Raw genomic sequence first — 103,673 nt, 5'->3', positions numbered from 1 at the left:
TGTTATTGAGGCAGAAAGTGATTCCGAGCGTGAAAAAATAAAATGTGCTGTAGAAGGCGCTATGAGCGAGAATTATGAAGTAAAAGTTCCGAACTCTATTAAGCCACGATTTACTATCTCCAGAATCAGTTTTAAATATAACGAACAGGAAATTATCGAAAAATTGCGAAAACAAAATCAGTGCCTCTCTGATTGTGAACTAAAACTAGCAAAAATGTACGAAATAAAACGAGATAATAAAGTATTTTACAACGCAATATTTGAAACGGACTCGAATACTTTTACAAAAGCTATGGAAGCAGAAAAGCTAAACATTGGCTGGGAAAAGTGTAAAATTTACGATGGAACGGATTTAATGATATGTTACAAGTGCCAGGGCTTCAACCATAGAGCGCCTTACTGCAGGTACGACGAATGTTGCCGTAAATGCCATCAAAGACATCGCACTCGCGATTGCAATGAGGAGCCGGTTAACAAATGCATAAATTGTATACGTGCAAATGAGAAACTAGGCTTGGGCCTTGACGAAAATCATGCAGTGCTTGACAAAAACTGTCCCGTGTATCTCAAAACACTTGAACAGAAGAAAAAGAAAATCGGATACTAGCAGAGAACAAACAAATCGTGCAGTCCTCTCCCTGGGCCAAAAGGGTTGAGCGCTGGGTTCACAACCCGCCTCGTCAAACATATTGTGACTCATCATCAACCAAACAAAAAACATAAAACAAGTCAAAAAAAACGGAAGCGTGATATAATTCTGGGAACATGGAACGTACGTACGCTGCTGAGAGCAGGAGCACTACAAGAAACAATTAAGCAAATGGAAAAGTACAACGTTGACGTGCTAGCGGTCCAAGAAGTACGGTGGCAAGGATGTGGTGAAATTGAATGCAACGGTACAAAATTCCGTTTTAGTGGTAACGCTGAAAGGTCTGGTAGGTCGGGGACTGGATTTCTGCTCAACAAACGAGTGGAAAAATCGTTTTTGGGCTTCAGACCAATAAATGACAGAATATGTGTAATCTCCCTTAAAGGACTGTTTAGCAAATTTACGCTGATAAATGCCTATGCTCCAACAGAAGACGCAGATGATATCGCTAAAGAGACCTTTTACACAGACTTAGACGAGACATTGAACAAAATTCCATCACATGATACAAAAATATTACTTGGAGACTTCAATGCAAAAATTGGAAGAGAACAATACATTTCTAATGTAGCTGGCTTACACTCACTACACACCGTGTCATCAGACAATGGTAAACGGTTATGTCAGCTCGCAACTGGCTCCGGTATGTACATTAGCAGCACGCATTTTCCACACAAAAACATACATAAGGGGACATGGCAGCTACCAGGCTCAACAACAGCCAACCAAATAGATCATGTTCTTATAGACCATATTAAGAAATCGTTTATCCTTGATGTTCGTAGCTGTAGAAGTGCGAATGTCGATAGCGACCATTTTCTGGTAAAAGCCACAGTAAGACAAAGTCTAAAGGGCGTGCGTAGAAATTACGGATCTAGAAGGAAAAAATGGGACGTTGACAAGTTACATGATAGCGAAACGGTCCATCAATATGAGCAGAGAGTAAACGAATCACTTAGACATATCACGAACTATACCAATATAAACGAGCATTGGAAAGTTTTTGCAAATTCAATCACAAAAGCAGCAGAAGAAACCGTTGGTGTGAAAAGAAATCGTAGACGCAACAATTGGTTTGATAACGACTGTGCAGTCGCAGTGGAAGCTAAGAATGTAGCCAGGGAGCAAATGTTAAATGACAACAGCACTACTAATCGAAACAACTACAAAAACAAACGAAAAATAGCAAATATAATATGCAAAAGAAAAAAAAAAGAAGACGTCAATAGAGAAATCCTAAACATCAATAGGGATTTTGCAGATCGAAATGCTAAATGTTTCTTCCACAACATCAAGCATCAAACAAAGGGTTTTCAAGCGCGAATCAACATGTGTAAAGACAAAGATGGGGAACTACTAGTAGAAAAAGAGGGCATTATCAAAAGATGGCAGGAACATTTTCAAGAACTTTTCAACATTGGTTCGGAAAGTAATAACCTATCCTTAACAGACTTAGCTACAAGTACAGAACAAGAACCTGAACCCAGCCTTGAGGAATTTACAGAAGCCATAAAGCAAATGAAAAACGGAAAATCACCCGGTGAAGATAGTATATCAGCAGAGCTCATTAAACATTGCGGAGAAAGCGCAAAAATAGAGCTGTTTACATTAATCAAGCGTGTCTGGGCTGAAGAAAGGCTGCCGGAAGCGTGGCTCACTGGCGTAGTAGTACCACTGCACAAAAAAGGTGACAAACTAGATTGTAATAACTACCGAGGCATAACGTTGTTAAGCTCATGTTACAAAATTTTTACATGCATTTTAAACAAGCGACTAAAGAATGCAGCGGAGGAAATCTTAGGTGAATACCAAGGGGGCTTCAGACCGAATCGTTCAACGACCGATCAAATATTCCTGCTTAAACAGAACTTGGAAATGAGTTATGAGTTCAATGCAGTAGTGCATATCCTTTTCATCGACTTCAAACAAGCATTTGACAGCATCGATAGAAAAATGATACAGGAAGCTCTACAATCACTCGGGATCAATCAGAAGCTCATAAAACTAATAATGATTACATTGTGCAATACGACTGGAAAAGTTATAGTGCAAGACAGTCTAACAGATGCCTTTGAAATTAAAAGTGGAGTGAAGCAAGGTGACTCGCTTTCAACTACCATTTTCAACCTAGTCCTTCACGATGCTATTAAGTCACTGGTGGCAACAGGGAACATATTCAACAAAACATCACTGACCATTGCCTACGCAGATGACATAGCCATCCTAAGCAGATCACTTCACTATATGAAAGAAAAGTTCATCGACTTACAACTCAGAGCTAAGATCGTTGGGCTAAACATTAATGAGAACAAAACAAAATATATGAGGGTTGGAAGAAACATGCACAGCCGAACTTTAGAGCCCTTTCAAGTTAGTGAGTTTACGTTTGAAGAAGTTGAAAGCGCCAAATACTTGGGTGTCCTTATTAATAAAAACAATGAAATCAGTGTTAGTATACAAGACAGAATTGTAGCAGCAAACAGAAGTTATTACGGACACGCGAAAATCTTCAAATCTAAAATCGTGACCAGAAGTGCCAAACTACACGCTTACAAGGCAATCGTCCGCCCGGTATTATGCTATGGGGCCGAAACGTGGACTCTAACGACAGCAGATGAAAACCAAATTAGAACATTCGAAAGAAAGGTGTTGAGAAAGATTTATGGTCCCATCCGCCTGAATCAAGAAGAATTTCGTCGGCGTACGAATGCTGAACTACTACAACTTTGTGATGGTGAAGATGTGGTGAAGTTCGCAAAGTCGCAACGCTTGAGATGGTTAGGACACGTCATGAGAATGCCGGACGATAGACCACAAAAGCGAATACTCCATTTCACGCCGTATAATGACCGCAGCAGAGGTAGACCGCGTATAAGATGGCTCGACAACGTGACTGAAGACATCAGGAAAATGGGTATACAAAGCTGGAGATCTAAAACATCATGCAAAGCAGAATGGAGAAAGCTGGTTGATGCAGCTAAAGCTCACCCCGAGCTGTAACGCTGATGATGATGATGATGATTAAGTTATTATTGTTTTATATTTATACATGATAATTTTTAGGAAGATGACTGCTTAGCCCACTTATTTATATATGATAAGTATTAAATTATATGCCTATGTACTGCTATTGCCATGTTAAAATATACATATTTATTTCCGATATGAAGTGCTAATCTTATTATTTCATCTTAATTACGGTAAGAATAGGTAGCAGAGCTGCCATCAATCAATCACCGGACCTGAAAGCAACTACATAAAAGATTGGCAATGGGGTAGGATGAGAAAAGTAATGTAGAATAAACAATATAATACAGGCAGAGATGTTGAATTGAACCTGGCTCCAGGTAGAGAATCTTGTCACCTGAACGGGGTTAATGGCTCAACCCTCAATAAGGTTCAAATTTGTATGAATATTTGGTTAAGAAAATATATAAGCAACATCATGTGGAGTAAATGACCTGTTCGGGCACTTTTCGAGAGTGGATGAAAGACGTTAATCAAACATTTTGCTTAGAAATTGAAGTTAATCAGTGAATTGATTTCTGTGACTTAATATTTCTGTTTATTAAGTGAGTGTCTCCAGTATGCGAAAATAGGTGTTGTAGAAATGTGTTTTGTAAAAGATTAAACACATATCTGCTCGTATAGTCCTTGTTAGAAGTTGTTGTTGTTGTTGTAACCTGCCGGGATACGAAAGCAGATAATATATAAGGATTACAAGACGAATACATGGGTAAGGGAGTGGACAGGTGGGGTTAGAGTTAAGGGGATAAAAGAAGGGGGGCGATATAATTGAAATCAACCAGAGTCCAGACGACGAAACCTAACTACCTCAAGGGGATGAGTCCAAAGGTCGATTGGACTTAAATCAGTGTGTGCATTGGGGCAAGAAAAGAGATGGGCGACGTCATGGGGGTGAGCTGCAATTTCTTGATTTCTTGTTAGAAGTCGAGAGCAACACTTGTTCATCGTGATTTAAGAGTGATTGCGAGGCCTGGTCGCTCCTAGAACCCAACACCCCTTACCCATGCCCTATACTAATCAACCACTCTGCTTCTCACTTTTCACCAACTTGACTGATATCCTAACCCATATAATCGTATTTAGTAATTTTTTTCATGTGATGGTGGATGACGATTCGAAATCACAGTCGTTGCTGAAACCTAGAAGCAAAAACGGAAAAGACAAAAGTGGCAACCTAGAAATGAAAATAGGTGATATGGAAGATAATGTTCGTTTTCATTTGCTCGGTTTCATATATAAGTAAGTTAACAATAAATAGGAAGGAAATTAATAATTTTTGTTTTGAAAATATAATAATATTTTAATATACGAAGTACCGCCAGCGCCTACCGACATATGCTAATTGTCTATTTATGGTAGTTTATAACCTCACAAGTTTTAGATAGAGATTTTAGAAAACATAACATCACTATCGAATTTCTCACGGGGACTAAACGAACTTTTGTTGAGTTTTGATCACACACAAGCTGTTATATAGCCTTCAATAGCATTTTGCTCAATGACCTTATTTGGGCATATATCCCTAATTCGTCAAAATGTCAGGAAGTTATGTCGATAACAGTATAAATCTAGATAGTGTAAGCAAAATGTCTTCCAGGATGTTAGAGATAGAAATGAGAGCTCTGCAAATATGTATATTATACACAGAACTTCTTTTTATGGACTTTGGTGAGTAAGTATATATCAGTATCTAAATATATGAAACGTCTCCGAAACAACAACTTTTGCATACCTTTCTGAAGTGACTATAATCAATTGTTCGGATTACTGTACCTCATCCTTTCCTACGATAGAAGATTTCTGAGCACTACATTGGATAAATTGATTGTTTTATTTTATCTCCATACCTCTACCCAGATTGATTACCTTATGGACGTGATAGTAAGTTAGTTTATTCAAATCATAATTTTATGGTACTTACGAGTTACAAACTCTTTACATCCAAGTGGTGCAAAAAAACCATATGAGTTTTTTGTGAAGCAGAATAATTTATTATTTTAATGATAAATTACATAATTACTAATAGTTTGAATCGAAAATATTACGATGTAATTTTATTTCAAATGTTTTTTATAAAGACACTTAGCAAACTCAATATCTATTTTTCTAATCCCTTCGCGGTTAGAATGAAAGGAATAAAAATAGGCGTCTGTCAGGAAATCGGTTACAAAATTTTCTGTAGCCTCTTGAAAAGCTAGCATGGCACCAATCTGGAAACGAAACGTTATCTTCAAATTTTTAGCAATTTCACGGACTAGTCGTTGAAAACCAGCTTTACTAAGTAATAAATCATAATTTTGTGGATTACGAAGTATTCCGCAGAAGATAATATTTTTCGATCTAAAGCGACACATGCGAACAGTTAAGACCGGACGTACAGGTTGTGTCTGCACTGGTATTATTTCACGATATTTTGATATTTTCATTGTCTTGGTACGCGCCATTATTTAAAGATTACCTACAAATTAAGATTTAATTCAATTATATTAATAAAATATTATAAGAACTTAAAAAATATTTACATAACGTTAATATTGGTAATAAGATATATAATCTATATTGTAATAAATACTTTTAGCAAATTCTTTACTCCCTCTACGCGCAACTGAACCAACGCTTGTCCTTTCGTTAAGTTCGTTGAAAATTATTCTTGACGATTTTCGCTATACGGTAGATAGAGTATACTGTAAAAACAGTTGTAATATAAATATATGATATTAAGTGTATTTAATAAATAAGTTAATACATAGGACTTTAGTTGCATTCATAAAAGTATATAAATAGTTCATTTACATTTAATATGAAGAACAGTGATAAAGTACTATTACTTTTCACCACTGGGATTTCTCTGATGTTGGGCTTTATAAATTAAATTCCAGGCTAAAGTTGAATAGCTATACGGTTAACAAGAGCTATTTGTGTTAATCAAATACAGAAACCTATTGAATATATTTTACTGAATACAGTTTATTTTAAATTAAATATTTGTTTTTTTATTAATTATTGTCGAAAGTCAATTTTTTATGCTAAGAGGTAAACATATTGTTATTGTTTCTCATACAAAACACAATTAACATATTATCATTTAACTGTGTTTATTAATTTGAGCGTATCGCATATTTATTTTTTCGAATTGCTTGTTAAATTGATGGTTATCATATAATATCTTACAATCTATTATAGATCAATTGCTTACGATATGTGATATCAAATTTTAAATTCTTTAAATACATTAACAAATTAAATTAAAACAAAGTTAGTGAGATCTAATACGATTCACTTATATTATATAAAAATATGTTTCGGTAATTACAATTTGCAATTTGTATAACTACTTTTTACTACTGGGTTTTATGCATTAGAATCCACATGTCTATTCACAATAATATTATTCACAATAAAATTACGGAAAAATTCACAATAAAATTAATTTTAAAGTTAACTAAGGATAATTAACTGGACTGCTAGTTCCTTTACTTTTGGCCACATTAAATGTATTCACAATTACTTAGTGGAATAAATATAATAAATATTATAAAAATCAATCCGGGCTTCAGGTCGTTTAGTCTTGCAAGGAATAAAATTAATTATACAATTAAATTAATTATTTTAAAAAAGATATTTAAACTTTTATTTTTAAGACAGAAAAAAGGAAATTAATACTATATTAAAGGTTGTAATATATTTTGATCTACATTCAGATTTTAATAACGGTTTATATAAAATGCAATAACAATAATTATTATTATTAAAATTTTACATATACAATAAAATTATAAAACCAAAATTGATAAAAGTAGTAAGGTTGCCTTCCACTTTTTTGTTTAATGCGCAAACTATGGCGACTAATACAAAGTGCAGTACGCATATTTAGAACAAAAGTGTATAACAAGGTGAACACCTTGTCCTTCTTAGCATTAAAATTAAAAAAAATATCACGAGACAACATTGCATTGTGAAAGATAATAGCAATTGTATTGTCACTTTAATTAAAACATTTTTAAGTATATGCCGTGAATGTTTATTATTTTTCGAGCATTTATTGTTTTACACGTAATCACATATTTTTTCTCTTACTTCTGAGAAGATACGAATTGCTGTTTGCACTTTGGTGTTTACATCACGCCAGATGGCGTTGCGCTGGTTAATGTGTTCCCCACAAATATATATTACATAAATTTAAGTGCTTAGATGAGTATCATTATTATTTATGTTTCACACAGATTGCAATTACATTAGGTCTGTTCCAACAGCTACTCAACAGCTTGTTTTGCTCAAGCAAAACACAAATAAAGTACAAACTGATAGCGTAACTCAAATAAAGTGTCAAATTACGCTGCTTAATGGAACAGTTTTGTGTAAAGCCTGGTGAGAATAAACAATACAAAAATATAAATTCAATTTAAAACAGCTGATTCACACATCAACACAAATTTTACTTGAAATAAAATGTACGAGTAAAGTCTGTGTATAATTTCCAAATTTCGACAGGGATGTTACGCTCTCTCAGATGCTCTCATTTACTCGAAAATTTGCTGGTGGAACACACTTGTATATACACAGTGTTACTCGAAATTACTACGAGTAGTTCGTGGAACAGACCTATTAAAGATCGATTTTACAGTCATAACACAAGTCTTAACCTTACCAAAATTAAAATTAAATAATAACACATGTAAATAGTATAAATAGTTTGTGAATTGCTAGATATTTTGAATATTAAGAATTTTCCTGTTGAAGGCAAAAGCGAATTTGTCAAAACACGTGTAGAGATACACAAACATAACGTTCGAAATAAAACTTTAAAATATTAAAAAAACAAAAGCCGCCTTTAAAAGTTTTTCTCAAAAAAAAAAATTTAAAACAAAATCATGTCTTAATATTGATTTAAGTTTTGCTTTGAATTATTAAAATATTTTTATTTATTTTAATCTCTATCAATCAGCCGCTCGCATACAATCTTTTTTTTATAAAAACTACTTAATTAATTCTTTATTTGGATTTACCGTGTAAGGTACGCATAAAAACTCATGGTTGCCATCAAAATTTTGTCACAATAAAATTTATAAATGTTCATTTACGGATCACCTTGTGTGTTTGAAGTCACTAGCTTTTCGTCTAATTAGAAAAGTTGTGCTCTTATTGTGCTACTGTTACTTCAGTTAATCGGAAAACTTACAGTTTTCATTTAATTATAAAGAATTAATTGCTTAAAATGGCAGACAACGATTTGGAAGAATTGCGAGCACAAAGGATGGCTCAGTTGCAAGCCCAATATGTAAGTAGAAGTTACAAGAAAAAACAGTTGTCAAAGCAGTGCTATGCCGCCGGCATATAAAACCATATATAGAATAAATTCAAATGTTGGCGACTCTTCAAGGAAGTGAAAAACAGTTCCATATTACTTATTTAGGTGGAGGTGGAAACGAATTGAGTCCTTTATCAAATATCCATATATTAATACACATTTAAGATGACTCATACTTATAGACCCTTTATTTTTTACTTATTGAACTCCTTTTTTTATAGGGCGGAGGTGGCGGAGGCGCCGGTGATAAACAAGCTGCACAAGAGGAGAAAATGCGCCAACAGGCTGAAATGAAAAACTCTATATTATCACAAGTTCTGGATCAACAAGCCAGAGCACGGTGTAGGTTTAAACATATATAAATTAAATTTATTATAAATTAACTAAGTTCAATTCTATAGTAAATACACTGAAGATAAGCAAACCTGAAAAAGCTGAAATGTTTGAGAACATGGTTATACGCATGGCCCAGATGGGGCAAGTACGTGGAAAACTTGACGATGCACAATTCGTAAATATACTCGAAAGTGTTAATGCACAGATGCCACAAAACAAATCAACAGTCAAATATGACCGTCGAAGGGCTGCTATAGATTCTGACGATGACGACGAGGACTATGGTTGCTGATCTATAAAACCCACAATAAACGACTCATTTAGCTTTAACTTGTCCAACTACTAACCAGCATAACATTATAATGGATATATGCATGTGTTCAATGCAAACTAAATTTGTATTTTTTGTAATGGAAACACTTTTATTTAAATTAGTTGTAAATACTAAAACAAAAATTACTCAATAAAAATATAACTCAACTAACAAATAATTGGATATAATAAATTAAGTTTAAAAAATACACTTAATTGAAAAGAAATGAAAAAATATTTATAAAATAAAACTAGACTAGACTAGAAGTACACACAAATATCAAAACTTCCAACAATAATTCAAAGGCAGACAATTAACCTATAATATTGATAAATTGGAATACTTTGCACAAACATCAAAAAGAAAATTTTTTGATTTCATAAGATGAGTTACAAATATTTCGAGAACTCTTTTTTTTTTGTTATTTTGCTTAATTAAACTTTGGCACATAATTTACTCTACTCCTTTTTCTCGTGCTCATCTTCTTCCTCATCAGTAACTAAACAGTCTCCGCAAAATATGGAATATAAAATCAATGATAAAAATCCTAATGGTAGACCAAATATAACTGAGGTCAACACTGGATTACCCTGCCACATCTCTTTTAAACCCTTTCGTATTTCGAACAGGGCGCGTTGCAAACGTACTAAGTACGTGTCGCCTCCATACGCAGTCACACTTTCATTAATAATGGACTCAAGAAATATGTGCAAAGCCTGTGGTGTCATTTGTAAAGGATCATCATCTGGTATATAGTGGTGTTGTGTAGTGGAATTTATAACTATTAAATGCGGTGTGGGCATTTGATCTAAGATTATTGAGTGCGCTATACTAGGGTCACCAATCTGCAATATGAAAGCAATAAGAATATATTTAAATAAGTTTAAAATGTCACAAACTTACCCAACCAAATTGAAATTGGCTATGATAGCGATCACGATGTTTTCGTATCACACTTTCAATCATATCTCTAAACTCCAATTCATGTGTGGCTACATGATCCAATTTGTCTTCTTCTACTACAGCGATTACCAAAAATTTTTTGGTACGTAACAGTTGATGTATGTTGTAACGTGTGATTTTTGGAAAGGTTATAAACCGTTCGACGTTAACCCAATGGTGTATAGTTTCATTAACATCTTGTGGATCCATTTCATGTGCAATGTGTCCATTTGGATAGAAGTGATGCATTTCTTCTTTATAAACAATAACTGCTGGTAATTTTTCCATATCAAAATGTTGTATTGCAATATCCTCAGTAGTGGCGTAAAAAAATCCATGCTCTTGATAACTTTCGGCTGCGGCATAAAATGTATCCCACACAACACCTTCTTGTTGTCCAACAAACATGAAGAATATGGTATGTGAACCTTTTAACATATCAACACTCTCGGTACGTGTTACCAATTGCACTGGCGGTCCACTCATGCGTAAAGCATAATCAACCAATTCATCTTTCGTACGATCTCCACTATAAACATACTCCATATTACCTAAACAAAACATGTGTATTAATTTATTATTTGATCTATTTTATTGATTTATATTATTGTGTAATCCATATTAGATAGAATTTTACCTTTTATAAACATAATAGTGGGATATGCACGTACTTTAAATTCACGAGCAGACGCAGGATATTTTGTACAATCTAGTCGACCCACACGTACATTTGTGGCATGCAATGCTTGTGCCACCAAAGCAAATATGGGTTCAGTACGCTTACAGTATCCACACCAGGGTGCATAAAACATAACCAGAAATTGTCCTTCATGTCTTACATCAATAAAGCGGTCAGTTAACTCAAGTACTCGGGAAGCAGTTGTATTGGGTAGCAACAGCACTGTTGCTGTGAAGAGCAATATAACTACACCACAATTATAAAGAAATTTATATAATGAAAAATGTACACAACAAAATACGTTTTCTTATTACCACTGTATGCGCTGCTCACCACTGATAAACTACCTATAATTTTCATTTTTTGCAAATTTTAATTAAATTCTTACAATAAAATTCTGTGCCAATATCACGTTAATATTTCTTGCATACTCCTAAACGCCACAATTATTGCATTATACCTATTAAATATTTTTATTTTCTGTTAATTTAATTAGTTCCACATCGGGTTGAAAACTCTCCGCTATTCCATCCCCTCACATTCGCAACTAATAACCACATAGAATATTGTAGAAAATGCATAGAAAAGAGAAAAGGAACTAAACAAACAAAACAGCTGTTCAGATAATAGTGATGTGAATTAATTTTAAAAAATAAATTGCAATATAATTTTTTGAATTTATTTATCGACCTGTTTTTTTGTAATAGTTTTTATGTTTATGGTTAATGGTTTTTATATTTTTTAAACCGGCTATATTGCACTGCAATATATATTGCAATATAGACAATAGAATAAAGAGAATGACATTGATATAGTTTTCGTAATATTAATTTATGTTAAATCCTTATCCTGATAATGACTCTCAAGGAGAGTCGAAATATAGAATATAATAAAAAATATTAAACGTTGAATTATTTACAAAAATTAACAAATAGCCGGATTAAGAAATATATAAAAACCATTATAAATAGTAATATATTTTAATATAAATTATGTAACTAAAATATTTTTCATAAAACACCATTAATTTAAACTTCTTATACAGTAATTATAGTGCTGAACCATATTAAGTTCAAACGTATTTTGAATCAATAGGGATATTCAGGATGTCTGTGCTTCATTAAATGTGCATCTTTGCAAACTCAAATAATAGTGAATACACATGAATATTGTGTATATTAGTCTAAAAAAAATTTTAAAACAGCTGATTTATGTTTTCGTATTTGTATATTTGTAAAATATAACTCAGATTCGATATGCATAATTTTAACAATGCCAAGAAAAAATGAAAAGCAGAATATATTGACATTGTCCGACATTGTTGGACGTAAAATAAATACAAAATCAAACAATTGCACAAAATTACAAAATCAAACAAAACTTGACAGTTTCGCTAAAGTATTGGCCAGCGAACAGTAAAAAAAATATTATCATTCAGTCTTGAGATTCAAATATGCAAGAGGTGTTGAAAATATGGTCTTACATATTGTTTTGCAAATTAGATACAGAATCATCAGAAAGGGAATTTTTTTATAAAATCAAATAATTTTGCATGTGCAACGATGCGCAGACATACTGAATACCACTAATTTAAATTTTTAACAGCAAGAATTCCGGTACTGCCAGTCAGAAAATAATTTGCGGATAAAAATATATAATGCGTGTGCAAAAATATTTTTGTTTTTGCTAAATTTCAACGGTGGCAATGATGTTTTCGTGTTTCTTTGAGCAACATATGTATGTTTTTGTTTTTGCACAAGTTTAAACAGCGTAAATAACTGAGAAGAATTCATATATATTTTTATAATACAATTTTATAAACAATGGAAGAAAAGAAAAGATACGCTTGGAAAAATGAGGAATTATTACATTTGCTTGTAATATTGAAGCAGCAAAATGTCGTTGAACTATTAAATGGGAAAAAGAAAAAAAGTAAAGCAATTTTTTCTGATATTACCGAAAAACTACGACAAAAGGGTGTTAACAAAACTAGAGCTCAAGTTAAAACAAAATTTCAATCCCTTAAGTTTCAATACAACAAAATAAAACGTAATAATTCCACAAACGGAGTTGACCGTCAAACATTGCAATATCTTGAAATGTTAGATGAAATTTTATGCAATGCCAGTGTTGTGAGCAAAGACGAAACAGATTCCTCAGTTGTAAACAATAAAAAAATAAAAATTGATCATTTTCCTGCTGCACATAGCAACCACGGTTTAGAAGCAACAGAAGAAGCCACAAGTGCACTCCAGAATTCAAGTATGTAGAAACACAAATGATAAGTAATACATTTAAATGTATACAACTTCATATATATTTTTCTTGTTTAGATGAAGACAGCAATTGTATATTAAAAAAATATTGCATTACAGAAATGAAAAATATGAATGAATTTATACTGAAAGAGATCAAGAAACGGGATGAAAACTATCAAAAAACCTTCAAGTCCATTTCCGAAAAAGTTTTAAAAGAAAACTTAAAAGTAACGGAAACAATTTTGGAAAGAGGTCGACAGGAGACAGCTGCTATGATGAATATTTTTTTAAATTCAATGAAGAAAGGACATCATATCAATTTATTACAACCTATTGTTTCTACTACATCCCAATCATCCTCAACTAAACTTTCGCCATCACCGCCTCATTTGTCACCTTCGAAGAATTATTCACCATGGCAACCGTGTGCAGAAACAATTTTACCATAAAAATGTTTAATTTTTAGTTAAGTTCAATTCTTTTTCTTTAAATATATATTTATGTTAATTGCAAAATTTAAAAACAGAACTTTTCAGTTATATATAAATTTTTAAATATTTTAATTGATACGGATATAATGTAAAATTAAAATTTAGATAAGTTTTCTTGTTTCGTTATGAGTTGTTTACTCTTATTAAAAGCAAGTACCATTATTATATTTCTTTTTTAAAAAGAAAACATTTATTCACTTGTTTATAATATTCATGATTTCTTATTTATTATATTTAATTTATATGTAAATAACATATTTAAAAAAAGAAAAATTTTTAATTGAAATAAATTTTTCTTGACTTTATTTTTGTTACATTTTAAGTATTGTTATATTAACAACGACATTGTGATTAATTTAAGAAAACGCTTGTTTAGTTAATTAAACATATGAATTCAAAAGTCAAGAATAATAATGGAGGACATTGTTAAATCAGAATAGAACTAACAATATATTTTCATATTGCTCTATTGCAAACTACTAAAATTAATATAAATTTACTTTTAATTAATTATGGTATTATAATAAAAAATGTCTTGTGATATATATTATAAATGTTAAAATGTTGTTTTTATCGAATTACATATCTTAAAATTATTATTATATTTTTAATAAATTAAATGTAAAAAAACTAACTTCGAAAATACGACTGTGGCAGAAATAATATGTCGATTAGTTTAGAAGAACAAATGACAGCCAACAGAAGATGAAAGGACCATCAAGACTCTGTAAAGGACTGTCAAGAGCTACCAGTGTATCCTTTACAAACCTCAGGAAAGATGATGACAGCTTTTCTAACAATGAAGAATGAAAAATTAGTTTACTTCTTGATACTTATTTTCCTGCTTCTTCTGTAAAAGAGCCATGGATAGATTGAAAAACTGAAAAACTAAATAAAAGAGGAAATAATGTATCTTTACTTACTTAGTTAGCCTTTATAGACGTGATTCATCCTGGTTCGCATTTGATAGTGTCCGCCAGTCAACAGGATCAGTGGTTTTGTAGCCAGTTGTTAGTACCTAACGCCACCAAATGGTTGATCACTTGGTCCTTCCACCGAAGATGCAGATATCCTCCATCAAGCCAGCCAAATTGCTAAATTTTTATGCGCTGAACTATGTCAATGTCGTGATATAACTCTTACAACTCATCGTTGACTGTAAATCGATACTCGTTGCCGACGCATAAGGAACCATAGATCTTTCGAAGAGTTTTTCTCTCGAATGCTCCTAACGCCTCCCATCACTATTGCTAATTGTCTAAGCTTCTGCACCATATAGCATAGTAGACATGATTAAAGACTTGTAGAGCGTGGATTTTGTTTGTCGAATGAGGGCTTTATTTCTCAATTGTCTACTTAGCCCGAACTAACATCTATTGGCAAGAGTGATTCTTCGTTGAATCTCTTGGATGCAACTTTGGTTGTGACTATTTAGGAGCCTTAGACTGAAGTCTTGCAAATCGCAACTGACATCAAAACTTAATTCTGTGGATAATACTTTAGATCTTTAGTGTGTAAATATCACAACGAGCACCACGGTCTTGGTTTTTGGGATGTGAATGCTTGCGAGTTTAAGTCTATAGTCTTGGAAATCGTAACAAACAACAAAACCTTATTCTTTGAAGGGAGTTTCAATTGTGGATATTGTACAGAACTTTACAATTGATTTCACAGAAAGTTAAGTTTGAATAGATTTGTAGTTATTACAACGACAATCTAGGGTCGAGTTGTCGGTTTGCTTTTTATTTCACCAGTTGCTATACTAGCACATTTCTTTGCCTGTATTTGCTGCTTTTCATCGCTGGTACCCTATAGGTTTGCAACAGCTCCATTACTCCATTAATGTAATTTTTTGTTTGTTCTTTGATGAGGAATTCAAACCTTCATATAAAGTTTTTTTTTTAAATTAATTTAATTAATAATTATTAAATAATACTTTAATTTATAATAATAAAAAATATTTATAAATCTCTCTCTCTCATTTATAAATCTCTCATAGGGTATGTTTATAAATAAATTCTGTTAAATGCAACACACATTAATGTAACAATTTTTTTTGCGTAAGTATGAAAAAAAAATAATTAAGACAACAATAACAATTCCGGTTAAACTCGAGTATATCCGTAAAATGCATCTGTATAAGTATCCTTAATATAAAAGTAACCAAATTCAAAACGGATAACCACATATTTTGATGTCACTATGGTGTCACATAATAACATATGTTATTAAAAATGTGGCGGCTTTCAACAAATTTAACAAAAATAAATAAACCCATAGTCGTAGGGGTCTTAACAAGATTTTCGACTATTCCACCGAAGCAAAGCATTCTTAACAATGTACGTTCTTGGTCATCATTGGATGGGCCCAATACAACCATTAAGCCAATCTTACGAAGAGCTGAAGAAACCAACAAAAAAATATCACCACTCGGATGGTTTTTACTGGTATAAATTAATGTAATATATAAAGTTATATTAAAACAATTATCTCCAATTTAAGCTTATTCCAGCAACAACATTCGCTTTGGGTTGCTGGCAAGTAAAAAGAAAATCATGGAAAGAACAACTTATTAAGGAACTGGATCATCTTAAACAAATACCGGCAGCACCTTTACCGGATAAGTAAGTATTTTATCCTAATGTCGAGAAGTTTACGTTGATTTATTTAAACTTATAGAAATTATTCTTTATATTTCTTAGTGAGTTAATTGAGAAGACTGTATATTCGTCATCTTGAACAGAATTTTAAATGTGTGTTTTTGTGTCTCAGCACCTCTAAAGTTAATCCGTAATTTTTTCAAGAATGACTGAAAAAATTCATTTCAGTCATCCTTTGTTCTTATGTTAAAAAATCTAGCTAATTAATGTTTACGCAAGTATTTCAAGTACATATTCAAAAAAATCTATTTAAAAATAATATATTTATAAACAAGAGATCTAATTACATTCTGATAACAAAATCTCTTCTGTACCTTAATCGTGCTAAAGTATAGAACATAACAGAACAGGAGATATAGGCATATTCATAAGCTATAAGGCTAAAAGAGATTAAGGTTAAAAGGTTAAAAGAGAAAAAATGTTATAAGCAATGATGTCATACATGATAATTAAATTATTTGAATTAACTTACTGACGAGTTTACAAATGAGCGCTAAGATGATTATTTAATTAAATTTTTTTTAGTAGTAATTAATGTACAAGCATTTTATTTATATATTTCAGCCTCTCAGATGTATCAAAGATGGAATATCGTTTAGTAAAAGTAAGAGGAAAATTTTTACATGAAAAAGAATTACTTATGGGTCCTAGATCGTTTATACGCCCAGATGGAGCAGAAACAGCTGGTGGACTATTTTCACAACGTGACAGTGGAAATGGTTATTTAATTATAACACCTTTTAAGGTATCCAATAGAGAGTAAGTTACTTCAGTAACATTACCGTAACACAACAACTTAAGCATTTCATAATATTAGTGACATTATACTCGTAAATCGAGGGTGGGTATCACGAAAACAAGTTAAACCTACCACAAGGCCTGAGGGACAAATTGAACATGAAGTAGAAATAACTGGTGTCGTACGTTGTGGCGAGAAGCGTGCACAGTTTACACCTGAACACAAAGGAGGTATTTTCTTATATAGAGATTTAGGTAAAATGTGTGCAGCAACCGGTGCTGCACCAGTATTCATTGATGCTACTTATGCATCATCAGCTCCCGGAGGCCCAGTAGGTGGACAAACACGCGTTACATTACGAAATGAGCATTTATCATATTTGATAACATGGTATTGTTTATCAGTAGCAACTGGATATTTATGGTATCGTCAAATATTGAAAAGAAAACCATTTTAAAAAATATAAGCTATGTAACAATAATATAATATAAATAATTTGCAATATTATTTTTATTTGTTGATAATAATTAATTTTGTTTAAAATCCTAATTTAAGACTAAATATAAAAAAAACATTTGTTCATATAATATAAAGTGTATTTTTATTAATTTACAAATTTTTGTATGACTATGTAGTGATAGTTTTGAACATTATTTTTAGGAAAGTATTTAATTATTGTTTACAATAACAAAATTATAATAGAAATTAAATAATATAATTGTTTTGTTATGGCGATATGCACAGTTTTTTTCAAAATAACAAATGCTTAACGTTTTGAACGGGAAGCTTTTTAGACTAAAAATGCGAGTTCATTTGAGTAGAACTACTTAAATAATTTTTAAATATAGTTTAATACACGATAGCTATAAATACTGTTAGCAGATATGAATATACTTAGAACAAGATTTTAGATTTGGTTTTTTCAATTAAATATTTTTAAGTCAATAATAAAGTATTTAATGTGCACTGCAATTGCGTTTATGAACCTGACAATACAAAGAAAATAACCATTAAAAAAATCAAAATAAAAACAAAATAAATTTCGATATATAAACAACTAAACTGATTTTATTTAAAGAATATAATTGACCTAGATCAGCAAAGAAACATCTGTTTATATGCATAATATGTAATAACTCATGATGTAATTATTGGGAATTTTGCTTTGTTTTTTTTTTTTATAAAACTTAAGTACGAGGTCAATGACATCGTCATATATTAATTTAAATTAAATATTTATTATGAATCCTATGAAGAGAGAGTGCTTAGAGAGAGTATTATATATATAAATTATAATAGACATAGTAGATGAAAAGGGATATGGGGAACTGTACTCACAGGATAAGAATAGTGTACGTTGATTATACATAAGGGTCATAGATATCTCTGAGTAAAAATGTTGATGTTTATCCATCAACTTATTTGATGAGTAATTTAGTTTGATACTCTTTAAAAAGTCTTGCTAAAGTACAAGTTCAAACATCATAATACATTTTGAAGGCCTTTTGCAATATCAATCTATTTTTTTAAATTAAATTAATTTGTTTTACTTTATAATAATTCAATTGATAATAGTTTGATATTATAATAACTTCAAACAAATACGTTTCATAGATCCAGTAAGGAAAGAATACTTCAACCCAACACCAGCCGTCAAAAACGACTGAACACATTAAATAAGATTAAGTATAATTTTCTTTGCCACAAGGAAGACACATTAACGTCAATTGCAGTACAAAATTGATAATAAAATGATAGATAATGTCACATCATAACAATAATGAATATTATAAGAAATCTACATACATATATCGTATTTATAAATGCAATAAATATAAATTTATACTTCTAAGTGGCAATGTCAATAAAAATATAAATATTTTAAACGTGAAACGTGATTGTTTTTCCATATTTTGTTTAGAAGTTTGAAATCATAGAAGAATTCGTATTTGTTCCTGAAAAGTATTTACACTAAAACTCTCGATATTTATATCTTCTAAAATTCTATAGTTGTGGTACACTTCCCCATGATCGCATCAAGCCAGTACGTTGGTATTTCTTACCAATAGTCTGTACATGAAAACCAATTTGCAGCAAACGTTCATGATCAAGAATTTTGCGACCATCGAATATATATGCTGGTTTCATCATTGATTGGTAAATTCGTTTATAATCCAAATTCTTAAAAAAATAAATATTTAATAATTTCATTAATTTGTAAAATACTCCAAAATGTTTGTACTTACCACAAATTCATCCCACTCTGTACACAAAACGATTGCGTGAGTTCCACGTATGGCGCTGTAGGGATCGCTATGTATTTGAACAGCTTTTTTAACATTTTCAGGTGATTCGGTTACGCACGGATGCGTAAGATCATCAATAATTTGTTCTGGTTCCACTTTAGGATCATATATGTCCAACTTAGCACCTTCCTCAAGTAGTGTCTTACATACTGTTATAGCTGGTGTTTCACGTGTATCACCAGTATTCTTTTTGAACGCGAAACCAAATATGGATATACGCTTATCAGATACTGTGTTGAAAAGACTTTCAATAATCTAAATTTCATAAAATGTTAATGTAAATTTATAGATTATTATATTTAAAAAATTACTTTCTGTGAGAAGCGAGATTTCTGATATTCATTCATATCAATAACTTGTTGCCAATAAGCAGCCACCTCTGGCAGGTTTAACCCTTCACATATATATACTAAATTCAATATATCTTTCTGAAAGCAACTGCCACCAAATCCAACAGATGCTTGTAAGAATTTCGAACCAATACGGGAATCTAAGCCAATAGCACGTGCAACCTCAGCTACATCGGCACCAGTCGCTTCACACACTGCCGATAGGGAATTAATGCTAGAAATACGTTGTGCTAAGAAAGCATTCGCAGCTAATTTCGATAGTTCTGAACTCCAGGTATTTGTAGTTAATATATTAGATTTCGGTATCCAATGTTGATAGATCCAAGAAAGTTTCTCTACTGCTTTATGTCCTTCTGGAGTTTCTTCGCCGCCGATAAGTACTCGATCTGCATTAAGTAAGTCTTCAATTGCTGTGCCTTCTGCTAAAAATTCAGGATTTGAGAGTATGTCATAGTGTATGCCTGGCTTCTGATTGGCACGCAGAATGTGCATTATGCTTTCTGCAGCACGCACAGGCACAGTACTCTTTTCCACGACGATTTTGTTGGATTGTGCCACTTCAGCAATCATTCGTGCGGCACTTTCCACATACTTTAAATCAGCAGCACGTCCTACCGATAATAAGTACAATAAATAATATATACGAATACAATATAATAAATTTCATATATTTTTGAAAGAGTACAAACCTTTTCCATTGCCAAATGTTTTTGTGGGTGTATTTACGGAAATGAATATTAAATCGGCTTCTTTTATGGCAGTGTCAATATCTGTCGAGAAGAATAGGTTAACATTTCGACATTTTTTAACGACCTCGTCTAAGCCAGGCTATAATAAAAATTCGAAAAATACTTTAGTTATTCGATTGTGAATTTTTATAGTATTTTTATTATTCTTAATTAAATAAACGCACGTGCTTTGTTTAACTAAAAATAATTTCTGCATCAATGAAAATTATTTTAAATTTAATTTAAAAAATTTAAAGCATGTTAATATACCGCTGAAGTAAATGAATAAATAAATTAAAACCTGTTGTATAATTAAAACACGACAATTACGGAGAAGTTCTTACGATAATTGCATTCATTTAAATCGGAATTTTCTGCTCGGATCATGAGTTTTATATGATGACACATAAACCGTCAATGACGGTATCTGTACAAAGCCTCTTCTTACATGAATTTTTGTATAATTATATTATTTTAATTGAAAACAAATATTTAAAATACAATAATGTTAACAAGAATTTTGATTTACTCACAGACCTCATTCAAATTATCTGTTAGAAATATGCAGTATTTGTGAAAAGAAGAGACGTGATACGTTATAGTACAACAAATTCAAAAGAAAGGTGACTTATATACATAACGGATTTCGTAGCTTTAGAATATAGCCATCTTAATTTGATTGTTCAGGGAATAACCATGGCCTGTTCTCAAAAAGTGTATGTTGCATAATTTTGTTCGTATATTTTAAAAACCTAAAGATGGGTTTGATTTAATACACAAATATTACACAATGGATTTAATTTGTCAAGTTAATCAAAAATATACACATTAAATAGGGTCTCCAATGTGTCTTTAACTGCATTAAAAGTATTATGAAAAACTTAACACTAACCTTCATAATTTTGGATTTTTTATATACAAGTAAATAGCTGAACTCAAGATACAGTTCTACCTGCTAAAATGATTGAAATTTACACTGACGACTCCAAGCTAAATGATAAAGTCTGCAAACCCTTTCTAATGAATTGGCTTTAATCGCTTCTACAACCACCACTTCTGTCAAAGTCAAATGGTTCTGTAACAAATTGCGTTCTGATCCATATAGTTGTTGTTATGTATGAATTAAATCAGTTAAATCTCTGATAGGCGTTACTGCTGTTTCTCTTGCAGTTCGAAAATACCATGATTTTCTAACGAGTAGGCTGGGCTTGTCAAAATGTAACTTATATTGGTTGCTGGACACAGAGAGATCTCAGGAAACTGTAAATCAAACGAACTCATAAAATGAGGCACGGTATTCTCTGTTTATCGACTTTCAAATATTTGCTTCTGTCTTACAATAGCTCCACTGGCAAATTCAAATTCAATATGAATACCTGGGTTTTGCAATGAAACCCTGGGTAGATAAACAAGTCACATCACAAAACTCCTCTAGTCTAAATTGGATTTATATTAGTTAGCTGCTTCGACGAAAACGGTGAGTCACATCAGAAGACTGACCTTGTCCAAATTGGACAGGATTTATATTAGTCAGCTGTTTCGAAGAAAACGGAACTTACTTAGTGCTACAGTAACAATGCTAAAAGGCATGTTAGAAGGATATGAACACTGTATGCAGATGAGAAGCAAACTCTACTCCCTTTTTCTCATATATCAGAGCTCATCATTGACTAGGAGAAGATTTAAAATCTATTGGGCATTTTTTCTAATTGATCTGATAGACCTATCATCCTTTTAAATAAGAGCCATAGCTAAGTTTATGGACTTGTGAGGTTGGTTTTCTTATACTGAAAGGATATTGCCATGCCTTTTCAAAGAGGTGCTGTATTTGCGTTCAATGCGCCGAGATTTAGCTTTAAAGTCGTTTCATACTTCTGGTAGATATTAGCCTAACTGTGAAAGGACCATTATGTATGCCTAAGTGAGCTATGGTAATATATAAAGCTGACACTTTAATCTAACTTAACCGTATATGTCGCGTAGAGTTTTCACTTTATGGTTAAACTGATAAATTTTACATTTTTTTAGAACAGTCATGTTCGCAGCGCAGTATATTGTTATTGAAATTACACTACATATATATAATATTAGGTATCATTCAGCAATTTAGGTAACTTCCTATTGCTACTGCATATCAAACAAAATGTTTGGATCTGGTTTTAGTTAATATGACATATTGTACTCGTATTAGTAAGTATTGTATATGTCCATCTTATTAGACGTTTGGGTTGCTTTGTCATTGATTCCTCTCCAAGAATTAAACAGTGCATTAATGAGAGTGCTTATTAATGCATGGATGTCTATGTCTCATCAAGAATTAAACAGTACCTTAAGGAATTATCATTTGAGCTATGATAAAATAAAAAGAAAAAGGGAATTGATATATGTTATATGGTAAGATAACTTACTAATTTTGTATACTCATATAATTTTTTTTGAAACTTAAATAGGTTTGAGTTATCTATAGTGTCAAAGGTAACACACCTTCAGTTGGTTTGTAAAATGTGTATTTTTTCATCTCAATGTTTAATCGAAGAGCTTAAAACTTTTGTAATTATGTATTAAGGAAACTTACTTAAAATGAATCAAGTTCGGCATTTTAGACCATCGTCCATTTAAATGAATTTTAAGAGATATTAGCTGTAAATCTATTAATAATATTTGGTAGATAGGACTAAGAAAACAAAAAGAGTTTACATACAATGCAGGAAACGTGTGCTTTCAAACTTAAGTGCACTATGAGATAACGAGAATTGTTGATGATGACACATTTGTGTGTTTATTTATTCACGGAATATTCATTCAAGTTTCTACATTTCTATATTGTTTACTTAATTTTTCATTAGTTAACATAAGTATTTTATAAACAAATTTTTTCTTAATTTGCAATACACGTTAACATGCTTTCATATGATATAACAAAATCGAAACAATCGAGACGTAATGAGGAAGGCTTCTTGAGATAAAAACGTGTGTTTAATTATGTAAAAAATATCATAAAGAAATATTTTGAACATTTTCAAAACAAGAGAATATCATTAAGTTTGCTTTTTGCAAAGCTTAAAAAGGGAAAGTTGGGGACGACACATATAAATTTAGAATGATATACTTTCATCTTTAAATCAATTCAGTTGATGAAATTAATTTTATTCCTTATATACTTGTATATTCCGAATTAAAATGTAAGAAGTTGTTTACAAAGATATATGTAATCAATAAAAATGTCTTACAATGATCACTTATAAGCCTCCAATTGTTTTGTAGGAAAATAAAAAAAAACACCAATTAAAGTAGGCCACTTTTCTGTATATTTTAGTTTTATTATTGTAACCCGCCTAACTAACAAAAAGAGATGAAATAAGTCAACGAGTTGCAGCTTAAATAAGAAAAATGGAAAGTTAATACTCAATAACATATCAGCGATGATTGAATTGATATCAAGTTTATATGTGCTGTGAGACAGTTAATGTGAATGAACTTCGTCATGCGCTGTTGAGCTACAATACGTGCTTATTTTAAGGTTATGTGAGCTTATATGCGATAAGTAACTGTTTAGTTCAGGGCCAAAATAGGTCTTGATACTTTCTTCCTGAGACATTAAAGGTAGTAGCACCTTGAAAACCTTTCATAAGCGTATAACATAGAAGTACAATTGATTATTTATTTATGCTACTAAAAAGCCTTATCGGCAGTTGATAGTAGAATTAATTTTATTAATTGTAACAATTTTTAAAGTATTTATGATGAAAAGAGATAAATTGACGAGATATAGACATAAATTAAACTCCATTTGAAGAACATGTGAGTATGAACATAAAGGTATCAGAGAATTAGAACACGAATATCGTAATAAGACATATAGATAGAGAACTAGTGATAGGACACTGTATAGTTAATATGTAATATAGTTAAGTTTATATATAAGTTTTAGAAATACAGTCTTATGGAGAACGGAGGCTGTACAAGTGCTTCTATAAAGAAGACAAAATATCTTAAAATAAAGTATCAATAAAATTAATATTATAAAAACAAAAATAATATGTTCCACCAATACGCTATTAACAATAACTTTTAACTGTATTTTAAAATAGACAATCATATCACAGTGAAACTTTTAATCACTAATTCTATATATATTGCTTCATCAAACCGGGGACGGGCATTTAATCTAGATCAACTAGCAAAACGCTTTGCTAGATCACTAACATAGGGCAGTCGTTAGAAGGTGGTAAAACTGAAAGATATTCTAAAATCTATACGGTTTATGAGGTGAATGACATTAATAATTATTGATAAACCACATGACAACCAATAATTCCGTTAAAATACCGTCGTTAAAGAGGATAAACAATCATACAGATATATTTCTGAGTAATATATCTCACAACTAAGTTTGGCAGAATTGGAGTTATATAGTTTTTTAGAAACAAACTGAATTGCTTTAATAATAAAAACAATATGTATTTAAATAATAATTTCAATGTATTCAAATAAAATTGATATCCATAAACTATATATGCTTGAGTTCTATTAACTTAAAAACTATACAGTATGATACATAGAGTACATATAGTTAAAACTATTCGGACAAAGTGAAGAATTGTTTGACGTACATAGCAGCGCACATAGCAAGATAAAGTGTTAATAAACACAATATTCCGTTGGCATCAATTAAAATTATATATTTGGATATAACTTTTTCGTTGTTGAAGAAAGAGGCTCATCTTAACCTCTGCTATTCTTTGAGTCATAGCATTCAATGAAAAATGCAACTCCACATGTAGTGAAAGTATGCATGTTAGCACTTTTCCATAGTCACCGCAACATTCTTTTACGGAATCCCAAGCCAGTGACGATACCCAAAGAGCGCGCACTTGCATCCTATGGTACCAGATCTTACCTCTGATTGGATGCCGTAAGTAAAACCCATTTGCCACCAGTTATAGTTAAAAACAGTACATTATGGTGCCTAACGGACTTAAGTCGCCTTTTACGACAACCATGCCTTATCTCGGAAATATTCTAAATTTTACATCGAAGAAGGGAAACTACCCCGACCTTTGATTTTTTTAATGTAAAACGATTATTCGAACGTTTTGGTATAAATTCAAATAGTCGCTGAGCAAGAAATATGAATCACACAACTTATTTATACATATATGAGATAAAAATCGAGTAAGCAATATAGATAATGTAACGCAAAATGTAGGAATGAAAATAGTTGCAAGTATGAATACTAAGTGTATGTATAGAAATCGTGTCAATGAGTAAAAAAGTTTGTAAATAAATAACTAAAATGTTGAAGAAATAAGCAACAAATTGCAAGCTTTTTATTAACAATGATATTTAAAGTTATTATGCGTACTTGTGAAGTAAATTTTCTTTGTAGTTTGTTATTAGCTGTACATTTTTATGAGATACTTTCGAAGCTATACATTTACATAGATGAGCAAGCTAAATTGAAAATTGATTTCTCATATAATAAATCATAGAAGGTCAACAACCAATACTAGAGTGAGCATCAAAACCTTGTCTGAAACCACATCTTGAAGATTAACCCAAAAGTCACGGTGTTTCAACATCAAAACGTTGATTATTTGTTACTTAGAGATTTTAGACATTTTTCATTTTTATTGCTGCTGAACTGACGGGTAAGTCGGTGTTTCTAATGTGTGATTAAAAAATTGAGTATTTTTTTTGTTTTTTTTTTTTTCATCATTAATGTAAACAAAATTATTTATTTTTAGACGGAACATGACAGAAAAAATAATATTTGAATAAATTTGAATTTTATGTACCTAAAAATTTAATTGTTGTTTATAACATCTTTATGAAGTATGTATTTAATAAAATGTTTACTTATGAGTTTTTTGAAAATTTACTTACTAACGCATAATAAGTATTCGCAGATCATATTTACTTAACAAACATGAACTGTTCAGTATATATTCGTACGTATGATAGAGTAGAGAGGAAAAGATTTATATAAGTATATCTACTTAATACCGTTTGAGTTTTTGTTTAGAATGGGAAGGAAGGTGTAGAATGGTCATCTTCACTAAGTGTTTTGCACATGAGCCTATTTGTAGAGGTTTGAAATTTAACTTAAATGATACATAGTACCTTTTACAAAAAAATTGTTCAATTAATATACAAGTTACTTTCCATGACCATGAAGATCACTTACATTGATTAACGCATACTACATAATTAGGCTTTTGTGACATAAATATATTACAACTAGGATGCTTCATAAATCAAATATAACTCATCCATCATGTTACATTAGACAATGTAAACAAAAATATCTTTAATTAAACTTATATACACTTATATTACTATATTAAATTAGTAGCTGTAATTCTTTTTTTCAAAAAAAAAAAAATCAAAGGAGTTAACTATTTTTGACGAAAGCTACGCTTCATATGACGGCAAATAAGCTATTTTTTAAAAATTATAAGGATTCGAATAGCACAGAAATGATAAGAACAATAATTTAGTTAATTGGTTCACCATATAAATTTGTTTCGAGTATTGCCAAAAGTACTCATAATCAGTAGTCTTAGGAAATATTCGGTTTCTTTTTATTTAATTTATAGTCCCTATATAATATGTTTGAACTGCAAGTACCAGGCTTAGAACTCGTGTCTGTTAAATTAAAAGCCTTGACTAATCGTGTTTTTACACAAGTAGCCAAGGCTACACAAACTTTCAATGCTCAAGTTATTATCTTGATAGAAATCAGATAGAAATTTTTTGATCAAAGGTCAGAATTTATGCTTATGTTATATTAGCTTATGTCACTCACACCATAGATATTATACCCTACAAAAACATGCTTATAGGCGCAAGAATTCACTGCTTTAGAACATAACAATTGTACGATAGGTTAGATAAGGTTAGATTAGCGGTCTTGTGCCCAAAGCTCACATGAAACTGGGTTATAGGTATCTCGATTTTTAGTTTAAAAATTGATTCGTACACTTTATAATTCATATTTTTTTTGTATTTTTGAGTATTTGGCTTATTCACAAATTAATTGAAAATCAATCGGTTTTCAACGCCAATGTTCTAGTAACTAACATTTTATAAATGCGTTCATAAATACCTAAATGTGGCTAAATAAAGTTCTCTGGTTTTAAACTCAAAATTTATTGAGGTTATGAAGTGAAAATATTAGAGAACAAAAAATCTTATTAAAAAAAATATTAAAGAATAGTTTCAAGCAAATCCGAAATACCAATAGATAATAAGTAATGCCTTTACACATTGAAGCTGAAGTAAAAAATACAAATAGAAAACCACGGATCAAAAAGATTAACACAAAAGCAACAGTACAAAGTCGAAGCCTTATAACAAACTGTAAAAATAGAGCAAAAACATTCATGAACCATAAATATTAAAGAATGTACCCATAATCAGCAATTTATGAGATATGAAAATATATAATTCTTCACCGAACTAACAACAGCATAGAATAATAATGGCGGTGGCTTAAAATATAAAAAAATGTTGAAAATAAAATAATTTCAAAAAATAAAATTTTAAAAAGATTACTAAAACTACTTCAACATTTTAACAAAATTCATTGTGCTTAGAATTAATGAAGAATATCTAACAATGACAAAAGAACCGTAAAATGCGCTGGGTACATCTGAAGAAGAGTCCTAAAATGAAATATATCATTAGTATTCATGATTTGGTTTACACCTCTATGGAAGAAATCTTCTTAATAGTATAATGAAGATGAAGAGAGCTACGATGGAAATAAAAGTTACAATCCTAAAAAAACAAAACCGACTTCTTGATAGTATTTAAAAGAAAGAATTCATTATTAAAAAATATTATTTATCATAAGAAGAAAGTTGGCTTTCGAATTATTATACTATATGCAACAGTTTCTTATAAATACTTTATAATAACATACAATGCTTAAACATATTTACGAAATACTATATAAATACCATATAATAAACTTCATAAATGGGTTACCGGTTAAGTAACTGAACCTCAATCGATATTTACTCTGGAAAATTCCATGAAGTCAGTGAAACATTCAACATTCAATTTACGTACACAAGTTGGTTTGTTTTATCTGCAATTATTTCACGTACTTCTTATTCTTTTCGCACATACTTTTTTTTTGTTAATTTAACAATATTGAATTCTATTTCAGTGTTAAATAAATTTAAAAATTACAAAAATAGCTTTTGATGAAATTTATTAAAAAAAGAACACGGAATTTCCTTTAATTGGGCGTTTTATATTGTACGTAAACAGCTGCAAAATTAAATTTAAAAAAAATATTTGCATAATTTTATTTAAGTTTATGTATTCAAAAACAATAAACGTGTTTTAAAAATTATTTTGTTTTAAATTAACGTATTATAATATGTATATTTACAAATTAAATAATTAATTTTATATATTCTTTAAATTTTTCCTTACAAATTTTAAGCAGCAGCCTAATATAGGCTTGGGCATAGAATAGATACAGTAGTCTATAAACAATATATACACTGATGTTTATATTTGTTAATTATTGGATTTAATTATTTGTTCTGGTTATTTGTTGGTGTCATTCAACATATTTTTCCTTTTGGTCAATCTTACTTAATGTCCCATTTCAATATTGACAATATGTAAAGATGATTTTTTCCCCTGTTGTTTTTAAAAAAACTTTAAAACATTGCCTGGATGAACTTTTAGGTTGAATTTCTTTATAAATCATCATTTCTGAAATATCATGGTGCACATAGAGTTCTTCTGATCCCCATGTTTTGTAAAGTATGTAACTATTTGGTTGTAGTTCTATTTCAATAGTTAGGCATCTACATGTAAGGTAGAGTATATCTGACTACCTATAATTCACGCATACCTCTATTGGTCGCTATCGAGACCAGATAAAGTGCAATTCCGTGATAAGAATTTTTAGCATCATTCAACATATTTTTCTATTCGGTCGATTCGATCATATATAGAGTTAAAACGTTTCATGCTATGGCAACTTTTTCCGCCTTATACGTCTGTTAGTTCAATTTAAAAAATACGTACCATTATTTTTAATACTCTTCTACTTTTTAGTCTTGTCTCAGATACAACTCTTTTTGGTCATTTTTAAAACACCAAGATGCGTTCAGAATATTACTGAATATAGATCTACAACAAATAATAGATAGAGTAAACCATACGTTTTGATGGTAGAGATTTTTTCGAATTTAAGGAGTACTTAAAGATCTGAACCTAAAATAGTCATCAAGCATTTTTCAAAGATTTTTCAAATCAAATTTTTAGATCAAAACTTAATGGGCATCCATGCAATAACCTCGATCTAATTACATTTCTTTAATGAACACTATTCTAAATATTCAAACTAATGCTGGACATTAGAAGAAGTAATTTTATTAATCCGTAGCAGGACCTAGGATTTAGCCCAGACAGTTTATTTTATGTTTATATTCAAATGCCGTTGATCTTTAATCACCTGGAATTGGACAACGTTTTCTAGTGATAAAAACTTTTTATAATGTCACCATTCATCTTAATAAAAGATATGATAATATGAATTATACTATAAGTGAATATGAGAAAAGAACGGTTAATATGGACTGGTCATATTATAAGAATGCCTTAAGACAGTCTACAGATCATAGAAAGAGGAAAAAAGAACGACTATGTAGAAAATAATTATATGAATCAAACAATAATAAATGAAGAGTATGCATCAGCGATATCAATAACACCTTTTTAATGAAATAAATGACATTTATAATGATATGAGATCTGGTAAATGTAACACAATTTTTGTTGCATTCGGATTATTATATTAGTTTTATTACAATTGCAGCACAAGGTTGTACTTGAATTTTGCATTGCAAGTATTCAACAATTTTAAACATTTCGAATGTTTTAAACATTTTTTTTAGTATTTGAAATGTAAACAAAATGAAATTGAACATTTCCTTTACGTCTCGTTTATTATAATAAATCGAAACGATTAGTTTGAATATCAATTTTGAAAAATAGAGTTCACTTAATTTATTATTATGTATAAAACTGTCCCAGCTTGAATGACAGACAATCTTTTGAATAAAATTATTATTTTACTTATTATTATTAAATAATAGTTATTATTATATAATAGGCTATGAATACAACCCGACCTAAAAGATCTATTGTGCCCAACTAACACAATTCTAGACTATTTATAAATCTCGTAATTGCTGTGGGCTTAATTTTACCTATTTAATTTGGGACTAAGATCTCGCTTCCAATGTAGTCGGGTCTACGTCTTGCCGCCGTTGGCAGTTGCATAATATATGTTCTGATGCTTCCTTCTCCTCATGACAGAGTCGACAGGAATCACTTTCTACCGCATCTATAATCTTCATGTGGTAATTAAATCTATAGTATTCTGTAAGAAGTTCAGTGTAGATTTTAATATCGTTTTTGCTAAGATTAAGGATAGCGTCAACTTTGATGTGTTCAGGATCAATGAATCTTCTTGACTACCGCATGGCTGTTTGGGCTGTCCAGTGTTCAAGTAGATTTTGTTTCTCCCGTTCACATAATAAGTTATTTGTGAAGTTATTTCTTACCCCGCAGAAGGGCTCTGGACCAATGAAAGGAGTACATTTTACTTATTACTTTTAATTCAAATTTGGCATTTAATATATTAATTTATTTTATATAAATTTAAATGCAATTTTAATACTTAACTTTATACTTCAAATTACTTGAGTAAATGATCTTGAGGAATTTTTACAGATTCTGCAAAAGAAAGTTACAATACTAAGTGAAGGTATTTATTTATGTATACGAAACCAAAGAAAGAATCGCTAATTTTTAGCACTTGCGGATTGCGTGTATTTTATAAATAACACTTCAGACTCTTCTTAGAATAATTTCCGTACAAAATAAGTTTTTCAATAATGTCTAACACAAAAAGCACAGAAGTGTTATTTACTATCTGAGGTTCGTCGTCTGAATGATAAATTAATAAAATCATTAGCTAATAACAAAAAAAAACAATAATGAGATAAATAAATAATATAACAAAAAACAAGAGTTAACGCAAAGATAAGTGTAATTAGAACAACGCAAGTGCTCTTATCGAAATGTGACTAGAGGAAGTTGTATACGCCTGTGCGATATACAAGTGCGGTAGTTTAGTTTTGCCTTTGGGCTGGTTGAATTCTGTGAATTCTTATGAAGTGAACCCATAAAAATTAGGTTAAAACTGCTTGAAAATACTATCAACACGAGCACAAAAAAAAAAAAGCGACAAAACCAAAATATAAGAAAAATGATATGGAATTTAATTGAAATTCGAGACGCAAACTTTTTATCATACGAACAAAACTGAATGGACGACTTAAATGACATTGACCTTGCGGAGCAGCACTAATGGGAATCACATTTACGTGAGGTGTAAGAGCTCAAGGGGAGGTTAGAACTGTAGATGATCGTGCTAAAGCACTTGAACCTTCACATTTAACCAAATAAACAATATAAACTACAAAAATGAATTTATTTCACCTCAACAGATTAATTTATTATTTATTAAAAAATATTTTCATGTATTTAGAGAATTATTTAATCGTTACATTATTAAGTCATTTTATGCGTTCGCAAAACTTACCTCATAAATAGGTAATTTGTCGGAATTCCACTGTGCAATGCGTTCACAACTTTTGTCGACTACGGTAACTGTTATGTCTGGGCATTTCAGCGCCATTACTGAGCAAGTTGGACCACCAACATAGCCAGCGCCAATGCAACAAACTTTCATTGAACTTATCATTTTATATATTTTTATTATATTTTTCACTTAATTCCACACAAATTCCTTTTGCTTGCAGCAAATATTCTTTTATGCTTCGAGAACAGGAAATGCAAAATATGCGCTAAGTTGAGTGTAGTAATCAGCAAATTACACAATATTAAATATAATTACACACTTGTTAATTTGTTTGCACAATTTTTTAAATAATTTTATGCTTATTATTGCAAATTATAAATACTTTTCAATTTTACTTCTTTTATTATTTTACAAATTTAGCGTGACGAACAACTAGTCACCATCACTCGCACGCCGCTTTAACGAGAATAATCGCGCTCTCTCCGATTGCGGCTGTTTTATGCATTTTAACGTATTTCATTGTACATACATTTAACATACAAGACACAATATTTGACACAATTTCATGAAAACATATGATTTTTTATTGTGCAATGCGAACATTTTAGTGTGTATTACACACATTTTAAGAACAAATAGTGTGTGCATTATAACAGTTATATGAATGTAAATATCATAATTATTAATTATATACATGAGTTTTACTGAATATTGAAAATGTTATAATATTAAAAATGTTTAATAGGAGATTTTACAACATTTTCTGCACAATATAAACATACATCAGTTCTTTGCTATTGTATCTGTTCCTTGTACTGCTATTAGGGGTGTTTTATAATGGCTAATGTTTTTTTTTCTATATATTCTGCTACAATTTAACTTACATTTTTGTATGATTTAATGTAATTAAATATATGTATATAAATAATATATTTATATATAAATATAAGTAACAGAATATATGTAATTATATACATATCAATAAAATTTTAAGAGGATCATAATAGCAAGCACCACGGTTTTACTAGTTTAATTAGAAGTTAATCTGTATTTATCTATACCATTTACATTATTCATTCAATTTTAAATTTGATGTTTTTCTTATTATGTTTTGTTACGTGTGTTTGATAAAAGTTCCGACTCCTTATATATAAAAATAATGGATTAAATTACAACTATGTATAAAAATATTACAATATATATTTATTAAAAATTCTATAATAAAAATTTAACAAATTATAGTTATAATTATGTACAAAACTATTATTAAACAAATTTAATAAGAATGTCACTAACTTCGGCATTTTCAAATTTCTACCTTTTGTTTTAAATAGATTTTGACATTTCTTTTCCAATTCTTCTAATATCGTAAAAAATTCTACGATATTAAAACATTTACAGGGTTGTACAGAGAAATAAGCATCATTTTGAAGGAGAATTAAAATTAATCCCGACCAAAACGAGGTGAGTTATTGTATGGGAAGTTGGTTATTAAACAACTAGATTAGTACTTTAATCTTAATGATTGCTTTAATCTACTATTAATTTTACAATGTAAACGTAGTATTAAGCTATATCTACACTATCAAATTATATTCGTTTAAAATGATTTAACGAAAAAAATGCTGTTAGAATACATTTAAACAAATTTAATTTTTAAGTAAGCATTTGTTGCATTTTATCTGTGTACTAGCCAACTCACAAACCTACATTCAGATATATTCTGAATGTAAACTCTGAACTATCGTTTCAGAACTCACATTTTAACATTATTGTTTTTATTGTCAAATTTTATAAAACAAAATATAAACAGAGCAACTAATTTTTAACTCATTCAGTTGGTTTGAACATCGTTCAATAAATAAGTTTTTTATGAGTTTTATGATTAATCATGACCTATTGGTTGAGCCAAAATGTATATAAAAACAAGTCTCTTATTATATATGTATTAGTTTTAAACTATTTTATTAGTAGCCAAAACATAAAAATATTTTAAAGTATGCATTTAAGTAATAAATTGCTTTTAACAAGTTTTTGTATCGAGAAAACAACTCATTTCTATGAAAATATACATAATAGAATTGTTACCGTGTATCAACATCATGGTCTGTTCCACGCGCTACTCGTAGTAAAACTCAAGTAAAACAAATAAAGTGCCAAATTACGCTCTTTATATAGATTTTCATGGAACAGGTTTGTGTAAAATCTGGTGAGAACACCAGTGCCGCGCAAATAAACAGTGCAAACATTTAAATTCAAACCAAAACAGCTGACAAATCACACATCAACATAAAATTTACTTGAAATAAAATGTACGAATAAAGTCTGTGTATCATTTTTAAATTTTTACAGGGATGTTACACCCTCTCAGATGCTCTCTTTTACTCGAAAATTTTCTGGTGGAACGCGCTTGTGTATACACAGTGTTACTCAAAGCTACTATGAGTAGCTCGTGGAACAGATCTCATATATGAATACTGGCTATTAATAATATTCATGTCCCGTTCAAATTTTCGTGCAGAGAAAAATATTATTTATTGTGAGCTGGTAACCCTAATAATAAATGTTTGAATTTTCTTTTTATTGTATCACAGGGTGTGTTATTATGTCCACTGTGTTGTTAAAGATAAGTGCAACAGTTTAATAAATTTAAAATGTTATTAAGAACATTTAGTGAAAGTTCAGCTAGTAATTGTAATTTACTTTTATTACAGCATTTTTGTTTTAATTTATAAATTTTATATACGTTTTTATTGACACTACATAATGTTTTAAGGTGCAGTAAACAAATTTATATATCGACTTGACGTTAATTCTTTTTTGATATGTTTATTATATCATCAGATATAATTAAAATAGTAATGGAATAAAATTATATCTGTGAGTACCATCTAGAGAAAGTTTCTACATGTATATATATTTATTTGTTAAGTTTTGTTTTTAATCAACATAGCAACACAACAAACAAACCGGCTACAAATTTCACCATGGATATAACAGTTGTTAATTTTTAAAAATATTACAAATTGTAATGAAAACTAAGTCAGAAAATTTGGTTTTTAAAACTTGTCTGTTTAAAATTAAATAATACACTGTTTTATATTTGTACCTGTTTTTCAAAAAGTTCGTTCATTCAACACATTTAAGATGGATCCTATAATCGATGCTAAAAGGGACCCTACAATTACCCTCTTACAGCCACGTGCTATATTTGGGCTTAACGGAAGTGTTGTAGGTGGTGTGCAAATTCACAAGGATAATAATCACTTGCTTTACCCAATAGGCTCAAAAATTGCTATAGCCGATTTAAAGACTAATGCTCAAACCTTTTTATCTGGGCATAATAAAGCTGTTTCTTGTCTAGACATTAGTCCAAGGTAACTACTATAAATTCTAACGTATTTTTCCGTTCTTATCATTAAGTTTCAATCAATAGTGGCCGCTTTATAGCTTCTGGTCAAGTGAACCACATGGGTTTTCGTGCGCATGTAATTCTATGGGATTGGGAGAAAAAAGAAGAGCTTACTAGACACGATTTACACAAAGTACGTACTAAAATAATAAACGTACTAAAAAGATTAATTTTTTAACATTATTTTGATAGGTATGCGTGCAGTCTCTTTCATTTAGTGCAGAGGACAAATACTTAATATCGTTGGGTGGAGAGGATGACCGTACTGTCATTGTATTTGATGTGGCTACATAGTAAATTTATAAATTTATTAATGAATTTATTTATGTTAATAATATTTTTATAGTACTCCTTTCTGTCGCTCTAATTCATCTAGGGGAATTTCTGGAAATCCATTACATGTACGTTCACTACATCACGACTCTTCTTTCTTTGTAACCGCTGGAGATCGTAAGTTTAATATTATTTTCAATAAAGTAAGTGTAGTAATTGATTAATTGATTTATATATATGTTTTTAAAAGGACATTTACGTTTGTGGTCTATATTGCAAGACCAGAAGAAACTTCATGTTCATGATATACATGTTGGCAAACACCAAAGAACATACACTGACATTGAAATAGATGAATGTGACGAAATACTTTTTCTTGGAACTTTGACTGGAGATTTAGTTAAAGTTAAACTTAATTGTTGTGATAAGGTAAATGTAACAAAACCCGGTCATATTGCTGCCATGATTGGTTCATTTGGCACACATTATCCGCGTAAGCCATATGGAAGAGATTGCTTAAGATATGGTTGCGGTATTCGACGACTTGTTATTGTAGATAAAGGTTTGATATTGATTGGGGCAGGAGATGGTACAGTAGAGCTGGTTGATGAACGTCCAGAAGTAACTATGGAATATTTTAAAAGTTATCCAAGTCCAACTTGGCCAGTTCTAAGAACAGTAAGTTTATATAAAACCACAATGATATATTAAATCATTTTTTTATTTTAAAAGCTTAAAACTATTAAAGTAAATGGACCCATTTCGTCATTGGTAAAGGCTAAACCATACCAATATTTTATTAGTACAGAGAAGAATGAAATATATTATTTGCTAGTTAAAGATTTTTCTTTAAAATTATTAAAAACATGCCACAATCAACCAGTTTACTCTATTGTGTTTCCACGGTAAGTTCATTGTAAGTACTTTAAGTGTTATATTGCTCAGATAATCTATTTTTTATATAGAAATCTCTCATCTGTTTTCGCTACGGGTGGCCATGAAAACATACGTATATGGTCTGCTACACTCTTGCAGGAGCTTTTACGTATTATGGTTTATAATTTTCAATGTTCTGCATTAGCATTTGCTTTTGATGGAAGCAGTATTGTATCGGTTTGGAATGATGGGGTTATTCGCGCTTTTACACCTTTAACTGGACGTCTTATATATGCAATTCCAAATGCACATAATAAAGGTTTTTTTTTAATAATTTTACTTTTTTAAGCCCTTTTTTTATTGTTAATCTAATCTTAGGTTGTAGTGCTTTAGCCGTCTCTAAAACTGGTCGCATTATTGTTACTGGAGGTATTGAAGGACAGGTTCGCGTATGGAAAATTGAACCATTTCGACAGAGCTTAGTTGCTGTGCTTAAAGATCATTCAGGTTCAGTAACTTGCTTGGATTTCAATCATTTAGATACTGAAGTCATTTCGTCTAGTAGTGATGGTTCTTGTGTCATTTGGGACATTAAGTATGTAAAAGCAAAGCAGATAATTAAATGAAATATTAAATGTTTAACTTTATTCTTACAGTCGAATGACACGTAAAAAAGTATTTACTGCAAATACACAATTTATGACTGCTCGTTACTATCCAACAGGTGTTCAGGTATTAACATGTGGTTCCGATGGTTGTATTAATTATTGGATGGTTTACAACGGTAGTTTGCTGCGTGAAATAGAAGGATCTAGAAAGTATTCCATGAATTGTGTTTCCATTAGTAGTAATGGCGGTTACTTTTGCTCGGCTGGGAGTGATCAAACAGTAAAAGTAAGCAAATATAAAATTTTAACATAAATTTATGGGATGGGCTAAAACCTCTTCTGAATTGAAATGAGTACATATATATACACTAATACTTAGTTGATAAAATTTCATTGTCTGTATTCAAACCGAGTATGAATAAGAGTTCCTCACTGTACCTGTATCTATTGAAGTTTTAAAATTGTTGAAGTACATCTCATGATTGTGGCTACCAATTAAGATATATAGGATTAATCATTTTCTGTGATAAAAAACAGTAAAAATTCTAATAGATAATGTATTTGATATAACGCTTACTATAATTTCGATTCAATGGAATATTGTAGTTAATCCAGATAAAGCGATCAACGTCCAATCAAAAAAAAAAATTTCTTTTAAAATTTTTCGACTTTAAACCTGTAAGAAAATTTCTATGTCTACCATTTTTGTAATGCTAATGGTTCAGTTTAATTACACTTAAAATATAAAGCATCTAATATATAGCTGTGCCATTGTCATTGTCTTGATTGTTGAAAGAATAACGAATTCTGTTACTGTTAATTTTCAATCGTTCGAGAAAGCAATTACTTTCGTTATATAGAAGATTAATATAAAGAGTTATACCCAATTTGAGCATTACACAAAAGTTTATTAGTTTGTTTTTATATCGTATACATTATATTATACATATTTTTATTGAAGTAAATATAATAATATTTATATAAATATAAAGATCACATAAATATTATGTTATATGTACACATATGTATTATATTCGAAGTAAGAACGTTTTTATTTTAACTTATGCTATCTTTAGTTCTGGGATTATAATCGTGGTATCGTACTATGTACTGGAGTTGATCACGCGTCTGCTGTTATAAGTTGTACGATGAGTCCATGTGGAAAATTCTGTGTTAGTGGCTGCTTGGATGGAACAGTAATAGTCTGGAATATACCAGAGGTTTATGGTTATATTTTTAGTGTATTAAAATAATGTTATTAAAATAATTTTATTTAGGAATACTGGTACAATAATGACGAAGATACTGAGAAAGCAGAAACCACCTCCCTACCAAAAACAGATTCGAAATCTAAATTTGCTAATGTTGAATCAAAAGTGATTACATCTTCTTTGCCTAAAATACCTTCTAAGGAAAATGTGGATGATTTACAAACCAAAAAGCATAATGGAGTTATATGTGTAGATTGCCCTGCGGTAGATAAAACTAAAATGCCCGATTTAAATGAACAATGCAATTACGTGCCGGATGTTAAATGTTAATTTTATTTTTGTATTCTAAATATTTTTCAAATAAAAAATCTATCCTTATAAAATAAATTTACATTCTTTAATTGTTGGAAAATGCAAAATCAATTTTTGCTCAATTTCAGGAATTTAGATCTTATTTGAAAGATATTTTTTGATATTTGTGTCAATGTCATGTTAATCCAATTTTTAGCAAGATGTACAACATTGGCGGTTCGTATAGCCTGTTAAAAATTGTGCTTAACTGCCATAATTTTTGATTTTTGGTTGTTGTACTAAGACTCTCGGAAGTCCTATTTCTTCTTCTTCTTTTTCGCTTCAGCTTCCTCTGCTTCTCTTTGAGCTCTTTCTATATCGTCTTCATAACCCTCTGGCAAGGGATTTACATTTCTGTTGTGAAAGAATGTTTTGTTGCCATCTCCCCATGCGAATTTTTTATCTCTCTTGCGTAAATACGTATATTTAACAAATGGTTCACGTCGATGGGGACCAATTGACGCAAGGGTGAATACACTAAAAAGCAGTATTATGGGAATAATGCCAAACGAAAAATAACGAAAAAGCTTAGAATGTCCTTCATCACCTAAAAGTTCAACAGAAAACTATTTATAAAATTTTAGACACTACTATAAATTTTATATTACTACCTCCTGGTAGTTTTCTTGAACTTTTTCCGGGGCGACATGTTTCTCCAGATCTCTTTTTTTTAGGTTTAGGTTTCTCTTTGCCACATGAACAAGCTGGAGAACATCTTGATGAATTCTCTCGGCCTGCGAATTATATAACAGCATAATTACTTATTTTGTAATGTTAAATATAATGTAACAGTATTATTTAATTAATAAGGTAATGGTTGAGATGATGTTGGTTACGGCTACGGTTGCATTAGTAGAGTTCCTTAGAATGCTCATAAAATATAATGAAATGAATCTCAATATAAGAATATGTTAATATGAGAAAATATATTTTCTGGTTGTTAAATCTATAATACATAGGACTAATATAAAGAAAACGACCAGTTAAAAGCGGATATTCCACATAATTCTTGAATGTTGACTTGGTGTGTCGAAATGCGAAATTTTCGTCAAGTCTCATGTGTAATAGCAATATTTACAGGAAAAACAAGCAGATTGATGGAAATCAGTATACAATCAGATTTTTGTTTAAACAAGTTTTCTTCGTTAATATTGGATACATAGGAGAATTTGTTTGTAATTCTGTCTGTCAATTGTTGTTGCTTTTAATGCAAAATGAAAGCTAAAATTTGACAGATAAAATTACATACAAAACTCTTGTATGAATCCAGTATAAAACACAAAAACATGTCCTATCGAAAGAAACGTGTCAGTGTGAACGCCATTTCAGGTGAGCACTCCTAGTGTACCTTATTGAAAATTTGTTATTCTTGAATTTATTTTGTTACCTTTCAAAGCAATATAGTGAAATAATAAGTCATTAATAAAAAAAAGCAACATTGTGAATATCTCTATATAATTTGTTATTTGTAACTTACAGTAACCAGGAAGTTGTCTCGCACTTAGACCATAGTGAATCAATGAACACTCATCATTTATAATAGATTTGGTAGGCGCACGGGAACTAAATTGCAAACTACAAGGTGGATGCTCCGGAATATGCTTCAAAAGGACATTTTTGAACCTTATTAGATGCCTAATAGGTAAAAATCTGGCAGCTGTAAACATATTGACAAAAATTTTCCATAAAAAACAGAATCAAAAAATTTTACATCCGGACAAAAAAAATTTTATAGTTGTAAAACAAAAATATAAAATTGTAATAAAAAAAATATATATTTATGTAGAATATAGCATAAGCTATGCCAAGTAGTAAATTTTTTATTTTTCAAAAAACAAAAATTTTAACTACATTATACATTTTTACTAATGTTGAATACATGGCAACTCTGTTTTCTTGCTATAAAAAACATTGTAAACAAAAAGTAGCGGCAAATTAGATTATAAATTTATTTATTTCTTGTCAGTGGTCAATTATTAATTATACATATATGTAATCACTTGCAAATAGTGCTTCACTAAAGAATTTCTAAGTAAACAAAATAAGAGCAAAACAACTAAAAATCTAACTATGCGCTTGTGTGGGTTAGCCATAAAGCATTGAATTGTTTTTGTTTTTGTTTTTGCATTACAAATTTGCAACATAATCGCTGATAACCTCAACGATTGTTTTTAACATATATTTGATCGCTTAAAACAAAGCTGTTATTTATAGTTGGTTCATTGTACTGACAAAGCTCTAGAGTATAACAAGTGTATTCACGGATTAAAAAGTAAAATGTTGAACGTGCTGAACCATAGACTTAAATTATTTAAAACTTTTTGCCTGTGGCTGCTAGTATCGTTTGTCTTGGTTGGGTACAAAACTGAAAGTGCCTACGGACTTAGAAAGTTTCGTCATGGCCGATTAGTGCATGGATTTTTGGGTGAACCAAGTAAAATTCCTACACTTCAACGCGAAGAAGAAGTCAAGGACTTATGGTTTCCACAACAATTAGATCATTTCAACAACAAACAAGATGACACTTGGCAACAGGTAACAACTAAAATATAGTGCGCATTGTCTAAATAATAAACTTTTTATTATTCAGCGTTATTTTGTTAATACTGAATATTACCGTAATGACAGCACAGCACCAATTTTTCTTATGATAGGTGGTGAGGGAGAGGCTTCGAAAAAATGGATGAAAGAGGGTGCTTGGATACATTATGCAGAACATTTTGGTGCACTATGTTTTCAAGTTGAACATCGTTATTATGGTAAAAGTCATCCAACCAGGTACTGCATATAACATTATTTAATGTTTATTCATTCATAATTTTTTATATAAAAGCGACTTATCAACAAAAAATCTTGCCTATCTTACATCGGAACAAGCTTTGGCTGACTTGGCTGCTTTTATAAAGGCAATGCGCAAAGAATACAATCTTGCTAGTACACAAAAGTGGATAGCATTTGGTGGATCCTACCCTGGGTCTCTAGCTGCATGGTTACGTGAAAAATACCCTGATTTAATATACGGTTCAATTAGTTCTAGTGGTCCATTACTTGCTGAAGTTGATTTCAAAGGTTTGTAGTTTTACGTTATGTTATTGTGATGATAATTGAATTATATACAAATTTGTATTGCCATTATTGATCACTTTTAATATTCAATTTACTTTTACTCTTTGTTAACATTCATATAATTATTGTATTCTTAATTGATTTTAGAGTATTTTGAGGTAGTAAAGGCATCATTGGCTAGTTATAATCCAGACTGTGTTGAAGCCGTATCGCGAGCCTTTGAGCAGGTTGAAATCTTACTTAAGCATATGATTGGTCAGAGAAATATCGATGAGAAATTTAGGTGAAGTATTTATTTGTAGAAAATATATTTTTTTTAACATAATTTATTTATTTATTTTAGAACGTGTACACCTATCAAAGACTCCATTGAAAATCCATTTGATTTGTCTAATTTCTTTGAGAATCTTGCTAGTAATTTTGCTGGTGTTGTGCAGTATAACAAAGATAATAGCCCACATGCTAACATTACTATTGATGAAGTATATAAAAAATATAAAATAATTATTGCTTAATTTTAACAAATGCACATCTTTGCAGATCTGTGACGTTATGCTAAATACTACGATTGGGCCTCCTGTAACTCGTTTAGGCATTGTAAATAGTATGAATTTAGATAATTCAAAGGAAAAATGCTTGGATTATAAATATGATAAAATGATATCAGACATGAAAGAAACTTCTTGGACTGCTGAGTGCGCAGGTGGTTCTCGGCAATGGACATATCAAACTTGTAATGAGTTTGGTTTTTATCAAACATCAACAAATAAAAGTGATACATTCGGCAACCGTTTTGGAGCAGATTTTTTCATACATCAATGCATGGATATATACTCAGATAGGTTATTATTATATTATTTAGTTATTCATTATTACTTATTTATTTATATAAAGAATATTATTATTTAATTACTTTATTTTTTGGGTATTTTCATCATTCAGAATGGATGCAGAATATCTCGATCAAGTTGTAGCTAATACCAATACCTTCTATGGTGCTTTGAAGCCTGAAACTACTAATGTATTGTACGTACATGGTTCAATTGATCCTTGGCATGCACTTGGTTTAATCAATAGTAAAAATCCAAAAACACCTACAATTTATATAGAAGGTATTATTCTATATTGTAATATGTTTTATTTTATATGAGACTAAATTTAATATTTATTAATTTAGGAACTGCACATTGCGCAAATATGTATGAACCGATCCATACTGATCCACCACAATTGGTTGAAGCTCGTAATAAAATAATCAAATTTTTGGCAAAATTATTACAAAGTTACATTTCTCTCTAATATTTAAGCAACTAACAGATATGTACGATTGAATAAAGAATTAATTAGTTTTTACCAAATAACTTGTCTTTTTATACATTTTTTTGCGCTTATTTTATTTTTATTTGCGTTTCGTTTACAAATAAATTTAAATTTTAAAAATGAATTTTATGTATTTCTTTGTTAGCTGTATTTTCCGTTAAACCCATTAATCCTTTTTGGACTTTTCCATTTTCTCAAGAAACTTCTTGTAATTATCTTGAACGGATTTATTCTTAATAATGTGCTCATCGACGTTATGCTTAAGAATACGGTAAGCCCAATGTGATGTATCCCAAATAAATGCCACAATGCGGAAAAAATACTTTTCAACCTGCTTTTTGTCTGGCAATTGTGAAAGCAGTTGCGTTGCTGGACTTTTATCATCCAAAGATTGTGCCTTTACAGTCGCAGCGGATTGTGATGACGATGAGGACGGTGGTGGTGATGCTTTAGTCGATGCCTTAGCTCCTGCTTGTTGTGGGGGACCATCAGCTGAACAAAACAAACGCACAGAAGCAGTTCTATATGATGTCATCGGTGCACTTTTGATGAAATCATTTGGATTATTGTCTATAAAGAGCAAAAAGTTATTTTATAAGTCTTTCATAGATTTTAGAAATATGAATAAATTACCTCGATCGACATTAATACCGGGTGATATCATTTGCAACAACTGCATCGCTGAACCTGTTCCATTTTTTGAAGGTACAGGTAGCAAACGCAAAGTCTTGGATGCCAACATTTTCTAACAATAAACAAAAAGTTTGTTATATTTACTGTTTATTTTTAATAAAAATTTAATTTTAATCCACTGTCAAGAAAAATTTTAAATTATTTTGTTTTTGCCCTATTAATGAGTGCTTAGTTTTAATGCTTTTTAGCCGCTGAATTTTTCATGTAGCTTTATAAAAAAAAGCTAGCGCGAAGCTTTTAATTGTTGCTCTTCGTAGCGAGAAAGCTTTTAATTGTTGCTTTTCGTAGCGCGAAGCTTTTTATTGTTGCTTATAAATAAAATATTTAAAAAGGTATCGAATATGTCTGTAAAATTATACAAACTAATATATTTTATTACATTCAGACGAAATATAGAAATTTTTGATTTTCTCTTCCATTTTACTTACTTGATTTTTGATTTTAGAATAATTCTATGTTAATACTTCAATTTAACTAAAATTTAAACAACAAAAAAACTAAAGTTAATGCAGCGCAAGAAATGTTTGAAATAAAGTTTACGCCAAAATGGCCGACACAATTTCCGACACTTCAAAATTATTCTTTGACTGACAGTACGAAGCAAAGTCGATTTCCGTTTAAGGGTAAGCGTTCAATGTTAAAAGGAATGAAAATGATTGCCATAAGCAATAATGTAAAAAGCAATGATGAATTCAAATTCAAAACTTTGAAAGCGACTGTATAATAAGAAATAAGAATAAAACAATTAATTCTTAAATGCACAATTCCTTAAAATAAATTTTTAAAGTATTATTTTGACATAAAATTTATTGACACATATGTGTATATATATAACAACTTAGTTTAAATTTAATTATTTTTCATAAATTTCAAATTCTAGGAAATTTTTTTGCCACATATGTAATACTCACTGCATATAAAGTACTTAATACAGGTAGGGGCTATTTAATTGCCGACCTTTAATGTATGTATAGTATTATTATAATGTAATAAAGGCAAATTCAGGAACGCACACAAATCGATATGATATTTGTGCGATTAAAAATTATACCGCATTAGTATCGTAGAAGATATAATCAAATGCAAAGTGCTATAAAAACAGTCTTTTTGTTGTTGTGGTTTCTTGAGTTAGTGCTATTGCATACTTTTATTCTTTTGTGGCTGGGGGGCTTATCTCTGTCCCACATTAGGCTTAAACTATACTAGAATTATTATAATTTATTTATCTTCTAACTGATGACGAACCGTAGATCAGCATATCTTTCTGTGGGTCCTGAGGTGGACTTAAAGGTTTGTTAGGACGTGGTTGGGCAGTGTATCAAGTTTTGTGAATAATTTTAGGGCTCTGTGCCTGATATATTTTTTCACTGAGTCGATCCTTAGATCTCTGTGTATGTCTGTTGTGTTAATATACTTTGGAATCTCAAATAATCTTATAGCCAGGCTATCTGTAATTGCTTTTTAGCAGTATTTTAGGTTTTGCTGTATGTAACATATTCTTACAGTAGTGCTGGCCTAATTATTTGAGTATATAGTAACTTTCTATTTTTGAGGTTGAAGTTATTATTAAACAGCCTAATTACTCGCGCCCAATTGCTAAAAAACTTGATAGAACATTGCTCTACAATAACGTTACACGTATACAACAATGCGACGTCCAATATTTTGAAAATTATTGAATGTGCGTTAAAATTTTATATATTTATCCTTTTCTAATTCTATTATGCATTTCAATTTCATCTTAACACTTGAGTGAACAAAATTAAAAAAAACATAATGTTAAAGTATGTCTTTCTCACTCAAACTCCCAGCATAACGACAGACTATAAGACAGACTATAATTATAAACCACAGAATACCACCACTGTTGGAGTACGATTTATTCTGAGTACGAGATTTGTTTATCGAAAAAATATTATTTCTATATCTACAATTGTAAAACTATATACTCTATTTTTATTGTATCTTAACGTTATATTGCTATCAGTAGGTATACTGATAAGACGAGACAATATGCTGAAAATTCTTATAATATTGTCAACTATCTATTTTTGCTTAAGATCATCCTTACATCCTTGAAAAAAGTATCTTCTTTGACAGAAGGTGTTGCTTTTCGGTGACTACATTACTCAGTAAAATGGTACAGCAGGTCTACAAATGCGTCTTTTGAAGTGTGAATAGCTTATGCTTCTTCTATTTTTAAGTAATATTTTCCAAATGCGACTAAGTGGAACACCCACAATCTCAGTAAGGTCTCACTTTTATACGACGTTTCACCGATCCAATACCATGATGTTGGATGTGTTGATGATGTTTTCATCTTTCAAAAGTTCTTGTTCATACAGAAAAGTCATTTTCAACTAAGCTTGTATAGCCATATACGAAGTCAGAGAACCACTTTCTTACTGCTGCATACATTGTGACCGAAAAGTTTCCGGAAATAAATAAATAAAACGCAAAATTCTTAATCTTCATCAATATTTATTTTATCTCCTTCAAAATATGCTCCATTAGAAGCGATACACAAATGCCAACGTTTCTTCCAATCATCAAAACATTTTTTATAGGCGCTTTCCGGTATGGCTTTGAGTTCCCTCTGCGAATTCTGTTTTACGTCTTCTATGGATTCAAAACGCGTTCCTCTGAGTGGTAATTTGAGGTTGGGAAACAGGAAAAAGTCACACGGTGCAAGATCAGGTGAATACGGTGGCTGTTCGATGGTATTTATTGAATGTTTGGCCTTAAAATCGTTGATAATGTTGAACAAATTGAGGTGAATCGGAACAAGCCGGGCGTTGACACGTCGCATACACAAATTGTCCACCAAAATCAAACGAGCCATCTCACGACCGATGCCTAGCTCTCGTGCTATCTCTCTAACACTCACATGAGGATTTTTGAACACGATTTCCTTTGCCTTTTCAATGTTTTCGTCGGTGGTAGAGGTCGAAGGTCGTCCAGAACGCGGCATGTCTTCGACGGTCGTACGACAGTCCTGAAAGGCTTTGTACCACTCATAAACTTGAGTTTTCGATAAAACTGATTCCCCATAAGCCTTTTGTAGCATTCGCAACGATTCTGCACACGAAATTTCGTTCGAAAAACAAAATTTGATGCAAACTCTTTGTTCAATATTTTTTTCCATTGTTTTTTTCGCAACGCACTACTGAGGTGAACTGGTTTCAACAGCTGCCGTAAACGAACTGTCTGACAGATCGCGCTCATTTTTGGCATAGTAATTAAGGACAGTGCTGCCAAACTACATAAACTTAAAATATCGAAAAATATACAGCGCGCGAATTTTAAATGAGAATTTCCGAAAGCTTTTCGGTCACAATGTATAATGGTGCAGAGTTCACGTAAACTTAACAGTAACGCGTTATTTTTTTAATTAAATAATTCAATTACATCCATTAATCGCCAATCATAATTTTATATATAATTGTCTTATTACATCAAGTATATATGTTACAAGAATACTGTGCATTTTTCACAGTATTATCGTAGCTCCTCATTATACGGCATCAGAACACAGAGTGGCCGAATTTATATTCTAGTTCAATATCCGCTTACTATTCTTATCGAAGTTCCACAATAATACACTTTCTACTATTGCTGCAATTCTATTATTATATATGTAGTTAACTTTTAATATATTTTATTTAGTGTACTCCAAAAGAAGTACGACAATAAATATTTTCCCCCTTTTTGAACAATACTGTTCTAGATTATTTGCAAGATACTCTAGTGAGTCATGTGTTACATAAATACTTGATAAAAAAAAACATTAAATTTCATAGTGTCTAAATTTCTTTTATTTTTACTATTTTTCAGTTAAAACTATTATTATATTTAAGTTTCTTCTATATTAAATTTATATATAATATAATATATTAATTGTAAAAATTATGGTTTTATCATAATTAGCATATATACCAAATAGAAGAGCATACACACATTTATTCATTAGAATATTACAAAATTTGTGAATAAGTTCTTCATATTTATTTTAATATACATATATTAATTTAAATACTTTTCTTTTACAAAAAATAAAAAAGAAATGAAAGTGTTGAAAAATAAAATTAATTTAAAATAAATAAATAAAGCAAATTTTGTTTGCATATTTAATATGCATAAAATTCGGTTTATTTATATTTAAATTTATGCACAAGACTTACGTCGTACGATAAATGAGCTGCTTTTGTTTTAATAATTTTTGCAAAGTTAATTTGTGTACAAATTGTATATTTAACAAATGCCAAACTAAACAAACTAAAATAACAGTTACTATCCAACATAATCATTTGTGAATAAGTTTAAAATAATAATAACATTATTTCGCAATTCCATATTTTGTTTTAATTGTATTACAATAATTTTGTCCATTATTTATTCTCAAAACACTAACCATAAATGTTCAGCTAAGTGTCTTACTCTCGTCTTGCTGTAAGTTTACTGTCTTACTATGCAACATTTATATTATTAAATAAATATATTAAAATAACATTAAGTAGTGCTTAGTAGGCGTTTTCATAACCTTTCTGTAGTATTCAAAAAAGCACTTGACAAATAGAAAATTACAATCGCATATGTAAACTAAAAAATGTTATTTCTCATATTTCATTATCATAAATTGTGGCAACCAAAATAAAAGTATAAAATGCATTTATTAGTGTATAAGCTAATATACATATATATGTATATATATATATGACATTGTTTATGTACTTAGTAGTGTAAACTTATAATTATTAAATAGTTTTTATATATTATGTTAAATGTAATAACTTCTTAAAACGAATGTATCAGTAGAATTTAAAATAGAATACGACTTGTCAAGTTTGGAATTAAAATAAAATCTGATTATGGAATGAATATTCTTTTCATATTAAAAATATTAAAAAAGTCCACAATCTTTAAGATTATTTTTTATGATGACATTTGTCACAGCATCAAAAACAAATTGTACATTATTCGTATCGGTGGCACATGTTAGATGCGTATAAATTTCCTTTTGATCTTTTCTCTTGTTCAGATTTTCGAATTTCATGCCAATGTATCCAGCAGCATCCTCAAATGTATTTGGTCCTGTAAATAAATAGCAAAAATTTTAATCAATATTAAAAATATATTTTACAATTAACATTAATAGTATTATTATTATTAAAAATTAATTGTTAATACGACCTATTTATGTACGTTGAAGATGGTCTATGAAGTAGATCAAAATATCTATATTATAATAATTTTTTAAAAGTATAATAAAAAATTGTAACACAAATTATTAAGCGTAATTTACGGTGAAAATCAAAAAAACTTATTAATATTCTAAGACAAACTAAAATTCACCCTGACCTTTAAAGAATATCTTTTAAGTTAACCTGATTAATTCAAAATTATTAATTTAACAATATTCAAATTCAAGAGTCTAAACCCCATAAATTCAACAAATACGGAATATGAAGAGATAATATGGTTATACACTTCAGTTTGAACTTCACAGAAACTACAGGCAAGTTTATCTATCGGCAGTCTACAGGCAGTTCCATCTTCAACAGTCAGTAGTTAACAGATATGTGATCTGTTAAAAAAACCGGTGAATAATTTGAAGTAAAAATAACGCCAATGTTAAGTTAAATCAACAACCATGTTGTCAAAAAAAACTGTAGGAGCTATTTTGCGATATCGACATTGTTAAAAGTAGAAAAATTCAGGGACTTTGCCGACTTTGTTAGAAATGTGTTCCATTCAGTACCCGTTGGTCAAAAACACGGTAAAGAGCATTTGTATCTTCTGTGGAAGGGACAGGTGACCAACAATATAAAGACAATAGGTACTATCAATTGACGACAACAATTGGCGCGGTCAATTATAAATCACTTTTGTAGTGCATACGCACAATTTATAAAACTATAGCTTTAAGCTTTGTGTACTGAACCATTTTACGTTTTAGAGCCACGCGTTAATTTCAGCGACCAAGTGCTGTTTACCACCCCTCAAAGGGACTTTCAAAACAGATCCACGCGGGCTACAAAAACAACAACATATATAAAGATACCAAAGCTCTACCTTAAAGGTCTCTGCCATGATTTGGGAGTACTATATTCTTCGTTTTTTCTGTTTTCATTGAGAGTTGATCTGAATGATTATTCAGTTGACAATATATCACTCACATATCAAAATAAAGTATTCATACGTGAATAATATCGCTTTATACAATTGTTCATAGGCTTTTTGTAACGTTTTAAGGATATTGGAACAAACAATTTCGTGATGTAAATTCATTCCTCACAGAGTGTAAGTATTCTAAATTCAGATAGTACCGACTCACTTGAGCAAATATACATGGAAGCTGCTAGCACTATCCCACCAACCGTGGGAAAGTTTTATATAATTGTAGAGTAAATGATATAGATATTGTACATTTTAGTTTATTTCTATGTTTTTATTTATAAAAAATTATTTAATATTTTTTTTTAAATAAAATATGTGCTTGTAGAACTTACCCGTATATTCTGGGAATGCTATTGTTAATGGAGATCGTTTAATTTTTTCTTCAAACAAATCTTTTTTGTTCAGGAAAAGTATAATTGAGGTCTCAACAAACCATTTCGAATTGCAAATGGAGTCAAAAAGTTTTAAGGATTCAATCATTCGATTCATTTCCTCATCTTCGGCAAGAACTAAGTCGTATCCTATAACACAAAAAAAAAAAAATCATATATGTATTAAGCATATTCTAGTGATATAAATATATTAATGATTTGAATAGTATATAGCTTTAAGGTACTATTATAATCTATCAAACTTTTACTATAAAGAATTGTTTTTATTTGAGAAAAAAAAAATTTTAATTATACATATATGTTATATATATTAAATTATTTCTCTCTGTTATAATTATAATAATACATTTTGAACCAATCTATTATTTACAAACTTACCAGAAAGAGCAACACAAAATATGATTGCCGTCACACCCTCAAAGCAATGTATCCATTTTTTACGTTCCGAACGTTGACCGCCAACATCAAATAATCTGCAAAGTATTTTTTTTTAAACAATTATTTAATTAAAAACATTATAAGTTAATAAATTTGCGACATGGTTTCGTTTATGTTGATCGCATGTTTTACTCACTTGAAGTGCAAACCCTTGCAACTGAATTGTGTTTCAATGATACCCGTGGTCTTGACACGTGTTCGTAGCACATCCTGTTGTGTTGGTATGTAGTTCGGTTGTGAAATGCGATCCAATGAATTCAGATAAAAGGCGGCTGAATCATTTAATTGATATTCACGTGAACGGGAGAATGATTGTTGCACTCCACCGTCGGCCCATAGTTTCTTCATGAGCAACGCAATTTCTGGTAGTAAGATACCTTCTTCAGCTGCAGAAGCGTAAGTGAAGAATTGTCGTGCTATTTCTGTTTGTGATGGATCGGCGAAATTAATTTTTAGTGGACCCATTGCACGTATTATTGCCATCAGACTCTGAATAGTGTTACTATAGACAACACGCCGATATTGCTCACATTCTTCTTGAGAGTAACCTGTTTCGTGTATGATTTTCATCTGTTTTACAATTGTGGATTTTCCAGATTCACCGGCACCTGCAGAAGATATAGAAATAAAAATGTTAATTATTTTTATTTATATGATATTGTAGAAGTATAAAAATATATATAAAAACTGTTGTTGTCGTGACTTATCAATCGAAAGTTAATGTGAGGTCTGTGCATCACGGAAAAAAAAAAAAAAAAATTAAACAGTTAATAAATAAATTTTCAATATTGTGGTGAAGAGATAGGCATATTATATGACAAACGAAGTGGTATATATGAAACTATTGTACATATAGGGGTGACCGCAAAATTTATCATATATTTAAGAGTTCATACCGAAATGTAACATCACTATAATTCCACAAGCATGGTGTTAACACAGATAGATCCAGAAGACACTTAGAGGACAACATTTCTTGACATGAACTTAACTCACTTAACCTAGAACTCTCATAAATGTAAAACGCGCTTAAGCGTATACATAAGGTATGTTAAGCTAGCACTAAGTTTAATTTTATTCTACCCTAGTTTTTTAAGGCGATTCAATAGATATAAATTTGCGTTATTTTGCGAACTCGAGACCTTTTTAATTATAAAGGCATCTAAATAGTATTTTTCAAATTGGAGTTTGTGGTAGCATAAATGCCCCTTTAAATGGGCAATACTTCGATAAGGAAGCAATAAGGGCTGAAGATTAAATAAATAGTTGAAGAAATTAAAAATGATCGTTACTTCTTTATTACACCTTTCACATTTCACATTTTTTTAATGTTCCTCCATATTAATTAACTTTAGTTGTTATTGCCAAAAAGTGGCTTTTGTTTTTGTTCTTGTAACTTAAGTTATTCCATCTTTCAAGTCGTGAAAGTACTTTCATTACAAGCAGTAAAATTTTAACGAGAGTGGTACTTGGTAGTTGAAAACGAGTGACTCCTGGATGCAGACATCATCGGTCTTCAACGCTTCTTTAAAAGCGGAATAATCACAAGAGCACGATGAACTTAATACCAATTAATCTTTCAGATACGAAACACTGTCTAATTAGACACTATATAATACGACCTGCAGACCCATCAACTACCACCCCTTTATATAGGTTCTGTATTTAATATCACAGGCTTATATAAAAGGCTTATACAACAGTATAGATTTCACTATTGTAGCTAACCGACTCTTAATTGACTGCTTAGATTTATATTACTACCACTATATCACTGTCATTAGTATAATTTACGATTTTAGATTAATTTAAACTATCGTTTCATATCATAGTATATATAGTGTGTCACAAAAAACATCCCAGATATTTGACTCAGAGAATTTCTCAGGTGACACTGTTTTCGGTTAGTTGGATATCATAGAGGAACCTGCAGTACTCGAAGCTGAAAATTATCATGCGCCTTAAATTGGATATTAACCTAAATATACATATGTATATGCAGAACCTTATATTCCAGTACGCATGCCACTATAGGTCTGTTACTTTGGAGATCATTTAGTAGATTTTGTTGTTATAAAAGAATGGAATGTCTTTATCATAAAATAGGAAATTTAATCTATTAGAGCTTTCTGCAATTTTTATTTTTGAAATGTAGTCTTGATCAGAAGTTCCTTAATTCCTTAAGTTTTCTATAATTTTGGTTACTAACTAGGATTATTATCCAGTACATTAACTGAGTTAATAAATAAAGAATGTATGTAGTAAATAAAGACTGGTGAAATGGATACTGCATATTATATTTCATAAAGTTTCAATCACAATGACGACACGTTTCCGGACTGAACTCAATAAGGGGAAGTTAACAAATTGAGAATTTAATTGAAATTGAAATTCCTAACAAATCCAATAGAAACACAGCATTATTGTTATTATTTATGTTGCTAACGTAGTAACGTAAAAAAAATATTGTAGATTGATTCATGAATGAATTTTTTTCTTTTGTTTCACTGACAGTAAATGAATGGATCCACCAAATGAGTTGTTTAATTAAAAGAGTTCAAAGTAGCACTCAACTAACAACGACAAATGGGTACATATGAGGGCGTTGCAACTGAAATGACTGTATTCCAGATATACAGTACAGTATTTCCATCAATATTTTATGTTCGGTATTTGAAGTTTAAAATGCAGAAAAAACTGAATTAATGATAAATAAAATATAAATAAATTAAGATATTTTAATAACGTACGATTTCCGTCTCTCCGCAGGAGTGCAAATTTTTATTGTAAACATTAAAAATGAGCAAATTTTCAATTTTACTTTCTTATGGTATATAATAACAATAACAAATAAATAAATAAATAAAATTATTTAATTCTCTTAATAATTTAGCATTTCGTCAAATAAAACCACAAGTAAAAAATGATTTCGGAAAAATAAAATTCCAGTTTGAACGGAAATGACGTTAGATTTAATTTATATAAAATTATTATTAGTATTCGTACATCAAGCGAAAAATATTAGTCATTAAGGTGGGGGTTAGGTTAGTATGTGTTGCAGACTAAAGGAGCCCATCATATTGCAATAATGATTTCATGATATTTGTTATTATTTAATTATAGTCGCAGTTGCGTTTTCATTCCCTCCACCATTGTGCATTGTGGAGGCATTGTATGGAAGTACGAACTTCGTTCGAATATTAAAAGTCTCATTAATGTTGACGCCCAATTATGGACACTTTCACTTAAGTTCACTTTTTCTTTCCTTATGAACGTTGGGTGCTCCGCTCTGACTGAAATTTTAATGAAGTCGTTATATTTTAATGTAGTGCGATTGCTTCATTTTTTGCTTAAATATAAATAAAATTTATACACAATATTTTATGGCTTATGTATTGTTTTCATAAAAAATAAAACAATGTGAAGATGATTTAAAGCAGACCATATACAACCTTCATACGATAATTGGATTTGGTCAAACGCAAATAATTGGGGGAGTTCAACAAAAAATATTTGCAAAATGTGTGCTGAAGTTGAAGGTCGAGCAAAAAACTCGTTGCTAAAGAAAACCTAAATTTTGAAAAAATTAAAAAGATATTATGTACATTCAAACCCGAATGAGGTTTTATACCTAAATGCCATTAGTTCGACTTTTACACGAGCTTATAAGTGAGATCATAAAAATGCGCAAGTTGTTTAGTAATTTTAGGTAAATTTTTAGGTTGTACTAATCCCTCAAATCAACTTTACACATTGACTAACATCAAAGATGATGTTTTCTTAAAGACTATTTGAACAGCTTATGAAAATACTTATTATATATTATAGATGGTCAATATTATGTCTTCTATCAAGGTTAAAGAATAATCGTTGTGGTTATGATAACTTTTGATGGAAATGAAGAGCGGCTTGTGCTTCTTGAATTTGAGGATTGGTTTTGAGACATAAACCCGGCTACGTCAAGAAGCAAAAAATAATAATAGTGAAGTCTATTGCTGCAGAACACGTAAGTTAAATCATGGAGAAATAAGTGATCAAAGTTGTATATAATAAAAGAGAAATATCAAAGTGCGTTAAACTAAAATCAGATATTTAAAATTTAAAAAAAAAAATGCATATTAGTAAGCAAAATATTTGGGATTATGTAGATCCCAAATATTTCCGTCAAACAATGGTTTTTTGACTATTAGGATGAAATGCATGATAAATAAGAGGGGGACTTAGATCTATGCGAATACTATACAAATGATGTGCAAAGACAGAAAGGCTTGAGTCAAAGTCGTTCTATAATCAGCTTCATGCTAACAGTTTTCTCGACTATCGTACGGTGGTATACTATAAATTTATTCCGCCAGACGTAACTCTTATTAAGGAATTTTTTGTTTTTATTTTATTTAAGCGTCATGTTTGCAAAAAAGGTCAGAAATATGTGCACAATCTTATATTACATTGTTGCTTCGGGACCATAATATTTCTATATTATTTTAAAACCCACATATTCGTCTGAATTGGAAACTTAAGAGATCGCTTCGGAGACATTGTTTCGATCAATTGAGAAGATAAAAATCAAATCACTACTTGCTTTGAAAGCCATTTCGAAAACCGTCTTTGACAATTCCTTATCAAATCAGATAGAAAAATAGATAGGATTAGAAAAACTGTTGGCTAGGTGTATTGTATCAGGAGTGGAGTCACTTAAAAGACTTATTAGAAGAATAAATAAAGATTTAAAAGTTGTAAGTAATTTACTGCAAATCAAATTTCTAACTTGTATATAAGTAGTGAAATTTTTATTTTTGATCGAAAATTAACTATGTTTGATCCTAGTTTATTTCCTCCAAAAATTTTTCTCTGAGGCCTTAGAGAAATCTGAGACCTCTTTAAAACCTCTGAAACAAAGCCACTAAGCATTTTTTTTAAAGATATATTGTTTTATATTGTGTTTTTAGACGAGACCTTAGTGGGAATCCAGATTCTGTATGTCGAAGTGCTAAGAAATATGCAGACCAGTTACAATTATTATACAGTTTAAAGTATTTGGCACTGCAATCTTCTCTAAAAGTTGGTGTTATGAAACCTACTTCGCAGCGTCTTGCTACTGCAACCGATATAAGTTGCTCATCTAAATATGTACCTCTGGGATATATAAAAAATATTGCGTGATTAGTTTATTTCGTAAGATAAAAAACCAGGCGTAGAGAGGGGTTATGAAGAAACCTCGCAGTTAACAGAGAAACAGAGAGTAAAAGTGTTTAAGTGCACTGACTCAACTAGCCTCAACATAATAATATATAATAATAATAAAAGTATTATTTCTAAGTGTTATCTCGAATTAATTTTGTATCTGAAGCCTTCAAATAGATGGAAAGTCATTAACAGTAATGTTAAAATTTTTTACTATAAGTATTCTAATACTAACTATTATAAGTATTCTAAGTATTGTATCTGAAGTTTTCAAGGGGCTAGAAAATCATTAGCCTTGCTGTTAAAATTTTTGTTTCTAAGTATTTTCTCGGCTTAATTTTGTATCTGAAGCCTTTAAAGGGCTTGAAAGTCATTAGCAGTTATGTTTCACTTTTTTCCATTCCAAATTTGTCTAATACAAATATAAACTTTTTTCATAAATTTCATTTTAAATTAATATTCAATAAATAGTAAAAATATTATTACAAAATTTTTAAACAAATAAAGCATGTATTTCGCAATTGAACTTTATCGCAATTTGATTTCGAAAAAATACGAACAAATACTAAAAACCTAGAAAGATAATACATAGTTACTAGTTTTTTTTTTAATATTAATTGCTTTTGTTTGATGTCAGTTTGTTTGGTTTTTTTTTTTGTTAAATTATAGTATTTATTTTTTGGTATATATGTAAAGTATCTGTTCGTCTTTTGGTTTGTCCATAATTAAGTAGCTGATAAACTTTAAAGTCAAAAGTGGCCGTCGATTTATGAATAAAGTAATTTATTAATATATGCCTATCCGAATGCACCGTTAACTGGCTTACAATAGAAGAGTAAAAACAAACAAAAAAAAAAAAAAAGAAGAGCAGCAGAAAGAAAATGCCGGTCTCAACAATAGAAGAAACAATCTTTTGAATGGAAGAGTTTTACTTAATAGCGCGACAGACGCATTGGTTAAGGCCGCTGAGGTTCACGTCCAACGCTTTTGTTGGTGGCAGAAGAGTTTACGCCTGCCTGCTAACGTACACAAGAGCCTCACTTCTCTTATCAGAAGAAATACTGAGTTGTATATTTCATTGTATTAAATTATATGACATCGTATTTCACACTTGATTATGAAAAGTCTGATAAATTTATTTATAAATTCCAATGCATACAGCCACATTAAAATATAAATTGTTGTTACGCTAAATTTATTTCCCGAGTTAAATTATTTAATATCTCATTGACCTGAACTCAATAAATTTAACAAAAGTGTTTTTTAAGTTGTTTAAAATGAGTTGATAAAAATAATATGAATGCGAGAACAAACGGTGTAGTGTTGCACTACTTGATGTGCAATAGATTTTTATTGTTAAATTGACATGAAAAGAAAATAAATTTATTTTTCAAAGTGCCACAAAGCTAAGCACTTTACAGACAATCTCAACTACTTTGTTTGGTAATTGCGTAAATAACTTAAAAAGTTAAGTTTTGATGCGTGTAAGTGAATAACAGTAAGGTCATACCAGATCTTACTGTGCATTTCTTAAGATTTTGATGGACTCTGATACTAGATAGAAGTTGACAAAAGGTGATCATCAATGTTTAAAAGTATGAAGGAAACTACAAATGATAAGCAACTAATCAAATATTTAATTATAATAGCTGTTAATGAAGAAATTTTGCAGACTTGAAGTTGAGATTTGTAAAATATGTAAATCTACACAATTTAATTATTTCCAAAAAATTTTTATAACTACGAATATATATGTGCTCACCAATGGATAATAAACTTAACGCCGATATAAAACATTTAACATCTTTAAATTTGAAAGTGAACCATCAGAAATAATATACTATATATCAATACCGGTTTATACTCAAGACAGAAAGAAGACAGTAGACATCAATAAAATTTATTTTTGTGTGAAAAATTCCCGTATGCAAATAAAAAATATTTAATGTAAAAAAAAGACATTAAATAATCAGTGCGAAGTTTATAATTTGAGTGATAAATTTAAAGTTAATAAAAAAGAATTTCCACTATATCAAAATTTGTAGAAACATTTAACATACATCTTAGTAAAAGTTGAAGAAATTAATATATGTTTGTATAACGATAAAAAATTGTTTAATAATATAACGCATTTAACAAAAGAATAATAGTCAACGTAATGCCTAAAGCACGATAAAACTATAGTTCCTCGCTACAATAATTGACTATTATCATTGCAGCTCTACATTAAATGGAATCCAGCAGACAGTGACTCTAGCTTAATTGTCCGTGGTACTTTAATAAGGAATTTGCTCAACTTTATTTCAGAGAATTCTAATTACAGTAGAGTAACCGAGATTTGAGTATGAGAACATTATCTGATATATATGAGACGTGAGAGAAAAAAAAATAGAACCATTTCATGCATACATCGATAATTACTGCAACAGAGTTTTAGAAAGGTCGAAATATATTTTTGCAACAATCAGTTTCGAGAGACTTAACTTCGCCCCTGTTGTTGCAGTGAATAATATAAAATTCGTAACTGACACATATATCTTAGGTAGTGTCATTTTTTCGTTTCAGTCTAATTACAAAAATATATATCCCATCGGTTTCGGGTTTCTCTTCAGTAAAAATGTAGGTTTTCTTTCGATCAATGGTTCCAGTTTGATGTTCTGCTTCGAAATATCTAAGCATATAATATTAGGGTGGCTCACGTTATAAGGGGGAAAATTAAAAATGAAGTTTTGAATGAGCGCACCCCCTAGGAATATGCCATTGACCAAAAAAATGATATTCCCAAAGTTTTTGAGCAATAGGATTAAAAATGACGTTGCGCCACTCGAGCAAAGTTGGGTTTTCAGTACAAAAAACAGAAATTTTTCAATTCAAGGTCATTTTTTATCTTTGTTACTTGTTTCAACAGTTATTAACATATACTCATTTGATAGATAATTAAAATATCTTTTTAATAAGATACGGATGAGCAAAATCGGGTAAAAATTATGCGCAAAACACAATAATTAGTTGAGCGACTGTGCTCTATTTTCTATTTCATACCTTTAGCTGGCATGCACAATGCAATCGCAAATGTTTACAAGAAACGGAAGAAACATAAATAAAAAATAAAAATAATTCATTTCTACTTATTAATTTATATAGATATTTAAGTAGAATTGAAAATGTAGTCAAAACAAGAATTTTTGACTGAAGTTAATATCCTTTTAGCAAACGAAGCAAGAGCGGCTAAAAAGTCCGTTGATTTTAATTGGAATAAATTCGATGAAGAAATTTGTCTCAAAATGGAAGCTGAATCTTTAGTCACAGTTCAACAAAATTGGGATAACGCAGACAGAACGATTGAATTTATCACTCCTAGTTTAGTTTCCGCCCTTGACAAATGCAAGGTTTCGGATCGCTACGCTATACATATTTTGTAGTAGTAGGTATGGTTACCTGTGGCGCCCAGGTGCTATCTAAGATTCTCGATGGATGGCGAAAATCATGTACTTACTAAAAATGTTTATTATAAGAGATCAATTTACATATAACTCGCATGATTTGTACGAGATATATACATTTTTATGGTGAGCATATGTGTGAAAATTTTAACCCACACTAGGTTAGGTTATGTTCGGAAGGCACGTGCTGACAGTTGTCAGCACTTCTACTCGGAGACATATATTGCCCATTGGGATGCCCTCAAAAAATTTTACCAGGAGATGGGAGTTGCTAACTTTTGTTATCCTTGTTAAACCATTTGATTTTCCAGATGAAGTTGAGGAGATCCGATAAGTTTGCTTTCGTTATCTCTTCCAAGCCAGTAAAATAAAGATCCTTAAGACATTAAAGTAGCCTTGTTTGAAGTCCTGGACAGGAAGTGGTTGATAGATTTTACCTCCTCTTCATCTTGGCAATTCCTGCATAATCCACTTGTTGAAACTCGCCACCGTTGGAGCAATGGCACAGTGCCCCCTTAGTACTCCAGAAAGCACACGAACTGCAGGTTTGCTGAAGCCTAAAAGACTTTTCATTTTATTTTTGTTCAACTTAGGCCATAAGATTCTAGCGACCTTACAGTCTTTGCGGTTAGTTTATAAATTGTTAGTCACCGTATTGATTTCTCTATTATCCTAAACAGTTTACATATCGTATGTATTGAGAGGCCATATCATCTGCTAGTTCATTCCCTTCAATATTGCTATGTCCAAGTATTCGAAATGTACTATGTCTAACAAAGAGAGACCTTATGATGTTTGATGCTCATGAGTGAATCGCGACATTTTAATACTATCTTGGAATTTAGATTCAATTGCTAATCTACAATTCGAACGAATTGTACTTTGTTGTCTAATGTTGACCTCTTTTTCGATAGCATATATCTAGCCGTGCAAGACGCTGTAAGTAGCAGGGATTCGGTAGCACTGTCTTACCTGCATATCTTTCGAGAAGATACCTGCTCCCGTACCGCTTACCATCTTTGAGCCATATGCGTAGTTAGTAACTGTAGAGTTACCGGTCACAGATTCAAGCTCCCAGCTATCTCTGGTTAGATAAAGAGTGGGAACCCACTAATGAAGTTATTTTCCTCAAAGAACCTTATTGATTTCGTGACCGAAGAGATAACAAGTTTTTTTGATCGTTTTTGCCTATCCAATAGTTTTATCAGTTTCGATCCTTGGCCATGGATGGAGACGCAAGATTATAAAGATGCACTTGAATTCTGTGCCAGACTTGATATGATAAATGATTGTATAGAAAGAGGAATTAGGCTTATGAGGAAAAAGAATATGTTCTGCAAGTGGTCGAACATTATCATAAAAATTATCCTTCACATACTCAAATTTATGTTATAAAACATAATAAACACAATATATTAATTACTAAAAAAGGGTTTTCTTGAAATTATAATTTTTTATAAATAATTAACTAAATCGTAGCATATACCTAATACGTAATTGTGCATGCCAGCTAAAAGGTATGAAATAGAAAACAGAGCACAGTCGCTCAACTAATTATTGTGTTTTGTGCATAATTTTTAACCGATTTTGCTCATCCGTATCTTATTAAAAAGATATTTTAATTATCTATCAAATGAGTATATGTTAATAACTGTTGAAACAAGTAACAAAGATAAAAAATGACCTTGAATTGAAAAATTTCTGTTTTTTGTACTGAAAACCCAACTTTGCTCGAGTGGCGCAACGTCATTTTTAATCCTATTGCTCAAAAACTTTGGGAATATCATTTTTTTGATCAATGGCATATTCCTAGGCGGTGCGCTCATTAAAAATCGCATTTTAGTTTTTCTGAGCCACCCTAATATAATATACATCTAATTTTCCAAATATTTTTCTTCAAATATTTCATGCAGCCAAACTTGTGATGAATAACTTAGAATGACACTGCACTTAAAAGGTAGTGATATTTTATCTTTGTTAAATTCTCGTTGTATTTTAAGAAGTTTATGTAGTTCTAATAAGCTTTTTCTTGATTGTTTTAATCGGCTACTATATGGTACATTACTTTCGAAGAAACCAATATACGAAAAACGTGTTTATTTATAAATGTTGTCTTGACTTCAACAAAGGATCAAGTATTCTAAAATTAATTATATATGGAGAGGTTTTAAAAAATAATGAACTACAACAGTCAAAATTTTTTTTATATTATTTTAATTAATTGAATTTTTTGCTGACCATATAGCTGTTTCGAGTATTGCTAAATACCCATTATGAGTGGTCTTATAATTATTTTTCATATTTAATTATTTGTAAATAAGTTTATTACTTTTCCAAATATCTCCATTAAATACAATACTTTCTATTAAGTAAAATAGTTGCTACCCTCATATTGATGTTACATTTTTTTCTATATCCACTGATTTCCAATGTTTCGAAACATAGTTTTAAGTGTAAGTTTTTACATTAGCTCATTTTCAACTGTCTATTTACAGAACTTTCTTCAACTTATTGTCATGACACTTACCCACGACGTTTCCAAGCTATATCAAATGTTAGTATATCACAGAATATATCTATAACTAGTATATCTATTTACTAGTTGTTCAAGAAATACATTGTATTGCTTTTTATATAAAACTTTATCGAAAATTGAACGAAACATTTTTGTTCTAAATTTTTTTTAGTGTTGCTTGCTATTTGTTAAACTCTAAGCGCAGATCTTGCATTTCAGATTAGAACGGGCTGGATAAGTGTTTTATACATAAGCTGCTTTGCATTGCAATGTCTTTGATGTTTATACTTCTCATCGCAATTTAAAATATTAGTAATATAAATTATATTACAATGATATGAACTATTTAATATTAAACACATATTAACATTCTAACATATTTGTAGAATTCATACTATCATTATTAAAAAAAATAGTCAAATGACTGAATATCTTTGAGATATTAGTCAATTTCATGATAGGATCGTTATCTATATATATGTACTTAAAAGTTTAAAGCTTGTTGTTATCGATCTGACGTAGTTTAGAGATATCTTTTTTATATATAATTTTATCTTATTTCCTTTTATAGATTTTTGAATGATTCGACCATGATTTTATGTGACAACATTTTTATACGTATTAGTCATCGAGTACACTTCAAACACTAAAAATGTTTTTTTCTGTTAACAGAACTAAATTTTTATGAGATACATTTTGCAACTCTAACCCTTTTTATCACTAGTGACAGATTCACTAAAAACGAATTCTATATTTTTGAGAATTAATTTAAAATAATTTCAAATTAAAATATGCAAATGAACCAACGTGTTGAAAATATTAATACACCATAAAAGATGTAATTATTAATATTAGAAGAAATATGCGATGAGTAATTTTTCTTATAAAAAATTTTATTCAAAATTTTTAGAAAAAAACATTTATGGTAAGGAGAATAATATTAAAAATATAGGCTAAATACAAGACAAAAAGTCTGATTCAATATTTAAACTGCAAACAAGCAGTTGCAATGTATCGCCTTATTAACGTTTAGCTTAAAATATCAGATGACTAGTTCATGAGATATAGTTCATTCCATTAGAAACACAATGTATTTCTTCTTCCTTCTTTATTGAAATTCACTTATCTCTATGAATAATAAATGTGAGTATAGACTAAAAAAATCAATGCTTGAGATTATTCTGATCTAATAAATAAATCTAACTTCTATTACATCTATCTATTCTAACTTATTTCTATTTATTCTTATATATCTATTTATTTTAACTAATATGTACGAGAGCATATTTTAATATCAAGCAGGATATAAAGTATTATTCTCTCAGATAAACATTTTTAAGAATAAAAATTTTATTATCGGAATTTTTACTTATTTAAAAAGTTTATATTACATACCAGGAAACCGTATGTTATATATACCAAAGTTTTTCGCAAGAAATACTCCTAAGATAATAATACTGTGATTAAAAAATTAAAAGTACTATAAAATATGTGTACGCTGATGTAGTAAAAAAATTTTTTTTTATAATTACTGAAGTCTTATATGTGTATGTATATATAAATAATTACGGATATATGGTTATATATATTATGGATGTTTTATTTGATTAGAGCCAAAAAGCACCTATACTCTAATTAGTGGGTGGACACTGGGTTTATGAGATGATTTTCATGTTAATTTGGGTTAAGCGTCTAATTAATTTGATAACGTACGTAATTTCGAATATCTAATGTAACGTATTTGCTTTGTTTATATAAAGAACATTTTTAATAATTATCCGTAGTAATAAATATTGGACTATTCGGGTTAACAATGTCACTAAAATGTTAAGGATCAGAATTTTATAACATTCCGCATGATAACAAACTGTGTATACTAATTAAATAAACACATATAAGTATATATATAACAATATTTGCACAGTATTTCCCATTAAGTAATAAAAAATAAATATATATATACATATATGTAAAATTATTCATCAGCAGCAAAGTCAAAGCCTGGGGGAAATTCTTATGAGTTCGCTTTCTAAAAACTATATCAGCTATTATATATATCTATATATATGTATGTAACTATTTATATTATACTATAGTTTAAAATCTGCTTTTGAATAAAGCAACTGATAATGAACTTTTGTGTTATATGCCCTACATTATAATTTTTTTTTTCAATAATTTAAAGATTAAAAAATTTAAGTATAAATTTTAAATAAAATTAATTTGCGTAATTGTACAGTTGTACGTACACTCGTAATAATACAGAACCATTTATACATTTTTTTGGATATGACTCAATTTCTGATTCTCAGTAAACTGGGTACTGATGTACGTGCGGTAATAAAGCATATAATCAGAAGAAGAAGCTTAAAGAAGTACATTTTTTTAATAATTTTTTTTTCTTGCTAAAACAATCTTATGCTTATACAAAAGCACAAATACAGTTCCATTCATTTCATTTTGTATATTTGTTTATATAAAAATATCGGTAAGAAGTCGTTTGTTTGTACTGCATTTCATCAAGAATGCGTCTTATGTATTCTCTTCGTATGAACTGCAGACGCAACTCTTGCTTTCTTCCTCATTCTTCTTCATACCATTTGAAAATACTTTACATTACTGTATAATAAATAAAAAAAATATGTTTTAATATACATATTGCAGTTTTTAGTTTTTTATCAAAAATAAAATATAATAAAAATAAAATCATTATTTAACGTGATTTATTTTACATTTTTATAGATACTATATAGATAATAATACATTGAATGTTGAAGGGGTTCGTATGAACAGAGGTCAACATAACTATATGAAATGAATATTTCAGATAAATTCATAAATAATTTTCATTTTAATTTTAACGTGGTATGTATTATATACCCGTACCATTATAAAGATATTTATTTTACCAATCAATATTTTTTAATTTTTTGATTGTGTTCTGGTTTATATATGGAAAATCAATTTTTAAGTATATAATACTCTTTGGTATATTTTTGTTCAATTAATTGCAATGTGATTAAAATGTTCAGAGTAGGTTAGGTTAGAATAATCTGGATGGTTTTAAGCGACGTATAGACCTATTCCGCTTAAGCGATAGCAGATAAAGCTTTATATATCTTTTGTAGCAGGATTTTTAGTGGTACCTGAAGCTCTTCTGTGGTGGTTAGTTAGTTAAAGTGGAAGGCGGAACAAATTCTCTTCAATTAACGAAGAAAGTCAATTTGAATTTACAAATTCTCGTAAAAATGGGTAGAAGAAGTTCAAGCCAAAACCAGTCAGAAATATTTATAAAGGCGAGTGTTTAGCCAATGCTAATGCTGGAGATGTCGCTGAGTGTGTTAAAGAAGCGTGTCCTTAAACATTTTAAGCCTAGTTCTGATTAAAACACAAAGACTCAACAGGCGTTCTGGCGTCCTTTCTTGGAGAGCCGGTAGACACGTGCTGCAGGAGATACTACAGGGTAGGCCAAGCCTAGCATCATGTCGTCCTATAGTCATGTGCCCTGTAAATACAGATATTAACCTAGCTTCTACCTCTGATTTAATTCTGTGTATTTATTTAGAGATTCTACATTTGGAATAGAATGGCCATGCAGTACTTGATCTGACAGGTGAGGCAATATATTGGATAGATTCACTAAGCATTTTTTAAAGCATGTTTTTGGACAAAACTTACGTGGGTTTAGTGTCATACTTCTAGTACAGAAGTACTAGAAGAGTTTAATTCGATATATGACAATTTTTGCCTTTATTTATTTTTATATATTTATCCAAATATCATATCTAATTTCAAACAGTTTAAATTCTTTGCAGTTTCTTACACATACGTTGGTGATCAAGGTAAAAAAAAACATAAAAAGAGTGATTTATCATAATCGTTATTGCTTATTCTTTGACTATTGCAAACATTAATAGATTAATAAAATGGTGCAATAATGACTTCGTTGAATTAAACTGATTAAACTTTAAGAACATACACATGGATTACTAATCACAGACTTATTATATTTAGTTAAATAAATGCATTTATGTTAAAATTAAATTTTAAGTTAAACTAACTATTTTTGTTTACTTATTATACAAAAAAGTCAACAAATAAGTCCAGTTCGAAAATTATAACTATCCAGAAACGAAGATGGTTTTAGTCGTGAGTGTCAAATGAAGAGTGTGTCAAATGAACAGTGCCACTTTGTATCACTTTTTAAGCAAAATTTTGAATTATTTTACATATTTTACTTTAAAAAAAATGTCATTATTGTTAAAAACAAAGGAAATAAAAATTGAAATGCAATATCTATGCTTATATTACGATTACAGTTAATTTTCAAAGAACCCTACTATAATTAATGGCTGACATGCACTAATACTCTTAAATGATAAGTCTAAAGCTAAGAAATAAACAAACTTTAACATTTTCTGAGGTGATCAATTTTAATTTATGTATGAGTAAAACCGTTACAGTTCTAAAAACGTTTATCAGTATTTTTTCAACAACAGTTTGGTGATTAAATAATGAAGAAAATAATATTTACATACAAATTACTTTTACTAAAACTGTTAGAATATGAAGTATTCAATATATTAATTCTTCTTAATGAAGAGAAAGTGTTAGTTAGTTATTAGTAACAAACCAAGAAGCTAAGAATACCATTTTATATTATTTATAAATACCGAAATATTCCTCTAATACAAACAAATAATCAGCTACATTTTTTAATTATCAGCATAGATAAGTATTTAATACAGGTAAATTTTAATGAATAATTCATCACATAAAGAATATAGCAACAATTTTATAATAAATACATTGTTGAAAAATGTATAACTTTGCCTATATGACAAAATTGATTTTATTAAATTAGAATTTTAAATATCAACACATATTTTTCACTAATAAATAAACTGCATATGGCTTATAGAATATAATTATAATTACGTATTGTATATTACATTTATAATTCGCTTCCTTAAGTTGTTATTACTCACAATATTGTATTTCAGACTTACGATGCTATGATGGCAAGTAGTTAGTTAAATGCCCAATGCCCCGACTCCAGTAAGTGAACTCACTACAATTAGTTGCATTTTTTAAATAAAATTGCGTGCTGTCATTTAAGACAATGAATAATAAAAAGTAATTGTAGCAAAAAAAAAAACAAAAAAAAAAAATAATAAATAAATAAAACATAAAAAACTGCGCAAAATTTATTTAACTAATCAAGTTTTACATTAACTATAATACAGTGTGCCCCCAGTGCCACCCTGTAATTCATATAACCCAGAAAACTAGATGCACAATATAAATTGACACTAATAAATAAGAGTGGATATACATGAACGATCTCACAGAATCAAATTTAGTGCTTTAAAAATGAAATTGAAAACGGCAATAATAAACATAATAACAAAAAATAAGAAAAAAAAACCAAAGGCTGGCTTTGCATGTGAAGAGGTTTTTTATCTGCAAAATCAGCGGTTACACCAAAACGAAATAACATGAACCACCAAGCATAGTCATAGTCAAAGCCAAGCCAAAGCCCAACCGAATCGCACTCAGCTAAACCAAACCAAATAGAGTCGAAGCACTCTTGAAGGTGGTGATGAATTGTTTTATGCACTTAATTCGAAGCAACAAGTGTCATGCACCCTACATTCTGTAATACATGACTATCAGAAACACGAAAAATCAAGCAGTACATGATGTGTGTGTGAATACTAAAACACATTATTGTAAATATAATGTATATTTAAAAATATAGTGTTCAGACTAACACAACATATCTGAGTCAGCAGTATGGCTGAAAGTACGGAGGGGTTAACTAGGAAGCCATTTCATTTTGTTATAGCAGATTTAATGTTTCATAAATTATTACGATCTTTGATCTATAATCTATAAGAGCTCTGAATATCTTTCAGTTAGTTTTTGTTGGCTCAAACCGATTGGATCTACGTTTACCAGCCATTTAAAAAATGTAAAACTATATAATTGAATAAAAAGAAAGGTAGAAAAGACAAATACACATTGTCTTAGGTCTTTATATCAATAGCAACAACTTTTATTACTACTCTTATATATACTTAGATAAAATATTGCCAATGAAGAAATTCCGAATATTTTTAAATCTACATTGAGAAAATAGAAACAATTTATATTATATATAATATTATTATAATATATATAATCTATATTATTATTAATGTATATATAATCTATATTATTATTAATGTAATATTATATATTATATTATTATAATATATATAATATATATTATTATTAATGGAATATTATATAATATAAATATAATATAAAGAAATATAAAACGTACGCATTTTAGTAAGTTCAGGTCATTAATCAATTACTATATTATGAATTTGAATAGATTTATTTCTGTTCTATATAAGTTAGTTATGGATGGGTGCGGATTTGTACATATCGTATGAGCGTTTTGCACATCCATAAGAAAATTTTTAATTGCAATGGCATACGAAATGTAACAAAAATGCAGCAAACGTCGTTTTTTCACATGTTAGTATAATCTGTTAATAAAGTAAATAAACACTGTGCTTTAAAAAATTTTGGATTCCTTTACTAACTTCTTTCTTGTGGATTCCATTTCAATGGAGCTTTATCATTTTCCTAGGATTTGCATAATGTATAGCTACGCCAACAGTACTATCTTTTACTTTTTTGTTTATATATCGATACCCCATCTATTCGCTGTTAAACCTTTACATTTTTTAACATAATGCAAGATGTCTCTTTACGTACACCTAACATATAACTTTCTTGTAATCTTTTTAAATATGAACTAAATCTTATACACCTACAGAATTTGATGTATGGTCTGTTGTTATTCAAATTTGTATTAATTTTCCCGTAGTCTAAAGTACTACAAATGCAGATCTATTCCTTTTCATATTCCTTTGCGTCTTATCTGGTAGAAATAATAATTTTAAGGTAGTAAAACTGCTTTACATACCCCTACAGTACATACAGACCCAGTGGTCTATTAAACTAAGAACGATCAAGTTGATACATTAGATCTTCTAGAGATAGTCAGAATTCCCAGTAATTCGAATTCGAATTATAAAATGTAAAATCTGCAATATGTGCTATGTAATTCGTATTGACCACTGATTCGCTAAACTGGATCACATATTATGAACATGTGTATTCGATTGTTCAGTAAAATAAATCCATACATGGGTTATGTGCATACAGATTTATGTATGCTTTATTCGTTTTCTATTCGTTTATACACTTTATCAGTTCTCATGTGAATGTGTCAGTTTCTGTTAAATTAAACATATGTACATTTATAACAATTTTATCGTGTCTTTAATATGATTCTCGCAATTCGAAAATTTCACTAAACCGGATTGAGTCCAATTTTAATAGATCCGAATTAGCGAACTTCTTTTAGAATTGTATATTCTAAAATAATAGTTAAGGTGTTAATATGACTTATAGAAATTGTTCCACACAAGATTTAATCACTTTTTTTTTTCTCGTCATCAAAATACTATAGTGATCTGGGCAAGGAGGAAATCACTGGGAGGAGAGCTGCTCTCTCCTTTTGACATTAGGAGGTCCTCAACGGACGACATTCTGGCCTTCATTCGGAAAGCGGAATGTCTTCTGTTCAATTAGGGTCAGTTACGGCACAAAAGATCAATCTGGTCGCAGTGCTCTGCTCCGGTGGGAGCTAGTACCCTGTTTATTTCTATTCTATTCTAAAATACTATAGAGTGTAGATAGTTAGCTATAGCTTTATATATAGTATACCTTAAGTAAAGTACACATTATTCAAGCGTAGGGAAAAATGTTGTTGGAACGATTGAATTAATAGAAACCACAAGACAATAAGTGTAAAATAGCAGAGCACAAACAAATACAAAAGCAGCAATTTCATTCATAAAAAAATTTAAAACAATTCAAATGAAGGCAAAACCAGCTCGGAAAAAGGCACAAGCAAAAAATCTGTGCAAAATCATTTAAATTACATATTAGATGCACGTATAAACGCATAGGTGGCGTGCTAGAGGGGACTGTCGCTATGACCACAGTGGTAAGATGATACCAATATCATCAAGAGTATTGTATATATGTAAGTAGTTATAATTTCGAAGATATTTAAAAATAAATAAAGTAACTAATTTGTTACTGGTACCAAGGGGTCTATGACGCCACTGTATATACGTATACGTATATGTACATTGGCATAAGCACACTGAACATACAAATTCTCGGAAAACCAACAAACTATTCGTAATATTATTCAATTTTACTTTACTAATTCAAAATTTTGCATAACATTTGCTGTTGTAAGTTGTATTGCCGTAATGGGAGAAATTACTTATGCCTTATAAACGTTGACTGTGGATTAGCTAAAGCCAAGCCAAATCTGCGGATGTAATAGTAGTTTTTTTTTTACTCAAAAGATACAAAATATTTAAAAATTAAGTTAAAGTTATTCAAAACAAACACCGAAAACAGTTACAGTGGGAATTTCGACTACATTTCTAGTACAAGTGAGGTGGAATTGGTTGAATATTTTAGTTACCCGTAGTTGAAACAGTTATCAGCTTGGAAAAGTTGTAACTTTAATTCATCTTAATTAAATGAGAGATATCAAGTAGAGTCTTAAGTAAATGTAAATTGAAATAATAATGCAGTTGGTAAATATTTTATGGTTTTCAAAAGCTCAAAAGCAGACCGACAAAAAGATGTTTAGTTTTTATGTTTATTTTTGAGGTGTACAAAAATTTACTACCAGAGTAAACCCAAAAAAAATGCGCTACTAGAGATTTAATAGAAAATGTAGACACGGCTTCCTTCAAATGTATCTTTACGCTTGTAAAATTTTAGTCTATTGTTTTCATATTTGAGTCATTTGCTTGCTTGTTGATCTTGAGATCTCGCAAAAGTTCAAACGCCGCTATAATGTATACGTATCTATACATTTTTTTCATGACGCATTGCTGTGGCTTATTTTATTGTTTTCTCCCAAAGAAAATGTATATTTCATTTGTTATTGTTTTGAGTTTTAGTGACAATGAAAATTGTAATTATTCGACTGTAAGTACAGTCGTATACACAGTACAAACTGCAGATACAGTTTGTATCTACGTATATACCGCGTATAACTGGCATAAGACAATTACTTTGAACAAAAACACAAACATCTTAAGTAGCTGAAGTAAATGCAGGTAGATAGAGATACTTTATATATACAATGCACTGCAATGCAATAGATTTTAGCTGAGTGTACCTCATTTATGAAAAATGAAGGGAAATGCATTATTCCATTAATTTATGAAGACATAAAATTTTGGTGACTGTTTAATTGAAAAATACTTTTCCGTTCTTTTAATGGTTAATTTTTTCAGTTATAATAAAATATTTTTTGTAGTTCAAAATGCTATACTTCATCAATTTTATACGAAATTTCGAAAAGCACATTTTCCACAGTTTTCTGATAGTTTCTGATATTTTCTCAACATAAAATAACGAAAATTCATAAAATTCCGAAGGTTTAACATTTCCTTTCATGTCACAAATATGCAATGTGCAATGGCTTTGGAATTTACATATGTCATATGTTTTTGAAGTATTTTTCATTTATAATTAAGTTTTTTTTCTTTTTGAAATAAATAAAAAAAATATGGTAGAAATAAATTTTCATGTAGAAAACTATACTGTAAAATTGTTCGATATTAAGAGTTCAGAGAAGCTGCAAAAGATGCGATGCTCATCGTTGCTCTACTTTTGCAGATGTAAGTAATTTTCATATAGAAATTTTAGATGAAGTTTTTATAAATGGAAATGAAAGTTCATATTGAACAGATTTCAAAATTAACAATAAATGATAAAGTAATTGAAAATAAATTGAAGTCTTTGAGATATTGTAGACAAAATCTTTTAAAAGAAAACAAAATGGAAATAACAATTTGAATATTACATCATTTTCATGTTTTTTTAATTCAAAATATTTTTAAATATTTTCCATTAAGAAATGGGATTTTTTTATTTCTATGTATAACTTAAGCTTTGGATGTATCTTATGTAGAACAATATATACAAAAACTAGCCTAGGTTAAGTTACTTGATTATTTTTTAGGATTTATTTTTCTACGCAATATATAACAGATATTTACAAAGCGTTAACCATTTTATGGTCTTGATTTTACATCATTGTTTCTCTGACATATGTGAAACAAACTAATCATCCAAGTTAACATATGTTTAGTTTAAGGTTGACTATTTTACTTAAAATATGTTTAACAACTGCCGAAATGTGCCTGAATTGCAAAAATTTACTACAATATTTTTTGTTTCGAGTTTTCTTCAGTTATGAGACTTTTTTTTTTGGTAAATATATCAACCAGAGAATGAGGGGGGAATGAGACTAAGGTACGGAACCTCATCTTTACAATATAATTTATACACATTAAATACACTACAAAAGAAAAAAACAATTATAGTAGTATATACTAGACATATACTAGGGTTGATAGTGTGCCAGATAAATAACTATTGAGGGATTATTGCATAAATAGAAAATCACTTCTGACTTGAGACTTAAGATATGGATAAGTAAAATATCAAATTTTAACAGGACGGTGCAACCCGTACAAAATGTATTGGCTGTTTTTTAACCAAAACAGCGAGATTACTTTCAGGAACCGCAAAATGGATAACCATGTACAGAAGCATTATCATTATAATAATAACACAATACAATATAATATAATATTAGCAGAAAAGAAGCATATTTAGTTTGTTAGAATGTTTATAATGAAGTGAAGTAAAATTAGAGAACTTTATAGGTTTGTATGGTACAGTAAATAGGAAAAGTGATAAAGAATTGCTGACATAGCATACTCCCCCTTAGTCTTTTGTTTAGAACGAATTGATATATTACACTTTACACATTATATTTATTATTTTTATTATACATTAATAAATAAATTTCTGAAGTTTATTGAAAAAAAGTAGGTAATTCGCATGCGTGATAGATTGAAAATTCTTTAATTAAGTGTTCGCTTGGTAGTGAGACTTGTTGTAGATAGACGAGCTCATATTGTTAAATACGTCGTTGTTCTTACCTTTCGTTCCACATTTTGGTATACACAATTTTACACAATCATAACGTAAGTCTAAGTAATGACTTAAGTCGTACTTAATTCAACAACTTTACTAACCTAAATTATAATTAAGTCAATTTTAAAACTTTAATAATGATTGTAAAATAAGTTCCAATATGAATAGTATTTAAAATCGTACTACAGTTCACGATATCTGTTTACAAAATATTTCTTCCTTAGTAAATTGGCTATATGTGCAGAAGTAATTTTATTTAAAAGAGCATTGACTTAGGATCAATAATTAAGGTCTTACTACAATATATGATATCTGTTTACGAAACATTATTCACTCAGTTAATTCTGCTCTATTTGTTAAAGAAATTTTATTTGAAGAGTATGGACTAGGATCATTGAAGGGAACGAGAAAGCTGAATGCGTCACTGGCGGTACCGGTTTATATTACCCTAGAGACGATTAAGAGAACTTGCCGATGACATATGGAAAGCACTGAAGTTATGTGCAACCTCTCACTTCAAAACTCGTCAAAAGAGCCCGCGTGAACACTGTGTTCTTGGTGTGTTCTTCATAATTTTCACTGCAGAAGTTGTGGACAGCTGCAGGAAAAAAAACCATAACACATTTTCTCTGTGAATCCCCGGCTTTGGCGTCTAGAAGATATAGGTTCTTAGGAAGACACTTCTTTGATAGTTTATTAGACTGTTCATCGGTGAAGACGAAAAACCTATTAAATTATCTAAATTCGGTGGAATAAATTTAGTCTCTACTCTACTATACTAGGCTTCTTGCGAGGAATGTGGTAGTAAAACGGCGAAAAATCGGTAATTGAGGTACATGTAAAATATCTAATGGCCTGTCACTGCAACCAACCAACCAACCATGGACTAGGATTGATATATTGATGAAGAGCTCAAACAAGAAATCAGTTAGTTTCTTATCGGATGCTATAAGACTCATGCTGAAGGTAGTGTTTGGGTCATCATTTCTTAAGAACGCTTCTTGAGATGAGTGTTATGGTATTTATATATAGATGTTAAATAAGTTTGTAACGATATACTCAAACTTAATTTTTTTTTACACAAAGTATCTAAGTATAAAATGATTTTTAATATAGATTATATTTTTAGAAGAACAGAATAAAATTTATTTACATAGAATATGCTATTGCATTATAACTCAAGTACATAACAACATGCTAAATTAATACAATTCTATTATTTCATACAATTTGTATTTTTGTATTAATTTTTATGTAACATTTAAAAAAAATTATACAAATTATGAATTATTTTTATGGTAAACGTGTAAAATGACCGAAATTCCACAGCGAGAGAGATAATACTGAAAACTACTTATGAACACAGTTACTAACAGCTGTCTATCTTTAAGGATAATAAACACATCATTTATGTAAATTGATACTATAATTTATACAATTTTTTTTAAATTTTTTAGTTCATATAATTAAATGGCAACACCAAATAAATTCTTTATGTGTGGAAGAGACAAATGACACGGTAAATTATAATTTTGCGAAAATCAAAACAAGTTTGTTCTTTTGAATGTGCTTTTATTTTATCAAACTTGAAATGAGTTTTTAAAATGGGTGTCACCGGAAGTACAAACAAGAATTAAAAGAAATAAATACCCTTAAAACCTGAGAGTTTTCTTTTAGTTTTTGAATCAAAAACTTTCGTTATTTTTTACTTAAAGGGGGAAGCACTTTATTAACATTAATAAATGATTTCATATAATTAAAATATTTGTTCTTTTTGGTGTTTTATACATATGTATATATATATATTCAAAATATATTAAATATACAATATAACCAACCAAAAGTCAGTCTTGATGAGCTCAAGCAGAATTAAGTAAATATTTACAATTTTCAAGCAATAAAATACTTATTAACACCTTTTGTTTGCACTTCAGAATTGTATATTTTCGTAAAAATCGTTTTCTTATCAGATTAGTCACAATTCTAAAAAATTACATACTCATCGACACAAAAACGCACAACAGTTGACAACAAAATTAATAATTCCATGGCAAGGATAATTATTCCTTCTTTAATAAAAAAAAAAAATATGGCAGCACTTCACGTATTAACATTGCTGCACTTTTATTGCGCTTAGCGTCATTAATGCAGCCGTCAGGTAAATTCACAAAAAATAATGAAGACAGCAAGAGTTTTATCAACAATAATTCTTGTTGTTGTTGTTGTGTTGAGTAATTCCCAGAATTTTTGTGAGTAATGGCAATACTTTTTTAAAAATTTATATAGCACATGTTTCATTTCACATTTTATATAAAATAAATGAATTAATTAGATTAACTAAAGTTTTGTAGAAAAAAAAATAAATAACAAACTTAAATGGACGCACCCAAAAGCAACAATTTCACCTCTGATGCGGCGCGTTCACCCTCTGCTCGCAGCGCACGATCTATACTTTTCGAACGTTCCACTGCTTCTTTATCTCGCGCTGTACTCACTGCGCAACCCATTTTTGTTAATAACTAATTTTTGTGTTTTAAAACTCACAACTTCGTTTATTTTCAATACAAAATAATATATTATTTTATTGATTTAAATGCGTGCGAATTCTAAACAAACAAGTTTATTTGCTTAGAACGTTGCGTCTGCGCGTCTTTTTTTATTCAGATCTCACACAAATTTCACTTTTTTAATATAAATTTTTCGATTGCACTTTTTTTGGTATATAAGCAAATTTTTTGTATTTTTATAAATTTTTAAATATATTAAAATCTGCTAATTTGTGTTTTATTTTACTTTGCAAATTTAAAAATTATGATTCACTTTGAAACTATTTTTACTAGATTTTTCTCAAAAAAATATTCGTAGCGTTTCATGCGGCGAACAACAAAACGAACACAAGCTATAATTCAAGACTGGTCATAAAACGGAATTTTGTTTTTGTTTCATGGTGAATTTTGTTGAATTTCTTTGGTGAAATTTAGAGATCGTTACGTTAGTTGCGTTTCTTCTTTCGATAAGCAATTGACTATGTTTATTAGAGATCAGTTCATTTGCTGTGTTTATATTTTAAAGTTACATAGATATGTCAGTTTTTTTTCAGATTATTTATAAATATTTATATATAAGGCCGTGTGCGAGTTTGAGTAAATTGATGGTAAATTGAGGAAAATAGTAAATTATGTTAGTATGGGAGCGAATGTTGGTATTTACTAAAATTTCGAGTAGGGTAAATTAGATAAAAATTAGGAAAATTAGGTATAACCATTGTAAAAATTGTATAAGATGTTTAATAAATAAATTAATAAATCTGAAAACGTTTAACCAAAAATAAGAAATAAATGTAAAAAATCCTTAGGAAAAGTCAATTTACTTTACCTTAATTTACTCGAACTCACACACGGCCTAAAAATAACTTTTAATTCAAAAATTTAATTGTTTTTTAATTGAACGAATACAATTTTATTGAATTGAAATCAGAATTTTTTAAAAACTAAATTTTTAAAAAAGTGTTTTAAAAGTTGATTAATTAGCCTGTTACAAAAACAAAATTATTAATAATAGTTTTAATCATTAAACAATAAATTATTGAAAGTAATGAATTTATTAAGAATATAATTTGTTATAATTGTAACAAAATTTTTATTAATATATTAAAATTATTTATTATTTCAACCTATATTTTAATAAAGTTTAATTAAACTGGGCTTAAGGTCATAACATATTTAATAGTCAAGTTTTAATAAATAAATAACATGCTAAATTTTTTTTACTATTTTTGATTTATTTCAATAATATTTTTAGGTGTTACTTATTAATAATTTATTAACAATATATGTGTATACATTAACAGTAATTAAACAATAAAAATAATATTTCTTATGATTTTATTGTTTTGTTTCATATTTAAACTTTTCTAAAATTTTTCTATTCATATGATAGAAAGAATCTTGATTTACTTTAAATCTGTTTATACGGCATATACTAATATTATCTTGATCTGGTTTCTTATTTGCGTTCTTAAACCACAACACAATAGTATGTCTGTAAATTACGACCTGTTTTGATATTGATATTAATTTAAAAGTAAATTTATAAATAAAAAAATTTATAATATTTTAAAAATATTTTATAAATAATAAAATATTGGTTGTCAGATTGTGTGGAGCAGGATTGTGATTTTACCGTGATGTTGTTAGAAAACCAGAGCTGAAAGATCAAAACCAAGAATAAAACATTCTTTCTGTGTGAATAGGCTATTATTTGGTGGATAAGTGCTGCATTTACGCGATTCCAAAAATTTATTTTAAAATAAATTTCAAAATGAATTAATAGTGTTTACACACAATAAGTAAAAGTATTTTTAAGTATACAGTCAGCTGTTTGCCGACATTCACACTCTAAAAGTATTTAAAACTAAAATAAATTTTTAAATTATTCGCATTAACTAACAGCTTCAATTGTCATCACAGTAAATAGTCGTAGTTCCATTTTTAAATATAAATAATATTGTAATTGAACATTTTCGTCAATAAATGATTTCGCTGGCAATATAACATATGTTATAACATTCAAAGGCCTACATAATTTTGAGAAAATAATTTTTAGTCTTTGCCAATAATATTTCGATATTCATTTTCAAATAAGTTCTTCCTGATGCTGTTGCAACTAATTAACAAAAATTAGTGCATCTATTTTTGGGTTCAATAAAAGCTGCACTAAAGCTTACTTAAGTACAAATAAGTGCTACTGAAATAATAATGCTACTGATGAGCCGGTGAACCTGAAGGATTATTTTTAACGTAGAAACATCTATCGCTTGAACAGCGTCCCTTTAAAAAGCTGTGAAGTAGAACCAATCTGACAAATTTTTTATCCTGGTTATAACACCTTTATCAGGTGACGCAGATGAAAGTGAAAGAGTCTCAAAGATTTTGATTTTTCTTGTAGCCAATTTATGGGCACTGGCACATAGGTATAATACAATTTTTTCCTCATATGCACAGATATAAACTCAACAAAAGTCGTTAAAGAATAGACCAAGTCCTTTCTAATATGCATTCGCCTTAAGTTTGCCCTAAGTTGAAATAGTAGGTAGTTAGAAATTTTATTTAATTTGGTTAGTCTTCTGATCAGACAGAAATCTTTATCTATTCAAGTTTATATTCTCAACTGCAGATATTATATTCACGTTGAATATTCATGTTAATTTAGCCATTTCAAGAGGGGAACAATATACAAAATATCAGAATATTAGAGAGCAGAGTACTTTTCGAGTATGTGTATTTTGCAGTTGCCCAAGATATCTGGAACCTGGACCTTTGTAGCGATGTGTCCTTGAACCCTTATGAGTTGGATACCAATCCTAGCCAACTTTTTATAAAATCATGATATTTTTAAACTACAAAATAAGCAGTTATAATGTCTACCAGAGATTTTGTTCAAGTATGGTTGTCCAAAAAAATTGTTAGGCGTTGCAAGGTGTTCAATAGTATTCAATTGCTTCAAGATATGTAGTGAACTTAAAGGCAATTTGGTCTGAAACTATAATCTATTCTCCTGAGCTTAAATCGCTTGCTAACTCATTCACAATATTGATCTATTCTTCTCAAACTTACATTCCTGGCTACTTCACTTTCACCAAATATTTTTTTTTTAAAATTACGATACATATAGAATTTAAAGACCGTTAGGTTAAAGTTACGATCTATTCTCCTCGGATAACATTCCTGGCTACTTCACTTTATGCAAATTTTTCTTCAGCAATTAGTTCATTTTTTTTTCAAAACTACGTAAAGTAAATAAGTTAAGTAAGTAACTAAAAACTAACTAATTCTAAAAATTCTCACATAAACTGCATTTAATTTTCTTTGAACTATATAAGTGTTTATGTATTCAACAATAAAAGTGGCATTTTAAATTTCTTGAATCTCAGTCATCCACAAAAAATAAACAAATTTCTTTAAACAACAAACGAATGCCAATAGTTGTTAAAAAAAAAAAATATTTGTCACAATATCCTGTGACGAAAAAGAAACTTCAAAACGATCTGTCAATAAAGACAACATCACGGATACATTTACATATACATACATAAGTCTATTCCTTAAACCTTTAGGTTGATAATGAATACCCATTGCGTGTTCCGTTGCAAATCATCGTCAAACCAAGTCTTAATAGCAATCGGAAGATTTTGTGTTGACAAATGATCATTTCTGTAAAAAAGTGTATTTTTTATCTAAACTGAATTTGATTGACAGTTTTTCAATCAGCGAGTATATTATTTTCGAGCCAATTGACTGAGAGTTCGATTGTGCTTAATTTAAAACTAATATGAAGTTTTTATTCAACCTTTCTATTAAATTTTTATTTTTTATGTATAAATATTTAATCATATTATATATCATAATACAAATAATAACACAGATTAATGGTTCAATATATTATTATGGGGAGATTCCGATTTCTCGGGCGAGACGATGTATTAATAGATTTTAAATAAAAAGATTAAATTGATTAATTGCTTTAAGTAGAATAAATAAATTAGATGATTTGAATTTCATAGTCACTTATTGCGGTTTTAATTAAGTGGAATTTTGAACAGCAGTAAATAACAACAACACAATTTTATTATTTATTAATTAATTGATTTTTTGGCTGACTATACAGCTCTTTTGAATATTGCCAAATACCCATAGTCAGTGGTCTTTGGGAAATATTTCTTACATGTAATTATTTTTTAATAATTTTTTAAGACTGCAAGTAACAAGAGTTGAACTCGTGACGTACTAAATTTGAAGCATAGAGTTAGTGTTAATTATAACAAAATGACCCAAAGCTGTATTTGACTTATAACTTCTAACTTGGAATTTTGCTAATTTACTGTGAAAGTTATATTAACCTGTTGTGTTATATTAGGACGATATTATAAACCAACTATAGACTAATTGAATTGATTAGTTTTAGTATTTTCTTATTGTTATGTTTAAATATTTTTCTTTTTGTATTAGTATTATTTATTGCATTATTTCTTCTGCATAGAGCCTTATTAATATTGACTCTGAGCTTCAAATTTGGCAGGACACGAGATCAGCCCTTATAACTTGCAGTCTCAAAAATTTAATAATAAATAATGAGTAATTAAATATAAGAAATAATTCCAAGATCACCAATTATGGTTATTTGGCAATACTCGAAACAGCTGTATGGTAAGCTAAAAATTCAATTAATTAATAAATAGAGTAATAAATTTTGTTGTTGTTATTTACTACTCTGCAAAACACTTCTTTGTAAATTATAAATATAAATTATAATTATAAATATATTTATAAATATTTATTTGTGAATATTTATACTCTGATACAACTTTCGTCATTCTGAAAAGTATTTAATAATTTATGGACACAAAAGGCCTGTTACCGTTACAGCGTTCTGTTTAGCTTTACTTGACGCCACTGATCGTACTTTATTATTATAGTAAGGAATTTGGAGACACAAGCTGAGAAATTATTTCTACTACTAAGTTTACTTTTATTTCACAGCATTAACGACCAATCATAAAAGATAGAGTTTCAGATATAAAAACCATTTTGATTGCGTAAAAATCAGAGTGACTGTCAAAGGCTTGCAAAAGGTACTTATACTTTGCAAAACAACCGCCTGGCGCCGGACTTCGGATAATGAAATATTTAAACTATTGTTTATTTTTGCAAAGAAACTATGTATGAGTTTTGTTTTCGGTTTCTTTATTTTTATTTTTATTTTTTTTTTTTCATATTTGGGTGAGTGGATTTATTTTTCGATTTGTCTTCAGTTAAAATAAACAAAATTTTTTCAGTATTGATCTTCGGTTTTGATAGCCGCAATCGGAAGTTGCGCGCTATTTAGGCGTTGTGGTGCAAGTTATGCCATGTGAGGAAATACGTTCCCAGAGTGCAGCATTCCAGCGATGCAACGTGCTAAAATTGTATAAATCCAAAACTGAAATGAAAATTTATGAATTTGACATACAAACGCGATAAAAACATTTCTACATGAAATCACACAATATCAGCGTAAACGGATCGCTGGTACGGGGCGATCCCGCGGCCAATGCTGAACAAATGGTTGCAATGCGTTCGAGTTATTAAAATCGACTTATTTTCATTGTCAATATTTTTATAGACAATTTATTGTAGATTTCCAAAAGGTTTGCAATCCTAAAATAATATAAAATATTGGTTATTTTCTGTAGTCAAATAATTTTAATTTTTTTTTGAAAGTAGAAAATCTTGTTAGTAACCGAATGGCAAAATTCTGGTGAAGTATTGTATAAAATTTTAGAAATCTGAAAGAACTACATAATTCATTAAGTAATTTAATAAAGTTAAGCACAATTGTTAGGCATGGATATAAGCGGATAAGATAAAAAGCAGTAATTAGGAGGAGAACAACAGACAGGACAGGAAGAGAGCAAAAAGCGTGGTAGAAAGAGGGGCAGTAAGATAGGTAGATAGATATGCAGAGAGAGCGCATAAAGGGAAAGAAGAAAAGAAATAAAGTGAGACAGTGAAAAAGAAAAGAGGGGGCAAAAAAAAAACAGAACTAGAGATAGAGAGCAAAAGGATTGATAGAAAGGGGAGCAGTAAGATAAATAGTTAGATAGGAAAGGAGAGAGAGAGAGCATAAAGGGAGAGAAAAAAGAAAAGAACGAAAGTGAGACAATGTAAAAGAGGAGGGGAGAAAAAAGAGAATTAGAGTGAGAGAGAGAGAACAAAAGGAGTGATAGAAAGGGGGGAGGGCAGTAAGATAAATTGTTAGATAAAGGGAAAGGGAGAGAGAGCATTAAGGGAGAGAAAAAAGAAGAGAAAAAAGAAAGTGATACAGTGGAAAAGAGGAGGGGAGAAAAAAAAAGAACTAGAGTTTAGAAGTCGGAGATATAAAGCAGATTCTTTATTTTCTAGAGAACCTAATTCTCTAAAACCTGAGTAAAGAGAAGAAGAGAGAGAAAGTGAAAGACTAAACTAAAGTGTTACAAATTCGAGTGTAAAGAAGATTCTCTATTCTATAGATGATCTGGATTTTCTCAAAAATAAGTAAGAGAGAAAAGTAGAGAATGTGATAGAGAGCAGGAGAGAAGGAAGAATTTAAGTTTATGTAGGTTGGGTTGAGAATTGAATTTCCTAAATCTTAGTTTGAACAAAACTATTCACATGATTGGAGTTATATGAATTATCGAAGAGTTGTGTTCGAATTAGAAGTTCTATTATATAATGAATAAAGAAATAAAATTATTTAAAGGAATAGCAATATATTTGATGTATTTGTATATATATATATATATATATATGTATATATATATATATATCACTATTAACAAGTATAGTAACCGACCGAGTAATATGATAACAGTGCCAAGCAGTAACAACAAAATGTGAGTATGTATTAAAAAATGAATCTGTTTTCTTAAGTATTAACAATTTCCCACGCCGAACTGTTATCTTTAGACTATTAAAAGTGACACACGTATATGCATATTGCAGATGTATTTACAGGGGCTGTTTGAGAAGTTAGTGAGAAATGCACTTTATATTATTCATAATATTAAACATTTTATTTTTTTTATTGCTTGCCAATATTTCAAAAGCCAACTCCCTAAATTCAAAGTTTATTTATTTAACGAACAAAAAAACTTTGAAATTAAATGTGATAGACATAGTGAATATTCCGAAAGACAGATTTTCATCAGTCAGGATGGTAATGGTTTAGTTATGGTAATGGTCTGTTATGAGATGGACAAAATTTGGTTGATGGTATGGAAAATTACAAATAAATTTTTAATAGTATTGTGTGAAATTTTTAAATCAATTAGATGCAAAAATTAAATTAATTTTAATATATTTATTTTCTATTGTTAAGTTTGAAAGAGAGCGATAACTTCAAATACCTATCATACTCTCCAAGCTCTGATCTATCTGATTTTATTTTATTTTCAAATTTACGATTATGGTTTACCAAATAAACCTCTATCAATTCTGACGCTAACGTTTGAAGTAGAGCGTATTGAGCCTTAAAATACATCTTATTTTTCGGATGACTCTGAAAAGTTTAACCATAATTGAGTCAAATATATATCATTAAATATATATTAAAAATGGAACTATATATATTAAAACACTTGAAAAACTGGGAACTTACGCTAATTGAACTTATCGGTTTTGTAGGGAATAGACGGAGACCTCAAACCATGTGCTGGAAGTTGGTCCGGCAGTGATGCATAAAAGATAGAAGTAGCTAGGCGGACTTCTCATATTAGATGAAGAAATAAAACTATAATATAGGTTTAATATTACAATTTATAGAGAAAATTGAATTTTGAAAAAAACTCTAAATCATCCAATATAATAATACTAATAAATATAAATATTAATTTATACATAATTCATTTATTATTGATTTATACTTACAACTTTAACCAAGGAAAACTTCAGAATGACTTTTATTTGTATAAAGATGTTGCTCTGTTCTAGTAAATCAACGCTTCAGATACTTTGTTCTTTTATAGAAGAGTTTGAATGAGTTCTTTAGAAAATAAAGAATGTTACTATGAATTGGTTCTAATATTTTTCATGTACACATATGTATATTGTATTTAAATTTCTAAAACAAAGTAGTAAATAGCTGACCGGACATATTTCCAATACATTAATTTATAGATTTGAGAACATTATATCCGTAATTGATAAATTTGATACATCAAATGAACAAACTGATTGTTTACTTGATCAATTGAAAATTAAAATAAATTATTTAATTAGAAATATGAACATGATTAAGGTAAGCCTTTTAAAAGCATTAAAATGATTTCTAATATCACTTTTTAATGTATATTCATAACTTCGAGTATATATACCTTAAATAAAGGGAACGTTTATCGTGAGTAGCTTGGAGTTGCGTTTGATATATCATTTTATATTATCCTCAAAGTTCATTTAACTCTTCATCGTGGACAATTAAACAAATATTTCACGGGGTTGTATTCCAAGTACCTCTTATTTCACACTCTAATATAAATGATTTTATAAAAGAAAAATTTAAGTTTGTCTTTTATGAGGAATAAAATAATATTTTATAAACAAAGCATAATACCGAACTGACTAACATTTATTTATTTTTGTACTGACTGATTATGTGAAGGTACAAAGAAGTCAGCCTTAAAAGCAGATATACATATATTTAAATTCCTAAACAAAAAGAAACAACTAACCAGAAACATTTCTAATATACCAGTTAATAGACGAGATTTGATAAATTTGAAAAAATTTTAATTTAGTATATAAAAATTTCATAAATATGCAACTCTAATATAGAATAAAAAAGATATATAATGATATAGTATAAAAATTATATATAGTATAAAAATTATATATATTGTATTCGTACTTAAGCTATGTTTAGACAACTGTACTTAATTTGACAAATATGCAGCAATATGTTTAATTTTTTATTCAAAATACATACAAAATTTCAAAATATACTAAAATGGTTGGATAAGTCTAAGTGTAAACATAATAATGCATCACAATTATTTCATTCCAAATATTTTTAATTTCAAAATTCACGTAAGAAGTTTTATCTCTTACATATATCGGGCGTTTTTTTATTTGCATGATAACTGTCATTATCGATAACTATGCTATGACAGCTGAAAATGTTCAAATACTTCATACTTGAGTGATAGTTTGTTTCTTTCATTCAAGGACTATTTTTCATAAATTATTTATATAGCCTGTTTTGTTTCAGTCTCCTACTTCTATGTGCGTAGGATCTTGCATTCAGCGAAATGTCTTAGTATTCATATTTCTCAACGATTCTAATGTCACTTCATTCAGATACTCTTTTTTATGACTTCTCAAGCAACTTACATACTTTTAATCTTCGATTCTCCGATATTTGGTAGTAAATTCCAAAAGTTAGAGTATTTATATAGTGTGTTAATTATTAGATCCATCATTCTTGGCGAGTCTGAAATTATAGCGGGGTGGAAGTTAATTCGAACAGATAAAAAATGATTGAAGTCATCTATTGCTATGACGCCAACATTTTTAGTCAGCCAATGAGATGAACATTCTATGAGGGGTGCAACTCTTAACAGTGATAATAACAGTAGATCTTATAGGACTGCGACAAAAAGAAAATCTATTTTACAGTTCGGAAAGTGATATGACTAAAGTAACAAATTGCATATCACATTGATTGACCATTCCTCTTATTCGTAAGATCTGCTAATATCCAGTAACTGTTTCTTGTTTTTAAAATGGAGAGATTAAATCCGATAGCAAAAATGTTCGTTTAATAATTAATTTTTGAATAAATTGATGTTCTTCATGGATGGATGTTTTGAAGACATTGATGTGATGTACTCGTTTAAAGAAGTTAGAGTACAGCATTTATGTTTCTTTGTGGGCCGTAAAACTTTTGAAATCTATCGGTCTGTACATATTTTATCATATATGATGCAAAACATAAACGATATGATTTTACAGCAAGTTTCTGTTCTACAATCGATTAGAATCTGTGATTCTTGTAAAAGGTAAAATTTTGTTCTTTAATACTGCTTATAAATAAAATGTTTGACTTCAGAAAAACAAAGTTCTATGGATCCTTTGAAAATGAAACCATAACAGGTGCATATCTTAAGGAAAAATATTTAACAAAAAAATCTCACTTAAATGCTTTAAATTTTAGAAAATGTTCCTAAATTGAGAGTGAAGCCTTAGCTACTCAACAAATAAACAATGATGATCTCCCCAATTTGTAGCCCATCAACGGAGTCATACGTCACACATTAATGTCGACTGTGGTATGATTTACAGATGTTTACAAGACGATCAAAAACTGATGCGGTATTATCAGCAGCGAACAGGGGTGTCCGTCGGACACACACGCGTCGACACTTGTACGTAATTCGTATTGAGATCGAAATTTTTACCATTGCTCATTCAAGTCAGCAATATTTTAGAAATAGAAAAAGAAGATCTCTTGTAATAATATTAAAATATGGATAATGCGGTTTTAGAAGCTACTACAACGTAACGCATCATGAAGTTGAAAGCTATTGCAACAAATTGGGTGGTCTTAAGGCTCCAAAAACACATCTACATACATTTAAAAATTCTCGCCACACACAGAAACTCAGATACAAATTCAAATCTGACACAAAAAAAAGAATCAGACTTTTTTTCTTCTCGGATCTGATCTTTAGCTGATAGCAGCAAAAATTTTTGACGCTGATACTACATTTGCTGGTGTTGCGTCCGATGCTTCCACCAAACTGACAGACGGCGAACTTCAATCGATCAAAGCGCTTCACTTTTCACAAAGAATAACAACAACAATGATAGCATAACAAAACAAAAAATTATAATAATAATAATAATAGATACGAGTACGAGTACGATTACGAGTATCTTTCATATCAGCGCAATTGAGCGATTTTCCTACATTAAATTGTTGTATTAAATTTATTTTAGTCGAAAAGTGCCGAAATTTTCATTGCGTTGAAATATGTTGAACTTGTTACGTCGAATGATGGATCGACGGATGGATGTGGAACGACATGAGCGACGTGTAAATTTCGGCACTTTTAATATATCGTTAAAATTAGAAGGTGGTGAACATTATGTGCTCTCGTCATGCGATGTTCTAAAAGTGTGATCAATGAGTAAAGAAGACGATTATGCAGATTATCGCTCATACTCATATGGAAGAGTTCACTGTACGGACTGCTCATTTGGTTAATGTCATTGGTAATGGAAAGAGTTGAGTTTCATATTGAAAGTAAATTATTTTTCGATATTTATTATGATTAAAATTTATGGCGATTTTTCTCAACCTTAAAATTTTATATTAAAGACAAAAAAAAAACATATCTTCTGTACTTGAAACTAGAGGTGGAGAACTATCTTTAGTCGGCACCATCGATAGTGAGCAATATTTTTTTTTTCCAAACCATCGATTACTATCGATAGTTTTCGATAGTATGTTAATTTCAATACAAATGTGTGTTCAATTCAAAAAATCATGTTTTTATTTTAAATTTCAATTAAAATTTAATTAATGTGGCACATTTTGGAGATAATATTTTACATATATAAAATAAAATAAAAATCATAAATTTCATTTCTTTTTTTCGACAATGTTGCTATTTCAGTAACTAAAGAGTTTTGTTTAAATAGTGCCATCGATATTTCTCCACCTCTACTCGAAACTATCACAGCATTTTAGCGTCTTATAAACATTTATCTGTCCATTAACTTATCTATTTATATAAGCCGACCTATTCTGTGCACTTTATAAACTTGTCAAACATTGACACTTGTCAAAATTGACTGCTGTAAAGGTTTTGGTATTCTGTGACATAAATAAAAAGCTCTTTTCCTTGTTAGTTGTCAATACTACAAATGCTGTTGACAACTATAAAAATATGCTCTTTTTAAGCATTTTTTATTTTTTGCATGCATGACAAATATTCTTAACTAAAATATACGCTCCTTACAAGCATTTTTTTTATTGTGATTTGAATGCATGAAAAATGCTTTCGACAATTTAAAATATATGCTCTTTACAAGCATTTTTTAAAAACAGTTACGAACAATTACGAACAGTTTTCTATACAAAACACTTTACACCATAGTGTGGTGAGAAGCCCTAGGTACTTGACCTTTGAAATTTTTCAAGATGTGTCCAGAATACCAAAAAGCTTTCTGCTTTATAAAAATCAAAAATTTTATTAAAGAATTTGACAAATCTGTCAAGTGCACAGAATAGATCCGAAAAACCTATTAAAAAAATTAAATAATAATTATTTTTTTTTTTATTATTATAAATTTATTATAATTTATAATTAAAAATTATTTAATATTATATATAATATTAAATTTATTTTAATCTTCTAAATTTTTCTTGCTTAATTGGTAAAATCAGCCAGAAGTTCAACCAGGGTCGGCAGTGATAGACTGAACAATTATGCAGACATTAAACTGAGCACATAAAATATTTTGTAGACATCATAAAGACATAAATTACAACAAACAGCAATAAAATATTTGCTGAGAACAACCTATGCCGCCTCAAATTATACGAGCTATTAAGACTAAATACCCCTTTGAACGGATCACATTGAAAGACGTCGTCGCCGTTCGTTGTAAAGCGACATACCAGTAATGCTGAGAAGATTTGACACCATATGTAGATTGATGCTTCTACATAAATGTACTAGTAAGTATATATTTATTTTATGTAGGATTATGTTTGTTTCAGTTTTATATATTTATACATACCACAAAAGATCTGGCATTATTTACAAAAGATTTTATATCCTTTATTTTCTATTTATAACATATCCTTTTTAAAAAATCACATCAGCGTTCGTTTTTATTTATCTCAAACTTGAAGTACTTTCTTTAATAAAATATTTTCTAATAGAAAAGTTATTTTAGCATAAAAAAGTCATGTAGGGGATCGGATAAAAAGTATTCGTCGTTTTTATTCTCATGAAATAGAAGTGAAATAAATGTGTTTAATTAGCTACGACTCACTAATAGTTAATTAGTGAATTATTGAAAAACATTTTTTTCAGATTGGTCCTTCGGTACCTTTTTCAATTTTACTATGGCAAAGAAATAAATGTTACACAGGCGTATTAGAAACGCCAAGCTTAAACCTTAGCTTGGTAAAAACTATAACATAAGTACTCTAAAGTACTTTAAAGTGATATTTATTATAAAGTATTTTCCAGTAGAAAAATAAATTTCGAACAAAGACTAAGTGTACTAGGTTACGATAAAGAGATAAATATAGACGTATAAGAAGATTATTGGTAAGGTATTCTGCCCTGATATAATATCAATTACAAGGCATTGATTCGCTTGCTTTCTTTGTTAAAGTTTGGATGTGAAAAATGCTTCATTCTCTGGACGGTTAACCATTGAAACAATGGATAAAGTCATGGAAAAGCCAAAAGAAAATTAACATGTCAGTACAAGAGATTACACAAGAAATAGTTTAAAGATATTATTAATAATTAAAGATATTAATATGCTGGTTAAAATTACAAGTTAAATAGTAGAGAATCTCGAAAACTGAATGAACAGACATATTAAAAAAATTTGTCCATATATTTATATAAAAAAGTGGTTAATAAGGAACTAAATTAAAAAGATTTAAGAAAAAGGGTATGTAAGTAGTTATGCCGTCATTAAGAAACTACAGCTCAACTTTATAAACCACTTGCTTATAGATGGTTCCGCAAAGAAGTTCGATCTTTACGTGATCGTTCATAATTTTTCATGAACTGAGTGAAAAAAAATATAGAATTGAGTTTCTGCGTTGGGAATTACAATTTGGTTTATTACATTTACATATCTATTTTGCTTCATTTATATACCAAATATCTATTTGATATCATTATACAATATATAATATTGTTATTATTTAATAAAAAATATTCATATCAGTTGTATATAAACTGAAATGTAAACACAGTTAAGCTCCCCTACAACTTTCACAGAACTTTCTGACAAAGTTCCTTCACATGCATAAATCAACTTATTGTAATGGAAATGACCAAATCTTAATTTGATTGACATAAACTGATTAAGCTGCAGTGGAAACATCGTATTACTCCAATTATCTCAAAGTTTCTCCATTTATCTTAAAGTTACTGTTTGAAATTATAATTCTAATTATTAAAAGAATTAATGCGCGTTTTTGTGTTAAGAGGATTATGATGTGTTTATAGGACTATCAGAGAAGTCCCGACTCTACACTTTTTTTCTGAATCAAATAATGAACAAAGCTTTCGTTTTGGTCATTTTATGTAATGTTTTTAGTACTCATACCTGCTATAATAAAAATGTTATCCACAAAACAAAAAATTTTCAAAACTGAAAGGGTAATTAATTTTGTTTTTCTAGAAATTCAGTATATTTTGAAATAAAAGTTTAAAAGAATTTTGAAGGCCACATCATGCCAATGGCATGATTCGGTCGCTGGAATTGTTCTGCGCTGTATCATTTCACAGATGCTTAAGAGAGCAACCACATCTTACCTCAGATTTTGAATTACCTTACAATTACTTTAAATTCTTTCATAATGAAGCACAGGTACGATAAGTTAATGGAGCAATTTTACAATTGGTATTTCGAAAATTCTTTGTTTAAATAAAAAAATTACCAATTCTTTTTGAAATTACAAATTGAAACGGTTTCCTTTAAACTCCGCATTACTAGCCCATCGGGCGTCAACAGAATTTCCGTATTTCCAAAGCACTTTTCACATTAGATGTGCGGTGTATCTAATGGAATGACAATTACATTATGAATATTATCAAAGATGATACATATTAAAAAATAAAATCCAAATAAGTTTGTATATGTATCTTGTATCTTGTGTCTTTTTTGGAAAACATCAGCCTTTCCGAAATATGTATGCGCAGGTTGGTTGCGTATGTTGCCAAGCTTGTGTATTGAGGAGCGGAAAATACATAATCTTTTTTGTTCAAGTAAAAAGATAAAAAATGCTTAATGTAAACAATTGTTTCATTAGATTTTATAATTTTTTTTTCTATTTTTTTTTTTTTTTTTTTGATTCTATTGAACGCTACACACACGTCTCTTTGTGAAAAAACGCGTGTCTGCAGGAGTGACTATTTTCGGAATTTGATTCTTTGGGATTGTTTTTCAGCTTATGCAGCGCACTGTGGCGTGATTACACGACCTAATATCGATCGTACCGTTGCGCTTCAGAGGTAGGCGATCGAAGGAGCCCATACTTCGGATGGATCGTTTAATCATTGATATCACACATAACTACATATATTGGAGATATATGTGCGTATGATTGAGTAATTTATTTCCCCGTTCGAGTATTGGTAATTATTACTTTTCCTATGTAAACAAATTGCTAAATTTAGTTACATATTTGTAATTATTTTCGTGTGTAAATTTTACATACTGAATTTATGTCTTTAAGATGTTCAGTTTTATGATCCTACAAATGTAAAATTTTGTTATATCAGTTCGTTTTGTTTATGACTTTCATAGACAATATTAAAGGCATCAAAGTTATGACTTTATTATTGCATTTTTTTGCAAAATGCATCAATTATTTAGCTAAAGTAATATAGATTTACGTAGCAGGAGTACGGTCGGTTTTCATTACGAATATACATATTTTTGTTTATATACATATTTATAAGAGTATATGACTTGCATTTTAGTCTATTATAAGTCTATTATTAATCTATTATAAAATACTATGCCAATAACCATAACAAAGGCCATTCCTACTAACCGACGATTCTAAAAGACTCTATTACTCTAACTATCCATTACTTTTTTAAGTTTTTTTTTAAGTTTACTGTTAATATATAAATTCTTTTTAGAACCAAAACAAAAATGCTTTTCGTTCTAGCAGGGAACACTCAATCATCATAATCATCTTTGGCGTAATAATCCACGTAGGACCTAAGCCTGTCTTACAAAAAGCTTCCATTCTTCTTTGTTCCTTGCTTTCTATTTTCAGTTCCTGATATACATCTCCTTTAAATCATTCTGGAGACTGTCTTTCTATCAAAAGACCAATTATTTTCTTCTTCTGTTGCTTCTGATATCACTCTCTAATGTCTTGTGTTGCACTCTTGTTTTTAGCATTCTTATAACGTGACTGAGCTAATTTTAACGGTGTTTTTTACTGAACTTGCAGTCTACGCTGTAATTTTAGACAACTTGGTTGCAGACAAACTTTCCAGGAAAGAGGAAGCTTCGCTGATGGTAAGGCAGGAACCATTCTATTGCTTAGAAGAGGTCATTTTTTTTAACCCATTCAGAACGAAGTAGAGAAGCATGGAATGCTATAATGGGAGAGTCTACAGAAATTCTAACACGATACTGTAGGTAAAATGATCACCTTATAAGACTGGGAATTTACTATAATTAAACTTGTAGGTTTTGTAAGGCAGAAAATGATGTCACAAAACACGTGCTAGTAGTTTTCTGATGCATAAAAGAAAGAACTACTAAGTTGAACATCTCATATCGGATGAAGCAATAAGAGTCCATAATGTGGTTCAACACTATAATTATAAAATCTAGTCGAACTTGGAGTTAATGAAAAGAGAAAAATAGAGCTCACAAACAACAAGCATCATGTGGTGACAGTAAAAATGCAATTCCCGCTTTATCCAACCATTAAAGAAATTAAAAGCTCATAAAGCAGTGCAAAGATTAATAAAAAACAACGGCACAATATTATTAGTTTTGATTCCAGGGCACGAAGAAAAACAACTATCTGAAAGGATCAGATCATGTTCAGAAAAGGAACAAGTACTGTTCTTATTAAAATGCATATCTATTCATCACTTTCTAAGAGCAGCAGAATACAAAAGAAAAACTACAATGGACTGCGAGATATCCAAACTTATATGGTGTAGCTACAAATGATCGAGAACAAAAGATAGGGCCAAGACAGAGGTGGCGAAACTTGTTTTCAGGTAAATATTTTCAACTTTAAGTTCCTATATATCATATGAAAATAATGAATATATATATAGCGTAATAGAAAAAACTATTAATAATAGGTATTTTTTCTAAAATCTGTTATTTAATTGGCATATCAAAGAAATCGGTTTCGGGCACTGAAAAATATAAACACTATAAGCTGTTGATTTTAAAATTGGGGTAAATACATTTCATTTATTTAGACTTGCATTACACTCAAAATAATTGCAACTGAAATTTCGTTAAAATAAATTACAGAAAACTAAATTGAAACTAAATGAACTTGTAAAAAAATTTGTCTTTAACTAATTTTCGATTAACAATTTATATAGGCAAAAAAAGTCATCCGTAATTAGCTTAACGTAATGCTTAAAATCTGTGATTTCTGAATAAAAATTTTAACCACTTTGTTTTTCTTTTTTGACAGTAAGATATTTAGCTACTGGGCCACCCAGCCTTAAATTAATACGAATAAAAATGAAAGAAGAAACTTAATTATCAGAAGCTGGAACTCTACACTATTCTTTTGTATTACAAAGAGGACACCAACTGGCGCCGTTCTTCTCTAATTGCTTTAAGTCGGAATCGATGCGGCCACAAAACTGCCCACAGCGCAGAATAATTAAATTTATGGATTTCAGTGAATTGTCATAACAAAATCGAGACGAACCTAAAAACCCGTGAATGCGTACGACAATTTCGTGGTACTAAGGCACTTGTAGAGTTCGTGTGTGTATTTTAGCACATTAGCCTTTTATTTATTGAAGACATGGAAACCACTTGAGATTTTGAATGCTAAGCATTGGTGGAAAAAAATCAAAACCGATGTAACCTGAAGCCAGATGTCAAGAAGTCTTGGATTTCGATTAGTAAAAATAGATCGTTAGGGATTGACAAATATTATCACAGTAAATAATAAATTTTAAAAATGATCATAGGCGTTTTGTAGGATTAATTTGTTAATGATAGGAGAGGTTTGGAGTGAAAAGTGAAAGTGAAATTTGAGTGACATTTGAGTGATGCTCTGTTGTAGATTTTGATACGCTCTGCAAGATGTGATTAACAGAGTAAAAAATTGAATGGGTATCTAGAAGTAGAATATTAGAGCGAGTGAGTTGATAATATGAACTTTTATGCTTTGCATTGGAATTTATTTAAAATATATTTAAATTTAAGTTTCTAAAAGTAATTTTTAAGAAAATAAGTAAAATTTTCAAAGAGAACTATTAAAAAATAAATGTAACTATTGTTTTTCCCGAGGTCACATAAATCTATAAACTCTATTTATTAATTTTTTTCAGCAAAAATATATGATTACGAGCTACTTAAAACTTGAGCTCCATATGCTATTTTGATATTTTTCTCAACAAACCATGTTTCAAATTTGGAAAGGAATAAAATTCAGATGGAACCAAATCTAGTAATTACGTTATATGAAAGTACCTCACAATGTACTTCGAACAATTTTGCTGTTTCAAAATTAGTGACGGATTAGCTGGTGTGGCGTGAATCTCTTCTTTTGCATTTTTTTTTGTAGTCTTTATTCCTCCATTTTATCATCTAAACAGTGTAAAACGTAGTGTTCTGATGAATGTGCCATTTCTCATTTACAGTAATTAATTGATTCGTAAAATTTTTTGGATAAAACACCTGCAAAAACGCTTGGAAGTGATTATCCGAGTACATTTTTCACCCACTGCGATTTACAGCTGAAGCCATCTTCTTGACAATTTTTTATCCACAAAAGTTTTTGCAAAAAGTTAATTGGGTTACTTGAGCAGTTTACTGCATTAGTAGTTATTGGTCAGTTTTCCTGATTCATATTTTAGCATTTGATGGTTTTGTACCTCGCACGTTTCATTTATGGGTTTTATACGATCATATCGAAATTTAGGTAATCACTTAAATAATCATTCTACATTACATATCAAGTTTTATTTTAGTTACAGAAATGATTTTACCTTTACAAATATTTGCATTCAATCAACATGTAAAATAAAATTCATTTGATCTGATCACATTTACTAATCATCTGTAATATAATGGATATATGGTCTTAAAAACATTTTCTTTCTCGGTATATAAGACCATGTGTTAGCTTTTAAAAGCTGACCAAAAAACAGGGAAGTATGCCAAAACTTTTGCTTATTTAAGGGGAAATACTCTCGACGTAGTCATATAACCCTTAAACGTTGGATATTGTGATATTATTGACTATGTTAGGTTAGATTGTATCAATGATCCTATAGATTCACTTAAGCCTATTAGCCAATTGTGTCACCTTATAAGAAACGCAGACGTTTAAAAACCAAATTGAATCTTTGGCAGAACTTAAAATGCTTTTTAGTGGGAGGTTCTGGAGTTGGAGAAGAACCTTAAAAAAGAAGACTCTGAAAAAGAAAAACGGCAATGGAAATGATTAAAAGAAAGATTCTATTATTCACTAAAAAGAAGTTTAAAATTTAAAGAAATGATTGGACATTTAAAATTTGAAGCTCAAATCGACACTTGATTTGTATTAAGTGTAAATTGATACATGTTAAATGATAAATTGATCAAGTGTAAGCGACAAATTTCAAAATTAGCGCTTAAGCTTTTAAATATTAATAGGTTATAAAAATATTTCAAAACTTATAAAATGCGATTATCACCAACTTATCCAACAGACTCAGTATCTGATATCTGAATTATCCTTCGTTTGGTTTTTTTTTGACAAACTTAATACTTTCTTTTCAGATGTGTGTGTGAATAATATAGTTAAAGTATTTATGAAACATTAAATTATTACAAATATACTAAATATAATATAGTATAAAAAACTCTTATCAAAAAGAGTCCCTTCTTATATAAAAGAGAAAAGTGGTGGAGGGTGTTTAATTGAGAAGCAAATCGTTTTAAATCAAAATAGTTATTTAGTCGTGTTATTACCTGTTTTTAGCTTTTAATTTGTTTATATATACTAATTAAATTTTAATTATATATTAATTAAGTGTAAATCATTTAGAAAAATATAAAACTTAAATATTATATATAAATATTCAATATATCTTTAGAGATTTAATTTACTGTAATTTCGAAACTTTGTAGTGTATCTGCACATTCGTTTTTAGGGTTTTGTTTAAGTTCTCTACTAGATCTTATTTTAACAGTCCTTTTTTATTATTTAATTTGGTGTTTCATATTCCGAGTTAAAAAACGAATAGTTCATCGTTCTTCTCTCTAATTCAGCCAATACGACAAACTCATAAACGATTAAGTGCATTGAGTGCGCATTGTTGCTTTTGAATTTTAAAAGCACTACATCTTTAATATGAAACTCCACACCAATGTCGAGTAATTTTCACTGCAGCTATTTTTAAAGTGCGACTAATGAAATCTGCGTGATACATTATTGTATCTTCTTCCACACAGATAATATCACCGCCAACCACCACCAACCTAGCTGCCTACTGCATACGAGTATATGTAACAAAGCAAATGGTAAAATGACGACAACGATCATCGAATGAAATGAAACAGATGCACGCCTGCCAGCATATTTGCTCCCAGAGTCAGCACCCAAGCGAACGGTCCAATAGCCGATCATCGCGATCCTCCACAGCGGCACATGGCGATGGTCGTTAATATTAAATTGATTGCGAGTGAACTTTAATTTTATTATGGAAGATTGCAGGAAATTCCGTTTCCTTTGCTTCGCGTAAAGCATTAAACGAGGTGAAAAATTGATTTTCTGTTTTCAATACGTTCAGAGCTCATTTGTTATAATAAATATTATAAGTAATACATGCACACACACATGTACCAAAGACTGCGTGGACATGATCATACCTGCGAGTTGACGATGTTTCGCAATAATATTTTCCATTGGACTCCAGCAGTACAAAGTACTGGAAAACAAACCTCCGTGATCAATGAATTTTCTGAAATCTATTAAAGCAGAAAACATCAATGCTCTTTGCCATCATTAAAGTAAAAAGCAATCTTTTTCTTTTTTTTTTTTTGGCGCAATTCACAGTCGAACGGCAATAAATCGTTGAATTTTATTGCCGTGAATTTGGAAATTCGTGGAATAACGACATTTAAATTGCGCACAAAAATTTCGAAATTATTTTATTAGAAAAATTGATTCTGGGGTTTTGCTTAAGTTTTACTTATTTTTTTCTTATATCTTTTTTTCTTTCTGAAATCGACTAATGCCATTTCGTTGTTTTTATTTTTGCTGTAGTGGGATTTTGTTCCACTTAATTTCGAGTGGGTTTTGTAATATTTTATTGTTTTTAAATGAATATTTTTTCGGTGGCCATCTTGTCGGCCATTTTAAAAGTTTTTGTATTTGCTTCATTTTCACATTTAATAATAAATACAACAAAAAAGCAAATAATCAATTGCGTACTGTACGTCAGTAGCAGTTGAATTTTGAGTAGTTAAGTACTCGTATTTATCAATAACATTATCAATAACGTTCGTGGCTGATACTGACAGCTGACAGAGAGACATTAAATAGAGTGCTTGAGAGAGCTTAATATCAACGGAACATGTAATGAAAATGACTCTTAAATATGTATATTTACATTACATTACAAGTCACAGATTTTTAAAGTTGTATTATCGTCATGTAGGATTTTGATTATATTATATCATATATTATATATATGAACATTATATTAATAATAATAAATTTATTTAATATTAACTAATTAGTAATTATTATAACTAATTAAATTTGGTTAATATTATTATTAACTAATATTATTATTAAAAGAAGGGATCGTGCACTGAGACCTAAAAGATCTAATGGGCTCCTTAGTTGGGTTAGAGTGTGTCCAACTATGCTATCTTCGAAGTTCTCTTTTATAGTTAAAAAAGATGTAATAATAAATGTAATAAATGGATGGTGAATGGATATATGTATGTATGTATAGGTAGTTTTGTGCAACATTTGAAACTACTTGTAAATTGTACATATTAATATCTTTATGACGATAAAACTTAAAACTATTGCTATTATATATAAATTGTTCATATAAGTTCAAACTATTCTATAGTGTTCATTATTTAGCTTCCTGACTAAACCTATATCTGTTACATTTTTTAAGTCGTTGTGGGGTTTACACAGTATTTTTTCTTGTATAACAAAAGTACCTATATAGCTAAAACTTGGAACTGAAGATATTTAGAGGATGCTCTTCGCAAACTGCATCTCTACCCCCATGATGTCGCTCATCTGTTCTCTTGTCCCACTGCACACACAAACCTCCGTCCAACTGACTTTTGGAACCACCTTTTTGAAGTAGCCAGGTTTCTCCGTCTAGACAAGGATTGATCTTCATGTTTCTAGACCCGGATTAATCTTCAATTTTTATTCTACCCACTCAAACCATTATTTCTTCCTATTCCCCCCCTCACCATTTTTATCACCACCCATGCCTATCTTAACCTATGTACTTGTTTTGTAAATCCTTTCATGCTTTCAGTTCGCCACGGGTTATAACAACAACAACTGAGTGTTGGTTCAGTTAGTTATTCTGTTTTGTAAAATATCAAAAAAAGTAGACTTGATTTAATAAACAGCAATTGATGTGTTACAATTTGTGTTATACAAATAAACATCAGATATCCACTACCTCAAAATTGAATAGCGGTATCGGTGACTAGAGTGTTTGATATAAAAAAAAAACTGATCAGTTATACGGTCAAGCAGATATAGTAATAGTAATAGATAAAATTATTAAAATGTGTACAATATATACTCAAAGTCCTTAAGCATAATAAACTTAACAAATTTTAGGAGCGCACTCCGAGAGCATAATAAACCGATGAAGACCTTGAGTCAATGAATGAAAAAAGTCATCAAATGCGTTTGAATAAATAACAACAAATCATATGTGCCGTTTTTATAAATATTTATATGATCTATAGATCATGTATCATATACATATATATTACCTTCCTTATTTATTTATGAAAAAAATATATTAAAATATCTTTATTTAAGGTACATTTTTAATAGTTGATAACAGAAATCAGAATGTTTATAGTTATTTTTAATAGATGAAATGTTTTTTCTATCCATCTTTTCCTTATTCCTTATTTCCTTATCCAAACTCTATATATGTTAATGTATGTTTTTTAATATATCTTTGCATTTATATATTCTAAACACTCTCCTAACCATTTTTATCTCATTCTGCCCCCAAAAATTTATATATGCTTATATCCTGATAATATAGCTTTTAGCTTTTAATAGTGCTAAGTCTTTATGATATTAATTCTATACGAATTGCCTTGTCCCAAATTAATGAATACGAAAAATATTCTTAATAAAAACCATTATTATTTGTTTTTATTTGATAAATATTTTCATTTTTTATTAATTAAACACAGCGCATGCAAGAGCTGCTCTTATATTTACTCGTAGGAGTAACACGTGAGTCTTCTTGTCTAGAACACCAGATTTTATGAATCGTTTGATTATTTTGACCGATTAAACAATTTTTTTCTGGATACGAGTACGACTACGAGAATATTGTAAATATTTAAAAAATCGCCTTTGTTTTGTTTTTTGTGTAAATATTTTGAATTGTATGAATATTTATAAATATAAAATCAAAAATAAAGTTTTGCTTCAGTTTGTAGTTCAGTTTGTAGTGAATTTCTTCCACGGTTGTTGTGAATCTGAACTGAACTAAACAGAATAGCTCTGTGATCCACTTGCTGATACTGATGGTACACGGTATCTGGTAAATAATTGGAACATGGGAGTAGGAGTAGGCAACAAGTTGTTATAGGTCAGTGTGCAAAAACAAATGATTGTTAATGTTAGTGTTGAACTTGTAGTATCTCATGTTGTTGTTGCTATTGTTGGCTTCGATGTCAGTGATGTGGTTGTACTTCTGTAGGCTACCCGATTTGTATACAAAGCGTTTAGTTTGTTTAGAGTAAAATTTTTTCTTTAATGTTTAATTGTTAAATGTTTACATACAAAAGTCGAGCAAGGAATCCAGCCAGCAGGCATGGGCTTATTCACCAAACTATAGTTAAAGTTTCATAAAATTGTAATTGGAAGATAAATAATACTTTTTAGTAATGATTAAATTGATCATTATCATTTTCATTATATTAGTATGTTAAATAATATTTAAGTTGGTCGTTAGCCGCATCTTTGTCGTCATACATTTTTTATAAAATGATTTATTTAAACTGCAGACGTAGAATATCTTATGTTTAGGTTTTGTCTGAAGATCGAATGGTACTCGTATATGAATGAATAAAAATTTGTATAATTTGTTTACAAATGTTCACTCATAATAGTAAACAATTTTGATATTTAATAACATTAAATACAACAATTTATAAATAAACTAATTATTATGATTGTTTGGATTACTTCGGTTGATGGCTGATTGTATGTACTCAGCAGTTCATTGATCTTTGAAATTGAATTTCTGTGATTTGTTTAGGAATTCCCTACTTAATTTTGTATACAAATCCGTTGAATAAATTCAGACAAGAAAATGTTTATGATGGCGTTAGAAATAATAAATATTAGTTTTATATTACGTAAAGATTTTACTTATAAAAATGTCTATTGAAGATAAATGTTTACAATTTGAAACTGTGATGTATTACTGTGGGAACCTCCATAAAAAAACGATATTGGTGATTAAGGTTTTATTTAAACAACATCACTAATTGAAAGCTTTACCTATATCCAGGTAAAATTCAAAATGCTTAATTAACTTCAGTGAATTTTTCTAAAAGAAACTATCCTTACGTAAACTAAATACTAATATTAGAGAACACTAACTCTGAACACTATATTATTTACAATCAGATTCTATATAAGTACAATAAGTACAATTGTTTTCAAAATTTCTCTCGAAAAAATTGATTATGTATTATAGATCATAATATGATTATAAAAGGATATTCAAATATGCACTACTTAATGACATCAGGAAATAATATTCAAGGAAAAAACAGCTTTGTTTAGTGAGTTCTCTTGAAAGCAACTACCCTTACGTGCACTAAATAATGATAAAGAAGAACACTAATTTTAAATGTTTAAATACTACTCTTCTGTGCACTACATAACGACGTTGTCAAACTATTGTAAGTCACTTTTTTCTCCCAGTGGAGCATAGAGCTTATATTTGGGAGCAATAATGTTGAATAACACGCTCAGTTAAAGACACATTGAAATATTAATATTTATAAAAAGACAGCTTTTGATTTAAAAGACAGAGATATACTAGAACTACTAAGTTATTTTGATAAACCCCATTTAAAGGTATGTTTAAGGATTAAAATTTCTAAAAAGACAGTCCTTAATGTATAACACAAAAAAATATAAAAAAAAGCAAAAAGTTTCTTGATAAAACCGGTTTAATTAATTTTCTTCTCGCAGTCCTTAAACATATTGAATAGTGGTATTAGAATAGTGGATGCATTTTAAAACATTTTCTTTTGAACAAAAAATTGATAATGTTCGATTTATAAGTAGAGATCATTCAATCACGTTTAATATAATCATAATAGTAATACTGGAAGATATAAGCACTGTTAAAAATTTTTTTGACTGAATTGCCATAAACCATTTGCAAAGAAAAATTATATTAAGAAATGCATTCTCAAAAATCATGATTTTGAAAATATAAAACTGATATAGTCACAATATAGCACACTCGATTGTTGATAATTAGTGGAAGTTATTAGTGCTGTTATTACATTTACAATGCAGGTGTGAGGTATGCCAAACTGAGATACAACAAAATTATAACTATTACATGAAGGGTGATGTAAAGCAGTTACAAGTTAAGTATCACAAAACTTTTAGTTTTAAAATATTCATTTTAAAATATGAAGACATGCCTTAAACCATTCTAAACGCAAGATTCGTAGATGGTAATAATGCGATCACAGTGGTGTGAGTTTTTTATAAAAACAAAAACAAAAATAGTGTATAATGTACCTACTATACTTAAATCTATACCTTAAGCTATACATATACCTAAATTATTAAATATCCTACTAGGAACAGGACTAGGAGGTTTTTAGCAAACCTGTTATTACACTTACTAAAGTGATGCTGAAGACCCCAAAACGGGTGGGGAAAACAACAATTCTCTAGACTTTATAAATACTATGGTACGAACACTAGTCATTACTATAGAAATGTAAGATTTCATTTGTTTGAAGTAATGTATTGTAAGAAAATATAAGTACTTATTTGAATTTATATCATTTATAAGTTTAATATTTTTTAACCATTGGATTATGAATCATATTATGGACTATGGATCATAATATGATTACAATTTTAAGATCATAGAAAATAACTTACTTGCTTCAGCGAAGTCAGCTGATAAAGCTACTACGCTATCATTTTTATTGTTAACTTAAGGAAGACTGGGCTTAGTATATACATACGACCTCTACAATAACCATAAAGCTACACGGTTATCAATACTCACCTAAAAACTTATGAATAAATTAAATGGAGTTTTTCAGTGAATATTTGCGATAAAGTAGTTTTTCTTCACAAGAGTTATATCATTCCTTTTGGCCAAGCAATTATGAACCTTATGGTCCATGCTTAGGACTTAGCTAATAAATAAAATGCAAAGAAATAAAATAAAAATTAATAAAGTAAACCATTTTGAAAGTATTCAAAATAAATAAATATTAAAAACAAAAAGAATTAGAAATAAATTAAAAATAATAAATTAATTTGGAAACAGTTTTGAAAATAAATAAATAATTAAAATAAAATTAATTAAAATTAATTAAATGAATTGATTTAAAGAACACAAGCGTGCTCTCTGGTAATTAATTAAGGTTTATATATATTTTAACAAAATCGTTTTTTTTTTAATTTCTCTACATATATACATATAAATATATGTTGAAAAATTTTCGATTTTCCATCAATAAAATTTTAGAACTTATACGAATAATGAATTATAGAATCTATAAAAAAAATAAGTATACGTTTTCATTATGGGAATGGTTGGTATTCAAACACCAGCACAACCTGGTAAGTATAAAATAGATTTATGGAGTTAAATACCAAAAACTTTGAAGAACACTTTATTGCATATAAAAATAATTTATTAACATTTAAAAACAAAATGCAAGAAAAAAACAATAAAAATTTGGAAAAATTACACAATTGAAGAAATTACTAACAATTAAAATAAATTTTTTATTGCAACTCCCGCTGAAAAGAGTATCGCAATATTCGAATGACCCAATTGTGGTGTACGGTTTGGTGCCAGAAGTCCAAAGCTATACGAAAATCCCACTATGAGGCCATTAATATTCATTCAACTGAAGAGAGATGAATTTTTTTTTCAGCTCAAGCTGCTGCTGGCTGTATAATTTATTTCGCTGATATAAAATTTGCAAAAATAATAAGCATTTGGTTCGCATATAAGATTAAAAATAGTCAAAAAAAAAGCAAATAACTTAAAAGAAAACAAAATAACCTGAATATTGGAATTACATTTTTCTGCTGAATAATTCTACGAAAATTTAGCATCTCAGTTCATGATCAGTTATTGCGCAAAGATATAAAAAAAAATAAAAATAAAAAGATATAAAAAATTAGCAAGAAAAACGGAAAAAAATTACTATGTGAAATATTG

At 29.6% G+C, this 103,673-nt stretch overlaps 11 protein-coding genes across 13 annotated transcripts; 5 read left to right on the top strand and 6 right to left on the bottom strand.

Moving 5' to 3' along the window:
* Positions 1-5,707: 5,707 nt before the first annotated feature.
* Positions 5,708-6,286, bottom strand: LOC119673315 (histone H3.3-like). Its single transcript, XM_038084578.1, has 2 exons — positions 6,199-6,286; positions 5,708-6,134 (listed from the first exon to the last, which is right to left on the bottom strand). Exon 2 carries the CDS (start codon positions 6,118-6,120, stop codon positions 5,731-5,733), a length of 390 nt encoding a protein of 129 aa, XP_037940506.1. The 5' UTR covers positions 6,121-6,134; positions 6,199-6,286; the 3' UTR covers positions 5,708-5,730.
* Positions 6,287-8,775: 2,489 nt separating this feature from the next.
* LOC119665684 (programmed cell death protein 5) lies at positions 8,776-9,626 on the top strand. The gene is made up of 3 exons (XM_038074914.1): positions 8,776-8,954; positions 9,206-9,326; positions 9,386-9,626. The coding sequence occupies exons 1-3, from the start codon at positions 8,892-8,894 to the stop codon at positions 9,610-9,612; spliced, it is 411 nt and encodes a 136-aa protein (XP_037930842.1). The 5' UTR covers positions 8,776-8,891; the 3' UTR covers positions 9,613-9,626.
* Positions 9,627-9,784: 158 nt separating this feature from the next.
* LOC119665682 (protein disulfide-isomerase TMX3) lies at positions 9,785-11,863 on the bottom strand. The gene is made up of 4 exons (XM_038074911.1): positions 11,569-11,863; positions 11,213-11,500; positions 10,537-11,126; positions 9,785-10,478 (listed from the first exon to the last, which is right to left on the bottom strand). The coding sequence occupies exons 1-4, from the start codon at positions 11,612-11,614 to the stop codon at positions 10,092-10,094; spliced, it is 1,311 nt and encodes a 436-aa protein (XP_037930839.1). The 5' UTR covers positions 11,615-11,863; the 3' UTR covers positions 9,785-10,091.
* A 1,016-nt stretch (positions 11,864-12,879) lies between these two features.
* On the top strand, positions 12,880-13,999 carry LOC119665683. Of its 2 annotated transcripts, none has more exons than XM_038074913.1 (2): positions 12,880-13,516; positions 13,630-13,999. In XM_038074913.1, the coding sequence occupies exons 1-2, from the start codon at positions 13,078-13,080 to the stop codon at positions 13,959-13,961; spliced, it is 771 nt and encodes a 256-aa protein (XP_037930841.1). In that variant the 5' UTR covers positions 12,880-13,077; the 3' UTR covers positions 13,962-13,999. The 2 variants fall into 2 exon arrangements, with proteins under 2 accessions (XP_037930841.1, XP_037930840.1); XM_038074912.1 differs by having other exon boundaries at positions 12,881-13,516; positions 13,588-13,999.
* A 2,205-nt stretch (positions 14,000-16,204) lies between these two features.
* LOC119668691 (SURF1-like protein) lies at positions 16,205-17,870 on the top strand. The gene is made up of 4 exons (XM_038078284.1): positions 16,205-16,450; positions 16,506-16,627; positions 17,228-17,422; positions 17,481-17,870. Exons 1-4 carry the CDS (start codon positions 16,226-16,228, stop codon positions 17,857-17,859), a joined length of 921 nt encoding a protein of 306 aa, XP_037934212.1. The 5' UTR covers positions 16,205-16,225; the 3' UTR covers positions 17,860-17,870.
* A 118-nt stretch (positions 17,871-17,988) lies between these two features.
* Positions 17,989-32,914, bottom strand: LOC119668592 (UDP-glucose 6-dehydrogenase). Its single transcript, XM_038078153.1, has 5 exons — positions 32,428-32,914; positions 20,748-20,886; positions 20,020-20,669; positions 19,649-19,963; positions 17,989-19,583 (listed from the first exon to the last, which is right to left on the bottom strand). Exons 1-5 carry the CDS (start codon positions 32,587-32,589, stop codon positions 19,407-19,409), a joined length of 1,443 nt encoding a protein of 480 aa, XP_037934081.1. The 5' UTR covers positions 32,590-32,914; the 3' UTR covers positions 17,989-19,406.
* A 2,552-nt stretch (positions 32,915-35,466) lies between these two features.
* Positions 35,467-39,194, top strand: LOC119669111 (cilia- and flagella-associated protein 52). Its single transcript, XM_038078892.1, has 11 exons — positions 35,467-35,804; positions 35,864-35,972; positions 36,032-36,132; positions 36,186-36,289; positions 36,363-36,790; positions 36,845-37,017; positions 37,078-37,307; positions 37,367-37,583; positions 37,645-37,882; positions 38,673-38,816; positions 38,874-39,194. The coding sequence occupies exons 1-11, from the start codon at positions 35,575-35,577 to the stop codon at positions 39,135-39,137; spliced, it is 2,238 nt and encodes a 745-aa protein (XP_037934820.1). The 5' UTR covers positions 35,467-35,574; the 3' UTR covers positions 39,138-39,194.
* A 12-nt stretch (positions 39,195-39,206) lies between these two features.
* LOC119669112 lies at positions 39,207-40,896 on the bottom strand. The gene is made up of 3 exons (XM_038078893.1): positions 40,636-40,896; positions 39,770-39,892; positions 39,207-39,705 (listed from the first exon to the last, which is right to left on the bottom strand). The coding sequence occupies exons 1-3, from the start codon at positions 40,823-40,825 to the stop codon at positions 39,416-39,418; spliced, it is 603 nt and encodes a 200-aa protein (XP_037934821.1). The 5' UTR covers positions 40,826-40,896; the 3' UTR covers positions 39,207-39,415.
* A 157-nt stretch (positions 40,897-41,053) lies between these two features.
* LOC119668281 (putative serine protease K12H4.7) lies at positions 41,054-43,589 on the top strand. The gene is made up of 8 exons (XM_038077737.1): positions 41,054-41,693; positions 41,749-41,936; positions 41,992-42,227; positions 42,372-42,507; positions 42,568-42,706; positions 42,765-43,066; positions 43,167-43,336; positions 43,402-43,589. Exons 1-8 carry the CDS (start codon positions 41,436-41,438, stop codon positions 43,521-43,523), a joined length of 1,551 nt encoding a protein of 516 aa, XP_037933665.1. The 5' UTR covers positions 41,054-41,435; the 3' UTR covers positions 43,524-43,589.
* A 22-nt stretch (positions 43,590-43,611) lies between these two features.
* LOC119668282 lies at positions 43,612-44,941 on the bottom strand. Of its 2 annotated transcripts, XM_038077738.1 has the most exons (3): positions 44,666-44,941; positions 44,178-44,289; positions 43,612-44,114 (listed from the first exon to the last, which is right to left on the bottom strand). In XM_038077738.1, the coding sequence occupies exons 2-3, from the start codon at positions 44,284-44,286 to the stop codon at positions 43,711-43,713; spliced, it is 513 nt and encodes a 170-aa protein (XP_037933666.1). In that variant the 5' UTR covers positions 44,287-44,289; positions 44,666-44,941; the 3' UTR covers positions 43,612-43,710. The 2 variants fall into 2 exon arrangements, with proteins under 2 accessions (XP_037933666.1, XP_037933667.1); XM_038077739.1 differs by lacking the exon at positions 44,666-44,941 and having other exon boundaries at positions 44,178-44,336.
* Positions 44,942-49,132: 4,191 nt separating this feature from the next.
* LOC119668081 (G protein alpha i subunit) lies at positions 49,133-75,999 on the bottom strand. The gene is made up of 5 exons (XM_038077466.1): positions 75,879-75,999; positions 51,381-51,852; positions 51,185-51,279; positions 50,747-50,935; positions 49,133-49,328 (listed from the first exon to the last, which is right to left on the bottom strand). Exons 1-5 carry the CDS (start codon positions 75,997-75,999, stop codon positions 49,138-49,140), a joined length of 1,068 nt encoding a protein of 355 aa, XP_037933394.1. The 3' UTR covers positions 49,133-49,137.
* Between the last annotated feature and the right edge of the window lie 27,674 nt (positions 76,000-103,673).

Source organism: Teleopsis dalmanni, chromosome 1 (genome assembly GCF_002237135.1).
Source record: "Teleopsis dalmanni isolate 2A chromosome 1, ASM223713v2, whole genome shotgun sequence".
Lineage (NCBI taxonomy): Eukaryota > Metazoa > Arthropoda > Insecta > Diptera > Diopsidae > Teleopsis > Teleopsis dalmanni.
The sequence above is the reverse complement of the archived record's forward strand: the minus strand, read 5'-3'. Positions and strand labels throughout refer to the sequence as shown.

Coding starts and splice junctions, on each gene's coding strand:
- LOC119673315 (XM_038084578.1), bottom strand. CDS start 6,120: ATGGCGCGTACCAAGACAATGAAAATATCAAAATATCGTGAAATAATA.
- LOC119665684 (XM_038074914.1), top strand. CDS start 8,892: ATGGCAGACAACGATTTGGAAGAATTGCGAGCACAAAGGATGGCTCAG. Junction 8,955..9,205: donor CTCAGTTGCAAGCCCAATAT/GTAAGTAGAAGT, acceptor CTTTTTTTATAG/GGCGGAGGTGGCGGAGGCGC. Junction 9,327..9,385: donor TCAACAAGCCAGAGCACGGT/GTAGGTTTAAAC, acceptor TCAATTCTATAG/TAAATACACTGAAGATAAGC.
- LOC119665682 (XM_038074911.1), bottom strand. CDS start 11,614: ATGAAAATTATAGGTAGTTTATCAGTGGTGAGCAGCGCATACAGTG. Junction 11,501..11,568: donor GGTGAGCAGCGCATACAGTG/GTAATAAGAAAA, acceptor ATTGTGGTGTAG/TTATATTGCTCTTCACAGCA. Junction 10,479..10,536: donor GCCAATTTCAATTTGGTTGG/GTAAGTTTGTGA, acceptor TTCATATTGCAG/ATTGGTGACCCTAGTATAGC.
- LOC119665683 (XM_038074912.1), top strand. CDS start 13,078: ATGGAAGAAAAGAAAAGATACGCTTGGAAAAATGAGGAATTATTACAT. Junction 13,517..13,587: donor AAGTGCACTCCAGAATTCAA/GTATGTAGAAAC, acceptor TTTCTTGTTTAG/ATGAAGACAGCAATTGTATA.
- LOC119668691 (XM_038078284.1), top strand. CDS start 16,226: ATGTTATTAAAAATGTGGCGGCTTTCAACAAATTTAACAAAAATAAAT. Junction 16,628..17,227: donor GCAGCACCTTTACCGGATAA/GTAAGTATTTTA, acceptor TATATATTTCAG/CCTCTCAGATGTATCAAAGA. Junction 17,423..17,480: donor TTTAAGGTATCCAATAGAGA/GTAAGTTACTTC, acceptor TCATAATATTAG/TGACATTATACTCGTAAATC.
- LOC119668592 (XM_038078153.1), bottom strand. CDS start 32,589: ATGATAAGTTCAATGAAAGTTTGTTGCATTGGCGCTGGCTATGTTGGT. Junction 20,887..32,427: donor ACAAATTACCTATTTATGAG/GTAAGTTTTGCG, acceptor TTTTTATTATAG/CCTGGCTTAGACGAGGTCGT. Junction 19,964..20,019: donor AATCTCGCTTCTCACAGAAA/GTAATTTTTTAA, acceptor TATGAAATTTAG/ATTATTGAAAGTCTTTTCAA.
- LOC119669111 (XM_038078892.1), top strand. CDS start 35,575: ATGGATCCTATAATCGATGCTAAAAGGGACCCTACAATTACCCTCTTA. Junction 37,584..37,644: donor TGTGTCATTTGGGACATTAA/GTATGTAAAAGC, acceptor TTATTCTTACAG/TCGAATGACACGTAAAAAAG. Junction 38,817..38,873: donor TAGTCTGGAATATACCAGAG/GTTTATGGTTAT, acceptor AATTTTATTTAG/GAATACTGGTACAATAATGA.
- LOC119669112 (XM_038078893.1), bottom strand. CDS start 40,825: ATGTTTACAGCTGCCAGATTTTTACCTATTAGGCATCTAATAAGGTTC. Junction 39,893..40,635: donor GAGACAACTTCCTGGTTACT/GTAAGTTACAAA, acceptor TATAATTCGCAG/GCCGAGAGAATTCATCAAGA. Junction 39,706..39,769: donor TTCAAGAAAACTACCAGGAG/GTAGTAATATAA, acceptor TTGAACTTTTAG/GTGATGAAGGACATTCTAAG.
- LOC119668281 (XM_038077737.1), top strand. CDS start 41,436: ATGTTGAACGTGCTGAACCATAGACTTAAATTATTTAAAACTTTTTGC. Junction 42,228..42,371: donor TGCTGAAGTTGATTTCAAAG/GTTTGTAGTTTT, acceptor AATTGATTTTAG/AGTATTTTGAGGTAGTAAAG. Junction 43,067..43,166: donor ATGGATATATACTCAGATAG/GTTATTATTATA, acceptor TTCATCATTCAG/AATGGATGCAGAATATCTCG.
- LOC119668282 (XM_038077738.1), bottom strand. CDS start 44,286: ATGTTGGCATCCAAGACTTTGCGTTTGCTACCTGTACCTTCAAAAAAT. Junction 44,115..44,177: donor CGGTATTAATGTCGATCGAG/GTAATTTATTCA, acceptor TGCTCTTTATAG/ACAATAATCCAAATGATTTC.
- LOC119668081 (XM_038077466.1), bottom strand. CDS start 75,999: ATGGGTTGCGCAGTGAGTACAGCGCGAGATAAAGAAGCAGTGGAACGT. Junction 50,936..51,184: donor ATTTTGTGTTGCTCTTTCTG/GTAAGTTTGTAA, acceptor TTTGTGTTATAG/GATACGACTTAGTTCTTGCC. Junction 49,329..50,746: donor AGCATTCCCAGAATATACGG/GTAAGTTCTACA, acceptor ATTTATTTACAG/GACCAAATACATTTGAGGAT.